The sequence below is a fragment of the Lagenorhynchus albirostris genome, chromosome 13, assembly GCF_949774975.1.
Source record: "Lagenorhynchus albirostris chromosome 13, mLagAlb1.1, whole genome shotgun sequence".
Lineage (NCBI taxonomy): Eukaryota > Metazoa > Chordata > Mammalia > Artiodactyla > Delphinidae > Lagenorhynchus > Lagenorhynchus albirostris.
Genome location: NC_083107.1, coordinates 51,298,870 through 51,443,048, shown reverse-complemented (window position 1 = coordinate 51,443,048; position 144,179 = coordinate 51,298,870). Strand labels below are relative to the sequence as shown.

The 144,179-nt window shown below is 39.9% G+C and overlaps 1 protein-coding gene across 11 annotated transcripts; it reads left to right on the top strand.

The window, feature by feature from the left end:
- Positions 1-36,269: 36,269 nt before the first annotated feature.
- On the top strand, positions 36,270-99,804 carry SOCS5 (suppressor of cytokine signaling 5). Of its 11 annotated transcripts, XM_060168821.1 has the most exons (4): positions 36,608-36,795; positions 51,417-51,466; positions 67,028-67,123; positions 95,534-99,804. In XM_060168821.1, exon 4 carries the CDS (start codon positions 95,546-95,548, stop codon positions 97,154-97,156), a length of 1,611 nt encoding a protein of 536 aa, XP_060024804.1. In that variant the 5' UTR covers positions 36,608-36,795; positions 51,417-51,466; positions 67,028-67,123; positions 95,534-95,545; the 3' UTR covers positions 97,157-99,804. The 11 variants fall into 11 exon arrangements, 10 of the variants coding, with proteins under 10 accessions (XP_060024809.1, XP_060024803.1, XP_060024808.1 ...); XM_060168826.1 differs by lacking the exons at positions 36,608-36,795; positions 51,417-51,466; positions 67,028-67,123 and adding exons at positions 36,270-36,457; positions 82,038-82,127; XM_060168820.1 differs by lacking the exons at positions 36,608-36,795; positions 51,417-51,466 and adding an exon at positions 36,270-36,457.
- The last annotated feature ends 44,375 nt before the right edge of the window (positions 99,805-144,179 follow it).

The following is a 144,179-nucleotide window of genomic DNA, read 5'->3' as shown; positions in this document are numbered from 1 at the left end:
CACTCGCCTGCATCTCACAGTTTAGCCTCTTTGTTCCCATCCCAGCCCTCCTCAGGCACCCCTCCAAGCTGCTCTGTGCAATTCAACTAAATTTATAGGACACTCCTCTGCTCGGCACTGTACTGAGGAATACAAAGTCATTCTGATACTAGGTCTGTTGCAAGCTCTGTGACCTTGGGCTTCTCAAGTGACTGTGTTCTTGCTCCGCCTTAGAGAAACCGGCATGATGCAAGAAAGATGACAAGGAACTTGTACTTAGCGGAAAAGCCTAGGTTTCTCATCAAAAGACTGGCAAATAAACCCCTATCTGTATGTTTTAAGTTAAAGTAAGATGCTTAAGGCTTGTGTGTTTCCTTGTCTTATCTGCTCTAACCAATGTTTTTAAGTAACTGATCAACAGTAGTCCCATTTGCATTTGATGAGAGGATCTGCAATGATACCTTAATTCCTTTTTTATTAACGTCTACAATTTGTAAGGGACTAAGGATGCACTGTGCTGGAACCAAAGGGAGGAGGTACTGGAGGGGTGGGGCAGGGTGGGGGGGTCTTGAGCCAGGATGATTGACAGGAGAAAGGATCAGGCTTGGGGGGAAGGACACATGGACCCAGGTCTGGATGCAAGGCCAGAGTGGGGGGTCAGGGAGGAGATGGGGCTGGCTGGGGCACAGGAACTTGTAAGAGAGTAAACAGTAGGAAATAGAATTGGATAGGTAGAATAGGGAAGAGGGAAAAAAATTAGTATGCACTAATTAGTTTATCATATGATTTTGCATACTATATATAGTTTCATTTAATCCTAACATCCCTGGGAATAGGTGGACCTGGGGATGGTGGTTCCTCAGCCTCTAACAGGGTTCATCAATGAAACTAACTTACTTGCTTAATCTCAAACAGCTAATTAGTGGTAAAACCTACATTCTCATCCTCCATTTCTGTCTCCAGGTCCAAGGCTATTTCTTTTCATTTTACCTCACCTACCAAGTTACTACCATGTTAACTTTCTAACAATATTATATGAAATGGATTATATGTGCAAATGAATATAAATAATATACAAGTATTGTTTAAGAAAATTAAGTGCTTATGAACCCACCCCTCAACTTAAGTAATAAAATATTACCAATATTATTGAAGTCCCATATGCCCCTCTCTTCCCTTCCCACAATCCTGAAATGTGTGCCAGTGATACCTTTGTGCCTTATAATTTTACCATGTGTATTTGCTGTGTCATTGCCATTTGCCACTCCAGATCCATTCTTCAATCTTCTCCATCCTTCCCGGTGCCCCCTGAGGCTGCCCTGTATGGACTGTACCAGGAGGCTCCCTTGATCCCTGGCTTTCTGATGGATTTGGCTAAAGTGAAGTGCTGACAGGAGATCAGAGGATGAGGAGAATGAGGTTGGGATGTTAGCTCCCCTGCCCTTCCCTGCTGGGTCACCCACGATAAGTCAGTTGCATTCCTCTACCAAAGGCAGGCAGCCCTCCATACAGCTCCCTGCCCACCCCTGGCTCCTTCAAGCCTAGGGAGGGTGAAGCTTCCGGACTGTCTTGCCAGCTCCCAGGGCACTACACCATTGTTTGTGGTTACCCAAACCTAGTGTTTCTCAATTTTTTTTTTTTTAATTTTCACACCCACCCCCAACCACTATGTAGCCTTTTCAGATTTTTTTCCCTAATCTTCTTCCCCACCATGAAATTTTAATACCACAGACATACTATGTATCTATTTATGTACTATACATATCTCTGCTTTATACATGACAAGAATAATACTTTTTTGCCCTCAAGAATCAATTTTTGCCCCCTTGGGGATAATACTGGCCTCATTGAGAATGCATACCCTAACCCAACTCACATTTTTTGTAAAGAGTGCCTTTAAGAAGCTTCATCAGCCACCCAGCTTGTGTGTGCCATCTCTTTCTTGCTAGAACACTGACTAGAACATACCTGTGTCCCTGAACAACATGTTTTTAGTTTTCCTGGGTTTTGATCTTTACATAAATGAAATGACATAGTGTATTTTTCTTGGTCTTGCTTTTCTCACTCAATATAGTTTGGGAGATTCATCCATATTGAGGTGTGTAGCTATCGTTCATTTTCACTGCCGTATAGTATTGCATTGAAAGGAACACATCAACATTTACATGTTCATTTAGTGTTGATGGATATTGGGGTTGGTTATTCTGAACATGTGGCAAAAACATTCTTGTAAGTGTCTCCAGGTTTGGATATGGATATCCATGAATGTGGATGTGGATATAGGTATAGGCATAGATATAAACATAGATAGAGAGTATCTCGGGTACATACCTGGATGTAGAATTGCTCGTGGTAGGGTATGCCTATCTTAACCCTTAGTAGGAAATACCAACTTGTTTTCCTATACCTGTACCAGTGTACACTCACACTAATAAGGAGTTTTGGTTGCTCCACATTTTTTCCAGCATTTGTTTTTGTTAGACTTTAAAATTTTTGCTCATCTGGTGGGTATGAAATGCGTATCTCATTGTAGCATCTTGTCACTTGTTCATTAGCCATTTGTGTTTCCTTTTCTTTGAATGCCTGTTTATGTCTTTTGTCCATTTTTCTACTGGGGTGTTTCTCTTTCTTCTTTATTCATTGGTATCCTGTGTATATTCTGGACACTAATCCTTTACCAGTTACATATGTTGCAAATATTTTCCCAGACTGACTGTGCCTTGTCTTTTCACTCTCTTTAAGGTGAATTCTGATGAATAGGAGTTTAAAATTGTAAGGTAGAAAAATGTATTAATCATTTCCTTAATGGTTTATGCCTTTTGTGACTTATTTGAGATACTCTTTCCTATCCTGAGTTCCTAAAATTATTCTGTAGTTTTTTAAAGATCTTTTAAATTATGCCTTTTACCTTTAAATTTTTATTCTGTCAGAAATTAATTTTTGTACATAGTAGGGATCCAGTTTCCTTTTTTTCCTTATGTTAATAGAAACTAATTTTCCAGTCTCACTTACTGAATAGACCCTCATCTCCCTTGCCTATCTTTAGTACCTTCTCAGTCATATATTTATACATGTGTGGCTCTGTTTCTGGATTCTTTATTCTATTCTATTAGTCTATTAATATATCCCTGAACCAATAACACAGTTCTAATTTCTATAAGCTTAATAATAAGTCTTGATATCTGGTAGAGTAAGTCTCTTCTCTTCTTATCTATTCTTTGCTCTTGGCTCATCCCTGTAAAAATTTTTAAATGGTTTGTCAGCTTCTTAAAGGGACTTGTCGTGGGTAAAAGCAGGAGCAGGGAGCAGCATCTACATGCAGAGCAATGAGGACCACTTGGGGCAGAGTAGGTGACGAAAGGTGGTGCCAGTGACCAGGTCATATTTGAAATCCAGTAGCCAAGGCCTCTGGGAGCCAGAACAAGATCACCCAGTATGGGGAAGCTCAGCCAATGTCAAAAAGTGATACGAGGCTGTCTCTACTTATTTTTATTAACCCGGTGGCCCAGGGACATCATAAAGGTACTAAACCTCTGCCTTTGGGGAGGTTTATTAATGAACTGGAATTATTTATTCTGAAAAAAGAGAAAAACTAGGAGTGACTTAATTGTTGAATACTGTTCTAGGCCAAGGAGATAAGTGAAAATGGGAAAAGAGGCCAGAGATGGGGATTCAGACTCATAGGGCTCAACTAATATCACAAGGAGACAAACCTAGCTGACCCCATAACACCCGCCTGTTTTCTTCCAAAAAGAATAGATGGTTCTGGTACAAATCCATGTCCATTTACTGGTATTTTTGTTTGTTTGATTGTTTGTTTAGACAGCACTGAGCATTTGCTATGGGCCTGCCTCTCTTCCAGGAACTTACCATGTAGTAATTTATTTAAATCCTGCCTACCCCAACCCAAATCAACTCAGAGTGTGTATCCAACTGATGATTTTCCTGTCGGTGTGCTCCCATGAGGAACAGACCACTGAGGGAAGCTGAAGAATTCTGTGTATAGACCTTCCAGAGCCACTCCTCAAGCCAGGCTTTTAAACATTTCCTAGTGATATTGTTTTGTGTGTGTGTGTGTGTGTGTGTGTGTGTGTGTGTGTGTGTGTTGTTTGTTTGCAGTACATGGGCCTCTCACTGTTGTGGCCTCTCCCGTTGCGGAGCACAGGCTCCGGACGCGCAGGCTCAGCGGCCATGGCTCACGGGCCCAGCTGCTCCGCGGCATATGGGACCTTCCCGGACCGGGGCACGAACCCATGTCCCCTGCATCAACCACTGCGCCACCAGGGAAGCCCTAGTGATATTGTTTATTTGACTAAAGCCAAGTGTCAAGTTATGCAGTTTAAAAACAAAAAGAAACAGGATTGTGGTGACAACATTTTCTCTGTGGAAGCAGGCAGAAGGAAGGGGATGAGCAGGAAGACGGGTATTCTAGAACAGGCTGCTCCCATCATACACTCCACAGTCTAAGACCTGGCCCTCTGCTACAGGCCAGAAAGCCCACGGTATCAGATTCCAGGTATTGGTAACAAGCGTTTTCCAACAAGAAGGCAGCACCTCAAATCCTTTGTGGAGCAAGACAGGTTATAAATAGACCTATAAATTTTTTTAACTAGAAGGCAACAGGCTTAGCACAGCTATTCTTCCTTGCTGGTCCTCCTCCCTGCGCTGCTTTGCCTATTAAATCCCTGCTACCAGGCAGATCCACCTGCCTCTTAGCCAATCCACTGCAGCAGCCTCAGGAGTGCTAGGCTGGAAACTGGCTTCTATTGACTCCAGGTTGTGACCTTGCTTGTGGAAAAGAGTAAATCTTCCTATCTTCTCTCTGGCTAATTGGGCAGGAGGTAGAGGAGACAAGAATTTATGCTACAATTTGCCACCTGCTGACTAGAACACTAATGTATCCATTTCAGAGGCAGGCTCTGATTTTAGTGACAGGCTGAAGAGAAAAAGGATGTAGGCTGGGTTTCTGGAACATGTAGTGAAGACCTGCTCATGAAGCTTTTAACTACAAGATCCGAAGACTGGTATTTTACTGGTCAAGTTATATGTGGCTTGTGTTTGTGTGTGTGTGTGTGTGTGTGTGTGTGTGTGTGTGTGTGTGTGTGTGTGTGAGAGAGAGAGAGAGAGAGAAAGATCTCATCTCTCCTAACAGATCCAAAGGCATCTGAGCATTCAGAGACTTAGAAATTATTTAGCACAGGGCGTCTCAAACTTTGTTGTACATCAGAATCACCTAGGGCTTGTTAAACACTGATTGCTAGGTGCCGCCCTCAGCGTTTCTTTTTTTTTTAATAAATTTATTTATTTGTTTATTTATTTTATTTATTTGGCTGTGTTGGGTCTTGATTGCCGCACTCAGGCATTTTCTAGTTGCGGCGAGCAGGGGCTACTCTTCATTGCAGTGCATGGGCTTCTCATTGCAGTGGCTTCTCTTGTTGCGGAGCACAGGTTCTAGGCGTGTGGGCTTCAATTGTTGTGGCACGTGGGCTCAGTAGTTGTGACTCGCGGACTCTAAAGCACAGGCTCAGTAGGTGTGGCGCACGGGCTTAGTTGCTCCGTGGCATGTGGGATCTTCCCTGAACAGGACTTGAACCTGTGTCCCCTGCATTGGCAGGCGGATCCTTAACCATTGCACCACCAGGGAAGTCTCCCACCTCCAGTGTTTCTGACTCAGTAGTTCTGGGTGGGGCCTGAGAATTTGCATTTCTCATAAGCTTCTGGGTGACACTGATGCTGCCAGTCTGAGGACCACACTTTGAAAACCACTGATTTAGCCCAATGTCCAAATCACAGATGAGGAAACCAAAGCCCAACAATTAATAAACGTATGTGTTTAAGGGCCCACAACTGATTATTAGCTAAAGTCGGACTAGAATAGAGACTCCCGACTCCTAATCTGGTGCTTTCCCCACCACTTCAGGCTGGTGCATGGTCAGAGTGCCAGGGAGGTACCATTCTAACGATAACCATGTTTTCCTTTATGGCTGAAGATTACCAGTCTCCACGTTGTTTCCTCTTCTGCTGCCCTCCCCAGCCCGACGTCACTGGTCCTGCTGGCTCAGTACATAAATAGCCCAGCCCAGCCCACTCACTCCACCATCCAGGGGGACTAAGAATCAGGTCCTGTTCCCAAAGCCTGGTGCCTACTCCTAAAGGCTGGTGCCTACTCACTCCCATAATAGCCTCACGGGTAAATGAGTGGAGATCTGAGGCCTCTGCAGTGACCATTTGTCATGCCTATTGGCCCCGAGTTACAGCTCTTCCTACATCCTCCATGTTCACCAGAGCTTTCACCTTGGTGTCTGACATTTAAGTCTTTTATCCTGCTTAGTAACTAAGTCCCCTTCTGAGGCTGGAGCTCCACTCTGAATGACCATCCAGCATTGGGGGACTATGCTTCTGTTGGTCTTCTTCCTGGGCTGGACTGTTGGCCTATTCCCAAACCTGGTGACTGGGTCCTACAGCCCGTGGGCAAACCTCCTACATGGTGTTTGCCCACCCAGAGGTCTTCTGAGCACTAATTGTCTCTTGAATTCCCCAGGGCTGCGCTCTGCCTGCCAGATTGGAAATCCCAGGCTTGACCTGGTATAAATCATTGCTGAGATTTTCATCAAGCTTGGGATGCTTGTCTACCTATCATGGGCCAGCTTCTCCATTGGATCAGTTCCCCAACCCCATCTCACCCTAGCCACATTCCTTGGTTTGCCCAGTGAGATCCAGCACAAAGATGTCCCAAAGAGGGCAGGTGCTTCGAGTGGGTTTTCCCCAGCGTGGGGAAGGGATACACTGACCCATCCACGATGGTACCTTAGAGGCCTCTTTTCATTTGGAAGTGATGCTCCAAAGGCATGGTCTGAAAGCAGACAAAGAGTTGGCTAAATTATTCTGCATAAGGAATTGGTGGATACTGGAGGTGATGGAGAGAATACAAAAGAGAGGACCCTGGAGAAGGTTGGAGTAGTTTGAGTGACACAGTAGGATGCTGTAACCTAGGGGGAAAGGAGCCAATAAGAGATTCCCTGTGTGGCATGACCAGAGGACTTCTGCTGTTCAATTTTAATTTGTCTGCTGTGGGACAATATGAACTCTTCCCTGCTAAAAATCTGGATACACCTGTACAACTTTTGTGGTGGAGACATGAAGAGTGAGAGAGCAAGACAGTGTAGAGAAACGTGCTCTGCTCCACTCGCCTCTGCTGAGACTCACGTGTAGCTAGCAGCACTGGATCTCGATTCTAGGCTGGAATCTGCTAGTTCCAGGTGGTCAACACTAGAGGGGTGAGCAGAAGCTAAAATTGTGTCTGCGAGAAGCAGGGAGGAGTCCTTGACACAGAAACAACCGCGGGTAGACTTAGGCAGGGACATGAAACATACCCCCTGTTTGCCAAACATACTGGAGGCTTTGAAGGCAACTCTTAGATGACTGCCGGGTTTTTCTGGGATTCATTGTCATTACACACTCACCATTTGAGAGAGCTGGCCTGATATGAGACACTCCAGAGTCTCTTAAATTTGGATCCAATTAACTTGGAATTTGTGTTCCCAGGGTCAGGGGTTTGGGTGAAATTATCTTTTTCTTGTCTGTGAAGAAACAAATCAGAAGTAGAGACAAGATGGTAGGAAACATGTTTAGCCTTTGTAAATTTAGTAATTCTTGGTTTATCGCCCTAGGGAAAAAATTACAATAAATACATTGATAGTTAATGGGGGTTTACAATTCTGGGGAAAATTGTTTTTAAAACCCTTGATCTTTTTTATACAATTTGATTTGAGGATAGTTCCAAACCTCTTCCTAGCCACTCCCTCCCCTGTAGAGAGTTGATTCCTTTGTTTCTCCCAAGCATACCTTGCATGGTGAGAAGACGCTATGGAAAGCCAGGTTGCCATTTTAAAGGCTCCCCCAAGCATCCTGGAATGGGACAAATTTTCTTTCTCGCATCCAGGTAAGTGTCAATCATCAGGGCTGGAGTAGATTGTCAGGATGTGGCAGTGGGGATGAAAAGGGAGGCAAGGAAAAGGTTCTTGCTGAAACCATTCCCTTTCCTTCATTTGTTCCTAATCCAAGAGCTGCTGGAAAGTATCTCTCAGAGCACACCTTGGTCCTTTTCCTGAGAAATCCAAACTTGGAAGTGACTAGCAGGTCTAACTGTGCCTCTGTGGAATCTAAATTCTGGAAGGAGACAAAGAGAGTTCTGGAGGCCTCTGACTGAAGAGCCTAAAGGATTAAATCCAAGTCTCTTAACAGTCCCAAAAAGCTGTCAGGGTGCCTGGGCAGTGTGGAGCCAATCTGGACGATGCATTCCAGATGGTTTGCCTTCCTTCCTTGGGTTTGGGGCCAGTTGGAGCTCCCGGGCGGTCTCCCAAGGTAGACCCCCAGAGAGCACAGGGCAGCTGTCCAGATGGGAGGGACCAGGCTGAGGATCACTGTGGCAGGCTTGAAATTAGAGGGAAGGGCCCCCTCCTTTGTGCTGAGCATCTGGATATCATTTCTCAGGCTATTAAATAAACTAACTCTACTCTGCTAAATGCAGCCAATTCACTTTTTTTCAAAAAGCACTTGGGGGCCAAGCAGTTGCCCCAGAAGGGATCCAAATAATTTGGGGCTATATGATATGGTGAAGCTCAGAGAAGGGGCTCCAAAACTCTCTAACAGGCATCCAGCCACCACCCCCACTCCAACCTCCCAACTTCACCAGTTCACGGGCAATGACGCCACCAACTGCAAAGACTCAGGACCATGCCAGGTCTTTGCAGTATATTTTACTTTTTGTTTTTGTGCAAAATGTATGAGGCAGATGTAGAAGATTTTCTTCCATGTTGAAGGCTTTCTGATTAGGTTAATGAAAATAAGCAGGAGACAGATAGAAGGGTGGGGGCAGGGAGAGCATGTGAGAGAACAGAGAGAAGGAGCAGACTAGATGAGCCACCCCAAATTCTCGGTGGACTCCAAGGTCTGTGAATCGGCTCTAGCCATTACTGAATTTTCTATTGCAGAAAGAAGGCCTATTTGCCTATGGTCCTGTTGCAACCGTGTGCTTTGGCCGGCAACCTAAGGGCAGGCAGCTAAGAGCAACCCCCTCCCCAAGGGGCCTGAGGAGGGGACAGGAGGTGAAGAGTGAGCTTCTACCTATGAGTGTCCCAGGCTGGTTGGAAGAGAAGCGGTCCCTGCTCTGGGGAAATCCAGGCTAACGAGGCAGCAGGTCCCAACGCTGGGGAGCTTCTGGCTTACTAGAAAAGAGTAATCACAGAGCAGCATGCGATAAACAATTGCAAGGGAAGGGAATCCATAAATATTGAGGGGATACAGGGAAGGGGTGAGCAGAACAGTCTGCGATTATTTGGAAGGAGAAGTGTTGCTAACAGAGAAAACCCTTTCCAATCCAATAATAACCTTACACAGAGGAAGCAGAGGAAGCCCAGGCACAGATCCTGCCCAACCATCCCAATGTCTAGTCTGTTGCTTTTGGAACTGTGCTTTAGTCAAGCTATTCTGGATACATTTCCAGAGGGTAAGTATTAGAGAATTAAAATCTTACACACCCAGTTAATCCCCGAAAGTCACCCTATTTGAGGAGTGGAAATGTCTTCTATATATATCTCCCAACTCTATGAACTACCTGTGATGGCAGAAGCAGGTTTCCTAAAATTTTCAGCCTAGTCCATGTTGGAAGAGAGTGATGACGTTCAGGACATAAATGTCTAAATATACATCATTATACATGAACAAGCCATGAGTAATCAAATACACAAATCTGTATACTCCAAACTTGTGGTGGCATACCACGATGTGATGTATCCACACACCCCTAACTCTTACACTTTGTCCTTAGGAATCAGTCAAGAGTATTGTTATCGCCATTATTTAGAGACCTCACTTGACCCTGGTCCTCCTGGATGCCTGCAAATCTCCAGCCCCGAGCCTCAGACCCTTGCCTCTCTTGACAGGGCTTTTCTAGGCTGCCAAGCAGCTCCCTGTTGTATGTATTAGTTAATTTTGATCTCGTTCATGGCAGCTCTGCTGTGAAATGTCAGTCCTGTTAATAGCTTACCATCAGGCTCTGTGCTTATCTTCTCAGAGTCGTACCTCAGGACTAACCTTTACCTTCTTTTATGATACCAGAACATTGACAGACTCTCAAATGCCATAAATAATAATTTTCTGAAACTCATCCATCTTGTAACTGAAACACGTCATGAGCACCAGCCAATCCTTCTGAAACAATATTGATGTAAGTGACAGGCACACAAGGAAATGATAGGTATTTTTGCCTCCAGATTCAAATGGAGTGTTTTGATATTGTTTCTCAGACCAGAAGACTTATATGGTGGAGAACTTTCCTGGACTGAATCTTTCTTGCTCACTTGAATATTAAGAGAAACTTTCTCAAGGGGTCCAGACAGTGTTGCTCTAATTATTTAAATGGAGCAACATTAGTTCTTGTCTTGTTCATACTTGGTAACCAGCGTTGCTCTTCTGCATGATGTTAATGTACTTTCCCACTATGGTTGGACCTCTGCCCTTGTGACTCCTGCTTCTCCACAATAGGTTGATGAGGGAGCCCGGGATTCCCCCAATCAGAGAAACCTGAGACGGGCCCCAAATCAGTTAGCCTAGGGAACAGAAGCAACGGGGGCAGGGCATTTGCTACCCAGCCCCAATTCCATGGCCATCCCATCCTCATTTCTTTTCCTGGAGTTGCCATGAGCTCCACTTGAGGTAGAAGCTCTGGTGCTTGCTCAGGAAGGAGATGCCTGGGGAACTATTCCATGATGAAAACTGGACTCCTTAAGGCTCTGCTCCATAGAGGTTAGGTCTAGCTTTCCTAGGATAACTCATCCCACCAGAGGAAATGAGCTCATCTGGTCACTGACCTGACAGATGGCAATGATTTGGGTCCAGAGTGCCAAGGAAAACTCCCCAGAAGATTGCTGCCCCTCCCTGCGGCTTTAGTGGCAGTGCCACATGGATGGGTCTGTCTGCCTGGTAGCCTTCTCACACCCACAGAGTGTAAATACCAAGAGCAGCCACGTTCCTTGGGATCTGCATAGGGGATGCCTCTGAGGGCATCTGACCTGATTTGAGTCAGCAGAGGAGAATCTGTCAAGCCAGATCTCATTCGGGAAATGTGGAGCTGTTTTTAGACTCTGACCTGGTAGAGTCCAGCCTGGAACCATGAGCTGAGGAAAATTGGCTGAAAAGAGTAAGACTCATTTAAGAAGCTGCGATGGAGGAACACCCATCCTGCCCTGGTGGCTGGCTGCCAAAGTAGATTGGCTCCAGGTAAGTCACTGGCAAAGAAAAGAATACTTCTTCCTGCTCTGCCTCAGTAAACTGTGCATGGATCATGAGCTGCTGGAGCAAGGGCACGCCATGCAATTGGAAGGGCACCAGGAGGGTTTTGCAGCCGGTACTCCTGGGGCTCAATGAATTCTTCCATCTGATCTCCTACTTCCAGGAGGCTTCCTCTCCCCGCTTCTCTCCAGGTACCGTGATAGGCCTTTCATTTGATATTGAACTGCTATTTCCATACCATCTCTGTCCATGCCTTCATCTAAGAGAATTTGTTGTGTTCTTGGCTGACCGGGGTGAATACAATCTGGGCTTTTTTTCCCCCAGTTTCTTTCACTTGTAACTGAGAAATGAGATTACCATGCAGTAAGTACTCTAGGAAGAAGGTACACATATTTGCTGTTACCAAGAGTATCTAAATCCATAGCAATTCGTGTTAGAGGGAAAGGCACAGCAGTTTTCCTTTTTCAAGAGTTTTCCCTCTGATTGTTCATTTTGTCCTTGTAACTCTTAGGACCTTGTAGGAACGAGTCAAATTACCTCCATTTGACAGCTGAGGACAATGCAGCTCCACAGTGACTTGTTTGAGGGAGTCCAGAGAATTGGTGACAAAACTGATGTCTGGTCCTGATTTCCATTCCAGGGTTCTTTTTACCAATCTTCCTTATTTCATTCATTCAGTGTAGCAACTGACGTGAAAAATTGCCTACTACATGACATGGTAGAAACAGGTTTGTAGTCTCATCTCCCACAGCCTGCCCACATAAACCATCTGTCCAGCCGCACCAAAATAGCATCGTGTTTCAGGCTCTGCACCTTTGCTCCTGCATGTCACTTGCTTGAACTGCCCTCCCCCAATTCTCTGCTTAATGAAACTTAACCATCCCTCAAGCCCAAGCTCAACTGCCCTCCCTTCTATATTGCTCTCCTGATTATAGCAGCAAGAAGTGGTTTTTCTTGCTTGGGATGGAGTTAATAAAAAAGGGGCAACTTTGATGCCATCATATACTGCCTTGGATTATAGCTTTTTGCAGGTGAATTTTATCTCCCCAAATAAACTGTGAGTCAAAAGGAGACAGAAATTTGTTTCACAGATCTTGTGTTCCCTAGAGAGTCTTGCATAGACTATAAGCTCAGTATTTATTGAATGAGCAAATGCGACATGGAGGAGGTTAAGTGGCTCCTCTACAGTTTCACGGTACTGAGACTTGAATTCAGAATTCCAGAAGCTGATCTCCATGTTCTTTCCACCACGTCATGCTGAAAACAATGCAGTTTTCACTATGATTAGCCTCTTTGCAGGTCAAAAATGGTTGAAAGTAGGCTACTTCATATTGGCTCAATCTAATACAATGCATATTGGGTTATTTTGAAAGAACAGAATAGTTTAAATGATTGGGCTCAAAAGCTGAACTTCCTGGGCTGTTGGCTTGCATGAAATGAGCAGCCCTTTCCCAGGGATGCCACTTCCTTTCATAAGTTTGAATTGATTCTCACCATGAGTCAATGTGGGAATAAAATATGGTGGTCATTAAGGTGCCTTCATGGGCCAAACAAAGAGGAGGATGAGAGAGTGACCCAGTGTTACCTTCTTTTGATCATCCATGCACTGTTTACAACTGCGCTGACTAAGCATGCTCTGCCCACAGTGGACCAGTTAATGTAGATACAGAAGTAACACAAAAATCCCTAATGGAATGCCAATCTAGTGACCATCTACGGCTACTGCAAATCATTTAAGTAAGAATCTTAAATTCAGCGGAATTTTTTGTCTCTCTTCTTTTTGTTTCATCTGAAGAGTTGAATTAAGGTTGGAACTCCAGGTATCATTCTGTAAATGAAATGTATACTCAGTCTGTATACTGAATCAATCTATATACTGAAATGGAATAAAATAGAGGTAATTATGCTTACTTGGAACCTCTCAGGAAGCTGTTTGGGAAGGGAGACTCCCAAGGGAGTTACTCAAGTGACAGCAGAAGTGTGCTCACCTGCCTTCAGAGAGGGGTGGGGTGTGGTCAACTGTAGAGCTCTTCTGCTGAGCAGAGGGTACAAGTTTGGGTCAGAACTAAATTTCTCAAGGCAGTAGAGAAGAGACAGATTCTATCCTCTTTCTCTTGTGGTTGTCAGGCTGTCTTTAAATAAATATTAAGCCCATATTTAAGATTATGTGTTTGAAGCAATACCAAATGGGCCCATCAAGGCAGCTGTCTGTCTTGGTCTAGCCTTGTTTATCGGCATCATTTTACTTATCAAAGGAAATAGACCACTCCTTGAGCAGTCACAGAAACCACAATGGAACGCAGGTATCTTAACCCAGTCTTGCATCCTCTGCATTAACATCCCATTGCTAATACCAATTCATTCCATTTGTTTATTTATTAATGACAATTATCTGCATTGCTCAAATGACTTCCTCATCCAAATTAAATATTAGGATATTAGGTCAACAACATCAGTTTTCTGAAGGCCATTCCTCTCTGAAGTACAAAAGAGAGTTAATAAATCAAGCAAAGTCCAACAGCCTACTTCCTACCAGGCGCTGTGCTGGGCACTGGATGTCACAGTAGGTTAGATCTAGTTTAGTTTATTCAGAAGACAACTCTGGTATACAAACCAAGGAATGTTTTTGTAGAAGGATAAAAATAGTCTTTAGTACATAATCTTTACAAAATTATAGACACACCCTAAGCAGCTCTTGCTTCCTTTAACAACTCATTGTGAATTCTTTATCCACGCAGTTACCTACGTTCCTATAGCATTTATTTTGCTCATGTCTCCAGTGCTTCTTGGTATGATGAATTTATAACTCAAAGACTAAAAGTAGAATTTCCTCTTACATGTTCTAAAATTACTCCCTTCAAAGTTCAATGGCTCCTTCTTCCCTTTAGTTTTAGTGATGGAAAATCTGGTGAATCATTCCTGATTACACAGTGTATAAACTTCATATTTTCATAAAATCTAATCATGTTTCTGTTCAGTCTTCTTTCCAAAGTGCTTCACCCCATTCAGTAAGTCAACAGTCCTCAAGTCATTTCTGAGACCTTTCTGGAACTTTTCTAGATCTTCATGTTTATATTGATGTGTATTGTTTCCAGGAGAGAAGGCAATAAGTACTCGAGGTATAGACTACCACAGTTCTATATATATCCAGGTTGATGTCTACATAGTTCTTTAGTAATAAACAGGTCAGTATTTCACACCACAGTTTGTCATTAATCCATGCTTCTTACCCAGATATTTCATTGCTATATAAATTTCCTTACTGCAAAAACAAACAAAACACCTTTACTGAAGCAAACACCTGTCTAGAACATTCCTTCAAAACTCCTTGTCTACTGCTACATTCTATTCCCTGATTTTGGTTTTCTGTGTACACTTAAGCACTCATCTATGTGCTCAAAATAAACAAACATGCAAAACAAAAGAAAACCAACATATCCTTCCTTTTCTCCTGCAAAATACAAATCAACAAACCCTCTCCTTATTCCCTACACATCCAAATTTTTCTCTTGACCATACTTCTACTCCCTCACTAAACTCCATTTTCTCTTCTGGCCCATAGGGGTTCTTTGTCATCTTTCTTTTTTTTTTTTCCACTGGGTATATGTTGAAAACACAACAAAAAGAAAAGACTTCCCACTCTCCAACAAATGTGTAGCCAATGCAGCAAGGGGAAAGTAGGTCTCTTAGGCCAGATAAATTTTAGCGGTTAACAGTATCTTCTGTGCCTCGTACTTAAAAATACAGCTTTTGACATTTCATACTTCACAAACGTCAATTGTGAAACTTACATTTAGGTAATAATTAAATACTTTAAAAATAGACTCCACAACATTGCCTATGATTTAGCATGGCGCCCTGTGTATAGGAAATGTATAGTAAATAATTGATGAGGGTTTACTCTGATAACTACATGAGAAATACCTCACTATCCTATAGGTTATACTTCTTACTGCAGATGTCTGGTGGTAGTTTAGTCAGCTCTATGAATGTTTTTGTTGGATGGATAGAAATCATATGGTGAATTGATGAGGAATGGATGGAGTGTATGGGTTTTAAGTTTTTAGGAGGTAATATACCCTTTGGGACCTTCTAGATAGTTTGAGGGCTAGTACTCTACAGAATTAACACAAATATGACAGCGATATATATTTAAGTAAATTAATTAGTTCTAGAAAATTATGCGTTTTAATGTTTCATTGGTGTATCTTCAAAAAAGGCAGCATTGTATCCATTCACTCAGGAAAAGCTTTTTTTAAAAAAGCTTATTAAAATTGGAAAATTGTCCAGGGTGTCTTTAATCTTTCACTGAACTGTCCACTCTAAGTACTTTTAGTCTAGGGAATCATCATTGCCCTCAAAACTTCCCAAAGAAAGCCTCTACTGAGTTTTTATCCTGAGTTTTCTAGTGACGGGTTCAATGCCAGTAGGGCTGCATGGACATGTAAGTGGGATCTTCACCTTTACATACTCAGGCCACTGAGCAGGTGGCATCATATTTCAGTATTGGGAGTGAACACAAAATTCACAGGGACAAATGTTGACCCAAGCATAAGAAGATTGTTGAGTCTAATATTCTAAAATATATAATTAGTCAATGACTAGGAACCCTTCCACACATCAGTCTGGAAAGATAGTCAAATACAGAATGTTTTCTTTTTCTTAAACGTCTGCACTCGTTAAGTAGACAATACTATGTCCGTTGCTAATTTTTGAGGCCTTGGACTCAATTTTACAGTATAGACATAAACAAAATATGAGGACAAAAGAAGCAATTTTTTTGAGAACATAATGAAAGTCCCTGTCAGAAGCTACATGTTGTTCATGAGAATCCTGTTGAAATAGAAGAATATAATAAAAACCAACTGTCCTTTCCTGCTGACTTACTTTTTAAAGAAAGCTGAAAAAACACAGACATATGACTTGTGATTTGAGAGATGCCCAAATAAACTCCTTCAACATATTTATATACAAATGACCCCACAGAGATCTTCAGTTTCTGCTTCAAAGATGCTATGGATTATGGAAGGATCCATGTGCACCTTCCTCCTGACGGGGCCTCTGAAAGGCAGTATGCTTCCCTGTCCTCCAGCTGCCTTATTCATCTCAGAGCAGTCCATAAAGATTCTATAAAAATTCTACAGAGTTGAAGATCCCACCAGCTCTTATTTACAAAGCTCTCTGATACCTATTCACAGACTTTTGGTTCAGAATGAAAATGCACAGGACGTACAGCCTCTTCCTAGAATATTCACTATTTTCCTTTTGCTATTTAAGAATAGGAAGTGTATTAATTTAAAGCAAATGTCCACAGAAAGCACATCATCCTCCAGGTAATTTGGTCATATCTACCAAATTCTAAAGCGAGGAGGGAATTCTGGGAAGATGGAGGAAGTGGTAGCATAGCTTTGAATGCCCCCGATCCCTTCCCCAAAACAAAGTAACTAGGTAGCAAAACTCAAAAGCCTTGAAAATATTTACAGTAAAGCTAGGTGACAAAGTAGCTCCATGAATATCAAAATATCAATGAAAGGGGATAGCCAGAAGACCTGCATGTTATCAGCACCTGTGCAGGAGGAAGCAGAGAAATCCAAGAGAAACAGCGTATCCGAAAGATCTGGGGACAGGAAAGTTCAACAATAGCTGAGGGGTATTCACTGGAAAGCATTGTGGGCTCATGTGACAACAACCCTGAGTTCTTCAACAGAGAAACTGCATGGAAAAGAAACGTTTGGAAGGGAAAACTGCATATTTAAAGAGATTTAAAAGATAATCAAAAGTTTTCTTAATGGACAAAACTAAACTATCATGTTTATGGATGCCACTTGGGTGGTAAAACCACAAAAAAATAGAAGGAAGTGATTTCTATAAAAGTCAGAATAGTGGTTATTTTCAGGGAGGGAGGGAGTTTTGATCACAGAGCATATGGAGGGCTTCTTTCGTTGCTGACAAAGGTCTGTTTCTTGATCTGGGTGATGGGTAAAGGGGCCTTGCCTTATAACAATCCATTAAGCTCTGCGTTTACTTTGTTTGGTTTTCTGTATTTGTATTTTATAATAAAAAGAGGCTTTAAAAATTTTAAATGCACATATCCTTTGTCCTAGCAATTCCACTGCAAGGGATTTGTCTATAAGATATACTCACCAAAGTATGCAAAGATAGGCATGCCCATTGCATTACTGTTTGAAATTGCCAAAAAGTTGGGGGTGGTGGGGGTGGAAATGAATGTCTGTTAGGTGGGAACTCTGAATAAATTATGATACAGCCAGCCATACGACAGAATACTATGCAGTCAAGAAAAAAAATGAGATGGATCTGGTCTATGGGTTCCCAGACATATCATTAAGTTTTTAAAAGAGAGAGGTATACAACAATATTACTGTGATCCCTTGTGTGTAAATACACACAGAGACACACATTGCATTTGCATTTAAAATGTTTGGAAGAATAAGAAACAGTTAAATTCTTTACCTTTAAAGTTGAGGTGGGACTAGGGATGGAGTCAAAGGGTGAGAATTCACTTGTCATTTTATATGCTTTTATACTTTTCAAAAGTATGTATATATTTTACTTTTATAATTTTTAAAAAGCTGATGCCTTGATTGCAGTCTTGTGAGAGGCCCTGAGTGGGAGAAACCAGCTAAGCTGTACCTGGATTCCTGACAGAAAGAAACTGTAAGATAATAAATATTGTTGTAAGCTCTCAGTTTGGGGATATTTGTTACACAGCAACATAGAATTAATACGGTTGACTAAATCCCATCCCTTTTGGAAGTAGACCACCTAAGGAAAGACACTTGCCTTTGGGAGAATATCTGGCACATCGGGTGGATGTAGTAAAGTCATGATGGTTTGTTTTTTAGCAAATGTCCTCACCTGTGCCACTTTGTTTGGTTTCAACCCTTCCAGTGACGTGACCTTATCTGTGAAGGCTTAGTTCAAAATGGGCTTTCTTTACAAATTCATTTTGTTTTCTGGCATTGAGTTTTTTCAGTCTCATATTAAAAAAAAAATAACTATTTATTTATGTATTTTTGGCTGTGTTGGGTCTTCGTTGCTGCTCGCGTGCTTTCTCTAGTTGTGGCGAGCAGGGGCTACTCTTCGTTGCGGTGCGTGGGCTTCTCATTGCAGTGGCTTCTCTTGTTGTGGAGCACAGGCACTAGGCATGTGGGCTTCAGTAGTTGTGGCTCACGGGCTCTAGAGCGCAGGCTCAATAGTTGTGAGGCGTGGGCTTTGTTGCTCCATGGCATGTGGGATCTTCCCAGACCAGGGCTCGAACCCATGTCTCCTGCATTGGCAGGCGGATTCTTAACCACTGCGCCACCAAGGAAGTCCCTCAATCTCATTTTTAATTTGAAAACTGCAATTTGAAAGTGATTTAGTTAAGAATCATCCCAGACTCCAATTTATTACTCTATACACTTATTATTTTCTGTCCTTGACTGCTTTTCTCCATTGTATGCATTCTTCTACCTTTCTTTAAAGTTTTTCTTAATTCTTTCAGCTCTTGGATGGAGCATAAGAATCTACTTGAGTAAGATCTCATATTATTTCCACATTTCAACATTTTTTCTTTTCTTTTTCTGGCTGGAACTGCATTTTTTATATTATAGTCATTGCTCTGAAAGCTTGTGCATGATTTCCTTTTATTTCTCATTTAATTAAAAAAGAAGGAATAAATTCTACTTTAAGAGATAGACCATATGACCACATTTAGTAGTGGGAGAACAATATTTGCATTATTTTTTGCAGAATTGTCAGAATACTTGTTCTTTGAACAACATAAGGAATCCAGATTTAGGAGGCCTGAAATTAGAGGGGTGCTCTTCCCTCCTCTCCCCACCACGTCTCAGAATGGCAATTCCTCAGCTATATGGGAGAATTTAGAAAGATAAGTGGAAAGGGAAGATTTCTGAATACCGTTTTATGTTGTTTACCAAGTTCTGAGAAAGCCTATTTGGCATGAAACACAAAGGGATCCAAAGATTATTTTGACTGAATCAAGATTATAGGCTCTCTGGGACTTCCCTGGTGGTCCAGTGATAAAGAATCCGCCTTCCCAGGGAGATCAGCTCAGTGCTTTGTGACCACGTAGAGGGGTGGGATAGGGAGGGTGGGAGGGAGGGAGATGTAAGAGGGAAGAGATATGGGAACATATGTATATGTATAACTGATTCACTTTGTTATAAAGCAGCAACTAACACACCATTGTAAAGCAATTGTACTCCAATAAAGATGTAAAAAAAAAAAAAAGTGCAAGACAGACTCAGATAAGGGCTACATTAAAATATTCAATCCAGCCATGGAAAGACAGATGACAATATGCTGGTAGTATTTATCTCTGGTAGGATCATGTTTTATCTACACTTTGGTATATCATATGTATACTTTATATTTTCCAGGATCCCTACCATAATTATGCATTACTTTAGGAAAAAATGTCTATTATTAAAGGCTATGACAGTCCAAAATGATGATTCAGTTATGAATAAAACAGGACTCATGAATATAATATGTACTACAAAAACAAAAACAAAAACAATCCGCCTTCCAATGCAGGAGATGTGGGTTCGATCCCTGGTTGGGAAACTAAGATCCCACATGCCGCGGGGCAACTAAGCCTGCAGGCCACAACTACTGAGCTCGCGTGCCTCAATGACAGAGCCCGCGTGCCACAAACTACAGAGCCCACGTGCCCTGGAGCCCACGTGCCACAACTAGAGAGAGAAAACCTGCACACAACTAGAGATAAACCCACGTGCCACAACTAGAGAGAAACCCGTGTGCCACAATGAAGAGCCCATGCCACAACGAAGGATCCCGTATGCCTCAACTAAGACCTGATGCAGCCAAAAAAATAAATTAATTTTAAAAAAATGAACAATGCATTAAAGACAGTTAAAGCATTAAAAAGAAAAGATTTTAGGCTCTCTAAGTTACAAATAATAATAATAACAAAACAAACAAAAAAAATCACTTTTCCTTCTAAAATATTTAAAGAGAGATGCACGCAATGTGAGGAAAATGGCCTTAGAAGAGCATAGCAATATATGTCTTCTACCACAAAAAAACACACATGAGATCATGTCAAATATGAGATCAAAAAAGCTGGCAACCAATCCTGCAAGGTTTTTACTTGCACTAAGTATTTTACCCCTTTCTAAGTGTAGCACAGACCTGACATAGTAAACGTACTCTTCACCAATCAAACCACAGGGGCAACAACAACAAAGACATGCATAAAAAATTTGTTAAATTTTATTTTGTTCGTTTGTTTAATTAGCACATGGCCCCAGAGAAGCTAACCGAAGACTCAGTCCTCTAGCTCTGTGGTGTTACTCTAAGCTGCTCCTCAGGGCAATTCAGACATCAGATATGGTACTTGAAGAAGAAAGATACTCCTTTCCAACCTAGAAGAAAATATTCAAGGATTTGGGAGAGAGCATATGGTATTTTGCAAGGTGCCACCAGTCTTTCTCAATAAAATATCACCAGTGAAAAAACATGGAGGCCAGAAAGGGCTGGTGAGGGAGAAGTATGACAAGGAGGGCTGGCAAGAGTAAACCCTTGGTGAATTCAACCCAAGGGAAAATACAGAGAGAGAACATAAGTGAGTATTTCTCAAAAGTTTTTCTCACCAAATTCCTTTCATTTTAGAGTTGAGGAAACTGAAACATGGGCATAATGACCAAAGGCATACAACTAGTAACTGACAGAGCTGGCTCTTTCTACTATATCACAGTGCCTCTTCACGTTCCTAATTTCCTACCTCTGTTCTATTCTAAATTGCCCTTGTTAATTGGCATTAAAGTCTCTGCACCTAGTGTTTTAGACATATTCGGAAACTTTTTAAAACACGTTGATTCATTCATTCAGGGCTGAATTATTTGTGACAGCAGTAACAACTCCACCCTGGGGCGTATCCAACAAGGTGAGGGGTTCAGGAATCAATCGTGTTGTGTTCCATTCTTCCAGGCTCTCGATATTTTCACAGAAGAGAAATCAGTTTCCTGAGAGTGCACAAGCCCCAAAAAGCCATCATAAGGGTGTCTGTGGAGAAAAGAAGGCAAAGTCCCATGGGTCCAGCCCTCCACAATCATCCTTAGAATGACCTTGGGGAACCTGATTCCTCCTTTGGCAAGGATGTATGTGGATTGGGTGATTTGGGAGAGGCAGGTTAACGAGCTATATGTATGTAGTTAAGTCTTTGGTCCTTCTTAGCATCAGCTGGCAAGACCATGTCCTTGTCGCACTGCCTCTGAGAGCCACTGCCTCTAGGCAGGGAGAGGAAGAGGGAGTGAATTGCCTCTAACTTTGAGAGTAACCATTACCGTGTCAGTGTGCAAATGACATGTTCCAACGGGCAGGGTAGGAGTGCACAGGATTGTCTACCTATCTTGTATATTATAGGCATGGTCTAATTCTTCCTCATATTCTTTCTTCTAATAATGAATTGTGAGAGAACAGGATGTACTGTTGTGCTTTATAATTCAGGAAGACAATACAGGTATTGGCTAACATTGACATGATCAGCTGCTTTTTAAATTTTTTTTTAAAGCCAGTCTGGCAGAAAAGCATTGGCCTATTGTGGGAGTTGCGCTGGCCCTTCCAACACTTTTCAGTCCAGTCCATCAATCAGCAGCAGAATTGCCAAGAGAACACATTACTACGCTGTAGCTCAAAAAGGTCTGTGGTTGTGAGTGGGTTGACTGGGAACAAAGTTATATCATTCCAGTTCTGATTGATTAATGCTGAAGTCCTTGCTAAATAATGATTACCAGTCCCAGTCTCCACAAATCATTCAGTGGTGAATAAGGACTAAGTTAAACAAACTTGGGCCTGTGAACACAGATTCTTCTTGCAGTGGGGGACAGAGGTGTAGAGATGGTAGGAGAGGGGAGAGAAAAATCTAGATTTGACTGAATAAGCAAAGAAAAAACAACTGCAGTCTGGGTTCTCATGGCACCTTGGGCACTTCCCTTCCTCCTGCTGTTGCCTTGTCCCTATCTCTGCATTCGCCATTTCTCTGCAGTCAGATTACCTCCAAATGGTACCACCATAGTCACTCCCTTCTATCACCCTTGGCTCTTTCCTTACATATGCCCATTACTAGCCAGGTGGAGTTATTGCCTAGTCAAATGGTTTAAACCTCCCCTCTCTGAAGGCTTTTCTACCCAAATTCTCCAACTCCCCCCAATTCCTTCCAATTACTTGTTTCTAGCAAAGTACATTCCAAGTCATTCCCTTTGTCTCTTTCTCCCAATTTCTCTTCTTTTTCACTCCCATATCCAAGTATGCTCATGAGTAGAAAGATAGCATTCTTCTGCTTCGGTCAGATGGCCTTTTCAAAAATGCTTAGTGTATTTCCACCAATCCTGGACATGGAGTAGGTAGGGTATTAGAGTTGCAAGAATATTTTGGACAATATCAAATTTAAATATTGTTTTTCTGTTTGGGGTTCTTTGAGACATATCCAAACAATAATGGGGAAAATATTTTTTTCTGTAAGTTCTGGTTGCTTCAGTGTCAGCAATCTCAAGTGCTGCTTCTTGCCAGCTTTCCATTTGGTAGAAGGTGCTTCCTAAAGATGAACTTCTGTGAAGTCAGAACCAGCATAGACTGAGCCAAATCACGATTAAAACGCTTGCTGGCTGCTCCTGTTGCCAGTATAGTTCTGTGTTTCCACTTGTTGGAAAGCTATCTGCCTATCAATGTTTACAAACGCCAGTACCTTTTGTTATAACAAACTCACAGTGTTCCTCTTCAAGAATGCCAGCATTCGTAATTTTTCAGCCTCCAACTTTGAAGAAATGGAAGCCTCTGAATTTCTCTGCATTTAAAAGTAGAAATGGTAATATTACATAGCTAGAAATTTCTGTAAAATGGATTGGCAATAATGTTATTTATGCTTTCAAAAATAGGGTTCTTCTAAATTTGTGCCTGTGTATCAGTCACAAGCTAATAAATTCTTTGACTTTAAACGACTTTCTTTCTTGTCCTAGAAATCCTGAATAATTGCTACGATGTAGACATTTACAGAAGTTTGACTTGAGACAAAATGTTTCAAAACTCAGGTAGATGTAAATTATAATTTATTACTGGCAGGAAAACACTTAGTTCCAACATCTCTGACTGGAAAATTTTTGAATTTTCTAGATATGACAAATAAAGATTTATGAGGTATGATTTCACAGAAGAAAAAGCATTTTGATGAAAACTTTTTTTGGTAGGTAAAATAGGAAACCACAAGAGTAACCAGGATGAACTTCAGTGGAAATCATCTGTGAACTTAATTGATCAAATGAAATCCATTAAACTCTGGGAAACTAAACATACATGTTTATTATTTAGTTTCTGGTATTGAGTCCTTTCCATTTCCCTACAGAGTTGTTTGTGGGATCTATTATTTGGAAAACATGCTATTTTAACTTGAGTTGTCAATAACTTGATCCTAGTAATTTGGTAGAAAGGGCATTAGATTAGGAACCAGATGGCCAGGGTTTCATTCTCACTCTGCTACTCACCGAGTTTGTGACTCTGGACATCTCTCTTCCATACTTTGGACCTCTGTCTTCTCATCTGTTCGACAATAAGAAAAAATACCTGATCTTGTTGCCTCTTAATGTTGTTGTGAGGATCAAAAAAGGTCCTAGTTGTTAAATCATTTTGAAACTATAAAGTGCTATATAATATAAGGCAGTCTACAGTCTACTCATTATCACCTCAGAATTCCTCTCAGATTACATTGCCTCAAATGCATTATTTAGCAAAAGCACAAACTTGGATACCATATGGAGTCCCTGTTGACACTGCAGATGTTGGTTAATTTTAGATTCTAAAAGAACAAAAGAACAGAAGCACCACCAAGCAAATTAGCCTCTCTTTAGCTTTTTCTTCGAAATCTCCTATTATACAAATACCAAACTAAAACTGGCATGCTAAATATTATAGAAAATTACATCATTTGAAGCATTGAAATTCTGTATATCCAAGGCTTTTTGCAGTTTATTTTTGCAGGAGTTTATCCCCTTCAAAGCACATCACCAATGAATTTAATGCTATAAGATTAATTATGGTTATTTCTTTGAGGACCAAGTAAGAGGATTTTAATCTTAAACTTTAACCTCAAATAGCACAGAGACAGGGGAAACATAAAAGTTTCAGAAGAGTCACAAAAAGACATGCAATCCATTTTGGTGGTCATAGTCTCTCTTGAACTAATGGAAAACTGAACTAAGCTCAGCTAGCCTTGGGTTCTGATTCTGAAGGTTCGTACTTACGAGTGGGAATTTCCTTGTAGGACAGGTGTGACAGACTTGCACATACTCATGACAACTGCTTTTACAGCCTCATCAGTTTGGGAAGACCTGTTCTGCTCACGTGTGCCATCTGTAAGACATCTCTTCACATTTTGTCAAATCTGACTCCCTGCTTACACATGCACCAGCAAGAGGTGTTTTTGTAAAATATATAGATGGCATCTGTCTTTCTATCTCTTGTTTGTATACCACCCACTAACAAAAAATATCCTGGAACAAGCTGAGCATTCTGTAAGTGTCTTGAAATTATTTATATTATAAATATATAATGATTATATATATATATATATATATATATATATATATATATATATATATATATAAAGGCCCAGTTGATATTCTAAACCTAGATTTTTACTTTTTATTTTAGAGGATAATCAATGTCCCCAAATTGTTCACTAAGTCTTAGTGCCTTGAGATATTGACAGACTATCATTTTAATTAGAAAAAATTTTCAAATTCAGGCCATAAATGTTTCACCTACAAGACACTTGCTCCTCTAAAAGAGGCAAAATTTTCAAAGTATGTTTCAACCTATCTTTTAGTGATTGGGTGGATACTATACGATATTTCAAAATATGCTCTCATGTGGATTAGAAACATTAAAAGCAAATCCAAAGAGTAGATTTTATGACACAGCTTATTACGGATGCAGTCTAGGCTGATTATTTTCGTATTAAGTATACTATTAATCACCTCCCTCTCCTGCCCATATGCTACCTCTTTTAGCACAAAATGCCTAACAAGATGGGTGCAACTTGATTCTACGTTACATAGTTCTGTCAAACTGGAACAAAATTTTAACTCCCCCAAGTATTTTCTCCTTGTGAAGGACTTTGGATTACTGCAGATGATTACAGGCCTAAACCAGAAATGGATTCAAACAACTCTCATTCACTGCTGAAACTGAACTGGAACTGACCCCCAAAATAAATTGGCTTAATTCCCTATAAGAGGAATATGAATCAGGTTGCCATCTGTTCCCTTCTTTCTTTAACTTCTCCAGTGGGCTGGGTTTAAACATAGAACTGGAGGAGTCTTTAGGGGAAGGGGAAGAGAATTCTGGTTTGGTGTCTAGACAGGTATGCTGCAAGGGTAGATTCACTCTAGATGCAAGAAGAAGGAGTCTGTGTATTAGCTGGGGAAATCATGTAATTTGGCAAGCCGTGGGAACAACGTGAGTTTAATTTGTCTAATTTTGTTTGAAGATGCTGCATCAACTAAAAATCCTTTGCTCTCCAGAGGTGAAAAACATAATCCAAAGTAGTTTAGTCAAAAAGGTAAATTTACTGGCTCGTGTAACTGAATAATTTAGAGTATCTGGTTCAGGTGAAGCTTGATCCAGGGCTCAAACAGTATGACGTAGGACTTGGTTTCTCTCTCTCCATTTCTCAATTCAGCATCTTCAACATTGACTCCATTCTTGGGCAATCTCTCACCTCGTGAACCCAATATGGATGCAAGCTGCTACTTACCTCTAGGTTCAAATCCAGAGCCAACTTTTCTAGTAGATCTAGAATGGATCACTGTGACCAGGGGAATAGGATATACTGATGACCGAGACCAAGGTCACATGTTTCACCCCTGAGGCATGGGGGTAGAGATATTGCTATTTTCCCCAAGCCCTGAGAGTATGGAGGACCAGAGTCCCCAGAACAAAATTAGAGTATGGTCAGTAGAACTGATGTTCTCTACAAATACTCAGGGACCAGATGCACAAATAATTTTATCGAGTATTATTCCTCACTTAAGCAGGAATTCTGGCTATCTCCTAAAGACAGAGTCCAAGTCTTACCAACTGAAGAGAAAAAAGGAGAATGTAAGATTGACATTTCCTAATGTTCACATAGAAGAGTTAGTGCTTAATGAAAACTTGAAGGATAAATATTGCAAATAGAGAAACCAAAATATATGAGAAGGAATTTAAAAATTAATTAATTTAAAAACAAAAAAGGGGGGGGCGTAATGGCCAAAAGAGAGACTGTAGAATCCTCACGTGAGACATTTAAAAAATTGAAGATAGTTTCAGTTAGAGCTGGGGCTAGATACTCTTCAGAGATATTGTACACTTCTAGTTCTACAATTTGTAGATTTTGTGATTTCTGACAAAGAGAGCTTTAGAGCTAAGGAAAGCTTTCTAGATGGCTGTTGGCTGAAACTTGTCAATTTCATGGGGTTTTTTCTTTTAATAAATTTATTTATTTATTTATTTTTGGCTGTGTTGGGTCTTCGTTGCTACACGCTTTCTCTAGTTGCTACACCCTTTCTCTAGTTGCGGCGAGTGGGGGCTGCTCTTAGTTGCAGTATGCGGGCTTCTCATTGCGGTGGCTTCTCTGGTCGCGGAGCATGGGCTCTAGGTGTGCAGGCTTCAGTAGTTGTGGCACACGGGCTCAGTAGTTGTGGCTCGCAGGCTCTAGAGTGCAGGCTCAGTAATCATAGCCCATGGGCTTAGTTGCTCTGTGGCATGTGGGATCTTCCTGGACCAGGGCTCGAACCCATGTCCCCTGCATTGGCAGGTGGATTCTTAACCACTGCACCACCATGGAAGTCCCTCATGGTTTGTTTTTAAATACTTCCTTTCATGCTACAATTAAAACGAACAAGCAAATTAACAAACCTCCCCACACATAAAATGGAACCAAAGAGAAGTTCTATGTGGAAAGATAATTTTATTTTCTAATAATGATAGTAATATGGACGGGCTATCTTCTTAAGATGTATACATATATTTTTTAAGTGGCAGCTCTCACTGACACGTTACTTGTACATATTTCTACATCTGTATATGCTCTCCTAAATAGTTCATGTAAATTAAGTGCCCTAGGATTCTTCCATCCTGGTCTCATGTATCTGGAATCTAATAAATAAGAAAAAGTATGGGTGGTGGCTAGTGTAAAGACAGGATACTTACTTTACATGGCTCAGTTATAAAGCACATTTACCGAAGTCTACCCATTTCACCAAGGCATTAAACCTATTTTCCAAAAGCAACTATGGAAAACTGAAGAATTACAAAGAGAAATATAAAGGGGTGCTAATAAAAAATGGCTGAAGGATATTTGACCCTGGGGCTAGGGTAGCACTAGAGCTGTTTGGGGCAGTGCATACCTTACAAGTTCTCAACTCCAAACCCATCAATCCCATCTGAGACTTCATTCTAGAGATGCTTCTATAGGTTGAATTAAGAAAACTCAAGTATTTTCTAGAGCTTAAAATTCATTAACTGGGGCATAATCAAGCTGAATTTTATTCTCTTTTTTCTTCTTTTTTAAAACATTATGCCAGCTATTACTGGTTGCAGGAGAAAGATTAAATATTTAAAAAATTTCCTTTTTGGGGCTTCCCTAGTGGCACAGTGGTTAAGAATCCGCCCGCCAGTGCAGGGGACACGGGTTCGAGCCCTGGTCCGGGAAGACCCCACATGCCACAGAGCAGCTAAGCCCATGCACCACAACTATTGAGCCTGCGAGCCACAACTACTGAAGCCCGCGTGCCACAACTACTGAAGCCCGCGTGCCACAACTACTGAAGCCCGCGCACCTAGAGCCCGTGCTCCGCAACAAGAAGCCACTGCAGTGAGAAGTCCCCGCACCGCAACAAAGAGTAGCCCCCGCTCGCCGCAACTAGAGAAAGCCCGTGCACAGCAATGAAGACCCAATGCAGCCAAAAATAAACAAATAAATAAATTTATTTTAAAAAATTCCTTTTTGGAAAAAATACAAGGATATAATTTACAGGCCAACGAATGAGGAACTATTCTTAATGGAACGTGAGAGTTAATCCTTGGAAAGCTAAGGTTCTACTTTGGAAATCTAGTCATACCACCTTAGAATATTCCTTTAGAAGATTTTATTAAAGTGTTTGGGAGACTTCTGGGGATTTATCCTATGGATAAAGCTGCAGACATACGTGTCAGGTTATTCATCACAGCATTGTTTGTAACAAATAGCAAAGATTGTAAACAGCCCAAGTGTTCATCAATAGGGGAATGGTTAAATAAACTGTAGTGTAATGCTATGCAGCTGTGTAAAAGAATGAGGATGCTCTCTTAGTACTGATATGAAAGATCTCCAAGAGACATTGTCAGAGGGAAAGCAAGATGCAGATCAGGAGATATAATATGCCACCTCTTGTGTAAGAAGGGAGGAAGAGAAGAAAGAAGAATTGCTTGTATTTGTGTGAAGAAACACTGTAAGGACACATGGGAAAATAATATAAATAGTTATCTTGACCTATGAGGGTGGGTGGGCATGGAGAATGGGGTGGAAGAAGCAAGGTGGGAGGGAGACTTTTCACCATATACCTTTTAATTTTGTTTTGATTTTTGAAACGTGAATATATCAGCCGGTCAAATATTAAAAATTAAATAAATACCAGAAAGAAAAAAGCTTGAGAAAAGTCGTTCAGGAGTCATATGGTAACCTCATAAAAGTTCCAGTTACAATTACAATAAAAAGAAGAAGAAATCTGAATTCATCGTCAACCAAAGGTCTACTATTGGCCTGGTACGAGTAGGTGGGTACAGCAGAAGCTCAGACCATACTGATTCCCATTCCTGTTAGCTGAGCACCTTGCTTCTGTCCAGCATCTTTAACCTACTGGCTGTTTTTCCATATCCTTCCTTCCTCTTCTCTTAAAAAAAAAAAATCCAAGATCCTGGAAGATGCTGCTGACAACTATGGAAAGTTATACATAAAGAGTTAAATTAAAGCTTTATCTAGAATGTGGATTGCTGCACATATTTACAAAAGCCAAGAAAGTGCCCGTTATCTTCCCAAGAGAGTAGGCGTCCTGGTTCACTTAGCTGGACTAGACTAGGGGCCAATGCAGGGGACATGGGAGCTCCTTCCTGACACTCTCAGTGGAGACTAGGGGCTCCTTCCTGACATTCTCTGTGCAGAGCTCTGACATTGTGCTTAAAACATCCCACAGAAATCACCGGGGTAGGAGGCAGACCTCCCCACTAGCCTGGGTTTTTTGAGAGCAAGTACTGTGTCTTAGTGGGCTTTGTATTCTCAGAGCCTAACACAGCGCCTCCGTAGGCACTGTGTCAACTCAGTAAACTGAACTTTTATCCACCTCACTGCTTAGCTCCTAATCCTAAGAGTGATCTTTAATGTCTTTCCCTTACTCACTGTCACTAAATCCATCAGTTAGACCAGTCAATTCTATCTGCCAAACATACACCCAAACCTACTACTCTTTACAATCTTCAGGCTACCACCCTAATCCAGACCACCACCATCTCTAGTCTGGACCAAAATCACTAGGCCACTTTCTGATCCTCTCTCCCATTGCCCCCAGAACACATTCTCCATATGTAGTTAGGGAGATCCTTTTAAAAAACAATCAAATCATATCATACTCCTGCTTAAAATCCTTCAGAGCTTTCTATTACAATTAGAATACAATTTAAACTCTTTACCCTGCCCTTCCAAGCCCTGTCTGCTTCTTTGACTTCACCTCCTACCACTACCCCTCCCTTCTTCCACACCATGTCGGCCTTCTTTCAGTTCCTCACATCTACTTTGCCTTCTCCTGTCTCAGGGCCTCTGTCTGTGCTCTTCCCTCTGCCTGGAAGGCTATTCCTCCTTCCTTCTGTAGGATTGTCTCCTCATTACTGATGCTCAAAGGCCACTTTCTCAGGGAGGCTTTCTCTGACCACTCCTGTTCCATCAGCCCCACCCTCAACATTGTTCTATCTGTAGCACCTTTGACTCTACAGATTAACATCTTTATTTGTTGGTTTGTGCTTACCGTCCCCACTCTAATGTAAGTTCTGTGAAGGCTCTTGTTAGCCTCTGGATGACCAGTGCCTAGAACAGGGCTGGCATTTAATGGCTCTAAAAAGTTTTTGTTGAATAAAAACAAAGGCATTTAAAATTAATCATGGATAGACTATATATTCCATTTCCTCAGAGACCTTTTGATGAAACTATTTAATTATAAAGGCAATAAACAATTATAAAAAGAAATGAGGATGTCATGATTGGCTTTTATATTGTACAAAGTAGGCTAAGAGAGTAAACGGAGAGAATATGATTCTGCAAGAAATGGTAACTTATGTCATAAACCAGTCTAGGCAACAGGCAGGTCTGAGCATTATGTTAGGTAGAAGGGATATAAAGATAACCAGATGCTGGTTTTACACTCAAGGAGCTCACAATATATCAGAAGATACAGCTTTGTTATTATAGCTCTAATATCTGTATAGTGCAAATCACATTCACATTTATAATTATTTCATTTAATCACCAGAAGAGTCTTATGAGGGGGTTATTATTATGTGTTATCCCAATTTTATAGATTAAATAACTGAGGTTCAGAGAGGTTATGTGACTTGCCTCAGATGCACAGCAAGTGGTGAATGAGATTTTTAAGTTAGACCCAGATCTTCTGACTCAGCTCTCCTGTTCTATTTCACCACTCTGTCTGTTCAGTGTGATAAATGTATGTGCAGCATGCTGTGGGAGGTCAAGTGTAACAAACAGAAAGACTATTTTTATCTGGAGAGGTCTGAGAAGACTTTACCGAGGAAAGTCATATAAATGGGGCTGTGAAAGTTGGAGGAGTTTCCCAGTGGAGGAAGAGGCACATTTCAGACAGAGATCTGAGAAAATGCACAGAAAGATGAAAATGTATAGCATGCTTTATGTGGCAGGGAGCAGAGGAATCCAGGAGGGGAGGTTGGGACCGTACGGTGAAAGATTTTCAGTGCCACTTTGTATGCAGTTGGGCAGTCTCTGAACGTAGAGGTTTTAAAGAGTCAGATCTGGGTTTTCAAAAGAAAATTAGAGTGGCAGGTCGAATGAATTGGATCATGAAGAAGCTAGTCAGGAGATTTTATGTTATCATGCAAGGGAGATGTGTCTGAATGAGGATACTGGAAATGGAAAGGACTGATTACAAAATGTTTGTGTGACGTAGAATCACTTTTTTGGGAGGTTGAAGAGAGGGAAGAGTGAAGATTATTTTTTAAATTTTCTAGCTTATATGACTCAGTAGATGACGACTACCTCAGCCAAATTGAAGAATACAGAAAAATGATTTGAGAAGGGAATTGGAAGTAGGAGATGGGGGTTTTCTTGTAGCTAAGATAAAGCACTTGCTTTATCTTTTTGTCCTGTTTGATTTGAGGTACCTGTGTGTAGTATCCAGGTAGATATGTCAAATAGGTAGCTAAAAGTATGGGCCTAGAATTTGAAAGCAAGGTTGAAGCTGGAAATCTAGATTTAGAGTAACCAAAATATAAGTTGTATTAAAATTCCAACTGCAAAAAGGGCACAAGGAAACTTTTTGGGGGTGATGTAAATTTTCTATTTCATGATTACAGTAGTGGTTACAAGGGTATATGTGTCTCAAAACAGATCAAACTGTACACTTTAAACAGGTTCATTTTATTGAATCTTAAACTCCTTGAAAAAAAAAACCCACTAAAAATAGAAGTGAACTGCCTTGTACAACATAGTGCTAAATAGTTTTTAAAAATGTGTTAATCAATTGTTTTAGAAAAAATAAGAGAATGAGAAATTGTTCTACATACATCAGTTAAAAACAACTGATAAGCAGCAGAGAAAGCTGCCATGGTTCCAGTTGTTTCAGAAGCCAGTGCCCAATATGCCAGTTTATGGCCCTTTGGGAGTTCTCCATTCGAAAACTTATTCCCTCCCCAAACCACCCTCCTCCATCCTCAGCCCACCCTTGTACCACCTGGGTTGACTTCCTCATTTGGAAGAACTGAGATGATAAATGTACTTGAAGAATATAATATGACTCATCGCTGAACAAGAAATCTTTCTCCTTATTGATTGATTTTAGGCTTATGGCCAATTTGGCCTCCTTGTTTGGCACCATTCCCTCAGCATCACTTCTGAATTGTCCTTTCAATGCTCAGCTTAAAATCTGTTTTGTTCAAAAAACCATTTTTAATTTGACAGAAGGAGGTGGTATCTGATACCTATATTCATCTCCCAGTGTGGACACATCTACCATGAGTATACAGTCACCAAATTTGCATATTTATGTTAGAATCTCAGTTCTGTCACTAAGTCTTTGAGACCTGGAAGAAAATAAGGACAATAAAACCCACCTTGCAGGGTGGTGTGGATCAAGTCAGTTAGCATATGTGAAAATGCCAAGTATGGCATTGAGTAGGCGCTCAATAAAAGGCAGATGCCTTGTGAAGCCTGACTATATTTGCTGAATTATTTAGTCTGTATTATAAGTTTCTTGAAAGTAAAAGCACTCTTTTCTGCACTCTGTACTCCCACCCTAACTAATACATCCTCTGGAGACATTGTAGAATGATGTTTAGAAAGCTGGCAGGTCAAGGATAAAGTTGAAAACGATTTACACAATAAATATGTAGATGAGAAGAGATCATTCAGGGGACATGGAAAAAAGGAACTCCATTTAGAGGTGGTGGCAAGGTCTTTCTTTACATTTCCTCTTTTCATTCATTTAAAATTTTATCTTGCCAAAAAGAGGGGACAGAAGGTTTCATTTTGATGAGCGGAGCTGCAGGACTGTGTGCCAATACACCTGGTATTGATTCATGCCAGCTGGGAGAGGAGCTTGGCTTCTCTGTGTTTTACTACTGTGGTTTTCTGGGCTGGGCAGCTGGGTGCCTAATAATGATAAAAACCATAATAATACTTCATAATTACGCACCGCCCTTTGCCAGAACTTGGGTTTAATTACAATGACTATGACGGAACTGGCATCATCTCATTCCCTGTTGGGGTGCAATACCCAAGGGCCTGGAAATAGAGTCAAGTGGCAACTGCAATCCTTCTCCTGCAGAGCCTCTCCTGGCAATTCACCCAGAGTGCTCTGGGTTTGAAGCTCGTCATCAGAAACAAAGAATACTTTTAAATTGCCCACATGTACTGGGCACTGTCAAGTAAAGTAGTGCTTATGATGCAACTCCTGCGCGACATGGGGCACAGCATCATGGAATCCCAGGCCTGGAAGGGACCAACAGAGGTAATCTCATTCATTATTACCCTGCCCCCTGCCATGAGGCATAACTGCCTCTACACTCTAATAGATGAGCTCACTGACCTTCCACTCTGATTGAGCTGGAGATGCTTCTGTGGCAGCCTGATTCAGGGGTCAGGGGATTCACCAGTTCATTTCAACATGCATTTTGTGAGCACCTATTCTGAGCCAAGGCCCTGTGGAGGCATAAAAATGTATAAGGTGTGATCCCTGCCCTCAAAGTAGCTTATCTCCTAGTTGGGGGATTTGTATTAAAGCAGCTGTAACATATAGATAGGGGGAGGTCCTGGTAGATGAAAGGAAAGAAAATCACTCCAGTTGAAAGGATCAGGGCTATCTTTTCTTCAAGAATAAGAGGAAAGGATGAGAAGGTGTTGAGCAGGGTGGGGAGGCTGAGGGGCATGGGGGAGCGGGGCGGGGGAGATTGAGGTGAAGAGCTGGGCAACAACTTCGGGAGGTTCTTGCCGGTTTCCCTGTTTTTCTGGGGTGGGGGGAGATCTTTATAGCACATATCACCCCTGAATTATTTTTTTCTTAAGAAATATAGCTTATTTATTTTATTTTTAAAATTTTTATTGAAGTATAGTTGTTTTACAATGTTGTGTTAGTTTCTTCTGTACAGCAAAGTGAATCAGCTATACATATACAAAAATCACCTCTTTTTTGGATTTCCTTCCCATTTAGGTCACCACAGTGCACTAAGTAGAGTTCCCTGTGCTATACAGTATGTTCTCATTAGTTATCTATTTTATATATAATATCAATAATGGGTATGTGTCAATCCCAATCTCCCGATTCCTCCCACCACCACCCCCTTACCCCCTTGGTATCCATACATTTGTTCTCTACATCTGTGTCTTTATTTCTGCTTTGCAAATTAAGATCATCTGTACCATTTTTCTAGATTCCACAAATATGCGTTAATATATGATATTTGTTTTTCTCTGACTTCACTCTGTACGATATTCTCTAGGTCCATCCACGTCTCTACAAATGACCCAATTTCGTTCCTCTTTATGGCTGAGTAATATTCCGTTGTATATAGTACCACATTTTCTTTATCCATTCCTCTGTTGATGGACATTTAGGTTGCTTTCATGTCCTGGCTATTGTAAATAGTGCTGCTATGAGCACTGGGGTATCATCCCTGAATTATTTATTTGCTACTTTACTCATATATGCTTTGTCTCACCCTACTCAGGAACTTTGTCCCTTTTGTTTACCACTATATCCTGAGCACCTCAAAAAATGCCTGGCACATTGTAAAATGCTTAGTAAATACTGGGCTAATGAATAAATGGCCCAGGTGAGGCAGTGGCTGTAGAAATTGAGACAAAAAGCATTTAGTAAATATAATCAGCATGATGAAGTTCAAAGGGGTAGGGAAGTGTTACAGCTGTGAGGGAGTAGCCTGGAGGACTCTCGCAGATTCTGGTGTGCTTAAGTGAATGAATGGTAATGTTATCAAAGAAGATAAAGAACAGATGGGAAAAAAAAAAAAGAACAGATGGGAAGGAGCAGGTTTGCGGTCTTCTTAGTAGGTATTTGTGTTCTGATTTGGATATGTCAAGATTAGATTCAAGTGGAGATATCCAAAAGCACTGAGGTATGCAGATAGGGATCTCATTAAAGGTACACTCAGCCATCAAAATGGTTAGACCACCTAGTGTGCAGTAGAATGGCTATGCACCAACTGAGAACCAGATCCTGGGACTCTCTTAAAAAGCCAACACAGAACCGATTTATAAAGGTTAACTGAAGAGAAATACAATCTGAGGGTTTATGGTCTTAGGTAAACTGGGGTGAGGGGTACGTTGGGGAGGAGAAAAAGGATGTAGTCCATAGAATCAACTGCAAAAGAGATCATATAAGAACGAAAAAGTGATCCTTGAACTCGATCATATGGATGTCACTGGTAGCCTAAAGAGAAGCACTTTCAGTGGGTTAGTAAGGAGTATAATTTAGCCTGTACTGGAAGCATGAATTGAAATAAGGATGAGAACTAGACAGGGTCTCATAGTCAACTTTGTTTTGTTCTGTCTGGAGGCGTTGTAATACGATCAGGGGTATGTCTAACACAGAAGTGTTGGGTAAATTTGTGAATGACGACAAGGCTTCTGTAAGGCCAGATGGCCTGTCCTGGCGTCTGCACAATGCCTCAACTACGCTTTTATTCTTTCAGCCATTTCTAGGGCGGGGGCCCTTCCATACAAAGTGCAAGCAAAAAGTGGGAGACACTCCTCCATCTGATCATTGAGTCACGTTTGTGACAGCTGGGAGTGGGGATGGGAATGCTTGAATTAAACGAAGTGCCCTGGTTCCCGTGGATCTTGGAATTTAGTAACAGGGAGGCTCCTTGCTGGAGGGAGCTAGGGAGACTCATTCACAGTTTCCTACCGGGCACTCACGCCCTCCATTCAACATTTTTCCTTTCCTTTTCCCTAACAGAGTTGAAACCAGGGACAAAGCTTTCCTGCTTCTCCCTCCTCAAGGTTGACCTTCCGCCCCCAAGCCCACCTCTGGACCTTCTCCGACCACGTGACCCTCTTCAGCCCCGTGACTCGCCGCCGCCAACCCCTCCCCTCCGGCCGCAGCCCGCCTTATCCCGCCTCTCAAGCCCACGTGACCCCCTCTCTCCCACCTGACTGGCTCCTCCCTTTCCCCCGGGCCGGACCCGGCCGCCGTCGCAGCGGCCTGACTCCAAAATGGCAGCCGCGCACAGCGCGCACCCGAGCGGCCGGACCTCCCTGACTCCCGGGCCTCCCCGCTCTCGCTCCCTGCCTCCCTCCTTCGGCCCTCACCCACACGCCTTCGGATTGGCCGTTAGGAATCCCGCCCCTCCAGAGCCCCGTCTGCTATTGGTCACGGTAGGCTGCCCTTCAGAGAGGCGTGCCCCCGCCGCCCCCCGCCCCAGGAGGTATTTTCCATTCCGGTGGGGGTTGGGGGGAGGGGGGAGGGGAAAAGGGTGAAGAGGGGGAGGTGGCCGGGGAAAGGGGTGGGGGCTTGGCGGGGGCATCCGGCGAAGCTGGGGTCTCCGGACTCTGTCCGGAGGAAGCGAGACTGTGCCCGCTCGGGCAGTCGGAGGGAACGGGACGGGACCGGCGGGCGGGCGGGCGGACTCGCCCTCTCGGTGACTGCGCCGTCCGGGCCCGTCCTGCCTGGCCGCAGGTGCCCCTGGATGAGGCCGCCCCGCGCGCCCCGACCGGTGAGTGTCCCCGGTGGCCCGGCCCTTGAGTGCTCCCTGGCCCCCGCACAGCCGTTAGCGGCCGCCTCTTCGGCCCCCGGTGCTTGCGCCCGGCGCAGTCCGCCTCCGGCCGGCGCCTCCACACCCCGGGCGGAGGCAGCGCCGGCCCTCTGGCCGAGAAGAGGACGACGGGCGGGGGACGGCGGACCCGGGCCGCGAGCCCCGTGCAGACCGTGCGGCGCGTAGTGGGAGCTTGCGCTCAGTGGGCTCTTGATGCATTTCGTTGAATTGTTTTTCTGGTTGGAGGAACGTAGGGCCCCTAAGAGGAAGGGGGTCGCTCCGGGCTAGCCGGAGGGCGTTCGTGATCTGGGTCGTGGTGAATCGGGGGGGAGGTCACCGGAGACTGTGGGGCATTTGCGCGCGTTGCAGGGGAGGGGGCACCCGCCAAGTCACTTGGGGCTCTAAGGCTCCGATCCGGGGGTCCTCAAGGTCGACGAGAAGAGAGGTTCATCCGGAGATGATAGAGGGAACTGGGGAGCTTGGATAGGGGAAGTGACTGGAGCACCTCCGGAGTTTAACCCGAGGTGGAAAGGGATGCGCAGGCGGGCGCTGGAAGACCCTCTGCAACTACTTGGGGTCCTAAGATTCTTTGGTGCTGGGATTTGGGGATTCAAGCAGCTGAAGCGAAATGACTTTCTGGAGAGGGAGTTGCATTTAAAAAAGGATGCTCAGAAACAGTTTAAGCACACAACTTGCTTGGTTCTGAACTTTGAGAGGCCGGGGTATTGGAGTCACGAGGTGATTTCTGACATTTTCTTTCGGCATTCCAACCAAAAGGTGGACCTTGGCAGTTATCTTTTATTTTAAAAGGTATGTATGCGTTCGATGGTGTTATACCAGTTAGTAGTTTTGCTGGAAATTCTCAAACTGCACCTTGAAATTCTTGTAGCAGCTTCTCCATCTGCTGAAGATCCTTTCTTCAGGTCTCTCCATCTATAGCAGTGGCTTACTTGCAATTTAACATTTAGACTGGACTGTATTATTACAGTTTGCTACTGGCTTTTATTCTAGAAGATTAATAAGTAATTCACATGCTTTCTTTCCCTTGCTTTTAATTGTTTCTTTACAAGGTCATGCAATTTTAACTTTTTAAAGTGTTGGACTGGGAAGATGTTGGTAAGCTAGCAGCTCTAGAAAGCAGTATGCAAATTTGGGAATCTTAATGTCAGATGCTTAGTTTAATTTTAATAATCTTGTATTTGCATAATTCTCTTGAGAGTTGAGAACATAGAAAATGCATACCAGGGTTGGTCCACAGAATCCACCTCTGTGGCAGCCCACGGAGGTTCTTCATGTCACTGAGAAGAGGAAGCTAAGAATTGCACAGCTAGCTTTTTAATCTTTTCTTAATCATATATGTTATCTTACTAATTCCTCACAATTTACAAAATAAAAGCTTTTTTTTAAAGGGAGCACTTAAACATGTATGAGAAAATTTTGTAGATTGTATTTTCCCTTTGCTGTAAAATGTAATTCATCAGAGAAAACATTTCTGCAAAAAGGTGTTAATATATTCAGTTGGCACCTTCTTAGTTCTTGAATAAATAATGGATAATTAAATTTTTTCTCCCTATTGTCCTTGAATTTTACTGTCCGTCTTTAGGGAGAATGTACTGGCACACAAAATAGTAGCCTAAAATATTGAAACCTAACACCTTTTAACATTATAATAGCTTTTACATTATGCACCTTCAGACTCATCTATGGCAAACCGGTGGTCAGGAAGGCTTTCTCCTATCACCTTTGTTTAGAATGGGCTGTTTTCTCCCATTGTAAAACTAAGGGAAAATAACGCTTAATGCTGCAAAGTAGTGGTAATAACTAAACAGAATGAGAATGGGAAGCTTGGAAAAAAGATGTATGTGTATGAGTCACATTTCTTTTAGAGCTGGAAGAGTAGACCATGGATATGATTATGTTGCAGATCAGGAGACCGAGACCCAGACCAGTGGAAGGGACTAAAATTCTAGCTAGCGATGAGCCAGGATTGGTGGGCAGGTCTCTGAACTCTAGTCCAGGGTTTTTCTACTTTATGACATTCACATTGTTTATTTCTAAAGCATTCTAGTGCCAACTGTAAGTGGTTTTAGGATTATGGGTGATGTTGTTCCCTTCCAAGGACGGGGAAGTTTGGGTTGACTACTTTTATGCATGAAATGACATAAAGCAAGATGAGCTTTCATTGCACAGTTTAAAACAGTATGCTGCAGTGTTAGTGGAAGTGCTGATGTTCCCCTCTCATTGGGAAGAGACAAACTGTCATCTAGATTGAAGTATTAGATGAACTTCTTAGAGTAGGCTAGTGTGCTTTAAATTTTATGCTAAAAATTAATTGCTTAAAAATTTCTCAGAATTCAAAAGGCTCTAGTATTTTCAAGATAAATTATACAAAAATTATTATTTTAAGGAAGTGTGGGGGTTTTGTTATGTTAAAAGGGATTTTGGTACCTTTGCAAAGAGCAGTAGTAGAATTACATGATACTTAGGAAAACATGATTTTGATCATAGTTGTAGGAAAGACTGGATTTGTATAATTAACATTATGATCCTTGGCAAGTTATTTAACCATTATGTACCTACGTTTCCTCACATGTAAAGTGACGTTAATAAAAGTACCCACCTCAGTAGGGTATTGGTGAGGATTAAAAGTGTTTCCTTAGCACAGAGAAAGGGTGCAACAAATATTAGATATTATTTGTAATGTTCATTAGGTATGTACAGGTACTTGTATGCTAATTTGTTTCCTTGCTGTTAACGAAGTCACTTTGTGGCTACAGAAAATTCCCAGATAAATACATGATCAGTATTTATCATATTTATTTTATAAATAACAGTCTGCTTTAAGGGGCACTTAGTGCAAATGAGGCCCTCATTTATTATTTTTTTTAGTCCTTACTCTGCTCACCTTGGACCTTGAATTAGGTGTACCTATCAAGGTAGAGTGAAGGTGGCTGTTTTTCTGAATGTCATTGGGAGACCCTGTTGCAGTTTCATTATTCTAGAATTAAAATGTTAATAATTGATTTGCAGATATTCTACTGAAAATACAGTGAGTTCTGGAGTCCTACTGATTAAACTTAGCTGAGGAAACCAGGGCTTTATAAGGTCTATTATTATTTGCAAACCCCTTCTCCCAATGGAACCTTGAGAAAATCACTGAACCTTGTTTTCTGTTAAATGAATATTTTGATGACTTCATTCATTAAACTGTTAGGTTTTAGTGATAAAATTTGCTTAGCTCCAATTTTGTAACGTTTCGTTCTTTTTGATTTGCTATAGTCCAGGCCTAGTTAGTCTCAAGAACATGTGGTTTAGCAAATGTGCTTTATGGTGACAGTGGTGAATTTCTTCTCCTGGATATTCTGGAGTTCTTCCTTATCAGGTTCTGCAGTTGATTTTATAGCAGCTCGTCTTCCGTTTACAGTCCTCTTAACTTTTATTCAGCCACGTTTTTGTGATCTTTCCTTCTCACAACATCTTTACCACCTGTACCTCCACGTAGCTTCTTACCAGCTGTCACACATGAGCTTACTTTTTTTTAGACCTCTTTTTTTTTAACATTAATTTCAGTTATTTTTAAAATGTATATCACATAATATTTAAAAATTGCCCTTATTTTTAGAGTTTCATTGAATTGAACCCATTTTACAGGTTTGAGATTAAAATCAGAAACAGGTTATAGCTCAAAAGCATCTTTATTATGCCAGTAGTTGCTTTTTCCTATTTTGTTTTAGATCTCAGGCAGGCATTCTGTTGGTGGTACTTCAGATGATAAATACGTCCCTTTACTCTGAAGTAATGCTAACCAGCAGAGCTAAGAGAGTTACATGGCACCATCAGAAGCTTCCAGTTATTTTTTTTCTTTCATTGATACAGAATTTTAATGTTTGAGAGTGACCAGCTCCTAATCTTCTGATAAATTATTTTAATAAAGATTATGAAATTATTACAATTTGTTGGCCATTTTTGGCCTCATGACATGCTTTTAGGAATTCTGTAGAACTTAGACATGCAGACCTTTTCTTCACGTCTATTGCATAATCTAATTACGTGAATAAAATATTTAATTAAATGTGGTTTCAAAAGATACCGTAAATATCATGCTATAATAAAAACAACCAACCGTTGCTCAGTTTTTCATTAAGTTGATTTTCTTTATATATTTAAAAATAATAAACACATATATATGGAGTCTAAAAAAAAATGGTTCTGAAGAACCTAGGGGCAGGACAGGAATGAAGACGCAGACATAGAGAATGGACTTGAGGACACGGGGAGGGGGAAGGGTAAGCTGGGACAAAGTGAGAGAGTGGCATGGACATATATACACGCTACCAAATGTAAAACAGTAGCTAGTGGGAAGCAGCCGCATAACACAGGGAGATCAGCTCAGTGCTTAGTGACCACCTAGAGGGGTGGGATAGGGAGGGTGGGAGGGAGGGAGATGCAAGAGGGAGGAGATATGGGGATATATGTATATATGTAGCTGATTCACTTTGTTATAAAGCAGAAAGTAACACACCATTGTAAAGCAATTATACTCCAATAAAGATGTTAAAAAAAATTATGGCTTATGAATTGCCTGTTAGTCATATTGAAAATTCATGGGTACATGGACTGAGTAGTACAGACCATGCAAACTACTTTCTTAGCTTCAATGTAGATGTTAGAGAGTGAGAGTTAGAGATGTTAGAGAGTGAGATAGTCTAAATTATATTTAGAGGCTGAGTTGTGACCCAGGAAGGGGATCCAGAAGTCATGGAGATAACTTCCTTGAAGGCATTTATTGTAGTTACTGGCTGGCTACAAAGTCCTAGGAAGAACATGTTGAGTGTTGTGGGACATGGTTCTGAAAACAAGAATGATGTTGTACATGAAAATAATTATAAAAGGGGTTACCATTTTTGACTGTTATGTTCCAGGCCAGGTGATTTGCAATCATTCTTTGATTTAATTTTCTTAACAGTTCTGAAAGGTGGATGGCATTATCCAGTTTTATCAAAGAGGAAATTTGATTCAGGGAGGTTAAGTGACTTTCCCAAGTTGGCCAATATGTGGCACAATTGGGACTAAGGCCCTGATCTTTTGATTGTTAACCCTAAACATTTCCGGGATATTAGGAGGCAGCTTTGAAAACTTGTAATCGTTTAATTTAGAATTTATGAAATGTTGTTTTACTTCTTTGCTGTGGCAACTTTGGATGTCATTACCACAAGAGGTAGTATCTAGATATTTTGAGAGGATTTAGAGACATTCCTTAAATTCTTGATTGTTAAGGAAATCTAGGGATGTTTTGTGTACAGTCTTAAATGCAGTGCTGGCTGCCCATAAAATGTTTCTCCTGTTGCCTTTATAAAATGCTGGATCATTAATGGGCATCAATAAGGGTAACATTAACAAAGAAAATAGTTTTTGGTGGGAAAGACTACAGAGTAGGCGTCCAGCGACCTGGGTTCTTCTACTGGTCTGAAAGACTGGTGTGAAAACATTAGGATAGCATTGAAACAGCCTTAACGTTCTTGCTCTGGGAGTACGGGAAGGCTGAGCTGTGTCTTAAGAGATGAGCAGGTGAGGAGCGGTTGTAGAGTTGTAAGCAGAGGGAGTACCAGTGTGTTAGATGAATCACTGAGCTGTATTCTTTTGAACTGTAATTTCTTCAAATGTGAGTTAAAATATAAGAAAATATTTTACTTATAAGGGTAACTAACATATTATATAGAAACTATTACACATATTTCGTATTTGTTGATTTTGGAATCCCCCAAAAATGAGGTTCTAAGAACCAAGTAAATGTGAAAGTACTTTGTGAATTTTTAAGTGTTCTACCAGTAAGAGGGATAGAGGAATACTGATATTCTTGTGAAGGATGGACAAAGAGGATGCTGTGAAAACTTAGGTAGCAGTACAAGAAGAGAAACAGCAGAAGTGGAAAAGTACAGAGAAAAGAGAAAAGTACAAGAGGAGAAACAGCAGAAGTGGAGAAGAGAGGTGTTAGAAGATGAAAGAAAGTATGTGAATAGATGGGAAGAAGATTGAGTTGTAGTTCTCTTTGTGCCTGTTGATCAAAAGGAGGGTTATAAGTCTGTAACTGAAGACTTTTAACATTAATTTATGGTAAGGAAAAAGCTTAGCAGGTAGTTGAAACATCTTATTCACTTCTCCATTTAGTCTACACGGACCGTGTTAACAAGGCTATGAAAATAGGCTAATTGAGAGTTGGCTGTATTGTCTGATTGTTTCCTCACTTCTGTATAGGTTTAGCTAATGGCTTTAGATTGTATAAGCGTGCTCATAAAAATAAAATAAGCTGCACTGAGTTACTGTTTATTCTAGATTTATTGAAAATAAAAGGGCATAGTGTGTTTAAGGAAAAGGGTGAGGTTTGATCTGTCAAAATGAGTGCAAAAGAAAATTAGGAAATCAGAGTAGCGCCAAGGTAGAATGGGAACAAAATGCCATAGTAGGAGTTAGGTTTTTTGTTTTTTTTGTTTGTTTGGTTTTTATTTTTGCGGTACGCGGGCCTCTCACTGTTGTGGCCTCTCTCGTTGCGGAGCACAGGCTCCGGACGCACAGGCTCAGCGGCCATGGCTCACGGGCCCAGCCGCTCCGCGGCATGTGGGATCTTGCCGGACCGGGGCACGAACCCGCGTCCCCTGCATCGGCAGGCGGACTCTCAGCCACTGCGCCACCAGGGAAGCCCGGAGTTAGTATTTTTATTTTGTTTTATAGATGAGGAAGTGATACAAATAGTTTGGTCCTTTAAAAACTGATTATAGCTGTAATGAAGAGTACAGGCTGGAGGAACAGAGAATTGAGACATTTATTCACCAAGGAATATGTATGGCAGGGTGAGTGAATGAGGCATTTTCTGTGGCCTCTGGTAGGCAAATCACAGTCAAGGATGCCATTTAAGGCTCTGCCCTAGTTCAGGAATGAGATTATGATGGTCTGAATTAAGGAATTTGTAGTAGGGATAGAAACAAGACCACTGATTTCAGAGATATTTAGGAGTTTAAGTCCTCCAGACTTGGTTAGTGTTCGGAGGTGATAGAAGTTGAAGACGAGTCTAAGGTTCCTGACTTGGCAGGAGAAAAATATGTGCAAGTTTGAGAGAAGGGGAATACTGAGTTTGCTTTCAGATAAGTAGTTACGCTTTTTAGATAAGTAATAACAAGATATCAGTTGGAAATAACGGGTCTAGCTCAGGAACATGGTTAAGTTTATAGATGTGATTTGGAAGGCATAACGTTTGTAGTTGAAAGTTTTGAAATTAGACAAGTAATGACCATAATTCCTAAATAATAATGCATGCAGAACAAAAAGTAACTGCCAGTGCTGGCCCTAAGTTCGAGAGTGTAGACGTTTTAAAGTATGTATTTTAAATTTGCCCACCTCCAGTCAAACCCCCACCGCATAGCTTTATAAAGAATATATAGAAATATTTCCTGCCAGAAGTATTTTAGTGTCCTTGAAATAGTGTCCCGCATCCTGTCTGGCCATCAGCATAACAGGGAATTTGTAGACAAATGCACTTCCTTCTTCTTCACTTTAGTCTCTTTGGAATTCTCTTTGCTTCCTTGAGCTGGTGAGGTAGTCTGAACAGATTTTGAAGCCTGAAGGCTTTTTTCACCTTCTTTAAAATCTAGCCCAGATCAGCCCTATTCAACCATCTCTTTGCCTCTCTTTCTCTCCTACTCTTACAGCCCTATGGAGCTCAAGGCTCTGGCAAATAAAATGGCACTCCAGGAAAGAAAAGTAAAAACAGCACAAGAGAAAGAACCTTGAAGAGGACTGTAATCTTTTCAGTTCTCCCCCAAAGGTTCTACTCTCTAAGCCAGGGGATGGAGTTGGTGAGTCATTAAGAAGTGATGTCCAAATTCAGTAAAATAAATACATCTATTGGGAGCAAGGTCTTCAAGTGCTGAGGGAATTTGGAAAGAATCTGAGGTGGTTTAGCACTTAGTGGAAAAGATGAGTTTTTGGTTCAGTTTTAAAGGAGGTAGAAAGACAAGGCTGTGCAGCAAAAGGTAACAATAACATTATTAAAGAGGGAGGGAAAACAGTATGTACCAAGGAAGTAGAACATTAAGAAAAAACAAAGGAACTGGCGAACAGGACTCTTTATCTAAAATGCATGGTTTGGGATGGAGTTAATGAGAAATTAGGGTTGTTAAATGATTGAAGACTAAAATTTGGAGTTAGTACTCCTTGAACACATAGTAGAAAATTGAACATGAACAGAAGAGTATTGTAACATGATTTAAATAGCAATTAAGCAATTATGGAAGATGACAACTGTTACATATAGGTTATGATGTATATGGCACTGATTAATTTATATACCACCCAAATCCCTTATATTTTCTTTTTGTTTTCTTATTATGTACTTCTATACCCATAGTTATCAAACTTTCCTGGGCATAAAGATTATATGAAGCTCTTGTTTGAAATATAGATTCATCCATGTTACATGTAACAGTGTTTAGTTCCTTTCAGTTGCTGACTAGTGTTCCATTGTATGGATATACTGTATTTTGTTTATGATTATTGTGGAAATATACTGTATTTTGTTCCATTGTATGGATGTACTGTATTTTGTTTATGATTATTGTGGAAAGGGTTGTTCTAGTTTTCAACTGTTATGAGGAAAGCTGCTATGAACATTCTTGTATAGGCTTTTTGTGACACATGTATTCTTTACTTGTGGGTGAATACCTAGAAGTGGAATTGCTGGGTATATGGGATAGGTGTGTTTAACATGAGAAATTAACAGAACAGTTTCCAAGGTGGGTTTACCATTTTACACTCCTACCAGCAGTGTTCCCTCTTCCTTTCTTTTAGGGAGGAGTTTGGGTGTAATTGATGTTCTTCCTTAAATGTTTGTAGACTTCACCAGTGAAGCCATCTGGACCTGGAGTTTTCTTTGTGGAAAGGTTCTTAATTAAGGATTCAGTTTTTAAAAGAATAGGTCTAAGACTGTTCAGATTTTCTGTTTCTTTTTGTGTCTGTTTTGGTAATTTGTGTCTTTCAAGGAATTTGTCCACTTCATCTAACTTGTCAAATTTATCAGCTTGAAAATAAATTATATATTTTATGAAACAGTATTTCCTTTTAATGTGAGTAGGATATGTACTGATGTTCCCTTTTATTCCTGGATATTGGATTCATTTTCTCCTTTTCCCTCCTGATTAGTGTAGCTAGGGGTTATCAATTTCATCAGTCCTTTCATATAATCAACTTTTGGTTTTGTTGATTTTCTCTCTGGTTTATCTGTTTTCTATTTCATGATTTGAGCTCTTTTACTAATTCCTTACTTTCTCCATACTTGGGTTTAATTTGTTCTCCTTTTTCTAGCTTTTAAGGTGAAAGCTTAGGTCATTGATTTTTAATTTTTTAAAAAAATTATCAACACTTAAAGCTATACATTTTCATTATCATTATATTCAAAATAGTTCCTAATTTCTCTTATAATTGTTCTTTGATTCATGGGTTGTTTCAAAGAGTTTTGCCAAATAATTTCCCAATATGTGGAATTTTCCAGGTGTTTTGTTACTGTGTTTTCATTTAATGCCATTGTGATCAGAGAACAAACTCTTAATAATTTCAATCCATTTAAGCTTTTTTTATTGTTTTATGGCCCAACACATGGTATATCTTGCTGAATGTTCAATGTGTACTTGAGAAGAATGTATATTCTCCTGTTGCTGGGTGGAATGCTCTCTAAATGTCAATTAGGTTAGGTTGGTCTTTGTATATCTTCTATATTTTTACTAATTTTCTGCCTGCTTGTTCTATCAATTACTGAGAGAGCAGAGTTGAAGTTTTCACCTACAATTTTGGATTTCTCTGTTTCTCTTTTCAGTTCTATCAGATTTTGTTTCATGTTTCAAGCACTGTTAGAGCACTGTTAGGTGCATGCACATTTAGGATTGTTAAGTCTTGTTAATGAATTGGTCCCCATGTCATCATGAAATGTCCCTTTTTATTCCTGGTAATTTCCCTTGTTCTGAAGTCTCTGTGTCCTTTTGATTTTGCATGGTATATCTTCTTCCATCCTTTTACTTTTAACCTATCTATATCGTTATATTTAAAGTGGGTTTCTTGTAAACAGCATGTAGTTGGGTCTTGCTTTTTTATCCAGTCTGACAATATCTCTTTTAATTTGGTGTGTTTACCAGCAATTGGCAAACTATGGCTGGCAGACCAAACTCTACCACTTGTTTATGTAAATAAAGTTTTATTGGGACATAGTCATGTTCATTCATTTACATATTGTTTGTGGTTGCTTTTGTGCTACAGGTGGCAAGGTTAAGTAGCTGGGACAGAGACCAAAGCATAAAATATTTTCTGGTTCTTTATAGAAAAAGGTTGCCTACCGCTAGCTTAGACCATTTACACTTAATGGAATTAAGGTTGGATTAAAATGTACTATCTTACTATTTGTTCTTTTTTCCTTGGTTTCCTTGTCTTCTTTTGGATGGATTATTCTTTATGGTTCCATTTTATTTTTTCTGTTGGTTTATAACATTTCTCTTAAAAAAATTTTTAGTGGTAGTCCTTCTAGTTAATTAATAACAGTCTGCCATCAAATAATATTATACCACTTCATGAGTAATGCAAGAATTGTACATAATGTTACAATTTCTCCTTCCCATGTTTTGTGCTTTTTTGTCATACATTTTGATATGTGTGTTTTAGCCCTGTTGCTGATCTTTTTGTTTTTGTCAGGCAGTTACCTTTTAGAACAATTAAAAATGAGAAAAATGTCTTTCTTATTTGTCTCATTTTAATCACTTATTTAGATCTTCATTTCTTTGTGTAGATTCAAGTTTGTGCCTAATATCATATCCCTTTTGCTTGCAAAACTTCCTTTTATATTTCTTTTAGTGCAGCTTTCTCTCTCTTTCCCTCTGTCCCCACTTTGTCTCTCATTTTGCCTTCAGTTTTGGAAGTTATTGTTAGTAGTTACAGAATTGTAGGTTTTCAGGGTTTTTTTCCCCTTTTGAGCACCTTAAAATGTTATTCTCCATCTTCTCATTTGCATAGCTTCTGACAAGAACTCTGTGGTGATTTTTCTATTTGTTTCCCCATATGTAATATGTGTTTTCCCTTTGGCTGCTTTTATGATTTTTCTCTTTATCACTGGTTTTCAGCAACTTTATTATGATGCTCCTTGGTATGGTTTTATTTGTGTTTATTCTTGGGGTTTATTGAGCTTCTTAGATCTGTGGGTGTATTGTTTTCATCATACTTGTAAAATTTTTAGCCATCTAACTTCAAATTTTTGAATTTCCAAGTATTTTTCTCCTCAGACTCCAGTCCTGCATATGTTCATTCAGCCACTTAATATTAGTTCACAGATCACTGAAGTTCTCTCCATTTTTCTTCTAATCCCTTTTTCTTTTCTTTCAACATGAAAAGTTTGTTTCCCAGTCTTCAAGCACACTAATTTTTTTTTTTTTTTTTTTTGCGGTACACGGGCCTCTCACTGTTGTGGCCTCTCCCGTTGCGGAGCACAGGGACGCGCAGGCTCAGCGGCCATGGCTCACGGGCCCAGCCGCTCCGCGCATGTGGGATCCTCCCAGACCAGGGCACAAACCCGGGTCCCCTGCATCGGCAGGCGGACTCTCAACCACTGCGCCACAAGGGAAGCCCCAAGCACACTAATTTAAAAAAATTCTCCTTTGTCTAATATGCTGTTATACCCATCAAGTTAAATTTTTATATCAGGTGTTATTTTTTTTTTAGTTCTAGAATTACTATTGATTTAAAAAAATAACTTCCACTTCTCTGTTAAGATTTTTTCTTTTTTTCATTATGTCCATGTTTTCCTTTAAGCCTTTGAACTCTCTTCTAATAGCTATTTTGAAGTCCTTGTATTAAAATTCTCCTTATCCCTACCACTCCTGGATCCTGATTATAGGTTACCATTTCTTATTTTTTCATACATCTGGTAATTTCTTTTGGGGTTATGGTGTTGAGTATTTGCCTTGATTTTTTTTTTTTTTTTTTTTTTTTTTTGTCTTTCCTTCTTGAGTATTAAGTTTTATTCTGGCAGGCAGTTGCTTTGTGGATCAGATTGATCGTTTGAGTTTTGTGTTCAGGGTTTTTTGGGCTTTGGTTTTGGGCAGTTCTAGAATAGCTTTCAGTTTAGGGCTAGTTTGGGCCCATTACTGAGGCATGCCCCTTCTTGTGTCTCACCTGATTGCCCCATGTGTTCATCAAGGTTTATTCATCCCAGCTGGTGGAAACTGAATGATCCTGGCCCTGTGTGAACTCTGGAAGTTGTGAGGCTTAGAGCTCCCTGGTATTTGTTATTTTCTTGAAGTTTTTCTTTGTCTAGCCTCATAGATTTACATAACACACATACGCAGATTGGTGTTTAGCCAGAAACTCAGGGAGACCTCTTCTGTAGATTGTTGAGCGTTTCTGTTTAGTTTCTTCCTTTATGGTAATATGCCCTGCAAATTCTAGTCGTCTCAGACTCCACAAATTCTGAGCTCTGTCACCTCAACTCAGTGAGACTGTTGGCTCTGTTTGGGTTCCCACTCCTTTTGTTGTAGTTCCAAACAGAAAGGTGGGGCAATCTTTGGGTTCACCTCATTTCTTTCCCTTTTTTCAGAGGTCATATTTCCATACTGCCTGTTACCTAGTGTCTGAAAATAATTGTTTTATGTTTTGTCTAGTTTTCTACTTGTTTGTGTCAGGAAGACAATTCTGGACTTTGTTGGTCCCTTTTGCCTTCATTTTTGAAGGGTATTTATGCTGGATGTAGAAATTTAAGTTGGCAGTTCTTTTTTTTTTTTTCTTGTAGCTTTAAAGTCATGATTTCAATATTCTCTCGTTTAAGTTGTTTCTGATGAGAAGTTAGTGGCCATTCTTACCATTGTTCACTTGCAATACGTCTTTCCCCCCACCTCTGGCTGCTTTAAAGATTTTCTCTTTATCTTTGGTTTTCAGCAATTTTATTTATTCTAGGACTAGATTAGCCCTAATACCAAGGCGTGGCCTTTCTGAGATCTCTATCAAATGCATGTCATGTTCATTGAGGTCTCTCTACTCTAGCTGCCAGGAATTTGAACAACTCCCAGGTAGTTGTTCAGCTCATGCTCCATAGTTGTTCTTTCCCCAGATTTTGTTCTTTGACTCGCCTCATGCAGTTTTGCCTTGTGCATATGCAGCTTAGTCCCTAGGCAAAGGATTAGAAGATCTCTCTACAGGTTTTTGAAACTTTTTCTCTCCACAGCTCCCTTCTTTCTTGTATTCTGCTCCTTAAATTCCATGCCTTCAGTAGCCTCAGACTTGGAGCTCTATTTTCTCAACTCAGTGCAATATCTGTGTTCTTTGGGGGTTCCCCTTCCCTGTGGCACAAGCAGAAAGCCAGGGTGTTCGTGAGTCTTTGTTTCCCTTCTCTCAGAAATCACAGTCCTATGCTGCCTGTTGTCCAGCATCTGAAAATTATACTTAATATATATTGCCCCATTTGATGGGCAATATGTATAAAATATTCTTTTCAGATGTTGGACAACAGGCAACATAGGACTGCCTTTCACATCAGGAGGTCATAACTGGAAATGGAAGTGTAGAATTTCATTTTAATTTTTCTTCTTTCTAAAAACTTTTTTGCCTCACGGCTTGTGGGATCTTAGTTCCTGACCAGGGATTGAACCCAGGCCCTTGGCAGTGAAAGTGCAGAGTCCTAACCACTGGACCACTGGGGAATTCCCTAAAAACTTCTATAATTTTTGGTACAGTATATCATACCTTTTAGAGTATGGCTTCATTAAAAAAATAATGCCAGGGCTTCCCTGGTGGCGCAGTGGTTGGGAGTCCGCCTGCCAATGCAGGGGACACGGGTTTGTGCCCTGGTCCGGGAAGATCCCACATGCCGTGGAGCGGTTGGGCCTGTGAGCCATGGCCGCTGAGCCTGCGCGTCCGGAGCCTGTGCAACGGGAGAGGCCACAACAGTGAGAGGCCCGTGTACCGCAAAAAAAAAAAAAAAAAAAGCCAGCTCATATTTTAATTTGCAAGCCATACAGAGAGCTACAAAGAAGAAAGTTCAAAAGAAAGAAAGAGAGAAAGCTCAATATCCCCAAACCCAGAGTTTACCATGGTTATCTTTATCATTTCAGATCTCATATTGCAAATATGCACATAGAAGAATAATTTATTTTTTAAATGGATTTATGCAGTTCATGCTATTTTTAATTAAAAGCACTTAAATTTAATTAACGGGGTAAATTTATTAAACAGAAGCAACACTGGAAAAATGGCTCAAACACGGATAAATGTTTATTTACTACAAGAGATATTTCCTAAAAGATTTTTCTCTAAGTTTATGAAATAAGATTACGGAAGAAGCCTAAGAGGTTAGAATCATTATGTTGTAGTTGGCATGCTTCAGTAGGTCTCTCATATAAAAAAGAATCACGTGTTGGCAAATACCTGCTGTTGGTAGGAGAATAAATTGGTACAAATTTCTAAATGGCTATTTTAGCTCAAGCTGCTATAACAAAATACCATAAGCTTATGGTATTATAAACAACAGGTGGCTTATAAACAACAGAATTTATTTCTTACAGTTCTGGAGCCTTGAAGTTTGAGATTGGGATGCCAGCATGGCTGGGTTCTGGTGAGTCCCCTCATCAGGGTTGCAGACTGCAGACTTCTTGTATCCTCAACTGGCAGAAAGAGAGCTAGCTAGCTCTCTGACTGCTTCTTATAAGGGCCCTAATCCCATTCATGAGGGCTCCATCCTCGTGGTCTAATTATCTCCCAAAGGCCCCACTTCCAAATACCATCACATTGGGGATTAGATTTCAATATATGAATTTTGGGGAGATACAAACATTCAGTCTATTACAATGGCAATTTGGCAATATTGAGAATCCTTAAAAATGTTCACATCCTTTGCCCCAAATTCCATTTTTAGGAATTTATTATAAGCAAATAAGAGGTGTGTACATTATGTGTACACATGAGTGTGTGTGTTATTCATTTCAGTGCTATTTATAATGTTTAAAAATTAGAAGCCTGTTAAATGATTAAATTATGATACAGCCATATAACCAAATACCATAAAAACATTATAAATTATGTTTTTAAAATTTTTTGTTTAGTATACTACTAATAAAAATAATTGGCAGGTGATAAAAATCATGAGCTTTAAGATGTTTAAGGGTATAAGGTATAAGAAAATATTCAAATATAGTAAATGAAAAAAGTAAGATGATATTTTGGAGTATCTTAAAAAGGATATATTTATTTAAAAAATAGGATGTGAAATAAAATATGCTAACTTTGAGTAGTTAAATTATGGGTTATTTTTCAATTATATACTGTTTAATATTTTTCACATTTTCTACAATAAGCATGTACTATGTTAAAATCATACAAAAAACTTAATTTTTAAAATTCTGATAAATCGAATGATTGGGAGGATGAGGGAAGAAGGATGTAAGTGATTGTAGTTTTTCTCATCTTAATCATATGCCTCTTCTCCATTTTTGCAGGTACTTTAGCTTGAACTTTATCTGTATAGATTTAGTGAAACAGGCATTTATTCTTATACCGTATACGTTATATATATCCTAAACTTTTTCTAATTTAAGGCAATCTCCCATGTTTCACAGTTTAAAATTTTGGGTTTCTATCGAGCACTGCTTTGTACACTTGAAGAGGTGTAATATTGCTTTCTTTCCCTTCTCCATTTTTTTCCAGAGCTGTTTTTTTTAAGTTTTTGTCCTGCTTTCTCAGCCAGCGTTACTGCCCACCTCCTTGCAGATGTGGATGCCTTTACGTTAAAGAAAGAAGTCATAGTCTTTAGTTTTCTTAATGAAATATTACATTTGCTGTCTCAGTCCCTAGCATCTTAGGCATATGGAGTTGGTGCTCTTCAGGAACTCACTCTAGTGACTCAGCTTCACATTTTTTGCTATATATTGAACATGTTAGAAATCCAGTGGAGAAAGTTAATATTCTAAAGAAGAGACAAAGGAATGTTGTGGTTAATGAATAAAGAAATAGACATGTCCTCCAGGGAGGTATCATTTATACCAGACCTCAGAGAATGACCTTAACTTGAATAGTCTAGTGTCTATACCTCAGCAGTTACAGATCCAGAAAGCTCATTTTGGTCAGGGGAACTGATTTCATGCTAAGCAAATTTACTGAAGACTCATATGCGAAACAAAGCTAATTTCTTAATTTACATTAAGAAATAATATCAAGCCATAATATTTTGATAGCCTGCATCTTCATTGTAGGGCTACATCTACCAAAGGGATGTGAACAGTTGGGGTCCAATAATCAGACTGTGTTTTCCTGAAGGCTCAGGCAGTACATTCTTCCTCGATTACCTTATTTTTAGTCTTTGTGAAGGGCTCTATAGCTGTGGGCAAATTTTTTAACCTCCCGAGTCTCGATCATCTCATCATTAAAATTGTGATAATAACTAGCTACTTCCTAGGCTTGTTGTGAGAACTAAATAAGATAATCTATGAAAAGTGACTAACCTAGTGCCTATCAGACAGTTGCCATTCAGTAATTGTTCAGATGATTTGTTGTCTTCTACTTCTAGATTTGAGGTCTGGGGGTTAAGAAAGGCACTCTTGTTCTTTTCTTTCCCTTTGCAGGCATTGCTGGGAACTCTATGGGGCTAAGTGGTGTTGAGGTACTAACACTACTTGATTTACAAGAATATTGTTCTGAGTGATAAAGTTTAACTTAATCTAGTGAAGAACTGTAATGAATCTTTGCATAGGTTATGTTTCACTGTGAGATCTAGCCATTTTAATATTTTGAGACTAAGGTAAGAATCATTCTTTTAAGGAATTCGGTAGTGTTTGCTTTTCCAATTTGACATTTGTAAAACAGCTTGCTATTTCTTGTAAAACAAACAAGTAAATTCCAGATAACAAATTTAATAAGCTGTTTTTACTCGTTGCTGACAACTTAGTAAGGTTCGTGCTCTGTAGTTAATATTTCTAATTTATTATATTCATAGATTGTAATGTTGTAAAGGACCTAATCCGTTTCCCTTTCCTTCAGATGAGCTTACTGAGGCCCAGAGAACCAGCCTGAAACTAAGCCAGACAGCTGATGCATCATAGCGGGTCCCTGGGACTGTGAGGTGCCAGTGCAGCTGGGCCCAGGACAGTGAGGCCCTTGATATAAGGGCTTGTACTCTGGAGGAGGCAAGGAGAGCGGCCAGCTCCTTCTTTTGGATGTCAGCATCCTTTCTTTCACATGGTTGTGAGAAGGCGGTATTGAATTCAAGCAGTGAGCTTGCCATAGTCCTGAGTGGCAGACATCCTAAGTGAGTCCCTTCTAGAAGGAGGCCCTGCTTGCCCCTCCTTCCTTGCTTAGCCAAATCCAAATCAGAGTGAATGAACAAATGTCTTTTTTGTGTCAGGTACCACGTCTACTAACTAGGCACTGTGGAGCAGTTGGGACTTACCTGAGAGGTTTTTTTTTTTAAATTTATTTTATTTATTTTTGGCTGCGTTGGGTCTTCGTGCTGCACGTGGACTTTCTCTAGTTGTCGAGCGGGGGCTACTCTTCATTGCAGTGCACGGGCTTCTCATTGTGGTGGCTTCTCTTGTTGCAGAGCGTGGGATCTAGGCGTGCAGGCATCAGTAGTTGTGGCACACGGGCTTAGTTGCTCCATGGCATGTGGGATCTTCCCAGACCAGGGCTCGAACCCATGTCCCCTGCATTGGCAGGCGGATTCTTAACCACTGCGCCACCAGGGAAGTCCCTACCTGGGAGTTTTTAATGGCAGAGCTGAGATAGGTCTCTAGACTCCAGCACACTCTTCTTTTTGCCATATCCCTTTCCTCCTTACATCAGATGAATTTTTTTTTCTCTTCTGAATTACTGTTTGACTTATATGGGAGACTTGTTAAAGAATATTTTGACATCTGTTTAGATGTTATTCTCTAATTGTCCTACGTAGTACTTTCTTATTTACAGTTCTGGTTTCTCATTATCTCATGGGTGTGTATTATGTCCTCAGCTAAATCCTTGTGGACCTATACCGTTTTGATCTCTTTCCTGTGACCCTCAGGGCTTGGAATATTTTAAGCATTCAGTAAATTGTTGATCAATAAGTAAATATTTGTTATCAATTTTTTAATTGCACCAGACCTTACATTTTAACATACTTTCAACTAGAGAAGGATCTGGATTTGCTACTTAAGCTTGTAATCTCAGAAGATTTAAGATTGAAAATAGTTATAAAAGTGCTGTTGTCATTTGAAAGAAACTGAGTGCTCTCACAGATAACTAACTTCACATGCTTTAAGATCTAGGAAAAGTTAGGGACGGTGAGGTTGGTCACTTATTTAAATAAATGACTTGTGGTCATCCAGTGTGTTTTTGTTTTTTAAAATCACAATCTAACTTTTTTGGCAGCCATCAAAAAATATATATGGTTATAGAGAATAGCTGTCTTGAATTATAATCCTCTGTGTGTTTTGGTGGACTAATTTGCTATGGGTTTATTTCTTGAGAAGAAAAAAAAAATTTCATGTCTCCTTAGGATAGTTTACAGAGGGATGCAGTTATGACCAGTCTTAGCATGTGGTCCCAGTCAGCAGTCTTTTTTTCCCCCCCAGCTTTATTGAGGTATAATTGGTAAGTAAAAATTATACATATTTAAGGGATACAGTGTGACGATATGATACACATATACATTGTGAAATGATTACTGCAATCAAGCTAATTTATATATCCATCATCTCACATAGTTACCCTCTTTTGCGGGGGGGCTGAAAACATTCAGGATCTACCCTTTTTGCAGATTTCAAGTATACGATACAGTAGTATTAACTGTAGTCACCATGCCATACATTAGATCCCCATAAATTATTCATCTTATAACTGAAAGTTTGTGCCCTTTGACCAACATCTCCCTATTTCCCCCCCCCCCCCCCCCCCCCCCCCCCCCCCCCCCCCCCCCACCCCAGGCCCCTGGCAATCACCATTCTACTCTGTTTTTATATATCTCACCTTTTCTTTATCCATCCTGTCAGCATTCTTAAAAGTGTATGTTTTTTATATCAAGGAGAATCAGATGAGAAAGATCTGGATAAACCGTTGTAAATCTATAATTGCTATTAGAAAAAATAAGGGACATACCATACTAATAATGGACAATAATGTCATTTTTATTTCAAGGACCAAATGAATATCTAGTATGAATGTGGAATCTTTCTTTTGACTTGATATTATTTGTTGTGTCTCAAATTATCTTTCTTACATGGTGATGTTAAATATTTATCTTTAGTTGTTACTAGGTATTAACAACCTCTATGGTTGGTTGAGGGATGTAATTGTTTCTGAGTCTAGAATTTATACTTATGCCATATCTTTGTATAATTTTTAAAAATTTAAGTCTCCTGTCTGCTGTCTCTGCATGCTCCCATTTCACTGGTGTTCACATTTATTTTGAGCTTTAATTTGTAAATAACTAGAAAGTTCTAGGATAATTTATACTGTGTATTTTTTTTAAACAAGTTTTCATACTCAGAACAATGTTTTTTTGTTTTTTTTTTTGGCTGTGTTGGGTCTTCGTTAATGCGCGCAAGCTTTCTCTAGTTGTGGCGAGCAGGGGCTACTCTTCGTTACAGTGGCTTTTCTTGTTGCGGAGCACGGGCTCCAGGCACACGGACTTCCGTAGTTGCAGCACGTGGGCTCAGTAGTTGTGGCTCGCAGGCTGTAGAGCACAGGCTCAGTAGTTGTGGCACACAGGCTTAGTTGCTCTGCAGCATGTGGGATCTTCCCGGACCAGGGCTCAAATCCGTGTCCCCTGCATTGGCAGGCGGATGCTTAACCACTGCACCACCAGGGAAGTCTCTATGTATTTTTAAAAGCTTTAAAAACCTTTGATTAACGTACAATAAAATTGACTTTTTTGGTGGGGAGGACATATGGTTATTTAAATTTTACCTCGTATATAGATCCATGTAACCACCACCACAGTCAGGATACAAAACAGTTCCATCATGCCCCAGAACTCCCTCATGCTGTCCCTTTGTATCACACCCCAAACCTCTGGCTATCCCCTCTTAACCCCAATCACTGATGGTCATATAAATGGAATCATACAGTATGTATACTTTTGAGGCTGGATTCTTTCATTCGCAGTAATACTCTTGAAATTCATCCAAGCTATTGCATATATCAATAATTCTATTTTGTTGCTCAGTAGTATTCCATTGATAAACTGTACTACAGTTTGATTATCTGTTCACCTGTTGAAAAACATTTGGGTTATTTTCAGTTTGGGGCAATTATGAAAGAACTGTTATAAACACTTATGTACAGGTTTTTGTGTGAGCACAGATTTTCATTTCTGTAAGATAAATACCAAGGAGTGGGATTGCTGGGTCATATGATAAGTGTATATTTAACTTCATAAGGAACTTGCCAAACTTTTTCAGAATTTATGTCCCATTTTGCCTTCCTACTTAGAATGTATGCAAGTTGTAGTTGCTCTGCATCTTCTCCAGCATTTGGCGTTACACTTTTTAAAAACAATTTTAGCTGTTATAATATCGTTATGCCTTTAATTTAGATTTCCCTAATAGCTAAAAATATTGACCACCTTTTAATGTAGTCAGTTGCCCTCCCATCTAGCTCTTTGGTGCACTTTTTGTTCAAGTCTTTACCCAGTTTTTAATCAGGGTCTATATTTTCTTACTGTTGAGTTTTGAGAGTTCTTTACATATTCAGAATTCAAATCCTCTGTCACGTATGCCATTTGTAAATATTTTCTCCCCGTCTTGTAGCTTGGTATTCATTTTCTTGACAGTGTCTTTCACAAAGCAAAAGTTTTTAATTTTGAAGTCCAGTTTATAACTTTTTTCTTTTATGGATCATGCTTTTGGTGTCGTGTGTAAAACTTTGCCTAACCCATGTCACTACAGTTTTATCCTATAGATTCTAAAAGTTTTATAGCTTTGTATTTTACATTAAGATCTGTGATCCATTTTTAGTTAATTTCTGTATAAGGTGTGAGGTTTAGGTTATATTCTTGCCTATGGATGGCCAGTTGTTACAACACTATTTTTGGAAAAGACTATATCCTTCTTCCGTTAAATTGCCTTTGCAGACATCTTTGTCCAAAATCAGTTGCCATATTTGTGTGGATCTGTTTCTCAACTATAGTCCATTGATTTATGTGTCTGTTCTTTAACCCAATACTGTACCCTCTTAATTACTGTAGCTTTAGAGTAAGTTTTAACATCAATTAGTATGATTCTTTCATTTTTATTCTTTTTAAGAATTATTTGGCTTTTTTAGTTCCTTTGCTGTTTTTAGAACAAGTTTGTCTATATATACAAAAAATATCCTGGGGGGTGGTAGTTTGATCAGAACTGTGTTTAATCTACAGATTAAATGGGAAGAATTGACACCTTTACTATGCTGAGCTTCCAATTCATGAATGTGATATGACTTTCCATTTATTTAGATCTTCTTTGATTTCTTTAATAGTGGTGTAGCTTTGGCATACAGCTCTTTATACCTGTTCTATTAGATTTATACCTCTGTATTTCAAATTTTGGGGAGCTATTATAATGATATTTAAAATTTTTGGTTTCTACTTTTTCATTGCTAGTATTATATACGTGATTGATTTTTGTGTATTGACGTTATACTTTATGACTTTGTAATTTTACTTATTAGTTCTGGGAGATTTTGTGGAGATTCTTTGAGATTTTTATGTAGACAATCATGTTGTCTGCAAATAGGACTTATTTTTTTCTTTGTAATCTGTATGCTTTTTCTTCCCCCTTGCCTTCTTATACTTGCTAGGACTTTGAATACAGTGTGAATAGAAGTGGTGAGAGTAGGTATCACTGACTTGTTCCCAATCATAGGGGGAATGTATTCAGTCTTTCACCATTAAGTATGATGTTAGCTGTAAGCATGTCCTTCCTTCTACTTGATTTGGGTTTACTTTGCTCTTCTTTTTTTCTAATTTAAGGTGGACACTTAAGATTATTGATTTGAGAATTTTCTTCTTTGATAATGTAAGCATTTAATGCTATAAATTGTCCCCTGAGCATTGCTTAACTGCATTGTACAAATTCTGATGTGTTTTAATTTTCTTTCAATTAAAAATATTTTCTAATTTTCCTTGAGATTTTCTCTCTGACCTGTCGATTATTTGTAAGGGCATCATTTAATTTCCCAAGTTTTAGAGGTTTTTCTGTTATCTGTTATTGATTTCTAGCTTAAATTCATTGTGGTCAGAGAACATATTTTGTGTTACTTAAGTTCTTTTAAATTTGCTAAGATTGTTTTATGACCCAGGATAAGGTCTGCCTTGATGAACATTCTCTGTGGACTTGAAGAGAAAGTTGTTGGGTGGAGTGTTCTACAAATGTCAGTTAGATCCAGTTGGTTGACAGTTTTGTTCAGTTCTCTATCCTTGTTGATTTTTTGTTACTAATTAGATAGATTTCTGAGATAAGCATGTTGAAGTCTCCAGCTATAGTTAGAGATTTCTGTATTTTTCGTTCCAGTTCTGTCAGACTTCACTTCATATATTTTGAAGCGCTGTTAGGTGCACACACATTTAGGATTATTATAATCTTGGTGAACTGACCCTTTTATCATCATATAATGTCATTTTTTATGCCTGGTAATTTTCTTTGCTTTGAAGTTTACTTTATTTGGTATTAATATAGCTACTCCATCTTTCTCTCTCTCTTTTTTTTTTTTTTGCGGTACGCAGGCCCCTCACTGTCGTGGCCTCTCCCCTTGCGGAGCACAGGCTCCGGACGCGCAGGCTCAGCGGCCATGGCTCACGGGCCCGGCCGCTCCGCAGCATGTGGGATCTTCCCGGACTGGGGCATGAACCCACGTCCCCTGCATCAGCAGGCGGACTCTCAACCACTGCGCCACCAGGGAAGCCCCTCCACCTTTCTCTTGATTAGTATTTCTATGATATATCTTTCCCCATCCTTTTACTTCTAAACTACTTATATTATCATAGTTGAAATAAATTTCTTGTAGGTGGCATGTAATTGGATCTTATTTTTTTAATCCATTTTCATAATCTTTGTCTTTTAATTGGTATGTTTAGGTGCTTTACATTTAATGTAACTGCTTATATATTTGGATTGAGTGCTACCATTTTATTGTTTGCTCTCTGTTTGTTCTTTTTGGTTTTTGTTTCTCTTTTTCCCCTTTCTGCTGTGCCTTCTTTTTGGTTATTTGAACAGCTTTTGGAGTTCCATTTAAATTTATCTTTTTTTTTTTTTTTTTACTATATCTCAATCTAGTGTTGGTGTGGGTGTGTGTGGTTGCTCTAGGGATTGTAATATACATATTTAAATTCTTATAGTCTACTTAGGATAAATACTTTCCCACTTAAGTGGGATGTAGAAATCTTAATACTATATATCTCTTTACCCCACTCTTTTTTTGTTGTGTTGTCATATAATGTCTACATACAGAGAAAACTCCATCAGACAATGTTACAGCTTTTACTTTTAACCACCAAACATTTTCAAGAATTCAAGAAGAGAAAAATAGTTTATTGTATTTACCCATATGGTTATTAATTCTTCTTTTTCATAATTCTTTCTCATTCCATTTTTCCCTTGGCATCATTTCCCTTCTGCCATTTAGTAATTCTGTTAGAGCTTATTTGCTTGTAGTGAATTTTCTTGGTTTTACCTTCACCTGAGAGTGTCTTTATTTTGCCTTCATTCCTGAAGGATATTTTCACTGGATATAGAAATTCTGTGTTGATGGTCCTTTTCTTTCAGTCTTTTAAAAATATGCCATTTCCTTCTGAACTTAAGGTTCCTGGTGAGAAATGCACATCCATTCAAATTGCTCTTCCCTTATAAACACTGAATCACTTTTCTTTTTCTGTCTACTTTCAAATTTTTTCTTTGTTTTTAGTTTTTATCAGTTTGACTTTTATGTGTCTGGGCATGGATTTCTTTTGTTTTTTGAATTTTATTTTACTTTTTTTTTATACAGTAGGTTCTTATTAGTCATCTATTTTATACATATTAGTGTATATATGTCAATCCCAATCTCCCAATTCATCCCACCACCCCCCGCCCCCCCTGCCACTTTCACCCCTTGGTGTCCATACGTTTGTTCTCTACATCTGTGTCTCTGTTTCTGCCCTGCAAACTGGTTCATCTGTACCATTTTTCTAAGTTCCACATATATGGGCATGGATTTCTTAGGGATTTATTCTGTTTGGGTTCTCTGAACTTCTCAAATCTATATATACATTGTGTCTTTTACCAAGTTTGGAAAGTTTTCAGGCATTATTTCCTCAAATACTTTTCTGCACTGCACTCTTTCACTTTCCTTTTAGGATGCCAGTGACTCCAGTGTTAGACCTTTTGGTATCCCAGAGGTCCTTGAGGCTTTGTTCATTTTTTTTCTCCTTGTTTTTCAGACTTGATAATTTCTATCCATCTGTCTTCAAGTTCACTGACTTCGTTTTGTCATCTCCATTTTGCTTATTGAGCTCATCCAGTGAATTATTTCAGCTGTATTTTTTATATCTAAAATTTACATTTGGTTCTATTTCTTTGCTGAGGCTTTTTTAAAGTCTTTTAAAGTATTAGGTTAATTATAAAAATTAGTACATGCTTGTTGTAAAATAAAGATATATGTAGAAGTATATGAAGTTTTAAAATCTCATTGTGTGGCTCTTACTATTAATGGCCATATAAATTGTTTTTACTTTTTGTCTATTGCAAACCAACATGCAAGTTTATATGTGTATATTTGTGTGCACACACTCCCACTTGTATGTCTATAGAGTAAATTTTAGAAGTAGAATTCTGGGTAGGCATCATTTTGAATACCCACAAAATAGTCCACATAACCTTTCCCCATTGAGGTGTAGTGTGAAGGTTATTTCTTGTTTTGCACTAGCATACATTCTTGGAAAAAAATTTTTTTTTGATCAGAAAAGCTTTTCTTATGTTTTAGATTAGTTCAGTAAAATGGCTTCCCAGAACTAGAATTAGTAGATTAAAGGTTACGAACATGCTTAAAGTTTTTGGTAATTTGTAAACCGATGTTCCAAAGACTTGGTTGATTGACACTTGTAACTATGGAATTTAAGCTCAGGAATAAAGCCTTTGTGTTTCCACTACCAAAGAACAAGAGAGTATTGGCAATATGCAGAGACCTTCTATTCATTTCAAAAATGTTTGCCCTTCTTGGAGCATTTTTATAATAGCTGCTTTGAAGTCTGTCAGATACTTCCAACAACTGTGTCATCTCAATTGTTGATGTCTCTTTATTGTACCGTGCAAGTTGAGATTTTCCTGGTTCTTCATATGCCAAATAATTTTGGATTGCATACTGAAGTATTATGAGACCCTGGGTCTTGCTTAAATTCAGTGGTGAATGTTCATTTTTGCGTTTTAGCAGGCAGTGGACCCTGTTGGTTTAGGCTGCAGGTTGCAGCTAGCTTTCTGTGGGTTGTGATTTCAATATCAATTTGGTTTTCAGAGCCTGTAGTGCTTTGCTATTTGGATCTGTCCTGTGTGTACACTGCCCATTGGCCAGTTTGAGATAGGTGACTATTTTTTTCTTTGTTCAATTTGCAAAAGTTTTTGGTTTGCTATTTAGGATAAAGTCGATGCCATGTTCAGCTCTGGAGTGAGCCCAGGCGTTCATAAGCAACCTTATGGAGTCGTTTTTCTGAGTTCCTCCCACTCAGCTATTTCCCCTATACTTTCTACTTCCCTGGGAACTCCCCTTTTTAGTCCTCCAGCCAGAAAGCTTTGTCTAAGGTGCTCACTTCCTGTGATTGTGCCCACATGCAGGGACCAGGGGTAGGAGCACAAAGGGGGGGAAAAAAAGGTTAGGAGAGGGTTTTGCCCCACCCTCTTGAAACCACAGCTTCTGGGATTAGAGAGGATTTCCCTCCCTCAGACCTTTAGGTACCTGTGGGCCCCCTGTTGTTACTGCCTCCCTTTTCCTGCCGAAGCCTGAACTAAAGCACTTCACGTGAAACACTGTCTACATTGCTGCCCACTTCCAGGTTTCCCCCAGTTGATGTGGCAGGATACAAGAGGAAGAAAGTAAACCCACCCTTGGTTCCATGGCCCTTTGAATTCTGATCTTCTTCCCCAATCTACCTGTTACCATTTACTTTTTTTTTTTTGCGGTACTTGGGCCTCTCATTGTTGTGGCCTCTCTCGTTGCGGAGCACAGGCTCTGGACGCGCAGGCTCAGCAGCCATGGCTCACGGGCCCAGCCGCTCCGCGGCACGTGGGATCCACCCGGACCGGGGCATGAACCCGTGTCCCCTGCATCGGCAGGCGGACTCCCAACCACTGCGTCACCAGGGAAGCCCTACCATTTACTTTTTACAGTCTTTAAATAACTGCTCCGTACATTTTGTTTAGATTTGATAGCTGTATTCAGTCGGAGGGACAGGGTGGAGTGTTTTTACTTTATCTTAGCTGGCACTAGAAAGAACCCTGTATTGTGTACTTTTAAGAAGGGCATTATTTATTCAACCAACATATGTCCTTATCATATGAGTCCTCACCATGTGCTGGACACTTTAAATATATTATTTGTTTAATTCTCTGACAACTGTTCCCCTTTTAGACATGAGGAAATTGAGGAGTAAACTCTTAAACTAGGTCCAGAGGCACAGATAGTGACAGGCTGGGATTTGAACACAGGACCCAAGGTGTGTTCCCAGGACCAGCATCATCAGACCCACATGAGAACTTGCTAGAAATGCAAAATCTCTAACCCCGCCTCAGATCTACTAAATCAGAATTCTGGGAATGGGGCCCAGTAATTTGTTTTGATGAGCCTCTGTTAATCTGATATATGCTAAATTTGAGCACCACTTCTCTATGCTGTAGGACTTAACAATACTGTTTTAGTTTCTTAGCAGAACTTTAATATAAGAAACAGAAGTAGCTTTTTACCCTTGTTTGAGACATATGGTAGTACGTTGTGTGAGAACTAATTTTCTTACTCATGTCACTAACATATAGCTTTAAAATCACACTTTTCTATATTATTCAAGCTTATGGTAGTTAAAATATAAATACTATGAATTTTAAAAATGTAAATGTGTGTGTATGCAAAGAAATCAATTTAGATGTGGTTTTTGACCAATAAATCACTTAGCCTCTGGTAATTACTATGTTATATAATGCTCTGTATTTTAAATTTTAGGATATTATTACTGATTTCCCTCAATTTCAGGGTAGCTTTTGATACAGGTTTAGAATAATATTGGGTTGGAAAAAATGGCCCATATTTGCAGGATAGGTCCTATTTTGTGTAATTTTATTTTTTTCACAAAAGATTAAATGTATCGTTATAACTAAATTTAATTTGCATATTTTTGTAAGACATTTTATTTTTTTATTGAAGTATAGTTGATTTAAAATGTTGTGTTAGTTTCTGGTATACAGCAAAGTGATTCAGGTATACATAGCTATATATATTCTTTTTCACATTCTTTTCTATTATGGTTTATTACAAGATATTGAATATAGTTTCCTGTGCTCTACAGTAGGACCTTGTTGTTTACCTATTTTATATATAGTAGTTTGTATTTGCTAATCGCGAACTCCTAATTTATCCCTCCCCACCTCCTTTCCCCTTTGGTAACCATAAGTTTGTTTTCTATGTATGTAAGTCTGTTTCTGTTTTATAAATAAGTTCATTTGTATCATATTTTAGATTCCACATGTAAGTGATATCATATGGTATTTGTCTTTGTCTGATTTCACTTAGTATGATAATCTCTAGGTCCATCCATGTTGCTGCAAATGGCATTATTTCATTCTTTTTTATGGCTAATTAGTATTCCATTGTGTGTGTGTGTGCGTGTGTGTGTGTATGCTACATCTTCTTTATCCATTTATCTGTTGATGGACATTTAGGTGGCTTCCATGTCTTGGCTATTGTGAATAAGTGCTGCTGTGAACATAGGGATGCATATATCTTTTTGAATTGTAGTTTTCTCTGGATATATGCCCCAGGAGTGGAATTGCTGGATCATATGGCAACTCTTATTTTTATGTTTTTAGGGAACCTCCATACTGTTTTCCATAGTGGCTGCACCAATTTACATTCCCACCAACAGTGTAGGAGGGTTCCTTTTTCTCCACACCCTCTCCAGCATTTATTTGTAGACTTTTTAATCATGGCCATTCTGACCGGTGTGAGGTGATATCTCATTGTAGTTTTGATTTGCATTTCTCTAATAATTAGCAATGTTGAGCATCTTTTCATGTGCCTTTTGGCTATCTGTATGATAAAACATTTTAAATAAATTTACGAATCAGGAAAAAAAGTCTGTTAGAGCACATCTTCAGAATCTGTTTTTTTTTTTTTTAATTAGCTTACAATCCACATATACTTTGAGGTATGTAGATTAGTAGATTAGATTAGTAGGCGTATGTAGATTAGTTATGGAGCATTTTCTTCTGTGATAATCTCTCCTCTTACTAATAGAGTAGCTGGCGGTTGGGGCAGAGAAGATATTCTTTATTGTAGAAATAGGTTGGTTTTTTTGTTTGTTTGTTTGTTTTGCAGTACGCGGGCCTCTCCCGTTGCGGAGCACAGGCTCCGGACGCGCAGGCTCAGTGGCCATGGCTGACGGGCCCAGCCGCTCCGCGGCATGTGCGATCTTCCCGGACCGGGGCACGAACCCGTGTCCCCTGCATCGGCAGGCGGAGGACTCTCAACCACTGCGCCACCAGGGAAGCCCAAATACCAAGTTCTTACCATAGACTAGATGCTGTTCCGTTATTACTTAGTATGATAACCACTTGTGAAAAGAAACCATGGATGTAAGCATATAATAAAAATGTGTTATAATCAGAGGGCCGTAGTTATACTGTAGTTCATGGACCTCATTTGCCTTAAAAGGCAGATTCTAATCTTTACCTAATCTAGAAATTACCAAATTATATGTATGCTTCCTCTTTTCTGTATTGTCCATATTCCTCTCCCATAACTCTCAGGACTCGTAATCTTTTCTTTGTGCCAGGTATTCTAGTCCTCGTCATTTACAGAAATAATAGTGTGCCTTTCTCTAATAGAAATAAGGCTTTCTTTTTCTTCCTGACCCTGTCCTCACCATACCATAATCCGTATTGCTTTGTTTTCTGACTGAGCCATTTGGCTCTTCTAGAATATGAAAGAATCACCAGTGAAGTCATAGTCATTTAATACAGCCAAGTACAGGAATAAATCACCCTTTTTAATCATGGCATGTAAGACCCTTTAGAGTCTTTCTTCCTGGCTTTTCAGGTTGCTTTTTCTTTTACTTCACTCCACCTATCCTGTACTTCAGCCATCTAAACCACTCCTCACCTTTGGAAAGCCAGATCCTGTCCTCTCTGTCTGCCTGAAACACCTTTCTCTACTCTACTCAGCAGGCAACTAATTCATTCTTTAAAACCTAGCTCAAAATCACCTTTTCTGTGAAACCTTCCCCGACCCTCTGCATTAGTTATGATTAGGTACAGTGACAAGTAACAGAACCTCCAAAATAACAATGGCCTAAAAACAAGAGAGAATTTATATCTCTCCTATAACAGTGGACTTTGCAGTGTGGGGCTGAAATGACAGCTCTGCTTCATGATGTCATTAGGGAAGTAATGTCTACCTCATGGCTTCAGAATCCCTCACATTTAACCCTTGTCCTCACCATCCAAAATGGAGCTATCTGTCTTATGCTCTATGATGTACAAGGGAACAAAAAAGGGACTAAGGGCATTTCAGAGCTATCTCTTAACATTTCCCTAAAGCTCCCAAATTATGTATCTGCTTGCATCTCATTGGCCTCAAGGAAGGCCTGGAAATAGTCTTTATTCTTGGTGGCTGTGTACCAGCTAATCGTATTATTATGGAAGAAGAACAGGTATGGAGTACAGCTAGTAGTGTGCCACACTTCCCCAGCTAGAGGTAGTTTCTTTGTGCTTTGTGTTCCCGACAGCACTCTAATTAATTAGTATTTAAGTTGTATTAGAATTCATTTGTCTTCTTCACCAGATTGTGGACTTCTAAAGGCATTCAGGAAAATTATAGCAAAAGTATCAGAGACAAAAGCAGGGAGTGATGTTTAAATACCCATGTGAACAAGGGAATTGCTTATATAGAGCTGATTTCTTAGACTTACATTTTTTTTTCTATTTTCTCCATTTTGTAGAGGGAAGTGGACACTGACAATAGTAGAGGGCATGGCTTCTCCTGTTCAATAATGCCTCAAAATTGATCACACAGAGAGAACACAGTTATTTAAAAGGTGATATATTCTCTGTATTATACTGTTTTTTTTTAAATTGTGGTAAAATATACATAAAAGTTACCATTGTAACCATTTTTTTTATTTTTTATTTTTATTTATTTATTTATTTGCAGTACGCGGGCCTCTCACTGTTGTGGCCTCTCCCGTTGCGGAGCACAGGCTCCGGATGCGCAGGCCCAGCGGCCATGGCTCACGGGCCCAGCCGCTCCGTGGCACGTGGGATCTTCCCAGACCGGGGCACAAACCTGTGTCCCCTGCATTGGCAGGCGGACTCTCAACCACTGCGCCACCAAGGAAGCCCCATTGTAACCATTTTTAAGTGTACTGTTCTGTGGCATTAAGTTCATTCACACTGTTGTGCAACCATCACCACAATCCATCACCAGAACTTTTCTATCTTCCCTGAGATTCAGAACCCATTAAACACTAACTCCCTGTTACCCCCTTCCCCAAGCCCCTGGCAACCACCATTCTACTTTGTCTTATGAATTTGACGACTCTAGAAATTTTATATAAGAGGAATCTGTATTTGTTCTTTTGTGACTGGCTTATTTCACTTAGAAGGTCTTCAAGGTTCATCGTGTTGTAGCATGTGTCAGAATTTCTTTCCTTTTTAAGGCTAAATATATTGTTATATATATGTACCACATTTTATTTGTCCTTTCATCTGTCAGTGGACAATTGGATTGCTGTGTTACACTGTTGTTTTTGGTAAGATTTTTGTTTTCTAAAGATATTCTCCACACAAATAATGTCTTATTATAAGTTCACCACAACTACCCCCAGACACAAACCACATAATAACATATCTTTTTAAAAGGAAATTTAACAAAAATGCGAAGAAGATAAAAACAATCATCTATATTAGAAATTTATTTTTATAGGAAGTAATGCCCCCTCCCAATCACAGTTTCTGAAGTATAAACTAAAAAATAAAGTTATGAAAAATATTATCCTGGTGTCAAATCTGGAAAAAGGTACAAGAGTGGAATTAGAAGAAATATAGTAGTTTTTCACAAGAAAATATTAAATTTTGTTATATTTAAGAGTCTCTTGATGATATGATAGAGACACAAAGGAGAGTGCAACCTATGAATCCCTATTCTTTTGAAATATGGAAATTTTACCAGTGGACAGTGAGAAAGAAATGGCTATAGCTGTAGCCTGCTGGATTTGCTTTTATGATATTTCTCCAGCATTGACGAGAAAAGGGTTATAAATGGTGGAGTAAGGAAAAGTAGCTCCATTTCTCTCACCTCACCTCCTTTGTTATCAGATGGGAGTTAGTTTAGTGACAATAATTATTGGATGTTTGATTGCCGGTAATGTGACTGATGCCTAGAAAATTCTGGGGTTTGGCCTCTATCCCACTGTATACATAGTCCAAATTGGTAGTTAAATTCTTACTAAAATTCTGAGTAAGCTTTCAAATAGTTACTTAAATAAAATGCATGTCCAGTGGTTTAAACTGGATCTCACAGATACTTTCCCATTGCAGCTGATTGTTTGGTCAGCTTGGCAAAATGGTGAGTCATACTTCTCTAGCCAGCCACAGACCAGCTGTTGATTTACTCAGTTACTTGAGCCAAGACCGAAGCACCAGAATAGAATAGAGCACCTTGGCTCTGATACCGATTTATCTTTTTCCTAAAAGTCTGGATGTAAATTTCCATCCTTCCCCTAGGTGTTTTGAGTTACAAGAAGCAGTCTAAGAGTTCTTTGTCTTTTAAATCTTTTAGTACTGTTGTAGCAATAAAATTGACATGCCTGAAAGGATCTGAGAAGAACAGAACACATTGTGGTGTTAGCTGGAAACTCTTTTAGGGAAATTAGAACTTGATGTAGACATTAAAAATAGAATTGAATGGTGGAGGACAAAGTAGTGGAGGTGTTTTAGAGCAAGAATTAAGTTTGGATATAAAATGAGGCCTAATTATGGATGGCAGTGAGTGAAGGTCAGCCACGAGAAGCTGTGTGTGACTGTTGAATGTTCCTGAAAGGAAATGAGTCTGGCGGTGTTAGGAGTTAGGAAGAGCGGAGAGACTAAGGTGTTGCAGAAATCCAGGAAAGTGGCAATAGAAATCTGGACAAGGTTATTGGCAGTGAAAGTGCAGAAAAAAAGGTAAATTTGAGAGCCATTCTGGGAAAAGAAACTGTAATTGTGTCACATGGAAGAAGAGTAAAATAAAAAAATTTCTAAGAAATTCCGTGGTGTACTGATATCCCATTTTGGGGAGAACTCTTGAATTAACTTTAGATATGGTGAATTTGAGGTGCGATGGGGAATAGCCAAAATAAGACAGATTTTTTAGGCTATTAGTGGACTGAAAAGCGGGTGGAATGTGTGGACTAGACTTGTGCTTCTGGTACAAATCTAGCTGTACTCAAGGAGGTAAGAATTGGTCCTAGAAAATACCTGATTATAACAGTAAAGACAAGAACATATGTTCTCATAGCTTCTGCATACCTGAAAAGCTCTTAAATAAGTTTTTTTTCCGCCCCCCATTACCTTTATTTCAACTGAAGGGATTAGGTTAGTTAAATAGGTGTAATTCGTAAATTACATCCAGGACACTGAAGTTCTTCTCCCATACTATTGAATAAGAAAGTAGAATCTAGATTGCCTTACATAGAAAGATGCAGAACAGGGGCAAAAGAATTTAGATTCTTTCATAAAGAACAACATCTTAGAATAAATAGATATTGTGGCAGAATAATGGCATACCAAGGAGCATTATGTTCTTAAATATTATAAGTTAAGTTATTGAGTTAACTGTATTTAACTTGCAGTGTAATTTGTAACATTTGAGTAATCTAGTGTGCAATTGAACGTTTTGTGTTTTTCTTTAGTGGAGCCTTTAGTTGGAGCTGCTGTGCCAAGTGTTTCTTTATGGCTTTCTCTCTCGGAGCAGCTCTTCGTATATGTAGCAAAATATTTAGAACCCTATGGAGTAAAGTAGAAAAGAAACTTGGCAAAAGAGTATTTCTCTTATAATTAGAAATTGTCTTAAGATACAATATGTTACAGCAATGATAAAGCTAATATATTAGAGAAATAATAGCTTAGTGTAGAGATGACTGGCATTTCGCTGAAGATACCTAAGGGGGTAGCGTTTCCCTAGTGCCCTAGTGCCTGCAACAAATACTGCTTACTGCTTTCTTCTCACTCGAACCCGCGCCCCCTGCAGTGGAATCACGGAGTCTTAACCACTGGACCGCCAGGGAGGTCCCTCTTCTCTCTCGTGTACACTTCTTTTTTTGCTCTTTATTCCTTCTTTTTATGGTGAAATATAACATATATATAGCACAGTGAATAAAATAGAAAGGTACAGTTTAATGAGTAACTATAAAGCGTATTCACCACCCAGATCAAGAAACAGAACATTGCAAGTATACCAGAAGCCTGCTACGTGCCCCTTGCCAGTCAGACCCCACTTGTATGCATCCCGTCCTATCCTCCAGAAGTAACCATAGTCTCACTTCGGTGATAATCATTTCTTCCTTCTCTTTGAAGTTTATCACCAAGTATGTGTCCCTAAATGATGTAGTTTACTTTTGCCTCTTTTGTATACATATATACAGACATATGTATATATGTCAATACATAATCTTTTGTATCTGACTTATTTTTGTGCCATTTATCCATGTGGTATGTGTGTATAACATTTTCATTTCTCTGATTATTTGCATACTGTTCCACTGTATGAATATGCCATAATATGTGTATTCTGTTCCGTTTCCTAATATTGAAAAACTCAGCCTGTGACCATTCTTGTATATTTTTCTTGGGGCACATGGGCACCAGTATTTCAGGAGTTTATACTTAGGAATGGAATTGCTGGATCATAGGGAATTCACATCTTCCAATTCACTGGATAGTACCAAAGTGTTTTCTAACGTGGTTATTTATACTCACCCAAGCAGGACATGAGCATTCCTGTTGTTCTCCATTCTTGCCATCAGTTGGTATTGACACACTCAAGTGTTTTGGGCAGGAAAACTGTGTCTCTTATGATTTTATTAAGGAGGATGAGCCCCTTTTCATATTTGAATTTCTTTTTGTGAAGAGCCTGTTAAAAAGGTCTTTTATCCCCTTTTCTATTTGGTTATCAGTTTTTTCCTACTGATTTTTAGAAGTTCTTTATATTTTCTGGATATTAGTATTTTAGTCTCTCAACAATTTTGTGTATTGAGAATTTTGTTTCCTTCCCTGTGTTTTTGATGATTAGAGAAGCCTTTAATTTTAATGTCATATGACTTATTCTTTTCCTTACAGATTATACTTCTTTTTTCCTGTGAAAATTTGCAGATATTTTCTTAGATTTGTCCTAAGTACTTCATATCATTGATGCTATTGCAAATGGTATGTAATTTTACATTTTGTTTTGTTTGTTGCTGACAGGTAGGACCACAATAGATATTTTATATACTGATTTGTATCTACCAACGCTTCCACATTCTTGTTAATTCTAACAATTTTTTAGATAATTTTGAATCTTTTAAAATACACAATTATTTCATCTGAGAATAATGATAACTGTTTTTTTCAGACCTGTAGAGATGAATTTAAACAATGCCTTTTATTCCTTAACTTGCCTTATTCTGCTGATTAGGACCTCTATCACAATGTAGAATAGGAAGGATGATAATAGGTATCCTTTTCTTCTTCCAATCTCAGCATTTCTTCAAGGATAAGGTTAGCTGTCGTTTTTTGGAAATGCTCTTTATTTAAGTTAGGTAAGGTTACTTTTCAGTCTTAGTTTACTAAAAATTTTCATCAGAAATATATGTTGAATTTTATGAAATACTTTTCATTTTATTTTATTTTTTATTTCTTTTTTTTATGAAATACTTTTTCTACATCTAATGAGATTATCATGTATTTGTTGTTCTCAAACTATCAGTGTAATAAATTACATTAATTTTCTAATGTTAATTCAACCTTTCATTCCTAGGCTGTATCTAACTTGATCATTTTTATATACTATTGGATTCAGCTTGCTAATATTTTGTTTTAAAAAACTTGTATTTATATTCATGACTGAGATTAGCCTGTATTCTTTCTTCTCATAGTGTCCTTGTTAGGCTTTGCTATCAGGTATATTAGCCTAATAAAATAAGTTGGGGAATGTTTCCCTGTTCTGATCTCTGAAAGAGCTTGTGTAAGATTGGAATTTTTTTTTTCCTTAAATAATGATAGAATTCACCAATGAAGTTATCTAGGCCTTGGGATTTTCTTTTTGGAAAGAATTTGACTACAGATACTTTAATGTTATTATATTTTATTTCCTGTGGACTCTTGTTCTCACTTACGATGTCTTCTGTATGCTTATATTTGACTGTGTCTAATGCTTTTTGTTTTTAAAATTACTCGTGGGTATTCTTTGAGGCCTAGAATGAAGTTGTCTTCCTTCAGAGAGGGTTTATATTTCCTTCTGCTAAGATGTGTGTAGGTATCATTAGCCCAGAAACATTTTAAAAGAATTTCACAGTTTGAAGTTCCCTGGATTAGGAGTCCATGCAGACACAGACTGCAAACCCCTGCCCAGGCTGCTCAAACTTCTTAGGGACCTACATCCTGGATGTTCTATCCACCATTCTCTTTTTCTCCTGCTTCTCTCTGAGCTAAAGCAATCTTCCCTGCAATCTCCTGAGGGTGGGATTAGGCTTTAGATTCAGTTGTAGTTTACCTTTACCTGAGGTTATCACCTTTTAGGATCCCAGTTTAATGTGGGGAAGAGTTCCCCTGCACTCTCTACCTTTTGAAGAATCTGTGTTTGAGAAATTTGTTGCCCTCATCCTGTGAGGCCAGTGAAACCAAAGACCTAATTTACCGAGCTCTATCTACAATTGCCCTCAGGACCAGAGTATCTTCAGGGAGTCCTATTACCTCTCTAGGTTCTAGTTGCTCCTAGTTTGTCTGGCAGTTTCCCACCATCTTGTCAGCTTTTTATTTTAAGGTGTTTTTGGTTTTTTTGTATCTAAGGACTTTTAATTGTTTTCAGTAGTTGGGTTGATCTAAAAAATCCTAAGTCTGTCATTACTAGAAATTGTAGTTCCTCTTAATTTTTTTCCCCCACTTAGTCTTCTATTTCTTTTGTTGACTTCAGCCTCCATGTTAATGCCTTAGTTTCACAAACATTCATATATTGAGTATCTAATATGTATCAAGCATGACACAAAACAAAGTCCTTGCTTTCTTGAAGTTAACACTGTAGTGGATTCTGGATTGTGGGGAAAGTTGCAGCACCATTGGACAGCATTTTCCACACTGATTCACAGAGCATTGGTGACCTGTGAAATCCTAGTAAGGTTGCCATTGTCAAGTAAATTTGAGAAATAATGCCCAGGAGGATATCCTCTCTTAGAGAGCTAAGGCACTAACGTATTTGAACTGAAACCGTTATTTGTAGAATACCTCTTAATATCTCATTAGCATACTAGAATTCCAGGGAACATGATTTATGAAATGTTGGAGTAGGACTAATGTATTAAACATCTCTATATTATTTACATGTTGTCACAGAGCAATTTCAACTTCTGCTTTCCCATAGTCATGTCTAAGGGGAACATCTGCTGAGGGAGTAAACCAAGGCAGCTGTGCTCTGCATTCTGAACGACTTTCCTTACTTGGCCGTGGGTAGTTAGACTAGCATGGGTACCCAAATCAAAGATGCCAGACATAGGTCAGTCACTGGCCAACCAGAGAAAGTGCAGAAAGTGCTGAATTAAGTTCTCACAGATCTCATTGGTTGGTTAAAGAAATAGAGCTCCTGCTTTCAACTTTATGTCTAGATGTACTCCGGACTGACAAGTAAGGGAGAGTGGTGGTTTCTGTAAGGATACATGTGATGATGCGGGTCACAAAACTCACAAAAAGAAACATATTTGGCAGTTAAGCAGTGGAAGAAGCAGAATTTGAAAAGTCAAGAGAAAGAGATAGAAGGGACCTATGATGGACCAAGAATTAGCCAAAGGTATGGCAGGGTGGCAACTATGAGATAGAAAAAGAATCAAGCGGAGAAGCAGAGACCAGCTTGTGTATGAATTCTTGTTTCCCTTATCATCAAATTCATACTTACAATCAGTTCTCCTCCCCCACCACACACAGCTACATCTGCCAACCTGAGTGTCAGTACCCTGCCACCAGAAGAGACTGATACATAAGGAAAGAGTTGGATTCATAAGACTGATGTATGAGTTGAATTCATATCAGTGTTGTTTTTTTTATTAACATTTTTATAACAATGGAATACCCACCATTCCTACCCCTGCTTTTTTCTTCTCTTTTTATTACATTTTGGAAACTCATCTTCTAAGCTCAGCTGTGCTAGCAGTGTTAATGTTGTATTGCGTCACATAATCTATTTCTGTTGGTTATCCTATAAATCAGGGGTCCCCAACCCCCGGTCCACGGACCAACACCGGTCCACGGCCCAATACCGGTCCACGGCCCAATACCGGTCCGCAGCCCAATACCGGTCCGCGGCTTGTTAGGAACCAGGCCGCACAGCAGGAGGTGAGCGGCGGTGGGCGGGGGGGAGCGAGCCAAGCTTCATCTGCTGCTCCCCATCGCTCGCATTACCGCCTGAACCACCACCCCCCAACCCCCTCCGTGGAAAAATTGTCTTCACGAAACCAGTCCCTGGTGCCAGAAAGGTTGGGGACCGCTGCTATAAATAGTATCTCCATATACAAAAGAATGCACATTACTTACTCTTGGTACTCTTTGGCAAAGAATATTTCCTACTTCCCAATCCAATGTTACTTGCTACTGATCCGCAATACTGTTTGAGAATCACGTTGGCTTTAGTGGAGATCTCCATATTTGTTATTCCTTTCTCCACTGATTGTGTTCATCTGCCCCTCTAACCCCCATTTCTTTGTGTCTTTTTCCTCCACACTCTTCCCCCACCTTTTCTTTAAAAAGTTTTCTTAATACTTCATTATTTATTTCTTCTGCATTTTACACATAATTTGGGGTTTATAATATGAAATTAGATTGGTCTTTTTGAGGATCTACTTCCTTTTTATTTATTATTATTAGGTGTTTTTTTTTTTTGCAGTACGCGGGCCTCTCACTGTTGTGGCCTCTCCCATTGCGGAGCACAGGCTCCGGATGCGCAGGCTCAGCGGCCATGGCTCACGGGCCCAGCCGCTCCGCGGCATGTGGGATCTTCCCGGACCGGGGCACGAACCCGTGTCCCCTGCATTGGCAGGCGGACTCTCAACCACTGCGCCACCAGGGAAGACCCTACTTCCTTTTTAAATAACATTTTTCCAGCCAGGAAATTCGTACATTTGAATGTAATGTCTTGGAAAGTACAGAAAAGAAAAAAGAAAAAATGAAATTACAATAATCAAAAACCACCCAAAATAACCACAGTAGTATTTCCTATCCATAAACTTTTTATTAAAATATGTTTATATGTATATGTTGAGGTCAATTTATATACTGTTTTATAACCATATTTATTTTATATCATGAATATTTCCAGAACATTAAATGCTCTAGAAACATGGTTTTAATGTCTATTATTCCAGTAAATGAAAGCACTACAATTTATTTAACCAATCCTCTATTAACTGAACAATACAGTTATTGCCAATTTTTTTGCTAATATTATGCCATGGTGAATATCTCTTGCATATAAACCTTTGTGTCTTTATCTGATTATTTTCTTGGAGTACACTTCTATTGTGAAACCTTGAGTCAAAAGGTATATACATCTTTTCAAAGTTTTGATACATAATACTATATAAAATTTCTTTCTTGAAATGCCATGTGGATTTATATCCTCACATCAATGTGTAAAAATACTAGCTTCACAATACCATGCTTAGGTACTACCATTAAGATGTAAAAGAGGGCTTCCCTGGTGGCGCAGTGGTTGAGAGTCCGCCTGCCGATGCAGGGGACACGGGTTCGTGCCCCGGTCCGGGAAGATCCCACATGCCGCGGAGCGGCTGGGCCCGTGAGCCATGGCCGCTGAGCCTGCGCGTCCGGAGCCTGTGCTCCGCAATGGGAGAGGCCACAACAGTGAGAGGCCCAGGTACCGCAGGGAAAAAAAAAAAACAAAAAGTAAAAGAAATAAAAACAAACTTTGCCAAGCTGATAAGGGAAAAATTTTTTTTTAACATCTTTATTGGGGTATAATTGCTTTACAATGGTGTGTTAGTTTCTGCTTTATAACAAAGTGAATCAGTGATACATATACATATGTTCCCATATCCCTTCCCTCTTGCGTCTCCCTCCCTCCCACCCTCCCTATCCCACCCCTCCAGGCTGTCACAAAGCACCGAGCCAATATCCCTGTGCCATGCGGCTGCTTCCCACTAGCTATCTACCTTACTACGTTTGTTAGTGTGTATATGTCCATGACTCTCTCTCTTGCCCTGTCGCAGCTCACCCTTCCCCCTTCCCATAACCTCAAGTCCGTTCTCTAGGATGTCTGCGTCTTTATTCCTGCCTTAACCCTAGGTTCTTCATGACATTTTTTTTTCTTAAATTCCATATATATGTGTTAGCATACGGTATTTGTCTTTTTCTTTCTGACTTACTTCACTCTGTATGACAGACTCTAGGTCTATCCACCTCATTACAAATAGGTCAATTTCGTTTCTTTTTATGGCTGAGTAATATTCCATTGTATATATGTGCCACATCTTCTTTATCCATTCATCCGATGATGGACACTTAGGTTGTTTCCATCTCCGGGCTATTGTAAATAGAGCTGCAATGAACATTTTGGTACATGACTCTTTTTGAATTTCGGTTTTCTCAGGGTATATGCCCAGTAGTGGGATTGCTGGGTCATATGGTAGTTCTATTTGTAGCTTTTTAAGGAACCTCCATACTGTTCTCCATAGTGGCTGAACCAATTCACATTCCCACCAGCAGTGCAAGAGTGTTCCCTTTTCTCCACACCCTCTCCAGCATTTATTGTTTCTAGATTTTTTGATGATGGCCATTCTGACTGGTGTGAGATGATATCTCATTGTAGTTTTGATTTGCATTTCTCTAATGATTAATGATTAGATTCTTTCATGTGTTTGTTGGCAGTCTGTATATCTTCTTTGGAGAAATGTCTCTTTAGGTCTTCTGCCCATTTTTGGATTGGGTTGTTTGTTTTTTTGTTATTGAGTTGCATGAGCTGCTTGTAAATTTTGGAGATTAATCCTTTGTCGGTTGCTTCAATTGCAAATATTTTCTCCCATTCTGAGGGTTGTCTTTTGGTCTTGTTTATGGTTTCCTTTGCTGTGCAGAAGCTTTGAAGTTTCATTAGGTCCCATTTGTTTATTTTTGTTTTTATTTCCATTACTCTAGGAGGTGGGTCAGAAAGGATCTTGCTGTGATTTATGTCATAGAGTGTTCTGCCTATGTTTTCCTCTAAGAGTTTGATAGTTTCTGGCCTTACATTTAGGTCTTTAATCCATTTTGAGCTTATTTTGGTGTATGGTGTTAGGGAGTGATCTAATCTCATACTTTTACATGTACCTGTCCAGTTTTCCCAGCACCACTTATTGAAGAGGCTGTCCTTTCTCCACTGTACATTCCTGCCACCTTTATCAAAGATAAGGTGTCCATATGTGCATGGGTTTATCTCTGGGCTTTCTATCCTGTTCCATTGATCTATCTTTCTGTTTTTGTGCCAGTACCATACCGTCTTGATAACTGTAGCTTTGTAGTATAGTCTGAAGTCAGGGAGCCTGATTCCTCCAGTTCCTTTTTTCGTTCTCAAGATTGCTTTGGCTATTCGGGGTCTTTTGTGTTTCCATACAAATTGCAAAATTTTTTGTTCTAGTTCTGTGAAAAATGCCAGTGGTAGTTTGATAGGGATTGCATTGAATCTATAGATTGCTTTGGGTAGTAGAGTCATTTTCACAATGTTGATTCTTCCAATCCAAGAACATGGTATATCTCTCCATCTATTTGTATCATCTTTAATTTCTTTCATCAGTGTCTTATAATTTTCTGCGTACAGGTCTTTTGTCTCCTTAGGTAGGTTTATTCCTAGATATTTTATTCTTTTTGTTGCAATGGCAAATGGGAGTGTTTTCTTGATTTCACTTTCAGATTTTTCATCTTTAGTATATAGGAATGCCAGAGATTTCTGTGCATTAATTTTGTATCCTGCCACTTTACCAAATTCATTGATTAGCTCTAGTAGTTTTCTGGTAGCATCTTTAGGATTCTCTATGTATAGGATCATGTCATCTGCAAACAGTGACAGCTTTACCTCTTCTTTTCCGATTTGGATTCCTTTTATTTCCTTTTCTTCTCTGATTGCTGTGGCTAAAACTTCCAAAACTATGTTGAATAAGAGTGGTGAGAGTGGGCAACCTTGTCTTGTTCCTGATCTTAGTGGAAATGCTTTCAGTTTTTCACCATTGAGGATGATGTTTGCTGTGGGCTTGTCATATATGGCCTTTATTATGTTGAGGAAAGTTCCCTCTATGCCTACTTTCTGCAGGGTTTTTATCATAAATGGGTGTTGAATTTTGTCAAAAGCTTTCTTTGCATCTATTGAGATGATCATATGGTTTTTCTCCTTCAATTTGTTAATATGGTTTATCACATTGATAGATTTGCGTATATTGAAGAATCCTTGCATTCCTGGAATAAACCCCACTTGATCATGGTGTATGATCCTTTTAATGTGCTGTTGGATTCTGTTTGCTAGTATTTTGTTGAGGATTTTTGCATCTATGTTCATCAGTGATATTGGCCTGTAGTTTTCTTTCTTTGTGACATCCTTGTCTGGTTTTGGTATCAAGGTGATGGTGGCCTCGTAGAAGGAGTTTGGGAGTGTTCCTCCCTCTGCTATATTTTGGAAGAGTTTGAGAAGGATAGGTGTTAGCTCTTCTCTAAATGTTTGATAGAATTCGCCTGTGAAGCCATCTGGTCCTGGACTTTGGTTTGTTGGAAGATTTTTAATCACAGTTTCAATTTCAGTGCTTGTGATTGGTCTGTTCATATTTTCTATTTCTTCCTGATTCAGTCTTGGCAGGTTGTGCATTTCTAAGAATTTGTCCATTTCTTCCAGATTGTCCATTTTATTGGCATAGAGTTGCTTGTAGTAATCTCTCATGATCTCTTTTATTTCTGCAGTGTCAGTTGTTACCTCTCCTTTTTCATTTCTACTTCTATTGATTTGAGTCTTCTCCCTTTTTTTCTTGATGAGTCTGGCTAGTGGTTTATCAATTTTGTTTATCTTCTCAAAGAACCAGCTTTTAGTTTTATTGATCTTTGCTATTGTTTCATTTATTTCTGATCTGATTTTTATGATTTCTTTCCTTCTGCTAGCTTTGGGGTTTTTTTGTTCTTCTTTCTCTAATTGCTTGAGGTGCAAGGTTAGGTTGTTTATTCTAGATGTTTCCTGCTTCTTAAGGTGGGCTTGTATTGCTATAAACTTCCCCCTTAGAACTGCTTTTGCTGCATCCCACAAGTTTTGGGTCGTTGTGTCTCCATTGTCATTTGTTTCTATGTATTTTTTGATTTCCTCTTTGATTTCTTCAGTGATCACTTCATTATTAAGTAGTGTATTGTTTAGCCTCCATGTGTTTGTATTTTTTACAGATCTTTCCCTGTAATTGATATCTAGTCTCATGGCGTTGTGGTCAGAAAAGATACTTGATACAATTTCAATTTTCTTAAATTTACCAAGGCTTGATTTGTGACCCAAGATATGATCTATCCTGGAGAATGTTCCATGAGCACTTGAGAAAAATGTGTATTCTGTTGTTTTTGGATGGAGTGTCCTATAAATATCAATTAAGTCCATCTTGTTTAATGTATCATTTAAAGCTTGTGTTTCCTTATTTATTTTCATTTTGGATGATCTGTCCATGGGTGAAAGGGAAAAATCTTATATCACACTTTAATCTAGATGTCTGATCAATACTAATGACCTTTTTCATATATTTATTGGCCAAGTGTTGTGATTTTTCTGTACATGTCCTTTGCTCTTTTCTATTTGAGGTGGTGTGTTTTATCTTCTTATAAATGTATTAACACTTGGTCATATGTTGAAAATTTTTTCCAACTCATCACTTGTCCTTTAATTTTGTTTATGGCATTTTTTGACATGTAAAAGTTTTAAATGTTCAGTCATTAAGTATTTTGATAATTTCGTTTTGGTCTCTTTCTTTAGCATGTTGTTTAAATAGACTTTCCCATCTCTTCTTTGAGAGGTTAAATGGTTTCTTATATTTACTTATTTATGTTGAGTCTGTTTTTACAATTCATTGAAATGCTCACCCATTCTTCTAATATTGGAACATTTGAGATTACAAACTCTTAGATCCAGATGTATAGAGTTTTCTAGTTTCAGAAAATCTGTTAACTTTATTTTTACTCCCATCTACTTCCAAAAAGAAGGAAAAAAATTAATTAACAATAAACCTACACTTGGACATTTAGTATGATGATAATTGATTTAGACTTATGCAGGGGCATGTGAGGGATATCTCAAAGTCTGTCAGAAATTTATAAACTAAGGCCTTCCATTTGGGTCTCCTGTTAGTAATAGCAGAAAGGAGGAGGAACAATCAGTTACATGTTTCACATTGTCTGCTTAAAGGAAACATATCAGTTTTCTTAAAAGAGAAATCTTGGCAGTGAAGTCAAAGATGAATTTTTTGTGTGGGTATTTATGTGAAGAATGATGTCTTGATACCACTTTTATAGAACATAGAATAATACAAGGCAGTTTATTTTATAAACTCTTAATAAAAGTTAAGGGCATAATATTAAGTTCTAATTATGGTAGAGTACTATGTCTGCAGGCAGTCAAAATAATACAAACCACACACGTGTCTTTCTGGTGAAGTAGTTTGATAAGGGGTAGAGCTTAGACAATCTCTGGTTAGATATTTCTTAAACTAGCTCTTTCAGCATAATAGTTGAGATTTTTAAAAATCAGATTTTGATTCATGTATATTTGTGATTTCTATTTAGAAATAGCAATTGTGGAATGATTCATACACATTAGGTCGACGTGTTTAACTGGAAAGTTTGACATTTTATTGTGAGAATTAGCCTACTATTTGAGAAGGTGGAGAATTATCTCATATAAGTGGGTTTCCAGAATTACCTGCCATCAGTTATATAATTTTTGCTTGCTACACTTCAAACAGTTATAATGTGAACAGTTTAATAGTAAATCTTACTTCATTTCAGATCTGACAGAATGTCTAAGAATTTTTTGTTTTTCATGAGGTACTGCTTCCTTCATTATCAAAGAATATTGAGAATTAAGTGTACTTTAAGCTGCTCAATTCATCTTTGAAACTATTTAAACTTACTTTATCTGTGAAATAACCCTCATTTTTAAGCTGTGTGTAAGGGAAGTAAATATATCTTAAACTGTGTAGGAAGGTTTTTTTTAAGGGAAAACAGGAAGGGGAAAGTTTGTGTTGACAGAACAGTATTGCTTTTATTAGTTTTCTTTTTTTTTGCAGCTGACACTAAACTTGCAGTGTTTATATTGAACATTAAATCAGCACCTGACTGAAACATGACTAGCTAGAGAGTTCAAGACTATTTAGATAACTCAGTATGTTGGACATTAGGGGATTATACTTTGATCAGACAGTAGTATGATTAGGAATCAGAGTTGTATCTGATGTGCTACCGCTAGACCTGAAATAACTTGAGTCTATTTGTGGAATGCTATGCTTATATTTTAAATTCTAATATTTAAAAAAGTCACAGATCGTTGAGGTTAATTAATTCAGTTGCTTGTAGAGGAAGGACTACCTGGGCTTGCCAGAGACAGAGGGTTGCTTATCCTCTTTAACATCTCCCATGAAAGACTCCTCACAACTCTCTTTTGCTTGTTTATTTACATTTTTAACTATTTGAAATATTAATTTTTTTCCTAAGAGTTTTTGTTTTTATCTTCAGAAGGATTGAAGGGTGACCACTCAGAATTCTCCTTTTTAGAGAAAGACTCTTTATATACATAAAAACAACCCATTGGTTTTGTTATTTTTCCAGGTGAGATGATTTCAGCTATATCTTTACATTCCTAAATTATAATACTGATAACTGTTGTTTTTGTTGCTCCTTTTGTGCTGAGTTCTTAAGATGTAGAGGAAGCAGCCAGACATCGAGTCCCTTGACTTTTCTTAGCTGTTTGAAATTCTGGGATCAATTTTATGGCAGATGTTCTAGAGGGGAGTGAGAGTGGAGGAAGGTGCACTATTTAAGCAGCTGTTTCAAGTAATACATGCAAATGATGATGAAGACTGAACCTGGGAGAAGGGCAGTGGAGATAGAGAGGATGGGAGGACCTGATAGGGCTCTGGAGTGGACTGTAGACCCCATTTTTCCAGTTCACCACTGCCTAGGGGAAGTATAAAGGCAGTGGTAACTCTAGGATATCTAGCATATTTCTCCCCCTGCAGTTTGAATCTCCTCATCCTTCTGGAACATACAGAAGTTAGGGCTTTGGCTAAAGGCATTATTTTAAAGAAATGTCCCATCAGCCTGTTTCCTTACCCTTTTAGGTCATGTTCTTTGTTGCATCCATTTTAATTTCAGTTTCCATATGTTTGTTTTTGGCATATAGATCTTGTATCCTGTAACCCTGCTGGGTTTTCTTTTCCTTTTTTTAAAAAAATTTTTTTAAGACTCCTTAGGGTTTTCTATGTGGACAATCATGTCATCTGAAAATGGGTAGTTTTGTTTCTTCCTTTCCTATCAGTTTTGCTTTTTTTTTTTCCTTGCCTTACTGTGATGGCTCTCGCTTCTCTTTTGACCCTAACCTCTTGCTCTGGACACAAGTGATTAGAAATCATAGTTGTTAGACAGATTGACTTTTGCCTGGAACAGAAGTCAGGGTTGCCTGGGTTGGTGCTTTTCTTATGCAGAGATTTTTAATTACTGATTCAAAATCTTCTAGAGTTATGGGCTTTGCTTTTTCATTTGTTTTTGAGTCAGTTTTGAAATTTTATGTTTTTCTAAAAATCTAGCCATCCGTTTTTAAAAAGCGTTTTAATTTATTGGCTTAAAGTTCTTCATCATGGTTTCTTTTAAATGTTTGCTCCTTTTTTAATGTCTTACATTGTGTATCCCTGTAGTTTGTGACCCTAGGCTATTATGCTTTCTAAGGTTTTTTAGTCTCTTGCTCTGGTCTGTGTACTGGCTCAAAGCACTTAACTTCTCTCTAAAGCCTCTGCCCCCACTGCCCTTTTCTCATTTGCAGTTTCCAAACTGCTAAGCACTTCTGCATGTAGTATCAGTAAATGTTAAAATGAATATATATTTTTATCATCTTTTTAGATTACCTGTTTTTCAACTTTTGATAGGTGAGGTTTTATTTCATTTCTGTTAACAAACTAAAGGCTTTTTGATTGTCCTATTTTTTTTTTAAGGGCAGTTGCCTTTTTAAAAAATATTTATTTATTTACTTACTTATTTGGCTGTGTCGGGTCTTAGTTGTGGCACGTGGGATCTTCGTTGCGGCGTGTGGGCTTTACTCTAGCTGTGGTGTGGACTTTAGAGCACGCACGCTTAGTTGCCCCATGGCATGTGGGAGCTTCCCGGACCAGGGCTCGAACCTGCGTCCCCTGCATTGGAAGGCGGATTCTTAACCACTGGACCACCAGGGAAGTCCCTTATTGTCTCATTTTTAAAAAATAAAATACATAACATAAAACTGGGGTATATTGCTTGGAATTTCTGGTCTGTAATTTTGGTCAGAGTGCTTCTCTTCGAATTAGTTTTCTTAAATGGTTAAAAGGTATCCTGTTTTTCTTTACCTCTCCCAGTACTCCTCCCAAATATCTTTCTAAAGCATAGACTAATTTCAAGATGTTTAAAATTTCTTTTTACTTAGGCCGGTTTGAGGATCTAGATTTAAAAACAAAGGAAGTTGTCCTGATTATGTTTTTTCTTTCTTTCTTTCTTTCTTCGATTCATTACAAGCTGTCAAATTATTTGAAGACCTTGGCTTCTTCAGGCCTATAATCTGGCATAGAAGAGAGTAGTATACTTTAGTTTGTAAAGGAATGATAACTGTATTCTAAGTGGTTTTAGGTAAACAATAGAAGGAAAGTGTTACTATTTTAAAAAAATCATTTTAGTCCTTAGAGTCTTTGTATTTCTTGTGATACTAAACTACTAGAGTTACAAAATGGTTATCCTTCCTAGAGAAGGAAATGGTCCAGATTACAGCTGCTCACTTACCATTGGTAATTGAGTATACTTTGTAAATTATTAGCAGGATCACAGTGAGCTCATTGTTAAGCAGTCCCAAATCAGAGATTCTTTTCTGGGTTAAGGCTAACCAGTGTGGTAGCTTGATCCACTAGGTTTCTCAACTGAGAGTTGAGAGTTGCTTTGTTGGTCTTCGTTTCTTTCTAGTTCACCTTTTGGTCGTAAAGGAGATTTGTGTGCCTGTGTGTTGTGGGGTAGGGGTGGGGTTGATGCCCTGTGCTCTAGGGAACGTTACAGGCATTGCCGAGACAGCACTAATCACATACCGTTATGATGCTTAGTAGAAAGTTTTGCTTTTTGCTGCTATCACCAACATGTAGCTTCTGCTGCCCTGTGGATTGGTTGTATAACAGAAGCTACCATTTTTGAGCCCGTTATAGACTCAGCTGTACGTACCTTTATGTCGTGTTACCCTCTTAAAAACCCTTGTAAGAGAGGGGTAGTTGTTCCTGTTTTTAGATGGAAAGGCTGAGGCTTAGATTTCACACAGCTAGTGAGTGCCTGAATTTGCTTTTAGGGCTCTCTGAAGCGAAAGCACATGTTCTTTGTGTTCCACCACAGTCTGCCAGTAACGCTGGCCAGATAAGAAACATTTCAATGAATAGTATGTTTGTTAGTATATTACATAAGATACTTTCTCCATAGAAAAGGAAGCATAGCTTAGGATTTTATGCCTCCCTAGTGTGCAGTATCTATATGGTCAAATTTAAATTGTGGTGGTGTTAAAGACTAAAAAGGAATTTTGAAGCAAAAAAAATGAATAAGGATTATGTTCCTGGGCCTTGCCCAGTACTACACAGATTGGCTATGCTTAGTTCAGGTTGTAGATGAGCTATAGCTTCAACTGCTAAGGAACACTGAAATCCCTGTAATGTTTCCTAGGGAATAGTATAGAGGTTTAAATGATTAATAATAGAACTTGCAATCCCGCATGTGTTGTACATAGGAAAATACTGACATTTGTGGCATGTCCTAGAAGAAATGAAAGGGAGAATCATTTATAAAAAGAAAGAGAAGCTAAAGCTTTATGCTGATAGTACTGGTAACATTTTAAAAGTTCCTGTCTTTCTTTTGAGTGTCTCCTGGGAGCCAAAGGCTTTATAGATATGGTTTCTAATCCTCACATCCAACCCATGAGGTGGATATTGTTATCCTCATTTTATCAAGAGGGACACTGAGGTTCAGAAATATGAAGGACTGCATCAAAGTTCACAGCATTCGTAAGTGGTGAAGTTGGAATTCAGCCTCCTCCCTACCACACCCCCTCAACTGACTGCCTCTTGCCTATGCCCTTTTCATTATGTTGCCCCTAAGCAAAGTTCAGGCAGAATCACTACAGGGTTTAAGAATCTGGGATTTTGATGGTTCAGAGCGCCCTCCTGTATGACACTGGAAATTAGAATTGTGTGAGTAAAATTGAAGAAGCAGAGATGCAAATTTTAGATACTTTTTTTTTTTTTAATCAGAAAAAGAAATAGCTCTTAAATTGTCTTTTTTGGGGGGGACAGTATTAATGCAGAGTCTTTATAACACTGTTACTCTTAATTTGATTTTATGTCCTTTTTCTTTTTTCTTCTTTTTTAAGATGTACTACTGTATTTCCCTTAATATAAAGAAAGAAATATAACAACTTCGTAAACTTTTTTCATCCCTTGAAATTAGGCATGTGGTTTCAAACATATTTTTTTGATAATTTTATTGTTTTTATTTATTTTATTTTTTAACATCTTTATTGGAGCAAACGTATTCTTAATTGACCATATAGTTGAAAGTAGTATTCTAGAAAAGAAGTGAAATTTAGTCATATAGATCCATTAGTTATAATAATATCAGAACATTTTTGAGTGGTATACAAGCCTACAGAAAGAGTTATGACTTTCATAGTAGATGATAGGCATAGAATATAGACACCAAAACATTCACAATAGGCCTGTGAATATACCCTTTGCTCTGGATTCTTTTGGTCAGAGTAATGTTTCACACATTGCAATTAAAATGGAGCAAGCCAGTAGTTTTCTTTTGAGTGTGCACGTGCTAGGTTTGTCAAATTGTAATATCAGTTTCATCCTTTAATGGAACATTTTGATAAACCACCAAATTGCCATACAGAAAAAAAATCCCCCAGATATTAATGTGCTATTTTCTAAATAGTCTAATTTTCAGTTTTGAATTCTTCTTTTACCTGAGAGCCTTTTATTTTCCTAGTGGGTATTTTTTGTTTAATATTTGGTTATTAATTCCCATTATGGTCAAAATGTGGCTGTATAATTTTTAAAATTTTATTGTGCAATGTATCGTGTACAGGAAAGAATGTGTAAAATTTTAAGTGACGTCTATAGAATATTTAATAAGTAAAAATCATATAGCCTTTACCCAGCCAAACAAATAGGAAATTAACAGTGTTTTAGAAGCCTTCTGAGTGCCTCTCACTAATTCTATATCCCTCCCCACAAAGGTAACCATTTACCTGCTTTTTATATTCTTACTAGATATGTATACATATCTCAACAACATATTTTGGACTTTGCCTGTTTAAAAGATAAATTGATTCATAGTGTATATATCTTAATTTCGTATCTTTCTCTAAGCATTATATCTTTGAGATTCATATGTATAGATGCAAGTAACGGTAGTTTATCACCCCTGCTGTATAGTAATAGATTGTTTGAATATACACTCAGACTGATGAGGTTTCACTGGGATGTCTCAATGACAGTCTCAACTGCAGTGTTTCCTAAATTGAATTTATTAACTCTCTTCAACCCTTCACTTGCCAAAACTGCTCTATCGATTGTGTTTTCTGTCTCTGAAGTAGCATCTCTTTCCACCCATTTGCCCAAGCCGGAAACTCGTTTTTGACACCTCCTCCTCATTCCCCATTTCAAGGCAATCTTTAATCCTGCAGGTTTATCTTCTAAACATTTCAAATCTATCTCTATCTCCACTATCACCACCCTCGTGGAGTTCTTACCTGGACCTCTGTAGTAGTCTTTGTGCAGTATCAACATCCTTTCTTATGCTCTTACCGTGGATTATAGGCCTGCCTACCTCTTCCACTTCATCTTGGCACTCTTCCCTTCACTTGCTAGTCTATGTTAGCTTCAGCCATTGTTCATGCCATGCTTATTCCTGCTTCAGGACCTTTGCAAATGCTGCTGCCTCTACCTGTGGAACACTGTCCCTAATTCATTCTTACTCATCCTTTAGGACAGAATTTTAAAATACCACCTCCTCAGAGAGAAGTCTTCGTTGCTCACCATCCCTTAATCTAGATCATGACTCCCTGTTATCATTAGGACTTTGTACTACTCCCACCTGGCACGACTATAAAATTAATTAAATGATTATTAAGGAAGACCTCTCCTTCGATTCAGTCAGAGACAGTAGTCTACAGAGTCTAATAAAGCAAGAAATCATAAAAAGGGATGCGTGCCTTAAAATCTTTACTCTAAGAACATGACTGCATGTTCATTTGTCAGTCTTGTTATCCAGGGACAAAGGCCTTTTCTTTGGGAGTAGGTCCCTTAGCTGCCAGTTCCATATTGTTTATCTTTCAGAAACCACACCCATAATATATCCTCTCAGATTTCCAGTTTGGGTTTTTTAAGTAGAACAAGAATTTAAGACTCTTCTGATACATTCTAAGTTTAGAATCCTTATGTATTTTTGCAATATTTTTTCCAATTTTTAAAACTATTTTCTTGCCTGTACCTAATTCAGCAACATAAGTATCTCACTTCTACTGAGTATTTCAAAGTCATTCAACTCAGTCTTCCCTACTCCCCCGCATTCTGTTAAGTTAATTAACAAATCACCTAATTACAGTAATAAGTATAAATGGCATGAACAGGTCTGGAAGCGAAATAAAAGTATAACTTAGCTGATGGGAAGAAGTCTCCAAGTGTACTAGGTCGGTGGACTCCACGGTTTTTGAGTGCACATGTACATGGTCTACTGTATTGATATATTATCTATAGTGCAATACTGTAACTCTGAGGTTGAATTATGTGGCCATTTATTACCCACAAAACAGCAATTTTATATGGTTGAATATAATATTAAATAACAGTATAAAAGATAAACAGGCATCCAGTTGGATAATATAGATCATGTCACAGTAAAGTATGTAAATAATTTTAAAATAATTTTCTAAAAAAACTCCAGTGGTTCTCAGATTCTTTTAAGGGAGTATAGCTATGATAGCCATGCATCCCTGGATTTCTAGGTCAGTCTTTAATATTTAACATTGTATTATTTTTTCTAAAAATTATTGAAATGTCACCAAAATATCAATCGAAAATGGAATCTCCTGAACTGCCTCTTGTACCTGACTTTAGCACAGAAATACTTTAACCAGCCATGTGTCCCAGTTTTTGTACTGTAACTGAAGAGCTTTCTATTGGAAAGGTATTACCATGACTTAAGTAGTCTAGGTAGACTAAACAGTAGAGGAGGGATTTTAGTTGGGTCACATTCTTCCTCTTTACTCACTGTGGCATGCCATGTAGTCTTAAAACTTGTTGAATTTAATTTATTTCTAATAAAGTGTGGATCAAGTCCCATTGAAATGAACTGGGAACTATTTCAATTATTTTGTTTTGTGGAAATTTTGTAATAGATACTACTTGGTATTAAGAGGGCCATTGACTATGTATGGTCTTTACTTTTTTAATATATGTAAATTTTTGTAGTAATAGAATTTGACCTCTGATATTTCATAATTCTGATTTATAGCTTATCCTGTTAAGTATCATTTTTCAGCAAAAGCTGTTTTACTTACTACATTATTATAAAACCAATTTTAAGTTATGATTGTCCTTCAAGGAAGGAATGACTTTTTAGAAATTTGCTTTGGATAGTTTTAAGCATAACTCTGCAGGTATAGAAATGTGAAAGATGATGAACTTTCAATCTAGAATCAATACAATTGAAATTTAACACTTTTTTATAACCCTGTGTAACTTTATATAAAACCATAAAGTAATAAGAGTTTTAATTTAGTTCTCAAAGGGTTTCAGCCAAACACATTCCCAAAAATTTAACAAGAAAACAAATAAAAGAACCTCAGACTGACATTGTAAATATTAATAAGATAGTTGAAATGCCTTCCTGATTCTTACATGGACTCTTCTGTGAATCACTATCAGTGATTTTCTTCCCAGTATTACAGCTGCCCACATAGCATTCCCCATCTTAGGAAAAATCTACTTTCTGTCCCCAAAGGGGTGTGGAAGCATAACAGTCTTTCTTTAAATTAGGGCATTTTGTCACGATGCAATCTAGCAGCAGTCTCCACGTTAGGAATAGAGAAACCACTAAATTTCATGCTCTGTCTGTGAAACTGAACCAAAGGCTTAGTGTTAGAAACTGCCTACTGTCACCTGGCAAGTACAAATGTTTTCTGCATGTCCCACTTGTTTATACAGCTTACAAAGAACTGTATGTGGAAAAAGTGGTTTTAAGTTTGGTCGCTTTCTAAAATGGACGTTTTTTTAGGTATAATTTGCTTGTCAAAGAAATATCTTTAGATAGCTACAGAATTTATGTTATAAACACGGAGAAGAGAGATTTCTGTACTTTTTGAATATTGCTCTTCTAGTTTCTGCAGTGGTGTGGTTTATAATCTTACATACACTAGACCAAGGTCAACAAACTTTTTCTGTGAAGAGCCAGATAGAAAATACTTTAGGCTTTGTAGGCTACATGTGGTCTCTGTCGAATGTTCTTTGTGGGTTTTTTGTTTTTGTTTTTTTAATCCCTTTTAAAAATGTAAAAACCATTCTTCGCTGAGTCTATACAGAAATAGGCCACAGGCCAGATTTGCTTCTCGGTCTATAGCCTGCTGACCCCTTGTCTAGATCAGTACTGTCCAATAGAAATATAATTTGAACCATATATGTAATTTAAAATTTTCTAGTGGCCACATTTAAAAAGTTAAAAGCAGATGAAATTAATTTTAATTCTATATTTTACCAGTTGTATGCAAACTATTGTTATTTCAATATGTGGCACTAGCCACATTTCAAGGACTCAGTAACCACATATATCAGACAGCACAGCTCTAGACCAGAGCTATTTAAAGTATGGACCATGAACTGGTGCCGGCCTACAGTTTGTTACCAGTTTATGACAGGTTAAGTATAGAAATTAAAGCAAGAATTTAAAATATTTTATAGCAATTTAACCGTTACTTTATATCTGTTCAATCTAATAAGAAACGTGGCACTTGTATTTCATATATCTTTTTTACATTTCTTTTTTTTTTTTTTTTTTTTGGCGGTACGCGGGCCTCTCACTGTTGTGGCCTCTGCCGTTGTGGAGCACAGGCTCCAGACGCACAGGCTCAGCGGCCATGGCACGCGGGCCCAGCCGCTCCGCGGCATGTGGGATCTTCCTGGACCGGGGCACGAACCCGTGTCCCCTGCATCAGCAGGAGGACTCTCAACCACTGCGCCACCAGGGAAGCCCCTACACTTCATTTTTTAAGCAATTTATTATTATATCTTACAAAAGAATCAGTCTGTGAAGTTAAAAAGAAACTGGCTCTTCACTACATATAATTTAAGAGGCACTGTTCTAGACAGTTCCTCCTAAGATTCTGCAGGCCTCTTGGATACATGGCAAAAATAAAAAAAGGAAACAGTGATAAGATTGTGGTAGGTAGTTTATTTAGTACTATTCACATGCCACCAACCACTACAGAGCAGTGTCCTTTTACTTGTCTCTTTCACAGCTACCATTGGAGCCTCTGACCAGGCTACCCTAGGCCAGTGGCTTTTTTACACTGCTCTAGAATCACTCAGAGAGCTTATAAAAAATAGCAGTGTCCAGGCCCAACTCCAGGCCAGTTGAATCAGAATTTCTTGGGAGGGGGCCTGTGTACAGTTTAAAAAGCTGTATATTTTTCCAGTTACATCCAGGTGATTATATTTTACAGCCAGCATTATTATTGTATGGATTCCCTCATCCCAGAAAAATTTGCTCTTTCTCTGTTTGGAAGAAATCATTAATCTGGGTGGGGGATTTTCTGTGCAGGACCATTCACTCTCTTTAACAGCGAAAGGGGGACTTTCCAGTTAAATATGTCAGATTGAACTTTGGCATTTTATCTTTACGCCCTCCTAGAACCCCACTGAAATGAAAGGAATAAAAAAAATAGAAGGCATAAATCACAAGTAGAAAGCAAATGAGAGGAGACAGAAGTAGGCCTGATTGGTCAACAAGTTTTTGATAGAAGCAGGTTTGTAGAAATTAGCAGAACTGAGAAAGCTGATCTAAAAACCTGATGTTAAAAAGAAGCAACCCAGGGCTTCCCTGGTGGCGCAGTGGTTGAGAGTCCGCCTGCTGATGCAGGGGACACGGGTTCGTGTCCCGGTCTGGGAAGATCCTACATGCCGCGGAGCGGCTGGGCCCGTGAGCCATGGCCGCTGAGCCTGTGCGTCCGGAGCCTGTGCTCCGCAACGGAGGGGCCACGGCAGTGAGAGGCCCGCGTACCGCAAAAAAAAAAAAAAAAAAAAAGAAGCAACCCAGTTTATGCTGCTGGCTCAGAAATTCAAGGAACTAGTTACCTCAGAAGGTAAGGGTGGAGTATGGAGCTGAAAACAGGAACGGTGGGAAGTCTGTGTATCAGTCTCCCATGTGTCCTCCTTCACCCTGAGCAGCCTGGAAACGATTGTTCCTTTACCTTGGATAAAACAAGAGGTTAGAGCTGGGAGAAATTTAATCTAAGAAGTTATTTGTAACTGAAGGGATATCTTGTGAAAATAAGGACAACTTTTGAAAAACAGGGACTAAGCGGAAGTCTGAATGTTGAGGTTAAGACCTCACCATTCCCTTTTCCCTGTTCTCAGAGCGTGGCAGTCAGGTGTCTATGCCCCAGACAGGAGATTGGAGCATTTCTCTCTGGGATGAGCAGCCAGGAGACAAGGTTTAGAGATGCTAACTTCTGAGGATTCCCTAATAAAAAACCAACTCATTGTCTCATCACCTTGTAATAAAGCCAGTTGACAAGCACCGCCCACTCACCCCCACCTCCCCAAGTGGACAGAGCTTCTGATCAGCATGTCAGTGGTGATGCATCATCAGACACTTGCGGAAAGCCTCTGAAGTAAAAAACAGAGACCTAAAGATTTAAGGAGAAAAAAATAAGGTACTAAGAAGAAAGAGATAAAAATATTTAAAATGTTAAAAAAACATTTTACACTTTGTATCTGTAGAGAAATGAGATATTATATCCAAGAAGCTAGAATAGGATGCTATTAAAAAGAACATTCAGGACTTCCCTGGTGGCGCAGTGGTTAAGAATCTGCCTGCCAATGCAGGGGACACGAGTTCGAGCCCTGGTCCGGGAAGATCCCACATGCTGCGGAGCAACTAAGCCCATGCGCCACAACTACTGAGCCTGTGCTCTAGAGCCCGTGAGCCACAACTGCTGAGCCTGCGCACCACAACTACTGAAGCCCGCACGCCTAGAGCCCGTGCTCCGCAACAAGAGAAGCCACCACAATGAGAAGCCCGCGCACCGCAATGAAGAGTAACCCCCGCTCGCCACAACTAGAGAAAGCCTGCACGCAGAAACAAAGACCCAACGCAGCCAAAAGTAAATAAATAAATAAATCTATTATTTTAAAAAACATTCAGAGAACAAGAAAATGGTCTTGGAAATTAAAACTGTGATAGGAAGAATTGTAACTGCAAGAGAACTGTTAGAAAGTAATACCAAAGAAATCTACCAATAGAAAATGAAAAGAAATGCAATCCTGAAGATATATGATAATCAAAAGATGAATGAATCTAAGTGGTCGAGTGTCTAATGAAAAGGATTTGTCAGGAGGGAGGGAGGGAAGGTGGGGGAATAAAAAGACACTGAAAGGGCCTGGCACAACGAGTGTAGAAAAGGCCCCACACTAAGGAGAAAAAGAAGAGGTACAATTTTTCACGAAATAAAAACAGGTCACATACAGAAGACTGGGAATTGGTGTGATATTAGACTTTTCAACAGCCATGTTGAAGCCACTAGCCAACAGTAGAATAATGCCCTCAAAGTTTGGGGGGTAAGTTATTTCCATCACCCAATAGAATATTATCAACCAATAGCAATATGAACATGTTATCTAGAAACAATGAGGAAAATAGCAGCAAGAAACAGCTAACAGAATTCAAAGTAATTTTCCTTGATTCCCTGGGAGTGGGAATCGGGAATGGAGAGGATGTTGCAGGCAATGCTCTTTTTTGTTATAAGCCTCGTAGTAGTATTTGACCTTTGGAACTACAAATGTATGAATTAGGTAAAAATAAAAAGTAACTCAAAGAAATGAGAAGGAAGCCAGGCTAGAAGGGACCAGGGTATCAGAAGAGTAGATCTACAAATTTTGGAGTCAACAGGAATGTAGCAGGAATTAGTCCTAAAAATAACAGGGCTATGAGTGAAATCTTAATATAAAAAAACAGTAAGTGATAACAACAGGCATGTTAAGTTCAAATGGTGTAAGCCTCAAAAAAGACTTACAAAAAAATTTTTTTGCAAGGAGGAAGAGACAGAATGTTCTGACAGAGTTTAATAAGATTTAACAGTTCCATCTAACAGATTTTATTAGAATATATACCACTTAACAGTATGCTTTTAGTAAAGAAGAATCTGAAAGTACAATTTATGATTTTATAGACATAAATTCTCTATGTTGGCATTGTCACTAGTCCAAGAGCACTGTTAGTCCAAGAGCCCTTTCTGTAAGAAACTAAAGGGAAGATATGTAACTCATCTTAAGAAGGTTTATTCTTTATTTTTCTTGATCCTACTCAGCTTCTTGAAAAATGCAGGTATTTCTGACAAAGAGGATTAGTCAGTTATGGAAGGATCAGCTGTAATGACTCTCACCACTATAAAAAACAACTCAGATAGTTTTCCGATACTGATTTTAAACTGTGCAGAATAGTACCTAGTGACATAGTAATAGAAAAAGAACACTTTTTAAAAACTTCTGGCTGTCATGTTGTGACAAAACTAGTTGAATTTTAAGTTTAGGCTTTTCCATTTCATCTAATGTTGACTTTTAGGTTACTGAATGAGACAGTGTGCCTATAAATGCTGTAGTCTTAAAATAACTCACTTATAAAGTGCCATAAACTGCTTTAGATTTTTTTTTTTTTTTTTTGCAGTACGCGGGCCTCTCACTGCTGTGGCCTCTCCCGTTGCGGAGCACAGGCTCCGGACGCGCAGGCTCAGCGGCCATGGCTCACGGGCCCAGCCGCTCCGCAGCATGTGGGATCTTCCGGGACCGGGGCACAAACCCGTGTCCCCTGCATCGGCAGGTGGACTCCCAACCAATGCGCCACCAGGGAAGCCCTAGATTTTTTTTAAAGGAGTAAGAATAAAGATGCCAAATTGCATATTTTTTGTTTTTTATTTACTAAAGTATCATAACTTTTTTTCTATTACTGTTATTTTCAAGCTCTTCCAGGGTTAAGAATTGGGAAGCTTAAAGACATCTTCCATTTAAACCTAAATTTTATTTTATTTTCTCCTATTTTCCATTATACTCAAACTGCTTCTTCAAAATCATGGATAAAATTTGTTATGTCATAGGGCGAGGAGGGCAGATATGGAATTTTTACAGGTGATTGACCTGTAAGGTTTAGACTGCCAGATGAGTAGAGCGGCAGTTAGTTGGTAAGTGAAATTGGTAAGATTACTACTTAAAGGTTTTTGAACTAATGCATTACAGAAATGTGGCCCTGATTATCACTTTTGAGAAGTTGAATGCCGATACCTTTCAACAATACAGAACATACTTTTCCTTTGTAATACTTGAGGCAGTACCTAAATTATTCAAAGAAAGGAGACAGAAATCAATGTCATAATGAAATTAGGTCGATGCATAGGAAAAAGCAACCAGAGTTTAAGGGTTTGTTTCCTTTCCCCCAAGTTCTGAGTATTCTATCTGAAAGGACGTGGATAGCGAGGACTAGCTTGAATGATAGTGCCACAGAAGGGCCTGCTGGCCTTACAGCTGCCAGACACTGTAAGAGCCTCATCACCTTAGCAGGGCAATGTAAGCTGAATTTCTGACCAGAACCCCTGAAATTTCCAATCAGAAGAAGGGGGGTGGGTACTTACTGCCTTTTCTGTTTTCACACACAACTTCGATTAACTTATTTTCTCCTTTTCCTGTTTTTGTCTTTAGGTCTTATAATCAATGGATAAAGTGGGGAAAATGTGGAATAACTTCAAATACAGGTGTCAGAATCTCTTCAGTCATGAGGGAGGAAGCCGTAGTGAAAATGTGGATATGAACTCCAACAGATGTTTGTCTGTCAAAGACAAAAACATCAGTATAGGAGACTCAGCTCCTCAGCAACAAAGCAGTCCCTTAAGAGAAAATGTTGCCTTACAACTGGGGTTAAGCCCTTCAAAGAATTCTTCAAGGAGAAACCGAAACTGTGCCACTGAAATTCCTCAGATTGTTGAAATAAGCATTGAAAAGGATAATGACTCATGTGTCACCCCAGGAACAAGACTTGCAAGAAGAGATTCCTACTCTCGACATGCTCCTTGGGGTGGGAAGAAGAAACATTCCTGTTCTACAAAGACACAGAGTTCACTAGATACCGATAAAAAGTTTGGTAGAACTCGAAGTGGACTTCAAAGGAGAGAGAGGCGATATGGTGTAAGCTCTGTGCACGACATGGACAGCGTTTCCAGCAGAGCCGTAGGAAGTCGCTCTCTGAGACAGAGGTTGCAGGATACTGTGGGCTTGTGTTTTCCCATGAGAACTTACAACAAGCAGTCAAAGCCCCTCTTTTCTAATAAAAGAAAAATACACCTTTCTGAGTTAATGCTTGAGAAATGCCCTTTTCCTGCTGGCTCGGATTTGGCCCAAAAATGGCATTTGATTAAACAGCATACAGCCCCTGTGAGCCCACATTCTACATTTTTTGATACATTTGATCCATCCTTGGTTTCTACAGAAGATGAAGAAGATAGGCTTCGAGAGAGAAGGCGGCTTAGTATTGAAGAAGGGGTTGACCCCCCTCCCAACGCACAAATACATACGTTTGAAGCCACTGCACAGGTTAACCCGTTATATAAACTGGGACCAAAGTTAGCTCCTGGAATGACTGAAATAAATGGGGACAATTCTGCAATTCCACAAGCTAATTGTGACTCTGAAGAGGATACAACCACACTGTGTTTGCAGTCACGGAGGCAGAAGCAACGTCAGGTATCTGGAGACAGCCATGCCCACGTTAGCAGACAGGGAGCTTGGAAAGTCCATACACAGATTGATTACATACACTGCCTCGTGCCGGATTTGCTTCAGATCACAGGTAATCCCTGTTACTGGGGAGTGATGGACCGTTACGAAGCAGAAGCCCTTCTGGAAGGGAAACCTGAAGGTACATTTTTGCTCAGGGACTCTGCACAGGAGGACTACCTCTTCTCTGTGAGCTTCCGTCGCTACAACAGATCCCTGCATGCCCGAATTGAACAGTGGAATCACAACTTTAGTTTTGATGCTCACGACCCGTGTGTGTTTCACTCCTCCACTGTAACAGGACTTTTGGAACATTACAAAGACCCCAGTTCTTGCATGTTTTTTGAACCATTGCTTACGATATCACTAAATAGGACTTTCCCTTTTAGCCTGCAGTACATCTGCCGTGCAGTCATCTGCAGATGCACTACGTATGATGGAATCGATGGGCTCCCTTTACCATCAATGTTACAGGATTTTTTAAAAGAGTATCATTATAAACAAAAAGTTAGAGTTCGCTGGCTAGAACGAGAACCAGTCAAGGCAAAGTAAACCCTCCTGTCCCCAAAGGGCATTAACTAGATCTGCTTTTATGTGCATCGGGCAGTACACCTCTAGCAAGCACACATATCAGTGTTAGGTTTTTTTCAGTACAGTATGTAAGCTTAGTGTTAGTATTTGTCAGGTGCAATCTGCTGTTACTTACTCAGATAAACGTGGTGCCTATTGAGACAACAGAGGATACAGCTACAGGTGTTCGGTAAGGCTACAAAAACATTCTGCCGATTTAGCTGACAGTTTGGTTTTTAATGGCTGTAGTTAACTGAGTGAAGCAACTCTGGGGCATTTGCTATGAAGAATTCTATTTCTTACTGAAGAACAAATTATTAATATTGGATGAGTATTTCAACAGTGTGACTAATGTTTGAAATTATTATTTTTTCTAAGAATTTTTCTATAACCTTCCAAAAGTAGTGATGTTTGTAGTTACTATAAATCAAGCTTTGGAAGTCCAAAAAATAAAGACTGCCTTCCTTTTAGAAAAAAATGCAATTTTCTGGCCACAAGGGCATAGTGCAGTGCAGTTCACTTAAGTGTTGATATAGTTTATAGTCAGTCTCCTTTTCTCTTCTGCAAAAGGTACTGTTAAGTAAACCAGTTTTCTAAGTAGTAGTTCTTAAAATTTCAGACTTATGAAAAGTTGGTAGTAGAATTTTATTTAGAATTTTATTTAAGGCCTTAAGTATTCATTTTTTAATGAGTGCTTTAACATAACACATTGGGAATAGCTGCTGCAAAGTAGGCCTGCGTGTGATTTTTTTAAGGTGACATGTGCAGTCAAATCGCTGATTCATTGAAGTTGGATCTTTTTCTATGCCCGTGATGAGTTTGTGAACCATGAAGAAAATGAGACTAAAAGATACCCAAACAAGTCAGATAATACTACAGTGGTTGCTGATTGTTGAGATTATTGTTAAACTGTAATTCATAATTTAGATGGCAGTATTTATCTCTTTGTTGTAAACTCTCATAGCTGAATTGCTTAAGTACAAGTTATAGAATTTCAGTGCACTTAATTTTTAATGGAAAAATCTTAAACCTAAATTGCTGATTTAAAAGGTACTGTACAACCATTGTATCTGTAAATAACTTTACTTAGCACCTTTTTGTCACTTAGAATAGTATGCAATACTACTTGAGTGAGCTATTTTGGAAGTAATACCAAGTTCTAGTGTTTGCTTCTTAGTATTGGACTGAATTTACAGTTCCGTCCTGGACATTTTGCACTAAAGTAGTCGAATCCATTCTTCTGTCTTTTTGTTAACGTGCTCTGTACCACTGGTGAGTGCTCCTTAGTTTCCTTACCTGCTGCTACAGAAAGTTCTTTTACATCCCAATGGCTATCACCAAGGCCACAAAAAAGAAAAGCTATATTTGTATGCAACACTAACCCTTTGACTGCTAATGTATGTTTCTGCTTGCTGTGCCTTGTTACGGCTGCTTTTTTGTGCTAATAAAGTACGTTTGGTGTTCTCCTTGTATATCTGCTGTTTTATACATTTGCAACAATTTCTCTTGTAAATGGAATGGTTTGGGGTTTTTAAATAAGCATTACCTGACAACCTACTATAGTTAATGCAGAATTACTGAACAGTCTAATATTGACTTATTCCAACTAAGCTAACTCTAAATTTAATTCTATACATCTTTCCAATCATAATCACATATACTGTGGAACAGTATCTATAGTTACTGCAAATTACTGTATAGTTTAGATTATAACAGAAAATGAACAGAGAAATACTGGCTAAACCTATTGATTTCTCTGCTTATAAGTGAAAGATTGAAACTATCGATGACATGTTATAATAAATGAATATCTATAGCCTCCCACTGCATCAGAAACAAGTTAAACGAAGTCTTGTAAACTAATAATACATCAGCACCATTTATTGGTTTGGGGACCATTTTAATTAACAACAAATGCCCAAAATGTAGAACTTTAACCAAAGACTTGTCCATTTTAAAGCAAAATGGGGATTGAAGGGACTTACAATTCCTGTTGTTTCTAATAGAAGTCCCTGAAGAACATATACCAAAGTGTTTGAGAACTTCATCCAAACCTACTTTAAAGCATTATGTGCAATTAAGTTGTTATGACATAATTACAGTGCATAATTGTTGGGTCCGTTTTCTTGAGCTTATAATGTACCTGGAAAATAAACCTCTTGGGGAAAAAAAGTTCATACTGATTATTGGAGAAAGACTATATATGCAAGCAAGATCTTATTTTAAAGAGGTAACTTGAAACTCCAAGAAAGCACTTGATGTTTTGTATGCTTGTAGCAAATTGATGTTTTAATTGTAGTTTTATAGAAAGTATTAATGCTTTTATGTATTTCAGAAATTTCATATGTTAAATGGAAATTGTTTTAAATGTGTAAATATTTGAGTTTATGTAAGCATGTATGTTACTGTGCTAAAAGTCACTTATGTTTCGGTTTGTGTGTAATATTAATATGCAACTTTTGGTTTAAAATTTTTTCTTAAACAATTAGTGGCTTACATTTTAAAAAAGAAAAATCACCAGCATGAAACTGCACCTAAGTCTATATTCACTGTGTCTTTTTCTGAATCCCGTTGTAGCCTGTCAACTAAATTTGTGTTTTCATGGTCTTTTTGAAGTGCGTTTTAATGAGAACTAGGAAATTCTTTAGAAGTTTAGACATTTCATAGTGAAGTAATTATAATTTAACCCGAGGAAAGATTGCTCTGATTCATATCCACTCTCATTCTTACGTTCACTTATTCATTCATTCACACTCCCTATATACATATGCCTATATATATTTATGCTGTTATTAATTTCAACATTAATATTGCCATCTGATTCAAAATCATGTAAAGGCCTTATTCTATATATATATATATATATATATATATACTATCCTTGTACCATTCATACTTGATTATCTGCACCTGAAGTTTAGTCTTACAACTATAATCTTGTTTGTAATACCGTCACCTTAAAAAGAGAAAGCATTCGTTAGTATTTTCTTTACTGGCTAAACACAGTAAAAAAAATTCTGAAGAAACAGCTTGGTTTAAATATAGTTACTAAGAGTCATAATTAAATTTATACTCTTTAGACAAAAATTGAGCCCAAGTAATCATACTCCACAAACTGATCTGTGTTCCTATGGTCCATGAGAAGGTTTATGTAAGATTTATAGTGGCTTGAACTATAAAAATTGATACTTGAATTCTAAGCTTCATTTTGACAAAATTCAAAGTTTATGAACATTTTTATTTGACATTTTGACCTGGTTGCTATTCATTTTCCATCCTAAGCTTCCTTTGCTCCATGGCACTAAATACAAGTTTGGTAAGTTTTATTGAGATTGATGTTAGATCCCTTATTTTTGTAGCAAAGAAAGTTCTAAAGTTCCTTTTTGGTAGAGGCAAAGAGTCTAGAGTGAGTCAGAACTCTCCTAGGAAAGATGCAGAGCCTATATCTATCTCTGGGAGTGTGTTACCACCACAGATCACACCAGTTCCTTCATTTATTCTGTACCGCAACACATAACAGTTTTACCTAGATGAAATTAGGTAAACATGCACACTAAAGGTGAGAAACGTTTCCAAAGGGGGCAGTGCTGCTTGGTGCATAAAAACTACATATCTATGAGGCTCAGGTTTTGTTTCATATTTTTGCAACAGCCAATAGAGAACACAGTCTTTTATAATGTGGTATATTTCTAAGGAGATTTGGGGTGGGATTTCTGTGGGAGGTGGTTGGTTGTTGTTTTGGAGGGTGGGGCATGGAGGGATTGTCCTTTCAAAGTAGGGATCAGTTGGAACAACTGTTTCCATGCCCAGGAAGCGTGATTGAATATAGACTCATTTCAGCCATTCATTCAACAAATATTCATTGAAGACCCATGTGCCAGTCGCCATTTTAGGTGATGGGTATATATTGGGTATATATTAGGTGATGGGTATATATTAGGTGGGTATATATTAGGTGATGGGTATATATTAGGTGGGTATATATTAGGTGATGGGTATATATTGGGTTACAAGACAAAGTTACAGGGTCACCGGAGAACACTGACCTTGAGTGATGAGAAGATGATCACCAAGATCAAAGAAAAGAGTATTTTAATGAAAGAAACAAAACTAAAGATCTCAAAGCAGGAGTGAGCTTTTATACTGAAAGAGAGAATGCCAGTAAGACAAGTCCAGTGAGTGTGGTGAGGAATGGTGGGTGATAAGTTTGTAGAGATTGGCAAGGGCCTGATCACTTGGGACTATGGGCCCAAAGTAAGGAATCTAAATTTTATTCTGAGTCTGATGGTAAGCGAGGGAGTGACATGGTCTGCTTTATATCCCTTTAATAGATGGAGAACAAGCTATAGTGGGGCAAAATTAAGGTGACTGTTGCGGTTTCCTAAGTGCAAGATGGTGACAACCTGGACTGGAGTGGTAGTCATAGGGAGGCGTTTTTTGGTGGAAAAACCTGACAGGATTTGGTGATGGGTTAGATGTGAAGAAGAAAGAAGAAATCAAAGATGAGTCCGATTTTGAGCAAAGGATGGTGATGCTGAGATTTCAGAGCAACAGTGGAGGAGCAAATTGGAGGGTTGAAATCAAATCTTGCCTTGGATATGTTGAGATTTGAGATTCCTATTATCTCAATGTAGACAGACATTGGGTAGACAGATGTATGAATGTAGAGTTAAGGGAAAAAAGCAAAATACGGGGAGTTGCTATATGGATAATATTTAAAACTATAGGACAGGATGGTAACAGCTAGGGATTTTGCAGGAGGTTAAGTATTTCTTCGGGGGAAGTAATTATGGCGGCATTTATCTTAGTTTGTCGATTCAAGATTCTGTATCATTGAAAGCCATCTACTTTCAATAGAGGACTTGCCATTCAAAAAGTTTTTAAATACTGGAATCATAAGCCTTGCACTCAGTTTTAAAACTTCATCCATGTCAAATTGGTTGTCATGTTTTCCATGTCAAGTTGGCTTGTGTATCTTTTTTAGTACAAATTTTTATATGAGAAATGCAAGTTTATTATGGAATACTTAGAAAATACTGAAGATTATAAAGAAGCAGGACCACGGAAAAGTCCATATTATCATTTTCTCTACCATCACCAACCCCGACCCTGACCCTCTCAACTCCCATTTTGTAATCTTCCAGAGGTAACTGCTATTAACATTTATTATATTCCCTTCCACTATTTTTAATGCATTTCTAACAATTAGAAGATGAAAGTTTATGCAATATGGATACAGATAGATGACAACATACCAAGGGAGGAAGAGAGTTATAGGCCTTGAATCACTTTTAGAGAGTATACTCAGATGTGCTCCAAATTTACTTTTTACCTGATTCAGTGTGGACCTAGGTTTCTTGAGACATTTAAGACAGGTCACTGAATGGATAGAGTAACGGACACTGCTAAGGCCCAGTTACTGAAGGTTTCTTGAAATAAAATTTCAGTAGAAGATGAGAACCCTCATCTCATAGAACTTTTAAACTAATGGGGACAGAGGCAAATATATAAATGTGTAATGACGAGAATATATGAAAGTAAGCAAAAAGTAACTGAGCAAAAACTGGTTGTGTGCTTGATAAGGAAAAACACAGAAGTGACCCACGTGGAGGACCGGTGATTCGGTGCCTTAGATTTGTTTCATCACAAGAACGTTTAAGAAATTGACTTAGTGGATGGTGGAGCAGTCAGGTGTGGAAGTGCAGTGGTAAGTAACAACTGATGAGGGCAAGGTGTGGTAGAAGAATTTGTTGAGTGTAGCATTTGAGTATACTAGACTGAAGAGTCTGAATTTATCTAGGTTCGTAAGCAAGGTAGAATTAGAAATTCTGCCAGCAGCTGTAAAATGGATTATGACCAGGAGAGACTGGAGAAAGGACACCCTGTGAAATCTGCCTGGGTCAGATTGATAGCACTGGAATTAAGCTGAGGAGCACATCAGAAAGAAACCACACAAGGGAAAAAAAAATAGCACCAAAAATTTGGGGTAAGGAAAACAAGCAGTTTGCTTGCCTAGAAGATTGTTAGTTAACTATGTCATAATTTCTCCAAATTCAAGCAAATTATAAGAAAGCCAAGCTAGTATCTCCCATTTAATATGAATATGTATCCTCTATTTTTAAATAAAACTAAATATGTGTAGTATATTTTTGAAAGGCACATTTTTAATGCAAAAAAGTAATATTTAAATAAGGAAAACTTCATCACTCTTAGCTATACTTACAGAGAGAAATTAGGAAAACTATGTCAAATCTGAACATCAAAACTTTTTTTCAACCTGACAAAAATGCTGAGAACAGGTGGCAAAATAAGATTTAAGAGGGTGTTACTGAATTTAACCCCCCAAATGCTATTGTGATTGATGTATTTTTTTTCATTCTTAATTTGAGTGAGTGAAGCCTGCACTGAGTTTTTACTTAGTAGTCAGTCTTACATTTAGAAATGTATAGTATTACTGCCTGATATTTCTTCCTCGAAGTATTTACTAAGCATCCCTCTATAACTGGAAACCCAAGATTTTAGGGTATTTTTTTAAACTTAATATAACTTTATCATTACACTGAATGGTATAATACTTTCTCATCTGTTTTAAAATACAATTATGCACTTAATCCTACTTTTTTTGCTTCTATTTTTAAGATGAATTATTTTAAATTCATAGTGATTTTTGTAAACATTTTAATATACTTTTAAAAATTGAACTGGAATAATTTAAAGCTTTTGTCATCTAATTTTATAAATATTTTTTAGGTATCCTTGGGTGTAATACAGGCAGTGTGGAATTTTAATGACATTATAGGAATAGAGAAAAATTTTGGTATACAGTAGTTACAATACTGTGAATGATAAAATCTGTAAATTATATTTTTAAAATACTGTCTTTTAGCAATTTTTATCTAAATAATAACAAGATTAGAAAACTAAAATTAATTTCTAAAATTTGGCTATGCTAAGTTTCTCATCTTTCAAGTAGATAATCTTAGAGGCAGTATAGTTTATTGGTGAAGTGAACAAAAAATAAACGTTAAGGGCCTACATTTGATCTATGAATTCTGCCAGAGGCCGAGTGATGTACCTAAAATAATCCTAGAGAGAAAGCTGCCAGAATAGCTTCCTGGCCCAGCAAACCAACCATATATACCTGATGCAGCAGGCGGATTATTATGTAATACATAAGATTTACCTGAGCTGCTGTGTTCTAATCCTCTATTTGTCTTTGATACGTGACTTAGAGGTGTTAAGTACTTGTCCAAGGTCACAGGAAGAGTGAATGTTGGAGCTAGGTTTTAAACACGGGTTGAGGCCAGAACCTAAGCTCTTGTCAATGATACTTTAATTTTTGGATCCTAGTTTTGTTAGCCAAGTTCATATCTCTTCCAATGCTGTCCCTTACTTTCACCTCAAGGGGACAACAGATTTTCAACAACTGATAAAAATAGATTCTAAACCGTTGATAAAAGTGTTGAAACAACAGGCCTCTAGAGTTTCCTTAATTCATATTCTCCAGTTCATTATCTAGGGAGTCACCCACATATTTCTCCAACTTTTTCTAGCACTGCTTTTCCCCTTGCTCACTTCTCTGCTGTCATGCTGGCCTTCATATGATGGCTCCAGCACTCCAGTATCGTTCCCACCTCAGAGCTTTTGCACCTGTTGCTCCCTCCTGAAATTCTCAACCTTTCCTCTCTTCCACATAGCAAGATAGGTTCTTTTCATTCTTTATCTCTTAAGCTTAAATGTCACCTCCTCAGAGAGACCTGATTATGCCATTTATAGGAGATCTCCCCCATATTATTCTCTGTCTCTGCCCTGCTTTTGTTTTCTTCATAGATTTTATTACAAAAAACTTGCAAATATGTTATTCATTTGGGTTTGGGTTTTGACGTTACCTCTTGAGAAACTCAGAAAAGAGACCACCTCTACCTTGTTTGCTATTTTATCCTCAATGCCTAGCAGAGTACTAACCCAGGGTAGATTATTAATATTTGTTAAGTGAGTGAATGAATTAATCATCCTCTTGTATATATTTATCCACTTTACTGACAAATATATCATGAAAACCTTATTGCATGTCCTCCTAAAATCTAGATTTCTAAGAGGGAAGTTTATAGTGATACAAAGCTTACCTCAGGAAACAAGAGAAATCTCAAACAAGAGAAATCCCATAGCCACCTCTAAACACACCCTTTGACATGGCCCTGCCTACCAGAGGGACAAGACCCAGCTCCACCCAGCAGTGGGCAGGTGCCAGTTGCTCCCACCAGGAAGCCTGCACAAGCCCCTGGACCAACCTCACCTACCAGGGGGACAGACAGCAGAAATGAGAGGAGCTACAATCCAGCAGCCTGAGGAATGGAGGCCACAAACACAGAAAGTTAGACAAAATGAGACGGCAGAGAAATATGTTCCAGATGAAGGAACAAGATGAAACTCCAGAAGAATAAGTGAAGTGGAGATACGCAATTTTCCTGAAAAAGAATTCAGAGTAATGATAGTAAAGATGATCCAAGATCTTGGAAAAAGAATGGAGGCACAAACCAAGACGATACATGACATGTTTAACAAAGAGCTAGAAGATTTAAAGAACAACAGAGATGAACAATACAATTGAAATAAAAAATGCACTAGAAGGAATCAATAGCAGGATAAATGGGGCAGAAGAATGAATAAGTGAGCTGGAAGACAGACTGGTGGAAATCACTGCTGCAGAATAGAATAAAGAAAAAAGAATGAAAAGACATGAGGACAGGGACTTCCCTCATGGCTCAGTGGTTAAGAATCTGCCTGCCATTGCAGGGGACACGGGTTATATCCCTGGTCTGGGAAGGTCCCACATGCTGTGGAGCAACTAAGCCGGTGCACCACAGCTCCTGATCCTGCACTCTAGAGCCCACGAGCCACAACTACTGAGCCCACATGCCGCAACTACTGAAGCCTGCATGCCTAGAGCCCTTGCTCTGCAACGAGAAGCCACTGCAATGAGAAGCCAGCGCACCGCAATGTAGAGTAGCCGCTTCTCACTGCAACTGGAGAAAGCCTGCACGCAGCAATGAAGACCCAATGCAGCCAAAAATAAATAAATTTTAAAAAAAAAGAAATGAAGACAGCCTCATAGACCTCTTAGACAACATTAAATGCACCAACATTTGCATTCTAGGGGTCCCAGAAGGAGATGAGAGAAAGGGCCTGAGAAGATATTTGAAGAGATAATAGCTGAAAACTTCCCTAACATGAGAAAGGAAACACTCAAGTCCAGGAAGCACAGAGAGTCCCATACAGGATGAACCCAAGGAGGGACATGGTGAGACACATATTAATCAAATTGACAAAAATTAAAGACAAAGAATATTAAAGGCAACAATAGAAAAGCAACAAATAACATACAAGGGAATCCCCATAAGGTTATCAGCTGATTTTTCAGCTCAAATTCTGCAGGCCAGAAGGGAGTGGCACGATATATTTAAAGGGTGAAAGGGAAAAACCTACAACCAAGAATACTCTTCCCAGCAAGGCTCTCGTTCAGATTCAATGGAGAAATCAAAAGCTTTACAGACAAGCAAAAGCTAAGAGAATTCAGCACCACCAAACCAGCTATACAACAAATGCTAAAGGAACTTCTCTAGATGGAAAAGAAAAGGCCACAACTAGAAACAAGAAAATTATGAATGGGAAAGCTCATTGGTAAATGGCACAAAAGACAAAAAGGCACAGGAGACAAAACACCTGTACTCTGAAAACTATAGGATGCTGAAGAAAGAAATCAAAGATAACGCAGATAGAAAAATATACCATGTTCTTGGATTGGAAGAATCAATATTGTCAAAATGACTATACTACCCAAGGCAATCTACAGATGCAATGCAATCCCTAACAAATTAATAATGGCATTTTTCACAGAACCAGAACAAAAATTTTCTAAATTTATATGAAACACAAAAGACCCTGAATAGCCAAAGCAATGCTAAGAAAGAAAACCAGAGCTGGAGGAATCAGGCTCCCTTACTTCAGACTAAACTACAAAGCTACAGTAATCAAAGCAGTATGGTACTGGCACAAAAACAGAAATATAGATCAATGGAACAGGGTAGAAAGCCCAGAAATAAACTCATGTGCCTATGGTCAATTATTCTATGACAAAGGAGACAAGAATATACAATGGAGAAAAGTCTCTTCTATAAGTGCTGCTGGGAACACTGGACAGCTACATGTAAAAGAACGAAATTAGAACATTCTCTAACACCATACATAAAAATAAACTCAAAATAGGTTAAAGATCTAAATATAAGATGAGATACTATAAAACTCTTAGAGGAAAACATAGGCAGAACACACTGTGACATAAATCACAGCAATATCTTTTTGGATCCACCTCCTAGAGTAATGAAAATAAAAACAAAAATAAACAAATGGAATCTAATTAAACTTAAAAGCTTTTGGACAGCAAAGGGAAGCATAAACAAAGCAAAAAGACAACCCACAGAATGGGAGAACATATATGCAAATGATGAGACTGACAAGACATTAATCTCCAAAATATACAAATAGCTCATGCAGCTCAATATCAAAAAACAACCCAATCAAAAAATGGGCAGAATATCTAAATAGACATTTCTCCAAAGAAGACATACAGATGGCCAAAAAGTGCATTAAAAGATGTTCAACATCACTAATTATTAGAGAAATGCAAACCAAAACTACAATGAGGTATCACCTTACACCAGTCAGAATGACCATCGTCAAAAAGTCTACAAACAATAAATGCTGGAGAGGGTGTGGGGAAAAGGGAACCCTCTTGCACTGTTGGTGGGAATGTAAATTGGTACAACCACTATGGAGGACAGTATGGGTGTTCCTTAAAAAACTAAAAATAGAACTACCACATTATCCAGCAATCCCACTCCTGGGCATATATCAAGAGAAAACCATACTTTGAAAAGATACATGCACCCCAATGTTCATTACAGCACTACTTATAATAGCCAAAACATAGAAGCAACCTAAATGTCCATCAACAGAAGAATGGATGAATAAGATGTGGTACCTTTATACAATGGAATATTACTCAGCCATAAAAAAGAATGAAATAATGCCATTTGCAGCAACATGGATGGACCTAGAAATTATCATACTAAGTGAAGTAAGATAGACAAAGACAAATATTATATGATATCACTTATAAGTGGAATCTTAAAAAAAGAATACACATGAACTTATTTAAAAAACAGAAACAGACTTACAGACTTAGAAAACAAACATGCTTATCAAAGGAGAAAGGTGGGAGTGAGGGATAAATCAGGAGTTTGGGATTAACATATACACATTACTATATATAAAATAATCAACAAGGACCTTCTTTATAGCACAAGGAGCTCTACTCAATATTCTGTAATAACCTATATGGGGAAAAAACACCTGAAAAAGAATGGATATATGCATATGTATATAACTGAGTCACTTTGCTGTATATCTGAAATTAACACTATATTGTAAATCAACTATACTCCAAAATAAAATAAAAACTGAATTTAAAAAACAGCGTTAAAAAGAAGCATGTAAAAAAAACAACCATACGATTATCTCAATAGATGCAGAAAAAAGCTTTTGATAAAATTCAACATCCATTTATGATAAAAACTCTCCAGAAAGTGGGCATAGAGGGAACATACCTCAACATAATAAAGGCCACAAACCCACAGCTAACATCATACTCAATGATAGAAAAACTGAAAGTATTCCCTTTAAGATCAGGAACAAAACAAGGATACCCACTCTCACCACTTTTATTCAACAGAGTTTTGGAAGTCCTAGCCACAGCAATCAGAAAAGAAAAAGAAATAAAAGAAATCCAAATTGGAAAGGAAGAAGTAAAACTGTCATTGTTTGCAGATGACATGATACTATACATAGAAAATCCTAAAGATGCTACCAGAAAACTACTGGAGCTCATTAATGAATTCGGTAAAGTTGCAGGATACAAAATTAATACACAGAAATCTCTTGCATTTCTATACACTAACAACAAAAGATCAGAAAGTGAAATTAAGGAAACAAGCCCATTTACCACCACATCAAAAAGGATAAAATACCTAGGAATAAACTTACCTAAGGAGGCAAAAGACCATACTCTGAAAACTTTAAGATGCTGATGAAAGAAATTGAAGATGACACAAACAGTTGGAAAGATATACTGTGTTCTTGGGTTGGAACAATAATATTGTTAAAATGACCATACTGTCCAAGGCAATCTACAGATTCAATGCAATCCCTATCAAATTAACAATGGTATTTTTCACAGAACCAGAACGAAAAATTTCTAAATTTGTATGGAAACACAAAAGACGCCGAATAGACAAAACCATCTTGAGAAAGAAAAATGGAGATGGAAGAATCACACTCCCTGACTTCAGACTATACTACAAAGCTACAGTAATCAAAACAGTATGGTACTGGCACAAAAACAGACACATAGATCAGTGGATCAGGATGGAAAGCCCAGAAATAAACCTACACACTTATGGTTAATTAATCTATGACAAAGGGAGCAAGAATATACAATGGAGAAAAGACAGTCTCTTGTATAAGTGGTACTGGGAAAACGGAACAGCTACATGTAAAAGAATGAAATTTAAACATTCTCTAATACTATATACAAAAACTAAACTCAAAATGTATTAAAGACCTAAATGTAAGCCCAGATGCTATAAAACTCCTAGAGGAAAACATAGGCAGAACACTCTTTGACATAAATCACAGCAATATTTTTTTGAATCTGTCTCCTAGAGTAATGGAAACAAAAGCAAAAATAAACAAATGGGATCTTATTAAACTTAAAAGCTTTTGCACAACAAAGAGAACCATGAACAAAATGAAAAGACAACCTACAGAATGGGAAAAAATATTTGCAAACGATGCGACCGAGATTAATTTCCAAAATATGCAAACAGCTCATACAGCTCAATGTCAAAAAAATATATAACTCAATCAAAAAATGGAAGAAGACCAGAAGAGACATTTTTCCAAAGAAGATATACAGATGGCCAATAGGCACATGAAAAGATGCTCATCACTGTTAATTATTAGAGAAATGCAAATCAAAACTACAATGAGGTATCACCTCACATCGGTCAGAATGGGTATCATCAAAAAGTCTATAAATAACAAACGCTGGAGAGGGTGTAGAGAAAAGGGAACACTCTTGCACTGTTGGTGGGAATGTAAATGGGTGCAGCCACTATGGAGAACAGTATGGAGGTTCCTTAAAAAACTAAAAATAGAGTTACCATATGATCCAGCCTGGGCGTATATCTGGAAAAGAAGAAAAATCTAACTTGAATAGATAAATGTATCCCATTGTTCATAGCAGCACTATTTACAATAGCCAAGAGATGGAAGCAACCTAAATGTCCATCAACAGATGACTGGATAAAGAATATGTGAGATATATATATATATATATATATATATATATATGTAATGGAATATTACTTAGGCTTAAAAACAATGAAATAATGCCATTTGGAGCAACATGGATGGACCTAGAGATGATCATACTAAGTAAAGTAAGTCAGACAGAGAAAGACAAATATCATATGATACCACTTATATGTGGAATTTTTAAAAAATGATACAAATGAACCTACTTACAAAACAGAAATAGAATCACAGACATAGAGAACAGACTTGTGGTTACCAAAGGGGAAAGTGAGGGTAGGGATAAATTAGGAATTTGGGATTAACAGATACACACTACTAACACTACTACGTATTAAACAGATAGAAAACAAAGACCTATGGTATAGCATAGGGAACTATATTCAATATCTTGTAACAACCTATAATGGAAAAGAATCTGAAAAAGAATAGATATAGATACAGATGTATAACTGAATCACTTTGCTGTACACCAGAAACATTGTAAATCAACTATACTTCAATTAAAAAATACAAAAGAAAAAATAGAGAGAGAGAGACAAGGAGGTAACTAATATGATGGCCCTCCTGTGGTGAATGGGGAAACCCATGGATAATACACAGAATAAATGAATGCTGGAAACACTAAGGCAATAGTCTTAAGTAGTTGGAGGTAACTATACCTGTGAAACTACAGGCCCTAAGTTATATGTTACTGAAAGTTATCTTTTTTAAAAAATGGAAGACAATACCCTTGAAGAAACATTGTATGAGATTTTATGAGATTTTAGGGAGTTGGGATATGATGGGGTTAGAAGACTTGGGTTCAGGTTCGGAGGCCACCACTCATGTCACCTTGGTCAAATCACAGTTTCTCTTGGCTTTTGTTTCTTCTCATGGTGAAGGAAATATCTGTGCATTTCACAGAATCACATTTTGGAAATTATCTCAAATAAGAAATGACAGAAGAAGCACCAACCATTAATTTTCAGAATGCTGGCCTTTGGGAAAATGAACATTTCGTAATATGTGGCTTAATGTAAGACAGAGAAGATTTACCTAAAATAATTATTTAACTAAGAAAGAAGTTCTTTATATAATGTTTTTCTTCCTGAAGAGCTCAAGTTTATTTCATAGTTGTGTAGCTGTTCTCGGACTGCCGGGGTTGTGCTTCCACTCAGCTACCTACTAACTGGTAAGTTTCTTAACCCTTCTCAGGCTCAGTTTCTTCATCTCGGGCTCATCTATCTACCCTATTGCGGTGTGGAAATATATTCAATAATCCTTGAGAAGTACATATCACAGTGCCTGGCACATAGTAAGTGCTCAGTAAATATTGTTACTGTTTTTTTATCCTTCCATCCGTCATTGATTTCATTAGCAGACATGCAGAACTGTAATCTAGACCTTCTGATCTAGACCTTTTCTGTTAAACGCTTGACTAAAATGTGAATTCAGCCAGTAGTTCTCTTATATACTGGTTTAATATGGTTAAATATGGAGTTTTATTGAAGGACATAATCAAAATGTTGAAACATTATCTCTAAATCTCAGAAAATTATTGGGGAGCAGGTAGGATAAAGCAAACCATAATTCTACCCAAATTTTTATTTCATTGCTTATAAGATGTAAGATGTTTTTGTTTTCCATAAAGCAAAAGATTTTATTTTTGGAATTGATAGAAGTATAGTTATTATGAATTTAGTTCATGTTCTCACATCCCAGTAGAAATGTGGCAATACACATAGAAAAGTTTCAGGAATTATTTTTCTCCAAATGCACCATTTTATTTTATAACCTTGGCTATGACTATAGGGCCAGGAAACACACACACACACACACACACACACACACACACACACATGGCATAGGCATTGCTACAGGAAGCCATAAGATCTGTTGTAGCCATCTTCTACCACCAATACAGATTACAACAGCGTCATCCTGTGAGAAATCCACATTGCTATCGATTGCTGCCTGAGACTTTAAAAACCAATGTGGCTCCTTTCATGATTGAGATTTCTAGGAAAATCCCCTAGTTTCACTTTTCATCTAATTTGTTTGTCCCCTCTCCACTTTACACGCTGAATCATTGCTATTCGTTCCTGTGGGCTTTGTGAGGGCAGAGACCACACTACCACATTCCCAGGTGTATCCCTAGTGCCCAGCCCACTTCATGGCTCATGGCAGGCACTCAGTAAATATTTGTTCAAAGAGTAGATTAATCTTCAAATATTAAGGAATTTAAGTATCTATTTTGCCTACATTTAAAAAGCATAAAACACAATGTTTTGCCCTAACACTTAAATCTCTTCAATTTGAAGGAATTAAAGAACAAGATAGCATTGTGTAACTGCTAGCTTTACCTTGTCTTATGTCAGAAATGTTAATAAAATCATTGTACTTTATTCTAACCTTATGACTTAATTAGCTGACTGCCTTATAGTTAAAAGTCTCTTAATTTTGAAATTGAGACTTAACCTTTTTAGGCCTATTGCATCTTTCTGCTGGTTATATAACTCCTTTAAACCATAAAGAGATTGCATTCACATCTTTTGATTCTAGAACTGCTGGAGGTTTAGAGGATGTCAGTTTTGCCTTGAGGTTGCAGTGCCCACCATTCGTTGAGAAGTGAGGCTCAGAGGACCTGCAGTGTATCAGTTAAAGGAGGAAAGTGCTTCCACCTAATTAACAGCAAGTATTTCTGGAGAGAGAGACAAGAGACGGTGGGATGTAGGTAAAGGCCACAGAGCTGTCCCTCCTGAATGTGTCTATCTACGCTGGATGGATATCAGAGTGGTACTTTCATTCTCTAAGGCAAAATGTTTAGACTCTTGGGACCGACGCTGGAGCAGTTTCTACTGGAACGTTCTCAAAACTATATGACACTTTAAGGCAGCAGTCTGCAACCTTTTTGGCAGCAGGGACCGGTTTTGTGGAAGACAATTTCTCCGTGGGGCAGGGGGGCAGTGGTGGATGGTTCAGGCGGTCATGCGAGCGATGGGGGGCGGCAGAGGAAGCTTCACTCGCTCCCCCGCCACTCACCTACTGCTGTGCAGCCCGGTGCACGGCTGGGTACCGCTCCGTGGCCCGGGGGTTGGGGACTCCTGCTTTAAGGAATGTCTCTGAACGCCACTATACAGATCAAGCCAAAAAAAGCACTGTTTTGATTTTAATGGTTTGTGACTTCTAGTGCGTGTCCTGTCCTTGGGTCCTGGCCACTGTGACACTGTGTGCTCTTCACTGCAGAGGTGTGTGTTTCTCCAAGTCTGTCAGCATGGGAAGGAAGGTCAGGGTGAAGGAAGGGTATCCTGAAACAAACCACTTTGACCATATCATTCAATTGAAGCCCAGTTCTACCTCAAGTCATTTGATTCTTCTTTGAGTTCAAGAAAGCTAATAATACCATAATCATACCAGAAACATGTTGAGGAGAGAATAGTTCCAATCTCTTTGGGTGATTCTAGGACCTTCAGGTTAAAAACTTGATATTATTTGATCCTATGATTATTTTATTATGTTATTAAATGAGAGGATAATATTGAATGACCCAAAATATATTTAATTTGAAAGTTTTGGTTAAATATATTAAGTGTTTTAAAATAGTAACTGTCTGGCAGGAATAAAAGATGCAGACATAGAGAATGGACTTGAGGACACGGGGAGGGGGAAGGGTAAGCTGGGACAAAGTGAGAGAGTGGCATGGACATATAGACACTACCAAATGTAAAATAGAGAGCTAGTGGGAAGCAGCCGCATGGCACAGGGAGACCAGCTCGGTGCTTTGTGACCACCTAGACGGGTAGGACAGGGAGGGTGGGAGGGAGATGCAAGAGGACAACGGGACATTATGGGGATATAAGTATACATATAGCTGATTCACTGTGTTATACAGCAGAAACTAATACAACAATGTAAAGCAATTATACTCCAATAAAGATGTTTAAAAAAAAAAAGTAACTGTCTGGATCTCCCAAACTCACATCTTGGAAAAAGAATATCTCCATGCCTACCAGGAGTCTCTCTGTCCAATAAATGACTCCTTCAAGAAATGATATGGCCCCCACCCTCACAATAGGTCTGTTCTAGTCCCTACCAGACCCTCAGGAGTGGCAGTTGTGTGGCCTTTTACTTGTGTCTATGTTCTTTTGTCTCTTTCTGGAATTAGAACCACTTCCTTCCTCTAACTGATGCACACCTCATGTCACTTGAGCCCATTGCCCTGATAATCCTAGGTTCTCATCAGTTTAGGGCAGCAGTTCTCAAACTTTTTGGTCTCAAGACTCCATTACACTCTGTAAAACTATTGATGGCTCCTCAAAACTTTTATTTGTTGATTTATCTATCAATATTTACCATTTTAGAAATTAAAACAGAAATTAAAATATGTATTTCTTTTAAAAAATCCATTATACATTAACATTTTTTGAAAACATATTTTGAAGAAATTTAGTAAGAAGAGCAGTATAATTTTAAGTTTTGAAAGTCTCTTTAACATCTGGCTTGATAGAAAATATTCTTATCTGCCTCTGCATTCAATCTGTTGCAATATGTTGCTCTGGTTAAAGAATATGAAGATATGTAGTTGGAATAGGAAAGGAGTATTTTAATAGCCTTTTCAAATAATTGTGGCTGTTCTTCAATAATACTAGAGCAAAACTCAGCAGATCATAGTTTCTTAAAGGCTGGTTACAAAGCAGAGTCTGAAACTGTATCAATGAACTTTTAAAATTTATTACATTAAAATCCAATGGTCTGGACTTCCCTGGTGGCGCAGTGGTTAAGAATCTGCCTGCCAATGCAGGGGACACAGGTTTGATCCCTGGTCTGGGAGGATCCCACATGCCGCGGAGCAACTAAGCCCATGCACCACAACTACTGAGCCTGCACTCTAGAGCCCGCGAGCCACAACTACTGAGCCCATGTGCCACAACTACTGAAGCCCACGCTCCTAGAGCTCATGCTCCACAACAAGAGAAGCCACTGTGGTGATAAGCCTACACACTGCAGGGAAGAGTAGCCCCTGCTCGCCGCAACTAGAGAAAGCCCGTGCACAGCAACGAAGTCCCAGTGCAGCCAAAAAACAAAACAAAACAAAACCAATGGTCCAATGGTCTATCTTGCACTCTGAATGAGTTTTGTAGCATCATGCATTGGTTATTTAAAAAATATTAGTTCACTGATTTATGCAGTTCTTCCAAACATTTACTCACTTTAATATATAATATCCAAAAAATCACATTTGATAATAGCACCCCAATCTCATCTGTAAGTATTGGGCAACTCATAATATTTGATATAAGTTTTCCAAAATTCTAATTTTTGATTGAAAGCTTAAATTTTATCATTAGCAACAAATACTTTCAATTATTTACCTTGAAGTGACATTTTCAAGAAAACGTCTAAAAGATAAAGTCTGGGGCTTCCCTGGTGGCACAGTGGTTAAGAATCCACCTGCCAATGCAGAGAACACGGGTTCAGGCCCTGGTCCGGGAAGATCCCACATGCCGCAGAGCAACTAAGCCCGTGTACCACAACTACTGAGCCTGCGCTCTAGAGCCTGCCAGCCACAACTACTGAGCCCACATGCCACAACTACTGAAGCCCATGTGCCTACAGCCCGTGCTCCGCAACAAAAGAAGCCACCGCAATGAGAAGCCCATGCATCACAACAAAGAGTAGCCCCCGCTCGCTGCAACTAGAGAAAGCCTGTGCATAGCAACGAAGACCCAACACAGCCATAAATAAATATTTTTTAAAAAAAGATAAAGTCTGAATAACCACAGCTTGTCAGTCATTCTTTCAAGTAAAAATGGTGTTCCATTAAAAAGTGGCTAGTTCAGCCTGAAATTCAGTCACACAAGTGCTTTTCATGGAAACAATTTACTTCGAGACACAGCAGAATGCTTTTATGCACTTCCTATTTTGTCATGCATAATATTAAAAAGATGTGTACTCAAGAGTTGAAATTGAATAAAACATCCTTTCTGCTGCTTCATCAAGGACTTTCTTAGATGGAGCTGGCTCTTTACGTTTTGCCAGTGCATAGCAGTAAAGAATAAAATAACTCCAGAAAGTGAGTCTTATCTCTTGTTTTTAAGCCAACAATCCATCCTTAAAGATAATAAAAGTGTCCTATAGATATTTCTATTGATTGATTGACTAACTGATTGCCATGCTACATGGCTTACGGGATCTTAGCTCCTCGACCAGGGACTGAACCCAGGCCATGGCAGTGAAAGCGCCAAGTCCTAACCACGGGACCACCATGGAATTCCCTATTTCTTTTTATTTAGAATAAAATAATGAATTCTAAAGAAACCATATGAGACTTAAATTTCTTAATTTGAAAAGTTTTTGAAAAATTTTTAAATATTATTGCAACAACAACAAAGTATACTTATTTCTTGTTGAGCTTCCAAATGTATGCAAGGAAAACTTCAGGATTTCAAAACAATACATTGGACAATAAGTTATACAAATTATAGCAGGTGTAAGGAAAGATAGTAAGAACATTGTCCAAGTATTATGAACAAACTGAGCTAATCTCTGAAAATGCACATATTTATATGCTAAACCTAACCCCTTAGAAAATTCTAGAATACACAAAGCACATCTTCCATTATTTGCCAGAACAATGATGTCATCATACACCATGTGGCCTCTGGAAAACTCCACTATATACTTGTGAGAGAATGAAAGTGAAAAAAGCAAATAATGTCTTAGCATTATTATAAATTACTTTTGACCTCACAGACCTCCTGGAAGATCTCAGAGCCCTCAGAACCCCCCAGACTACACTCTAGGGAGCCATCAGTTTTTAATGCATTTAAATTATCTTAAATATGCCAAGGGGGTGAGGTATGCTACTTTTTCTTTATTTGATGCACCTTAAAAAGCCTAAATTAGATTTTAGGATTTACTGATGCCTTAAATGAAATAATCAGTGGTTCCCAAGGTTAACAGTCCAAGAGCCACGGATTCAAACTTGGATCCAGCAACTCCTTCCACCTTTGCAGTATGAATCTGGAAGCCTAGTCAGTTCTGGTAAAGAAGCTAGAAATAGCTATTTGATAAATTTATGAATTTAAATTCCCACATGCTAATCCTCCAGATCCCTTCATAATCACTAATTTTCCTTCAAATAGGAAACTGAAGCAGCTAGAAATGTTTGTATATGGTTGGAATTTAATCACTTTATATTTTGAACATTCCTTCTGAAAGAAATTTCCTTCAATTCAATACAAAATACATGAGTACCATGCACCCAATACTAACTAGGCACTTCAGGGAATAAAACAGGTACATACTCCTCCTTCTCAATTAATTTTTACAAATACTTACTGCATGAAACAAAGGATGTATAGTTAAATGTTGCCTCAGATGTAGGTTATGAGCACTAAGAATAGAGATTTGGGGATTTCACAGAGAAGGTGATGGATAGAGACAGGGTGGAGGCCCATTCCAGGGGATTCATGGTTTGGACTAAGGAACTGAAGCTGGAAGCTGGAGCCAAGCCTGAGCGATTGGAGGTCATTGGGACTGTAAATATTTGCACACAGCCACATCCAGAGCTGGAAAGATGAAGGGAAAGGACTGGAATAGTTCTTTCTTCTTCTCCCTCCTACCCTCCAATTGCCTTTAGTTGACCCAGGAGGATAGAAAGTAAACCAAGGGACGTGGGGGAGGAGGCAACTCCAGAGTGAGTCAGCCAAAAGAGGTTGTCAAAATAAAATGACCCGAGAGCATCAGGACACCATTGTCCGTGGTAGACCAGATGCACTGCTTAGATCTCCATCCCAGAAGGGACCTGCTCCCCATCTACAGGAAGCACTGGCAGTCAGCCTCCAACTGTCAGCTCCTTCAGGTTCAGCCTCAGCCACAAAGAGCCACTTCGCTGCAAAAAGCTCCCATGCTCAAGGTCATACCCTTCTCAGGGCAGTTTGCATACATTAACAGAGAGGCAGGGATGTAAAGGCATAGCCATCCTAGACGGCTCTGCAGAATGGTATTTGCTCCAAAGCTCCCTGCTGGATTGGCTGAGGCCTTGATGCAATTCAGCTTCTCCTTCTGACCCATGCTTCTTTCTGTTTCTTCTCACAGGTGGGATCCCTAAGAATATCTTGCACTCCAAATTCTGCCCCAGTATCTGACTGTGGAGAATCTAATCTGTGACATTCTCTCATCCAGAGCAGAATATATACATATATATATATATATATATATATGCATGTGTATGTCTATGTGTACACATTTATGTATATGTACATATGCCTATGTACACATATAATATTTATTAATTACTTTCTCCATTCAAAAGTACACTGCCTACAAATTATCACCAAATTGTGTTTTCAACCTATATTCTAAATATAGTTATTTCCCCCTAATGAAAACCTTTGTTGCCAAAAAATTTTTATAATGGCAAAATTGTTTATTTTTCCCACTAATCCCTATGTAATTTTTGACCATTTTGGAGATACTAAGATCCTAAATGTGCACCATTTGTTCAGAACAGTAGGGCAAGATGTAAACATATACAATCAACTAGTTTACTGGTAATTGTAGGCATTACCTGCAACTTACATATGACACAGCTATGAATGTTGGTACCAGTCTCTCAAAACTTGACTGGGAGATGGGATAATGTTTATTTTTTATTTTACTTTTTATGTTTGGCTACGCTTCTCGCCTCGTGGGATCTTAGTTCCCTGACCAAGGATCGAACCTGCACCCTTGGCAGTGAAAGCACGGAGTCCTAACTACTGGACCACCAGGGAATTCTCAAGAGATAATGTTTATTTAGAACAGGACATCCAGCAGTTATACTCAGCTTCAGATCCCTGCACCTAGCGTTATTGTTTTGGCCTCAGTAATATTAATCATAAGTAAGAGTAATTCTTGGTAAGAATGGAAAATATTCCAGTTGTTACTTCAAAAATATGACATCTGGAAGACTGAAAGTCACTTTCTCAGCAGTGCCTGGTGTAAGCCTTAGTTTTGACACCTCTATTTAGTAGCACACTCCGTCCTTTACATTCGTGTGCAGTGCAGAGGACCAGGGTCTGATTGAACTGGATCTGTTTGCAGGAAACTCAAGCAAGGTCAAGCCTTTTCTGAAAGACCTTCCATCAAAGGAGTTGGACTAGAGGATCCCTAAGGTTCTTTTTCTAACATCCCAGGTCCCAAGTTCTGTGTTATGTTGACACATGGGTTATTTTGAGTCCTGAGAAGCAGATTAAACTATGATTTAAAATGTTTATTTTAGGCAAGGCTTTTTATATAAAACAACGACAAGCAAATGTGACACCCCTAAAATTCGTCATGAGAAATAGGTGTTCCTTTTGTGAAGCCCAGGTGGGAGGGCAGCCCTGGGCTGGACTGGAAGCCCAGCAGAGGCATCTTCAGCGTTCTTCCCACGTCTCCTCTCTGTGCCCTGCCTGGTGACTCAGGCCTGCCTCTCACCATCCTGCCGCTCTCACCACAGCTCCTGGATATCTTCTACAGTCGCTGCTCCACTGACTCCCGAGGGCCACAGAATGCAATCCGGATCCCACAGGTTGGCACACAGGACCTCTGTGGGCTGACCACTGGCCACCTTTCTACCTGCCCCCAAGCCTCTCTCCCACCTATGCACTCTGTCTCTAGCTGCTCTGGAGCCCTCGAGACACGAACACATCACTCACTCTCTCAGCTCTGCCTTTGTGCCCGCTGTTCCTCTTTGTCGTCACACGGCCCTTCCCTCTGTCCACCCAGCCCCATTTGCCTGGCAAAGCCCTTCTTAACCCCCTGCCCCGTTACCTCCCTCCATTTTTCCCTCTGACTCCTCCCACCTGCTCTGGAGTTCCTTTCTACTCTGTTCATAACGCCATTACAACCAGGTGTTTTGCATTAGAGACCATTAATTTTTCACACCAGACACCTCACTCGAATGTGAATGCCTGAGGAGCAAGGGCAGGATCTGCTTCACCTTTGCGTCACCAGCGCTGTCACAGCGCCTGATACACAGCGGGCCTCAGTCACTGCTGCACGTAGAAAACCGAATTAACGGCCTCCGGCCACCACAGCCCCCGCCCAGCTCTGCTGAGAGAACTGGTTTTGTCTTGTTTTGTTTGCTTACATTAATTCTTTCCTTCTGGCCAAAGCACCTCCAACAAATGGGAGAAGTCTAGACAGTGACTTTCGGACAAATCATATGCCAACTCCAATGCCCAGCATCTAATAAGCAAGTACTAATACTTCACTGAATGAATGACTAGGGCCCCCATCAACAGGCAACGCTATGCCTTTCTTTTCTAACCCAGTGGTAACTCAATTTCAGGCTAGCGGGAAGAGATATGGCGGGGGGAGAAGTAGGGCTCTCAATGCCCTCAAGTCATGGCATATGGGGGTTACTGCAGTCGAAATGTTTTGTGTCCCCCCAACCCCTGGCAAATTCCTACGTTGAGATCTAACCCGCAAGTTGATGGTATTAGGAGGTGGGGCCTTTACGATGTGCTTAAGTGATGAGAGTGGAATCCTCATGGATGGGATTCATGCCCTTATAAAAGAGACTCCAGAGAGAGCCCTGGCACCTTCCACCAGGTGAGGATGCAACGATAAGCCTGCAACCCAAAAGAGGGCCCTTACCTGACTAGGCTGGCACCCTGGTCTCAGACTTCCAGCCTCCAGAACATTGAGCAATGCATTTCTTCTGTTTTTAAGCTACCCAGTCTCAGGCACCTTGTTAGAGCAGCCTGAGTGAACTAGGCAGGGGGCCACCTGCTCATACACCTGGTTAAATATGGCTCCCAGAGGGTAAAAAAGGGATTACTTCAACCCTTTTCCTGGGCTCTTAGGGTATTAGTATTAGTTTAGTAAACTGAAGCAAAAAGGTATAGTAAGCCTTGGGAAACTGGGGTTGAGTGCTGGTGTGAAGCTGAAGTTGGTAGACTCTCCCTCATCTACAGGTTTCATGGATACGATTGATGTTTGACTCTCATCAAGTGGGGCTGCAGGGAGGTTCCAAGGCAGCCCTTTCACTAGGACTAGGAAAGAGAGAAGGTGTGGGAAAATGTGTCTGAGAAGCTCACCCAGCACAAACATATTTGCTGCCGAACTATGAAATTGTTAAATCCATGCCACTAGCCTGCTATTTAAAACACTGTGGTAAAATTGCCTGCTGAAGCAGAAAAGAGAGCTTGTGCACCTCTTGAGGGAGCGTTATGTGCTCAGGTGTGAGTCCCTGCCTCCTCCTCTCCTCAGTACTTAGTATCTGTGTTTCCTAAGACCCTGTGCTGCTCTCTGCTCCATGAGTTTCAACTAGATTTGAGCTCCTTGAGAACAAGGTCTTTACTATCATCTTCCTCTCTTATGCTGGGCACACAGCAGTGGCTCAATAGATGAGCATCTAATTAGACTGGAAGATGTTAACATTGCCAAGGGTGAATTGCCACCATGTGGCAGCACGGAGAGTCCAAAAATAGCTCCCTTTATTGCTCTGCACCAGATATGCCTGTTATCCCTTTTAATCCTCATAAACTACCCTGTATAGTAAGTGCTCTTATTATCCCAGTTTACAGATGTGTACACTGAGGCTTGGAGAAGTTAATCAGCTAGTCTGAGGTCACAAAGCTAGAGATTAGTGAGGGTAAATTTTAACTCAATAACTTTCACTTCTGGTGTTGCCTGAGAAAGATCCTACAGACCAGCCCTCCTGCTGATAATAACTATAAACTCTGAACAGAATGCAGATGATAACTAAAGTAGAACACAGCTATCTGAAGGCACTGGTGAGTGAACAAAAGCAGGCAGATTCTGGTGAGGACTCCATGCTTGGAGGAGGGGAGTTGTATGGAATGAGTTGCCATTTCCACAGCTTTTAGTCTAGAGCCAGACAGTCAGTGTGGCACATGGGACAGTGGGAGTGCTGGTGGAACAACTGCTGTCTTTCTGGGGAACCAGAAGACTAAACATGGGGGAACCACAGCTTCTGGAAGGGACTCCCAGAAGAGAGAGAGCTGGAGAAGGGATCCCCAAATTCTGCCTGCCCACATCTCTACTGACCCCTGAATCACACTTATGCAGAACAAACTAAAAGCAGCTCTGTTGAGGACAAAAGATCTGAATTGAGATTGGAGGTAGTGGGCAAAAAAAGGATTTGCTGCAGTTTGAGTCCAACAAAGATAACTGTCTGCTTTAAAAAGAAAAGAAAAAAAGAAAGAAAGAAAGAAAAATGTTTTAAGAAACGAAAAGAAAGAGTGCTTATCAGGGTAAAATAACATAATCCATAATGAGTCGCCATAAATTAATGTTCATAATGCCTGGGATACAGTCCAAAATTACTCGAAATCAAAAGACACAAACAAATGGAACACATTCTCAAGAGAAAAGAATATCAACTGAGGAAAAGACCTGAGGTGAATGGGATATGGAATTAGCTAAAAATTTTAAAGCAGCTATCATAACTATCCTCAATGAAGTCAAAGAAAATATGCTCACAATGAAGACAGAAAATTTCAGCAGAAAAATAGAAAAAATGATATTCTTAAAAAATTATATGTAAATATATAATATATATAAAATATATACTGGCTGAATTTTTAGAAAATCTACTGGATAAATTTAAAAGCAGAATGGAGATAACAGAGGAAAAAAGTAAGTAAACTTGAAGATAGAGCAATAGAAACTATCCAATATGGAGGACAGAATTTTTTGTGTTTTTTTTTAAAAAGACTGAAAATAAATAAATAAATAAAAGCCTCAGGCATCTCTTAGATAATATTAGTCGAAAATGTGTGTAATTGAAATTCCAGAAGAGGAAAAAAAGAAAATAGGGCAGAAAAAAAAATACTTGAAGAAATAATGACTGGAAATTTCCTCTATTTGTTTAAAACATAAAGCTATAGATTCAAAGTATTCAAAGAACACCAAGCAGGCTGTGCTAAAGCATGTTATAGTCAAAATATTGAAAGTTGAATACAAAGGGCAAACGTTGCTGAGGTAGCAAGAAAAGAATAGCATATTGTGTTCAAGGAAAAAACTTCAATAAATGGCTGACTTCTTATCGGAAATTATGAAGGTCAGGAGAGAGTGGAACAATATTTCCAAAGTGCTGAAAGGAAATCTGTCAGCCCAGAATTCTATATATAGCAAAAAAAAAATCCTTTAAGAATGAAGGTAAAATAAGGACATTTTCAGATAAAAGAAAACTAAGAGAATTTGACACCATCAGACCTTCACAAAGAAATGCTAATGGAAGTTTTTCAGGCAAAAGGAAATGATATCAGAGTGAAATTCAAATTATCAGAAAGGAATGAAGCAAAAGGAGTGACTAGGCAGCATTAGAACCTGCTTCCTATCTTTTGGCCCAAACCCCTCTGCTAGCCCAAAAGTCAGAGACAGGATTGCCAGGTTTCCTTACAATCCATGTCATTTTGTTAAAACTACTGATAAATATCATTTATAATATTGTACCATTTACAACATGATAAAAAACAACAAGTACCTAGGAATAAATCTAACAAAAAATGTTCAAGGAAAATTAAAAACTACAAAACATTGCTGGCGGGAATAAAAGAAAAGAGGAGACTATGCTGGTGGAGCACATTTGGTGCACCCCCTCTGCAGGTTCTGCCTTGGTGGTCTAATGTCCCAGTTTACAATGGGGAGCAGATGGGAAACACGGGCCTCTGGCTGCTCTCCAGCTCTTGAGTTTATGTTACACATCTAACTACTTAGAAACAGTCTGACTTCTCTCTTGCTAAGTCCATATTCTAAATTTCTAGCCAATTGGCCCACTCCTGAAATAATTAACCATAACCATGCATTATTGCATAAAAGAGCTACCAGTACCAATTGATTTTACCAAATGAGTTGGTAGGAGGCCGTTTCTACAAAGTGAGCAGGATGGCAGCTCATTTGGTGTCTAGTACAGTAAGAAAAGAAAGAAGAAAACTCTCTTGATGTCCCAGCAGGCAAATGCTAGGGTGAAACTACATCTTAGGAAAGTCTCCTTATTGGGAGGGTGCAGGATGTGCTAGTAAGGGGGAAAAGAGAAGGAACAGGAGGAGCTGGAGACCAGAAAAACATTTGGAATCAGTCATGTAAGATGCTGGCGGGGATAATCAGCAGGGATATGCAGGTGTAACCACACCAGTTCTTGTTAATATTGAAACTTCCATAATGGTTGGTCACGAGTGTAACAGTAACTGCACCAGGTGGTAAATGAATGATATACATTTTGGCACGTGGCATTTATCTCAAAAACCACACAGCAATGCCATTTCAGAATATTTGTCTGGTTTGGGCAGTGGAGTTCAGAGCTGAGGGGAGGAGTACAGCTTGGAGGGTGGCAGACATCCTGCTGTTTATTTCAGGTGTTGGGGACTTGCTTATTCTCCATGATCATTTACTTTTCTAGAGCCCTCTCCAGTATTCTCGTCCATTTCCTCCTTCAGGACTCACAGCGTTCTTGAGTGGGACTATCAGTACCTCCATTTCAACTGAAGCGGAGGGCGAGGCTTAGAGGTAGGGGTAGCCGTTCAGGGTTGGCTCTGGGGGCAGAGCCAGCTTTCAGGTCACCAGCGATGACATCAGTACCTGCTGTGAGAGCCTGCCTGTGGGCCTTGGTCACAGTGGCACTGTGCTCCCGCCTTGGCCCACTAGGAAGTCCTCTGAGGGCTCAGAGGACAGTATGTGCAGATGACTTCCTGCCTCAAGCACCTGAGACTCTGCCCAAGGGCTTTGTCTGGGCCCGAGCACACTTTGCCTGTGGGCAGGTCAGACTGAAGGTTTGGAGGAGTTAGTTCTTTTCGGGGCCACCCCTGAAACCACAAAGGACAGTACTTCCCAGAACTTCTGCTGCCAGTGTCCTTGTCCCCACGGTGAAACCAAGCCACACCCCGCCTCTGCAGGAGACCCTCCAACACTAGCAGGTCCCCCAGGCCCACCAGAGATAGTTATCGTTGAGGAAATCACTGAGAGCACAGCCACACTTTCCTGGAGTCCAGCCACTGACAACCACAGCCCAATCTCCTCATACAACTTGCAGGCTTGCAGCCCCTTCTCCCTGGGCTGGCAAACAGTAAAAACAGTCGTGTGGATGAAAGGCTCTTGGTGCTGCAGCCAGGAGTCAGTGCTGTGCCTCTGACGTGGGAGAGCCAACTTCAGGACACTGGTCCACAAGAGACCTCCCAGCTCCACGCGATATCAAACAACAAAAATCTCCCAGAGATCTCCATCTCAACACCAACACTCAGCTTCACTCAACAACCAGCAAGCTACAGTGCTGGACATCCTATGCCAAACAATTAGCAAGACAGGAACACAACCCCACCCATTAGCAGAGAGGCTGCCCAAAATCATAATAAGTCCACAGACACCTCAAAACACACCACCAGATGTGGACGTGCCCACCAGAAAGACAAGATCCAGCCTTATCCACCAGAACACAGGCACTAGTCCCCTCCACCAGGAAGCCTACACAACCCACTGAACCAACCTTAGCCACTGGGGGCAGACACCAAAAACAATGGGAACTAAGAACCTGCAGCCTGCAAAAAGGAGACCCCAAACACAGTAAGATAAGCAAAATGAGAAGACAGAAAAACACAGAGCAGATGAAGAGCAAGATAAAAACCCACCAGACCTAACAAATGAAGAGGAAATAGGCAGTCTACCTGAAAAAGAATTCAGAATAATGATAGTAAAGATGATCCAAAATCTTGGAAATAGAATAGAGAAAATGCAAGAAACATTTAACAAGGACCTAGAAGAACTAAAGAGGAAAGAAGCAACGATGAACAACACAATAAATGAAATTAAAAATACTCTAGAAGGGATCAATAGCAGAATAACTGAGGCAGAAGAACGGATAAGTGACCTGGAAGATAAAATAGTGGAAATAACTACTGCAGAGCAAAATAAAGAAAAAAGAATGAAAAGAACTGAGGACAGTCTCAGAGACCTCTGGGACAACATTAAACGTACCAACATTCGAATTATAGGGGTCCCAGAAGAAGAGAAAAAGAAAGGGACTGAGAAAATATTTGAAGAGATTATAGTTGAAAACTTCCCTAATATGGGAAAGGAAATAGGTAATCAAGTCCAGGAAGCACAGAGAGTCCCATACAGGATAAATCCAAGGAGAAACATGCCAAGACACATATTAATCAAACTGTCAAAAATTAAATACAAAGAAAACATGTTAAAAGCAGCAAGGGAAAAACAACAAATAACACACAAGGGAATCCCCATCAGGTTACCTGCTGATCTTTCAGCAGAAACTCTGCAAGCCAGAAGGGAGTGGCAGGACATATTTAAAGTGATGAAGGAGAAAAACCTACAACCAAGATTACTCTACCCAGCAAGGATCTCATTCAGATTTGATGGAGAAATTAAAACCTTTACAGACAAGGATAAGCTGAGAGAGTTCAGCACCACCAAACCAGCTTTACAACAAATGCTAAAGGAACTTCTCAAGACAAGAAACACAAGAGAAGGAAAAGACCTACAATAACAAACCCAAAACAATTAAGAAAATGGGAATAGGAACATACATATCAATAATTACCTTAAATGTAAATGGATTAAATGCTCCCACCAAAAGACACAGACTGGCTGAATGGATACAAAAACAAGACCCATATATATGCTGTCTACAAGAGACCCACTTCAGACCTAGGGACACATACAGACTGAAAGTGAGGGGATGGAAAAAGATATTCCATGCAAATGGAAATCAAAAAAAAGCTGGAATAGCAATTCTTATATCAGACAAAATAGACTTTAAAATAAAGACTATTAGAAGAGACAAAGAAGGACACTACATAATGATCAAGGGATTGATCCAAGAAGAAGATATAACAATTGTAAATATTTATGCACCCAACATAGGAGCACCTCAATACATAAGGCAAATACTAACAGCCATAAAAGGGGAAATCGACGGTAACACATTCATAGTAGGGGACTTTAACACCACACTTTCACCAATGGACAGATCATCCAAAATGAAAATAAATAAGGAAACCCAAGCTTTAAATGATACATTAAACAAGACGGACTTAATTGATATTTATAGGACATTCCATCCAAAAACAACAGAATACACATTTTTCTCAAGTGCTCATGGAACATTCTCCAGGAGAGATCATATCTTGGGTCACAAATCAAGCCTTGGTAAATTCAAGAAAACTGAAATTGTATCAAGTATCTTTTCCGAACACAACGCTACGAGACTAGATATCAATTACAGGGAAAGATCTGTAAAAAATACAAACACATGGAAGCTAAACAATACACTACTTAATAACGAAGTGATCACTGAAGAAATCAAAGAGGAAATTAAAAAATACCTAGAAACAAATGACAATGGAGACACGACGACCCAAAACCTATGGGATGCAGCAAGAGCAGTTCTAAGAGGGAAGTTTATAGCAATACAATCCTACCTTAAGAAACAGGAAATATCTCGAATAAACAACCTAACCTTGCACCTAAAGCAATTAGAGAAAGAAGAACAAAGAAACCCCAAAGTTAGCAGAAGGAAAGAAATCATAAATATCAGATAAGAAATAAATGAAAAAGAAAGGGAAGAAATGATAGCAAAGATAAATAAACCTAAAAGCTGGTTCTTTGAGAAGATAAACAAAATTGATAAACCATTAGCCAGACTCATCAAGAAAAAAAGGGAGAAGACTCAAATCAATAGAATTAGAAATGAAAAAGAAAAAGTAAACTGACACTGCAGAAATACAAAAGATCATGAGAGATTACTACAAGCAACTCTATGCCAATAAAATGGACAACCTGGAAGAAATGGACAAATTCTTAGACATGCACAACCTGCCAAGGCTGAATCAGGAAGAAATAGAAAATATGAACAGACCAATCACAAGCACTGAAATTGAAACTGTGATTAAAAATCTTCCAACAAACCAAAGTCCAGGACCAGATGGCTTCACAGGCGAATTCTATCAAACATTTAGAGAAGAGCTAACACCTATCCTTCTCAAACTCTTCCAAAATATAGCAGAGGGAGGAACACTCCCAAACTCCTTCTACGAGGCCATCATCACCCTGATACCAAAACCAGACAAGGATGTCACAAAGAAAGAAAACTACAGGCCAATATCACTGATGAACACAGATGCAAAAATCCTCAACAAAATACTAGCAAACAGAATCCAACAGCACATTAAAAGGATCATATACCATGATCAAGTGGGGTTTATTCCAGGAATGCAACGATTCTTCAATATATGCAGATCAATCAACGTGATACACCATATTAACAAACTGAAGGAGAAAAACCATATGATCATCTCAATAGATGCAAAGAAAGCTTTCAACAAAATTCAACACCCATTTATGATAAAAACTCTGCAGAGAGTAGGCATAGAGGGAACTTTCCTCAACATAACAAAGGCCATATATGACAAACCCACAGCCAACATCATCCTCAATGGTGAAAAACTGAAAGCATTTCCACTAAGATCAGGAACAAGACAAGGTTGCCCACTCTCATCACTCTTATTCAACATAGTTTTGGAAGTTTTAGCCACAGCAATCAGAGAAGAAAAGGAAATAAAAGGAATCCAAATCGGAAGAGAAGAGGTAAAGCTGTCACTGTTTGCAGATGACATGATACTATACATAGAGAATCCTAAAGATGCTACCAGAAAACTACTAGAGCTAATCAATGAATTTGGTAAAGTAGTAGGATACAAAATTAACGCACAGAAATCTCTGGCGTTCCTATACACTAATGATGAAAAATCTGAAAGTTAAATTAAGAAAACACTCCCATTTACCACTGCAACAAAAAGAATAAAATATCTAGGAATAAACCTACCTAAGGAGACAAAAGACCTGTATGCAGAAAATTATAAGACACTGATGAAAGAAATTAAAGATGATACAAATAGATGGAGAGATATACCATGTTCTTGGATTGGAAGAATCAACATTGTGAAAATGACTCTACTACCCAAAGCAATCTACAGATTCAATGCAATCCTTATCAAACTACCACTGGCATTTTTCACAGAACTAGAACAAAAAATTTCACAGTTTGTATGGAAACACAAAAGACCCCGAATAGCCAAAGCAATCTTGAGAACGAAAAACGGAGCTGGAGGAGTCAGACTCCCTGACTTCAGACTATACTACAAAGCTACAGTAATCAAGACAGTATGGTACTGGCACACAAACAGAAATATAGATCAATGGAACAGGATAGAAAGCCCAGCGATAAACCCACGCACATATGGTCACCTTATCTTTGATAAAGGAGGCAGGAATGTACAGTGGAGAAAAGACAGCCTCTTCAGTAAGTGGTGCTGGGAAAACTGGACAGGTACATGTAAAAGTATGAGATTAGAACACTCCCTAACACCATACACCAAAATAAGCTCAAAATGGATTAAAGACCTCAATGTAAGGCCAGAAACTATCAAACTCTTAGAGGAAAACATAGGCAGAACACTCTATGACATAAATCACAGCAAGATCCTTTCTGACCCACCTCCTAGAGAAACGGAAATAAAAACAAAAATAAACAAATGGGACCTAATGACACCTAAAAGCTTTTGCACAGCAAAGGAAACCATAAACAAGACCAAAAGACAACCCTCAGAATGGGAGAAAATATTTGCAAATGAAGCAACTGACGAAGGATTAATCTCCAAAATTTACAAGCAGCTCATGCAGCTCAATAACAAAACAACAAACAACCCAATCCAAAAATGGGCAGAAGACCTAAATAGACATTTCTCCAAAGAAGATATACAGATTGCCAACAAACACATGAAAGAATGTTCAACATCATTAATCATTAGAGAAATGTAAATCAAAACTACAATGAGATATCATCTCACACCGGTCAGAATGGCCATCATCAAAAAATCTAGAAACAATAAATGCTGGAGAGGGTGTGGAGAAAAGGGAACACTCTTGCACTGCTGGTGGGAATGTGAATTGGTACAGCCACTATGGAGAACAGTATGGAGGTTCCTTAAAAAACTACAAATAGAACTACCATATGACCCAGCAATCCCACTACTGGCCATATACCCTGAGAAAACCGAAATTCAAAAAGAGTCATGTACCAAAATGTTCATTGCAGCTCTATTTACAATAGACAGAACATGGAAGCAACCTAAGTGTCCATCATCAGATGAATGGATAAAGAAGATGTGGCACATAGATACAATGGGATATTACTCAGCCATAAAAAGAAATGAAATTGAGTTATCTGTAGTGAGGTGGATGGACCTAGAGTCTGTCATACAGAGTGAAGTAAGTCAGAAAGAGAAAGACAAATACCATATGCTAACACATATATATGGAATTTAAGAAAAAAAAAGTCATGAAGAACCTAGGGGTAAGAGAGGAATAAAGACACAGACCTACTAGAGAATGGACTTGAGGATATGGGGAGGGAGAAGGGTAAGCAGGGACAGAGTGAGAGAGTGGCATGGACATATATACACTACCAAATGTAAAATAGATAGCTAGTGGGAAGCAGCCGCGTAGCCCAGGGAGATCAGCTCGGTGCTTTGTGACCACCTAGAGGGGTGGGATAGGGAGGGTGGGAGGGAGGGAGAGGCAAGAGGGAAGAGATATGGGAACATATGTATAACTGATTCACTTTGTTATAAAGCAGAAACTATTACACCATTGTAAAGCAATTATACTCCAATAAAGATGTTAAAAAAAAAGAAAAAAGAACAAACAAAACAAAAACCACAAAGGACCAGAGTGGGTGGAGATACCCCAGCTTCCTCGCTGTTCCAGCCTCCTCATCCTCAGTGGGGTGACTCCGAGGTGAGTTGTACACTCACCCTCTGTGGGTCCTCAGTAGCATTGCCTCTCAGTTGCCCGAGCTCGGGCCCAGAGCTCAGTGATGTAACCCTGAGGGGTGTCCTCCCTTCCCTCTTGCCCTCAGGTCTTTACCATGCTTCTGGGAATCATCTCCCAAATAAACGACTTGTACCCAAGTCCTTGTCTAGAGCCTGCTTTGGGGGGCACCCACACTGGGACAGATAGCAATCCTGTCCAAAGGCACCAGGTGTCTGAGCCAGTGGTCCCCTCTGCCCGGACTAGTTGGGAGACCCTTGGTGGGGTGGGTGCTCAAGGAGGGACAGGATGGGGCTGTGAGGTCAGAGGATGGCATTTCAGGCAGGGGGCCTGGCATGAGCCTAGTCTGGAGGATGTGTGGGATGAAGTGGGAGGGCAGGGGGCAGTGGGAGCCTTCAGGGTGGTGGGGAGGGAATCGGGGGTGAGACCCTGCCTCTGCCAGCAAAGGGGACTGTGCCAACGGGCCTCGGAGCAGATGCCAGAGAGGCCACAGTCACCCTCTCAGCTCAGTCAAGGCTTTTAAGGGCTGGAATTGGAAATGCCATTTTCTGGCTTGCTGTTGGCCCAGTTATTTCTTGTTTTACACTTTTCCTCTGGAATTTCCATTGTCCTTACTCCTTAGAGGAGACTAGACTTTTGTGGGTAGTAAAATTATGTCCTCCAGGTTAAATGTCATTTCAACAAATGCCACCATTACATTTTTCGGTGCCTGGCCATTTATGTAGCTCTTTCATTTCGTGCTGATAAAATAGCCCTTTGCAGTCAGAAAGGCAGGGGCTAGTACTTCCATTTCTGAGATGCTGGCTAATGTGCCCAAGGTGACCCGGCTATAAGTGGCAACACCAACAAAGGTGAGAGGGGGCTCCCAGAGCCTGGTGTGTGGCTTCGCTCCTGCAGCAAGACAGAGTGGGGAGTTCAGCAAGACGCCTGGGGGTGCGGCCCCTCCACGGGGGCCAGTCAGCACTATGACAATAGTGGGCAGGGCTGGCGCCCTGGGGGCAGAGAACCAGCAGCTGGATGCAGACGTCTGAGGCCCAGGCAGTGTTGTTCACCCTGATTCCACGACACCTGTCCTCTCAGGCCCCCACTGCAGCTAGCTGGACTTTCTAAAGAAAGCTCTCTTTACCAAGAAGATTTCCAAGCCTAGTTCCCGCACGTGGGTCTGGAGATGGCAGCATGTGGACAGAACATTAGTACTTGGCCCGTGTCTGGCCTTGCCAAGGGCGGGCAACCTGGTGACTTGGGGCCCAGCTCAGGATCAAGTGTGACCGGTCTCAGGTCCATCTGAACCTCCCAAAGCACAGACAAGTGGCCAACTCTTTGTAGGTTTTGTATTTTTATGGCCTGCTGCAGCTTCCAAATATATGTGTAGGATGTTGAAAATGCTTGTTATTTCTTCAGGGAAGTCCCCCAATGCCCTGTCTGCTCGAACTCCTGCCTCTTTCTCATGCCCACCACCTTCCGGGAACTACAGCCTGTCTTGACCAGCATTTCACTCTAACCTTCTCAGTTTCCTCCCAGGAAAGTGAGGATTTAACAAAGCAAATTATGAAACTCCTCTGCTGGAATCAGACAAAAAGGAAGATCTTTAATAAGAGAATCAATTATGAATGTTACACCGTTAGGCCTAGTTCTCCAAGATGGCAAAGATGACAATGAGAATTAATGTTCTCTTAGCTCCTTTTCAAACCTTCAAGTTCTGAGTCTAGCTGTTGCCTCACGGAAACTTTTTCTCTGTGAATTCTCTAACATTCCAATTGCCATGAAATTAACCTGGATTTTAGAGATGACATTTTTCTTCTCTTTGGGGAGTATTGTAAGAAGCCCATCTCTGAACGCAAAAGAATGGCTTTTGTCTCCTCCTTTCTTCCACTAAGGAAAAAGATGTCAGCTGGCCAATCTTATTTCATCCTTCACAGCCTCACCCCCATGAGAAGCTGACGCTCTGCCCATCTCAGGTACAACTGCCTAGACCAGGTGGACCTCTGACCTAGGGTACCTCTCCCCAACCTGCTGAGTTGTGGCCTGGTGAAAAAGATGATCTGAGCCACTAAGATTCCTCCTTCGGGCCATAAGTAGGGGAGACTGAGAGGCTGCTGACATTTTGGAAATGGAAACCAAACCAGAAGGTTGTGGTACAGAAAGGGGAGAGAAGCAGGTGATCGTCATTATGGTCACACACGAGATGAGGGCACGGAGGAGACCCTGACAATAGCAAAAACTAGAGGCCACGGGTTCCTGGAAAGATGGGGAATGTGGCCTTAGCTTGGGATGGCTTTCCCATCTCAGTCCCAGCTCCCTTGAGAGCTAGCTGAGTCAAGGCTCCCGTTCTAAGGGTCACCATCCCTTCCTCACAGATCCTTGCAGTAAACCCCTCCTCCCTGAGCCAGTTCCAGGAGAGTGTTTCTGAAACACATCTGCTCATCAAGGGAAGGGGTTCAGACCTTTTACACTTAATGTAATTATTGATAGAGTCAGGTTCATATCTACCATCTTGCTACTTATTTTCTACTTGCCCCTGTTCCTTTTTTATTCTTTTTGTCTTCTTTTACATTAATTGTGCATTTTTTAGCATTCCATTTTATCTCTGCTATTGGCTAACTATATCACCTTGTCTTATTTTTTAGTAGTTGCTCTAGGATTTAAAACATGCATAGGGACTTCCCTGGCGGTCCAGACTCTGCGCTTCTACTGCAGGGGGGCACCAGTTTGATCCCTGTTTGGGGGAACTAAGACCCCACATGCTGCACTGCACAACCAAAAAGAAAAAAGTTGCCCAATATAATAAATAACTAAATAAAATATGCATAGTTAACGTGTCACAGTGTACCTTCAAATATTATAATACTGCTTCATATATAATATAAAAACTTTCCAACAGTATGCTCCCATGTTTCCATTCTGTACTTTGTGCTATTGCTGTCATATATTTCACTATTGTATATGCTATTAACACCACAATACATTCTTTTGATTTAAATCATTATTCTTTTAAAATTTTTTTGTAAGGGGGAAAAAAAGGGTCTTTTATTTTTACCTACATTATTTACCATTTCCCAATCTCTCCAGGCCTTTGTGTTGATCCAAGTTTCCATCAGGCATCATTTTCCTACTGCCTGAAGAACTTTAATATTTTTTAAGCTCGAGCCTGGAAATGCTCTCATCTTTTGTCTGTCTGAAAAAGTCATCATTTCACCTTCATTTTTAAGTTGCTTTTTTGCTAGATTTAAAATTGTGGGCTGACTTTTTTTTTTCTTTCTTTCAACACTTTAAGATGCATTCCACTGTCTTCTGGGTTGCACTGTTTTTTATAATAAATCTGTGATAAGTTTTATCTTTGTTCATCTGTACAAAATGTATCTTTTTCTCTGGACGCTTTAAAAATATTCTCTTTGTCACTGTTTTTCAGAAACATGATCATATTGTGTCATGGTGTAAGACATTTTGACCTGTAGATTTATAGTTCTCGTTAAATTTGGCAAAAAATTTTGGCCATAATTTCTTCAAACATTTTTTCTGTTCCCTCCTCTCTTCCATCTTATTGGAAGTCCAATTTCACGGACACTAGACTGCTTGTTATTATTGCATGGGTGATTGGGACAGTGCTGTGCACTTAAAATGTGTACATTTTTATAGGTAAATTAAAACTAAGTATAGTTGATTTAAATCAATGAGATAATATATAAAAGCCCCCCAGCACCATTCATGGCATACAATAGGTGCTTAATAAATATTATTTTTCACCTCCCCAACATCACCTCTTGAATTTCCCTCTATGTTCCTGCTATTTTCACCCTCTTTACACACTCTGCCTCTCCAAATTCCTCTCATCCTTCAAGGTGCAGCTTGAATCCCTCCATCCTGAACATTTTCCAGGTTACTCCAGGTCACAGTTCAGATCTAAGCTCTCACTGTTTGTTTCCCCAGAAATAAGCATTGTCGTATCTTGACATGTGTCCTTCATAATGTACGGGTGCATCTGTGTCTTGCCTCCCCTTTGGTTTTGAATTCCTCAGGGATGAGTACTACCTTATCCCCATGCAACCTCATCACTACCTGCTCCAACACCGCCAAGAGGCATTTCCCATTGTCCATCACCTGGGATACAGCCTGCCAAGCATCCTGGAGCCCCAGAGGTCTCCTGCCCATGGTCAGCCAGCTCCCGGGGGAAAGAAACTGCTCTAGAGTGACACGGTGGCGGTCTGAAGGAAAAGAGACTCTGGAGCCCAACCATCCTGGTCCGAATCTCAGCCCTGTCTGCTTCCTACCTGTATGACTCTGGCCAAGTTACTTAGCTAAACTGAGCCTCAGCTTCCTCCTCAGTTCCATGCGTGTGATTGTTGGAGCGAGAGAACTGTGTCAGCACCTGGTTGCTATCTGCTGTTATGAGAGCTGGGTTAATGAATGCAAGCGTAGGGCCCCAGCCTGGCAGGCAGTACAGGGAGCTGGTACTCTTATTCAGAGAACACCTAGACTCGTGGAGTTTTTGCCAGTGATGAACTCATTTCCCCAGGCTGTGTCTAAGGGCTCTGTATCCCTCTCAAAGGCTTATTGTGTTTCTTCAGCCCCATCCACACATCTGGTTGCACTTACTGATCTAAAAATGTATCCATCCTGCTTGCCATTTTCACATTTCAGAACACGGTGCAGTCCCAGGGGGAAAAAAAAAAAACTCATAAATACCATGCATTAAAAAAATTAATACCGTGCATTTACATCCTTCCAAAAAAGGAAGGTCTAGGCCAAAAAACATAGCCCTCTGTAAGCAGCAGGCCCCTGGACAGCTCTGTACAACAGAGGTTGACACACCAGGGTCCCCAGGACTTGAACCTAGTGGTCCAAGGCTAGGAAAACCCTTCCAAAGCAGCGAGGAGGACTTCCAGGGCAAGAAATCCAGAAAAATAAGAGGTTCTTTTGACTGCCTAATAAAGGTTTACTTCCAAAGATGGGAAGAACAGCAAGGGAAGGTCAAGAGACAGGACACCTGGTTCTGCCTTTAGATTTCCTGAGTGACCAAGAGCACGCCTCTCAGTGTCTATGGGCCTCTCCTACCCATCTGTACATAGCTGCTTATGTCTCCACTGCAGCTGTGATTCTGTGAATGTCTCTGAAATGAATGAGGCAGGGTGTGTTTGTATGAATGAGTCTGTGTGTTTGTATTTGTCCATGTTCTCAGTGCCTATTACAGTGCCTGGTATGTAGCAGATACTCCACAAATGTTTTTTGAATAGATGAATGTTATAAGGTTGAAATGGTAAGCCTCTATTTAGATATGCACTTTGCCCTCGACCACTATGACATTAAGCAAGTAACTTCATCCCTGAGCTCCAGTTTCCTCATTTGTAGAATAGACAATAGGCCTACACGTGATGATTGTGAAAATTAATAAAGGAAAGCCTCATTTTAAATGGAATTGAGAAGCCCTGAAGGGGGAGCTTTCATGTACACACCACCCGTTGCATTTTATTTTACAATTCTGGGCAGGAAGATGCTTATCTTACTAACCCAGTAAGAGGAAGGAAGGTTTTCTCTTCACCCAGCAAAAGCCCAGCCAATGAGTAAGTACCACAACTTACCACCCAGAACCCTCACTCTACTCCGATGGGCTTTCATTCAAAGAAGCCCCTCCCAACTTCCTCCTTTTTCTCTATGAAGTTACATTCCTCTCCTTTGTTCTCCAGACCTGCCCATGATTTGCCACAGCTTGCGTGTCCAGCATTGCAATTCCTCTGCTATTCCCAAATAAACCCATTTTGCTAGTAAAATAAGTGGCTGTTTTATTTTCAAGGTAGAAATGGTCAAATGAAATGTTCGTAAAACCCATAAAGAGTGCCTAGGGACTTCCCTGCTGGCGCAGTGGTTAAGACTCCGCGCTCCCAATGCAGAGGGCCCGGGTTGGATCCCTGGCCAGGGAACTAGATCTCACATGCATGCTGCAACTAAGAGTTCACATGCCACAACTAAGGAGCCTGTGAGCCACAACTCAGGAGCCAGCAAGCTGCAACTAAGGAACCCACCTGCCACAACTAAGACCCAATGCAACCAAATAAACAAATAAGGAGTGCCTAATACAGAGAGGGTGATCACTAAATGATAGCTATCATGGTTATTGCTGCATCTACCACAATTCTGCTTGTTACTTTTTGAAATGGCTGTAGGAATTTCCTCTCTTGTCTGTTTTTCCCCCACCCTCCCACTCCCAGTATAATGGCGCAGAGCCTGCACTTTCTCACTAAATGGTCTGTCTCTGAGGACCTGACCAAAAGAACTGACTTGTGTTGTAGTAAGAGATTAGATTCAAGTTAGAGCTGAACAAGGGGTGTCAGATATTGAGAGAAGTTATGAAAAGAGATGGGGAAACTTTCCCCAGGAAATCTGTTGGAATATATATATATATGGAGTTGACCCACGAGGAGCCATGCGGGACTATGTGACCTTTCACTTGATGGCCTCTACAAGCCATGAACAGCTCGAGGACATGTGATGAGACCCGCGGGCTCAGCCAGAGAGGCTCTGTGTGGGATCTGCTCCACAGCAACCCACAGGTCTATGCGTTTACAGAGCTGCTGAGATGCATTAGTGCCACCCACGACAGGATGAAAAGAAGTAGAGCCCTGCCTGGCTCCCACCAGCCCTGATGCCTGACTCTGAAAGAGGGAATAGAGAAGGGCCTCACCAGACCTGCTTTCTCAGGAAACTCCCACGTGCTGGGTCTTTCAAGAACCTCCTCGCAACCTTTAAAGCCAATCTAGGGCACTTTGGAGCCTCACTGGGATTCTAGCACAACCTCAAGGCCAGGTTAGGCGGGGTCATGGGCCTACAATGACCCCTGCTCTCCTCCTGCCCATTTCCCCGTGGGCTCGGTTTGTAAGGGGAGAAGAGGAGTCACGCTCTAGGCTGAGCTCAGAGGCTCTTCCATCAGTGCTGGAGGCTGCCAACCATCACCCAGGGCCACTTCACTCAAGGAGCTGGGCCCTCGGTCTTGGTAGGAGAGACTGGGATGGGGGTAGGTGGAGTGCAGAGGAAGGGCTTGTTGTGAGTGAGGTTGGGGCAGAGAAGGAAACAGGAAACTTCTCTGCCTGGGTGTCTTACCTACTTCACTAGCTCTGTTTGTGGCAGTTGAAGATAGGAGGGCTGACTTAAGACTGGCAGGTAGTGCGAAGAGCAAGTTAAACTGGGCTGAGCGGAGCTAAGTGGAGTTGGAAAGACAGATCCTGCCCTCATAGGCTCCCCTGGGCTGAGGCATCCTATTCTGTGCAGAGGTTGGGTTTGTTTTCCTCAGAACTGCTTCTGGCAAATGAAGAAGAGAAACGCTTTACTTATGGACAAGACACCGGGAAAACCATCTTAAGTCCCCAGAAGCAAGTCTCTGGCAGGTATCCCCACAAATCTCGTGGGCTGCCTCTGCTCCCACTGTGCCTTCCCTTCCCTCTGCTCTCACTCGTCTTCCCCCATGGGCCTGGATTCTTCCCCACAGGCCTTTCTGGAATAACCCTGTGCCAGCCAGACTTCTGCACTTACCTGGCTGTATTCTACCTTACACTGACCCCCATTCTCCATTTGTTTTGTCTCTCTGGGTCCTTCCCCTGAATAACTGACTACTACAAAGGACAGACTTGTAATTCTCTGGTGTCTCCTAGAATACAGAACTCAGTATACAGTAGGTGCTCAATAAACGCTTCTTGAATGGATGACTGGAAGGTTGTATTACCTCATAAGATGCAATTCTAAAAAGTTTGGGTCATAACAGGTGTGTACACTCAACTTACACCTTAAGCTTATTCCTGAGAAACTTGGGGTTTCTCAGGCTCCAGCTCTGAGAGCCCTGAGGCTGGTGAGGCGGGCTGGATTACGGGTAAGGGCATTAGGCCGGTATGCCAGCCCTGCCACGAATTTGTGTGTGATTGAGAGTAAGTCATATAACCTTTCTCTACATCCCTACCTGTGCAGTGGGTCACCACCACTTGTACAGAGTGTTGTGGGCAGAAAATGGGGCAGAGCACTTGTATAGAGTGTTGTGGGCAGAAAATGGGGCAGAGTTTTGAAAGAGCTTTGGTAAATGCTGTATAAATGAGGGAGATTATTATTCTCAGGGGCTCGTGAGGGATTCATTCAACACACCTTAGTGAGAATCTACTCTGCATCAGATACTAGGAATGCAAATATAAAGGTGCTTCAGACCTTGCCCGTGCGAAGCTGGGGAGAGAGACTCAAATACTAACAGTAGGATAAGCAATAGGAAAGGGGGAAGGAAAGCATATGGGGGTGCGGACAGAGCGGCATTTGAAGAGGCCTTGGAGAGTCATCAGATGTCACCAGGAAGAAGGGGGGGGGGAGAGGCAGTAGCTCGAGCCTGACAGTAGGCTGAAGGTTGAAGGCGCGGATGGGAGCAGTGAATGGTGCCTTGTGGCTAACAGCAGAGACGCTGGGAAGGCGGCAGGGCTGGTAGCTCTGAGACTCTGGCAGAGTGGGGTAGAGCAGGGTGGTGGTGTCGGGGGAGGAGGTTGCAGAACCCCTCTGCGACTCTGGGCAGGTGCAGACACAGGTAGGGCCTGGAACTACTGGGTGTGCAGGGAGGCCTGGCCCTCCGTGGAGCTCAGAGCGGATGGGCAGAAGCACAGTGTCTGGTCCTTCCTTCTCTTAAGAGCTCCAAGGGCAGGCAGGCCAGGTTACTGCTCCTCAAATGTGTAAAACTCTTCTCACCTCTGTGCCTCTGCACAGGCTCTCCCTTTGCGTGGAGTGTTGTTAACGGCTCTCACCCTCCAAGTCCCAGCTTCCATGTCACTCCCCCAGGGCCCTTCTGTCTCTATCACGGGCGCCCCCATTGTTCCTTTCATGGCACTTAACACAATTGGTCCTTGGCTTTCCCGTAGGTCTCTCCCCACTAAAGTGTCAGTTCTGTGAGGCTGGGGACTTTGTCTCTCGTCCAGAGCTGTTGCTGGAACCTGGCACAGTGTCTGGTACACAGTAGGTGCTGAACAACTGAATCAATGGCCTGACAGGAAAGTGTGACTTGAAAGGCATTAGGTTTAAACCTGCAGTATCGTCCATAGCAGAGAAGAAACCAGGGTCATATTCTTAGTCTTAAATATGTGTCACACTAAATTTCATAGTAGGTGACAAGGAGAACCGACCACCAAGCCCCAAGGCTGAAATCTGGCTTTCCACCCCCCACTCCCCACTCAAGTACTGAGCCTCATGTCCTAAGTCCTAAGCCCCAAATCTAGCTGGAGTGGGTAGTCCAGGGTAGACACAGTCCTAAATCCAGCCTGGTCAAGGGAACCATGCTGGTACAGGAGGGTCTCCCCTGGGGCCACGGCCAGCTACAGAGAATGGAAAGAACAGGCTTCAACGGGCAAAAGCTGCTATTGCCTTACTTAGCAACATACATGTCTTTTTAAAGAACAGATTTAAATAAGTAATGCAAACTGTGAAAATCTATGGCTAAAAATGAAAGGGGAGGAGTGGGAATAAAGACTCTAACAGATGGTGGCCGGGCCTCCCTTTGTGACAGGTGGGACGGAATCATCTGCACCAGCACATCTCGAAAAGTCTTCTAGCGGCGCGTTTTTTGGCATCCTGCAGAATGAGCCCTGTACGTTCAGACTGCACCGTCAGCCCAGCCTAGAGCAGCTCTGGGAAGGAGGACCTCAGCCTTGGCTGGGCCTCACCTGCGGCCACAGAGCTGCTGGCGGGCAACGAGAGAGATCCAACCGCAGGTGGGGAGGAAAGACCCGGCGCGCGCGCGCACACACACACGTGTGCGCGCCTCCTGCAGCCCCAGGGCCTTCTTCCCGTCTGTTCCACCCACATCTGCTCTCTGATGGCCAGGACTGTGGGGTCCTTGGAAAGATGCCACCTGGTCCACTAACTGGTTCACATAGGAGAGTTGTGAGCCCCCAGCCAGACTGTGCCCCACTGGGAGGTGGAGACCAGCCCAGGTCCTTCAGCAGCCCCGTGGCCAGGCACAGGCCTCTCACGTCCCACGTCCGAGGGGGCTCAGGTGCAGCCATCCTCATTTCCCAGGCACGGCCATCAGTCTGGGGCCAGGCTCTTCTCCGCGGTCACCACTGCATGTCTCGGGCAGGCCTCCTCCCCACGTCCTCCAGCCCCTGCGTGTGTGAGCGCTGAAGGCCGGATGCTGATGCTGGGTCCACAGGGAGTCCCGCGAGGGGCTGGCAGGGAGCTCTCCCAGGAAGCATATCCTAATCTGGGAGATGCCTGCCACGATCAAGCACTCGTCAGGCCAGCCACTGTGCTGAAATCTTTACGTGCAGAATCACTTTAAATCTATACAACACCCTACGAGGTGTGTCAGCATCACCATCACCATCATCATCTTCATTTCATATAAGAGGAACCTGAGACACAAAGAGGGCAAGGAACTGGTCCATGGCCACAGAGGCAGGATGGCGAGCAGGATGCAGACCCCACGGTCACGCCAAACCCCAGTGAGGCTGTAGCAGTGCCGCACCACCACCCCGACCTCGCCTGTCTCGCAGTCACAGGCACCTGTGCAGAGGCCACAGGACCCACAGGACGGTGCAGGCCCAGGGGCTAGTTCTCCGGGTCAAGCCACTGCCCCTCCCTGAGTCTCCACTTTCTCATCAGTAACACAAGGGTGGCGAGAAAAGCTACCTCACAGGGTAACTAGAGGAAAAATGCGCTAATACATGTAACAGACTTGGGACAGACACACTCAGTAAACGTGAGCCTCTGTCACTACCATGAATAATGTGAGTGTTCCAGTGGAACGTTCCAAGTCCCTGCCTGATCCGGAGTCCCTTCTCCAGGGGCTCCATGTACTGACTTCCAATATCTGCTGTCTTTTTGACATCTCCCTCCAGCTCATTCTTCCACCTTCTGCTTTTCCCCTCCTTCTACTCCCGACTTGCCATTGAATCTGTTTAATTCATTTTAATGCTCAGATCTGCAGATCCCTGACTGTGACAGATTGAGGGGGTGGGATGGAGGTGGAGAATGGAGGCGCTTGTGTAATAGGACATAAATAAACTTGCACATGCTTCTCTGTTTTACTTGCAGATTTTCTCCCATCACGGGGCAATCTTTGCTTTGTCTTCTCTTGAATCGGTGGGAGGATGTTTTATTCATGCCCATCTCCCCAGCACGCAGCACAGGAGGCGCCCAGCGCATGAGGCACTTGGTTCTGTGAGGGCCAATGTCTATGTCGGGTGCTGTTTGTTCTCAGGACCTCACACACTCGCTCACTGACATTCTGATACCATCTTCACGTCCCCACGCCTGGCAGATAACGAGCACTCTGACATCTGGCTAGCAAGGAACGGTGTTCAGTTTCTACCCTCCTAATGGGCACACCATGTTAAACTCCAGCTCGGTCTCAGTGACTCATACTGTCCCCCCTTACCTTTGGCCTCCCTCCTCTCTAACATTTAGGGAGGGGGTTTCAGTGCAAACTTTCAACTTGATGAATGGCTCAGGTGAGAGTGACAGGTGAGCACACACCTAAAGGGACAGATGTTTTCCTACAGGGTTTGATTTGAGCAGCACCAAGAAAACCCCTCAAATCATCAAAAAACATCTCCCTCAGCAATGGAAAGACATTCCCTTGCATTGCTTTTCCAAGTAACTCTCTAGAAATTGCAAATCATGGAGGCTTAACACATCACGCCAGGTCACAGTCAGATAGGCTTGGGTTCACATCCTTGTCCTGTCATTTTTGGAGCAAATTCCTGATGCCCTCTGAGCCACAGCTTCCTCAGTGAAGGGGCACAACTCACGGGCTACCCCTTGGGGCTGTGGAGAGATCACCCAGTTCAAAGATCTGCCGTTTAGTGGGTGCTTTCCTCACTCTAAGACCCCACCTAGTACAGGCGACTACGGAAAGAATTTCAAGGGAGAGAGAGGAGGGAGAAGAAAGGAAAGAAGGATGCTTTTAGGGTCTGTCAGGCCTGGGGTGGGACAGGGTGGTGGGTGGAGGCTGGGAAAGGAACGAGCTGTTTACCGGCACAGTCAACAAACAAGGACTGAGACTATAAAGCAAGGCATTGTGCTAAGTGCTGAGGAAGTAAAAAGGAATTTTTATTTATAAGTTATACTCCACCTACTTCCCAAAAGGATTTGAAGGTGACTCACAGTGAAAACCACATATGCAACACGATCACTAAAACTGAAAATCAAATCCACGGAAATGAAGAGAGGAAACCAACACTGACGATCACCATGTGCCAAATTCTTGAGTGCCATCAGTCATTTAATCCAACGACCCCATTTTACAGATGAGAAAGGCAAGAGCAAAGAGGCGGGCCCAGGCCAAGTGCAAGTACAAGCACGACGGGCTCGGGGCCATGAGGCTTTAGGAGCCCGTGAAAATGTATAAAAGGTTCTTTCAAAATCAGAATAAGAAAAAAAAAGTTTAGGTCGAAGAAAATGTTTTAATATATAATGTTAATATATACCAACATAATCATAAAATATATTTTTTATACCAACATAATCATAAAATATAATTTTTACTATTTTTTAATGGAGGAAGGGGCCTACAAAAGTGCCCCAAAAGTCATCATGCAGCCCCAAACTTTGACCTGCCTAGCTCCAAACCTGTGAGTGAGAATATTTGTTGTTACTGAGTATCAAGTGCAACTCAGCTCTGAAACGAAAGAGAGAGCATGATGAGATAAATAATCCTCAGTTTCATACGAAGGATGTGGAGTGGGGCACATGTACTTACTTTACAATGCGATTGTGGGAAAAAAAAAATGTAGTCTTCTCATTT

What these genes read in the sequence shown, in the direction of transcription:
- SOCS5 (XM_060168825.1), top strand. Translation starts at nt 95,546, where the DNA reads ATGGATAAAGTGGGGAAAATGTGGAATAACTTCAAATACAGGTGTCAG.